The following is a 119,327-nucleotide window of genomic DNA, read 5'->3' as shown; positions in this document are numbered from 1 at the left end:
GAAGCGGGGCTACTTTCGGGCTGGCCCTCACCCCTCCAGCAAGACCTCGGGTGGTGCCGCCTCCTCAATTCCATCACCTTGCTCACATTGACCTCGTCTCACGTGACAGATTGGTTTGAGGAGTGGAGTAGAATGATAACACTATATAACACAATTTTTTATTCCTGGGTAGTAAGTATTATTTCTTAATTGATTATGCCTAAAAATTGTAGAAAATAGCTATAATTCCACACAAACGTTGCTTTTGTGACCAGGACAGTTATATTTGGAAATTTACCTATTTTCAATAAGAAAACGGGTGCATTTGTGTTTTATCGTTCACAAAGTCAGAAAAAAACTACATATGAATACAAATTTACATGTATTTATACTAAAGTAATATAAAAATTACCTAACAAAATGTAGAAGTCAGTAGTTTTTCTAGATTTACGATTATACTGTAAATCACTTTCACGAGTCAGCCCCCAAATGTAGTCTCCCATCATGTTCTCGTTATACTGTCCTTGGTAGCGGCGTTCAAAGTCCAGTATATCCTGGTGGAAGCGCTCGCCTTGCTCCTCCGAGTATGCTCCCATGTTCTCATTGAATTTATCAAGTTGAACTTTGAGGGACATCCTACAGCCCATTGTGCCGTAGATTTTCACCACAGTCTCAACCAGCTCCACATAGTTTTCGACCTTGTAATTGCCCAGGAAGCCACGAACCACTGCAACAAAGCTGTTCCAAGCCACTTTCTCCTTACTAGTGAGCTTCTTGGGGAATTCATTGCACTCCAGAATATTCTTCATCTGTGGTCCGACGGAGACACCGGATTTGACCTTTGCCTCAGGACAGCTTAAGGAAGAAGTCTTGAAGGTACTTAAAGGCTGCCGACTCCTTATCTACAGCTCTGGCAAATTGTTTCATAAGGCCCAATTTGATTTGCAGTGGTGGCATCAGCACCAGTGGCTCCCAATTGACGTTGTTCCTCCCCACAGAGAATTCGGTCCGCTGTGGCCAGTCCCGCCTGTGGTAGTGCACCTTGGTGTCCCTGCTGTCCCAAAGGCAAAGATAGCAGGGAAACTTGGTAAAACCGCCTTGGAGACCCATCAAGAATGCCACCATTTTGAAGTGTCCGATGACCTCCCAGCCATACTCAAGGAATCCAGAAAGGTATCGATGCTGTTGTATCCTCTTTGAGGTGCACCGAGTGAGCCAGCGGAAGAGACGGATTCTTGTTACGATTATGGAGCAACATTACTTTATGGAGCAGCATTACTTTGAGGCGCCACTCATTCTGGTTACAGGCGATTCCGATTGTCTCGAACAGACTGGTCACATTGTAGCAGAAGCAGAGCCCATCTTGATGGGTGAAGAAGCTGCAAAAAGGTTGGTGATGCTTCCTCTGAACTGCGACTTGCACACTTTCATCCAACAAGTTCCACTGCTTGAGCCTAGACGTCAAAAGCTCGGCATTGGACTTGGTGAGACCAAGATCTCTGATCAAGTCGTTGAGGTCTTTTTGGTGGGGGTAGTATGGGTTTCTCTCCTCAGCTCCACCGCTGAAATTGTCATCTGGATCTACACCTTTTCCTCGCTCTGACTTGCTGCTGTCTTATAAAGATGACTGTTCTCTTTCTCCGGAGGAGTGGGTACGGGGAGCTCATGGCAGTGTGGTACCGGGGCCATGGATGAAGGAAGGAAGATACGTGATAGCAGGTGCATTCTTGCCAGTCCGACGTTTGTACGGGTCCACCATGCAGAAGTAGCAGTTGCTTGAGTGGTCAGTGGGTTCCCGCCAAATTCTTGGGATAGCGAACTTCGTGACTCTCTCTTCCCCTTTGTACCATCCTACAAAAATACATTTCACCCATGACTAATGTGTAAGAGATTCTCGCAAAATGTTTCATATATGATATCTTTTTTCAATATCATTGAAAATTGTAAACATTTTTTTTTTTTACAAATTCTATAACAAAAACATTTCGAGCAAAAATTGTCCATCTTACCTTCCAGAATTTGTTTGTATTGCTCGCAGGTTAAATGAGGTGCCCAGGGTTAGTCTTGATCCCCTACAGGCATGCCGAAATATGTCTTGTAGGCTTCACACATCTTAGCAGATGCTTCCACAGAGTACTTTTCGCTCTTGTCTTGATAAATTGGTCGCAGACATAGCAAAATGCGTCTGCTGGATGCTTGCAGCCTCGTGATGCCATCTCAGAAAAACGCAGATATGTATCCACGAAGGCAGCTGGAACCAAACTGAACTGGTGGACTTAAGGCCTCTGTATTTATGTAGTGCTGAACTCGACACGGCAGCTTCTTGCTTTTCTTTCTCACTTTATTTCGCTAAAACCGATCAACATTCCTTCCGCTAACACCAATCAACATTCCTCCAGCACGCTCTCCGCTCGCTCACCGAATTCCTCCGGCCTTGCTCGCTCTGCGTCTCTCACTCTGTCGACTCTCCTCTCCATTCTCTCCGTCACAGTTCAGCCGCTCTTTACCGGCTTCTCCACCATACTCCAGCCGCTTTCTGCTGGCTTTGCCATCACACTCCAGCCGCTTCTGCTGGCTGCTCCACTGCTGCCTTATACTTCTCCACGGCTACCTTATACTTCTCCACGGCTACCCTATACTTCTCCGTTGCTACCCTATACTTCTCCACTGCTTCCATATGCTTCTCCGCTGCTACCCTATACTTCTCTACTGCTTCTGGCTCTGCTGCTTCCGCTCCAACATTCTTCTTCTCCTCCCAGGCGCGAACTCCCGTCTCCTTCAAAACCCCCTCTCTTTATGCCCAAGCCAATTAATCTCTAATTAATCAGGTGGCGTCCCCCGTGACGTCCCTCGTTCACAGCCCCCGCTAGCACCCGCCACGTGCTCCAGACAACGCAGCGCCACTTAGCGACAACAACAACCTCCCGGCCAATCAGCGCCCTGCGTCCCTAATCACTCCCTACCACCTGCTACTGTCCTCAGACAGCTTGGCGTCACATTTAGACAATAACAAATCCCAGCCTGTGTCCTTAATTGCCCCCTATCCGTCTCTAGCCTCCTCCTCGCGCCTTGATGACAATAACAACCTCGACCTCGTATGCTCCCACTGTACTCTGCAAACACGTGCCCCCGACTCCACGTGGCGCATATTTCAGGCACTACATTTATACTACTATTTATATTACTGGGAAGTTCTAGAATGTTCTAGAAGTTACTCCAAGTTTACTCAGCACTGAATCTATCTGGAATGTTCTGGAAAATTGGTAAATTTCAAAATATAACTGTCCTGGTCACAAAAGCTAAGTTTTTGGGGAATAATAGTCATTTTATGTACTTTGAGGCATAAGCAATTAAAAAATAACACTTACTACCCAGGAACCAAAAAAATTGTTACACAGTGTAATACAAATTACTCGGCGGTGGCCTATTTACATGCGACATGAGCAGGGCCTATAGTTGGCTCCTTGCGTCACACCCACGGTGAGTCTGCATTTTTCCCTCCTTTTCCCGAGCTCTGGCCATGAAGGGCATAGTTGTATGGGGCCGTGCCTGGTTTGGCCTAATAGGGGGAGAACTGCTTGGTGCAAAATGCAAATTTATCGGTGGTGGCCCCTCTGTGCACGGCGTGCGCAATACCTAAAGTTGGCACCTTACCCCATCTACGCACCCGCAATACCACCTCCACCCGAGGTTATGCGGCCTTCCCATGGCTCAGGGAGATGGCTTCTTGGGGCGAAGACCCTGTGCACACCTCGCCGGCAGAAGAGAGGGTTTGCTAAACTGAAGGCCTCCCGTTCAGGCAGAGCCCTTTCATAGAGTTAGCTGCCTGCCTAGCAACAAGTCACCTGCACACCTACAACGCACCACCAACAATATGAAGACCAAGACGATACAGACTGTGTAACATTTTATCTCCCTCCTCGAGTTTGTCTGGGCAATGAGGAATTTTCTGTGGTGACTCGACCTGGTGTGCATGGTGCGGTGGCACTAGAACCCGTTCGTCTGCACACATCCACTTTCCTGCGCGCCATTATCCAGACTAAGCCACTCATGCCCTGTGCCTCACTTCCTGGTTTATGCGCCTGAATCGCTACCGATAGGGTAGGGGCTGTACAGGTTTTGACAGCACTAACCACGCGACTCCCAACTCTCCCCTTCCACCCCTTCCTGCCTCCCTCAACCACCCTCTAACTATCTTCTTGGTTCTTTCGGTAAAGTAACGTAGAATGGAAATATTAAAAGAATAAAAATAAAACATAATAAAATAATTCTCACGACATTTCGGCCACAACGCAAGCAGCCGTCCTCAGGTGAAGAACAGGTCTGTCGATAAGCCAGAGTCTGAATGACACGTCCTGGGCTTTGATCATCTATTTAAGCTGGGCGGGAGGAGGAAGAGCGCCTTGACAAAATAATTTGCATATCAAGAGGATTTTTGCATATTTATGGGAAATGCAGATATGCGACTAGTACTACTTGTGAAATGCGTAGGAGGTTTGGCGGGGGGTTTAAAGTCATGTTTTGCCCGTGCATTATGCAGGACCAGCAGCATCAAAGGGAGGGGATAGGGGGAAGCATTAATAAAGGGAAGGAATGTTAACAGTATGTAGCTGCAGCAACCAAACCACCACGTAAACAACTAAAGTATAAACTACATAGTATCATCAGTATACTAAAAATACTCTCCAATAAGCTGAGCTACCAACAGTAAGTAATACACCACTCTGTCTTATCGACAGACCTGTTCTTCACCTGAGGACGGCTGCTTGCGTTGTGGCCGAAACGTCGTGAGAATGATTTTATTATTTTATTTTTATTATTTTATTATTTCCATTCTACGTGACTTTACCGAAAGAACCAAGAAGATGAATCCATGCAGTCACGAAAGCTTTAAATCGAAACCCTCTAACTAGCTATCAAGAAACTTTTGAATTACTCCCAGAGAGAAGCAGTCATTCGCACGGGCTTGGGCGTAGCCATTTCCATACTTCTGCTGGGGACCGCCATGTATTCGATCAACATTGAACCTCTTACATTAGGAAAACACATAGTCAGGCCTCCAACTTGGACTGACTTGGCCTAACAACCTTTGTCCGAGGTGTGGGGGATGGCGGTACTCGTAATAACACAGAGAGAGAAAGAGCGACCCCTGAACAACATGTCTCCCACATTCTAGATTTGAATCTTTCGTGACTGCAATGATTAATATTCTTAGGTTTTTTCGGTAAAGTCACGTAGGTAAAAACATAAAAAAGTAAATACTTTTTAATGTTTTTACCTACGTGACTTTACCGAAAAAACCTAACAATATGTCTCCCACATTCCGCTTTTCTCTCCGTCGCCAACACAGGTTCCTTTGTCCCCTGCCACATCGTGTACCCATTCACACTTGTGAAAGTTGGGTACCCATAGTTACCCATTCACATTCGTGAATGGTAACTATGCGTATGCACTTATGTTAGTATGCTATTGCTGTGATATGTTATGATGTACAATGCTTTGGCTTATTTCTTCTTGGTTCTTTCGGTAAAGTCACATATAAGGAAATAATAAAATAAAACATATATAACATAATAAAATCCTCACGACGTTTCGGCCACAACACAAGCAGCCATCCTCAGGTGAAGAAATAGAGCTGTCGGAAAGACAGCGCTCCAATGAACACTGCTAAGCTTGGCAGCGTATTTTAAGCTGGGTGTGAGGAGCAGAGCGCCTTGACAAAGGAGTTTAGATATCAAAAGAGGAATTTAGCATAGAAGTAGCTATGGTAATGTGAGAGATTAGCATCATGTTAAAGTTAGAAGTTAGCATGTAACTGGGAGATGAGCATGATGTTAATGTGAGGAATTAGCATGTAACTGGTCACAGAAGTGGCTATGTTAAAGTCAGAGTTTACATATCAACAGAGGCATTTAATATATTGACGCTCAAGAACTGCAACTACCCAACTATCATACAATACACCGATGTGAAAAAACTAAATATAAACTACATCAATATAATCAATGTACTCAATATATTCTCCAATAACCTGAGCTATTAACATTAAGTAACTGGGTATACACTACACTATATAATGACTACCATATAGTGAACCGATAAAAACTAAATTATAAACTACATCAATATCATCAATATACTCAATATACTCTCCAATAAGCTGAGTATACATGTCAACAGCAGAATTGAGCATATTGACGATAAAGAACTGCAACTACCATACTACCATACAATAAACCGATGTGAAAAAACTAAATATAAACTACATCAATATAATCAATATACTCAATATACTCTCCAATAAGCTGAGCTACTAACAATAAGTCATTATACATTACACTTCTACGTCACAAAAATTATTATATTATGCCTCCAACTAATCTTTTTTCTTACATCACACGACTATACCCCGTATTATAAACTGCCATAGACAAACCCCAACATTGAATTATACACTGCGTTACTATACACCGCCTTAGACTATGCATTGTAATATTACACTATGTGTTTTTCTACCAACCCTACTGTATACCACACTGCTGTATATTCACTGTACAATTACAATACTATATATTACCTTATAAATTATATTAAACATTACATTGTTATACTAATTATTATTATTATAAAATCTGCTATAAACTATACCATTGACCGTCGCGTGAAGGTACTAAGAGGCAATGCCAGTGAATGGACAGCGGTTTAAAAGTCACCGTAAAACACAATTAATAAAGACCTGAAATAGTTTATCATGTCCTTCCAATGATTGCTGAGCTAGAATCCATCTTCTCGGTTGAAAATGTATCTGTGTTTGAATATGTGGATGGCCTCATGACGAATCTCTCATGGTAGCCGGATGGCTTGCAGAGAACCTCCGTCTTGAAGAAGTCAATGTCATGTGAGCCCACTGAATTATAACAATGGTCTGCCATGGCTGAGGTGTTCGTCCTACCGTGTTTCAGGTCTGCTTTATGTTCACGGATGCGGTCCGAGACATGTCGTTTGGTTTCTCCAATGTAACTGCTACCAAAGAGGCAACTTAGTTTGTAGACGCCCGGGTACTGTATGTCTGGTACCACATCTTTTACAGACGGGACCAGATCACGAATTTTATGCACTGTGTTGAATCGGACCTGGATTTGTGTTTATTCGGGATTTCGGAGATATTTTTTGTGACCCCCGCAATGTAGGGTAAGGTGATGGTTTTGAATGGCTACTCCAGAGGATCCGTCTTCATGGTTGGAGTGATGGCTTTGTGGATTATGTAGTGGGAGTAACCATTAGCCTTGAGAGCTTGGTGTACGTGCTTGAGTTCACTGGCAATGTGTTCCTGGTCGGAGATGCATTGGGCTCTATGGTGTAAAGTCTTGATGAGGGAATTCTTCTGGGATGGATGGTGGTGGGAATCCGGTTTTAAGTATACAGAGTGGCTCATTGAACCATCAGGTCTCCTTTTAATTAGGACATCCAAAAAGGGTAGTTTGCCCTCTTTTTCGACTTCCATGGTGAATCTGATGGCTGGGTGTATGGAATTGATGTGGTCGAGGAAATGGTCTAGAGCCGGCTGGCCATGTGGCCAGATGACAAAAGTGTCATCCACGTACCTCTTCCATAAGGTCGGGCGTAGAGTGGCAGTCTGGATGGCGTCAGTCTCAAATTTCTCCATGAAAATGTTGGCTACAACCGGAGATAGGGGGAGCCCATTGGGGTGCCCTCAGTTTGTTTGTAGAAAGTTCCATTCCAGGTGAAGTATGTGTTGGTTAAGCAGTGTCTCACCAGGGGGGGGGGGGGGTACATCAGTATGCAGTCCTTGATGAACCAAGTCTTCAATGATTGCGATGGTGTCAGGAAACCACATCAAAACTGACAAGCAGGTCGTCTGGGGATAAGGAAATACCCTTGATTGTCGATACCAGGTGAGTAGAGTTTAGTATGGCAGAGGTGTTTTTTCCAGTAAAAGGCCGCAGGATTTCAGACAAAAAACGAGCCAGTTTGTAAGTGGGGGAGTTGATAGTAGAGACAATGGGACGAAGGGGTGTATCTTCTTTACGTATCTTTGGTAAGCCATATCATCTTGGTGGCCTAGCCGCAGAAGGTTTCAACGAGAACTGTTCGGTTTGATCAATTAATGCGGTTGAATCATAAATGATTTTGTTGTTTTTAATGAGGAGGCTGTTGATCGGGTCTCTTCTTTTTTTTGTATAGCTGCCATCGTTGAGTAGTTCTTGAATTTTGTTGTTTTAAATTCTATTTTGTCCATGATGACAGTGGCATTGCCCTTGTCGGCTGAGAGGATGACAATGTCACCCCTTTTTTAAATTGAGATAATTCAAAACACTCATCTTTGCTGATATTGCTCGTTGGCATCTTAGCGTTTTTGACGGTTGCAGCGATTTCAGATCTTGCTACGTCTGCAGCGATGTGACCCAAGCCCTTGAGAGCCACGTCTACATGGGCAATGATATCATTAACTGGTATGTGTCTAGGTGTGACTGCAAAGTTTAGCCCTTTAGATAAAACGGATTTCAGACCATCAGAAATAGAACTGTTACTGCGATTAATTACGACTTTGTTAACGTCTAGCTTTTCCTTGTGTGGGTCCGGTCCCTTGTTGGAGAGGAAGTTTAATTTGGAAATCAAGTTGTCCTTACATTTGGTCGACATAGTAGCAGCTGAAGAGGCAGTCATATTGTCTACATGTTCCCAATCCGATGTGGACATTGTTGCCGTCAATGATAAGTGTGATTTGCAGTGTCTTGTCTAACTGATCTAGTTCAGTGTGCGTAAGTCTGATTTTTTTCTGAGATAAGAGCTAAGCTAAATTTCGATTTAAAGCTTTCGTGACTGCAGGGATTCATCTTCTTGGTTCTTTCGGTAAAGTCACATAGAAGGGAAGTAATAAAATAATAAAAATAATACATTATAAAATAATTCTCACGACGTTTCGGCCACAACGCAAGCAGCCGTCCTCAGGTGAAAACCAGGTCTGTCGAGGCGACAGCGTCTGAATGAAACAGCACCATGCTTGGAGCTTATATTTAAGCTGGGTTGGAAGGGGGGGGGGAAAGGGCGCCTTGACAAAATAATTTGCATATCAAGAGGAATTTAGCATATTTATGGGAAATGCAGGTATCTGATTAGTACTACTTATGCCCGTGCATTATGCAGGATTAGCAGCATCAAAGAGAGGGGATATGGGAAATGCAGGTATGTGATTATGCAGGATTAGCAGCATATGGGAAATGCAGGTATGTGATTATGCAGGATTAGCAGCATCAATGGGAGGGGATATGGGAAATGCAGGTATGTGATTAGTACTACTTATGCCCGTGCATTATGCAGGATTAGCAGCATCAAAGGGAGGGGATAGGGGTAGCATTAATAAAGGGAAGGAGTGTTAATAGTATGTAGCTGCAGTAACTAAAACCACCACGTAAACAACAAAAGTATAAACTACATAGTATCATCAGTATACTAAATATACTCTACAATAAGCTGAGTTATTAACAGTAAGTAATACATTACAATTCTACGTCGTAAAAAAATTCCTCTTGATATGCAAATTCTTTGTCAAGGCGCCCTTTCCCCCCCTTCCAACCCAGCTTAAATATAAGCTCCAAGCATGGTGCTGTTTCATTCAGATGCTGTCGCCTCGACAGACCTGGTTTTCCCCTGAGGACGGCTGCTTGCGTTGTGGCCGAAACGTCGTGAGAATTATTTTATTATGTTTTATTTGTATTATTTTATTACTTCCTTCTACGTGACTTTACCGACAGAACCAAGAAGAAGAGCTAAGCTAGTTCTAGATATAATTCGTTTCGCATTATAAGACGTTACAGCAGCAGAGGTTAGTGTAAATGTGATTGGTATTACCTTAGAGTCGCGGCATCTCTTCAGAAAGGTGAGAGACTCGATTAGCTGAGCCTTCTTATCCCGGAGTTTGTTGAAGGATCTCAAGGTTATGTGGAATCCCTTCCCGTAGATGTGGTTAAATTTCGATTTAAAGTTTTAGTGACTGCAGGGATTCGTCTTCTTGGTTCTTTCGGTAAAGTCACGTAGAAAGGAAATAATAAAATAATAAAAATGAAACAATACAATTCTCACAACGTTTTGGCCACAACACAAGCAGCCGTCCTCAGGCGAAGAGAATATGTACAGTGAAGGAAAAAAGTATTTGATCCCCTGCTGATTTTGTATGTTTGCCCACTGATAAATAAATGATCAGTCTATAATTTAAATGGTAGGTTTATTTCGATTTAAAGCTTTCGTGACTGCAGGGATTCATCTTCTTGGTTCTTTCGGTAAAGTCACGTAGAAGGGAAGTAATAAAATAATAAAAATAAAACATAATAAAACAATTCTCACGACGTTTCGGCCACAACGCAAGCAGCCGTCCTCAGGTGAAAACCAGGTCCGTCGAGGCGACAGAGTCTGAATGAAACAGCACACGAGCTTGGAGCATATATATAAGCTGGGCGCATTGACAAAGGAATTTGCATATCAAAAGGAATTTAGCATATTTATGGGAAATGCAGGAATGTGATTAGTACTGCATATGCATGTGCATTATGCAGGATTAACAGCATCAAAGGGAGCTGCAGTTACTGCTGCTGCTGCAGTTGCTGCTGCTGCAGTTTCTGCTGCTGCTGCAGTTGCTGCTGCTGCTGCAGTTGCTGCTGCTGCTGTTACTGCTGCTGCTGCACTTGCTGCTGCTGCTGCTGCAGTTGCTGCCTTATCCATTTTAATATAACACTATGTATTATTCTACCCACCCTAATGTGTATCACACTGCTATATGTTTACTATACAATTACGACACCATACATTACTCTGCACACTGCACCATGCCAGTGAGTGGAACGCGGTCTGAAAGTCACCGTAAACGTGAACACAATCAGTTAAGATCCGAAATGGTTTATTACGTCCTTCCAATGATTGCTAAGCCAGAATCCATCTTCTCGGTTGAAATTGTCTCTGTGTTTGTATATGTGGATCGCCTCATGAACGAATCTCTCATGATAGCCAGATGGCTTGCAGAGAACCTCTGTCTTGGAGAAGTCAATATCATGTGAGCCCACTGAGTTGTAACAGTGATCTGCCACGGCTGAGGTGTTTGTCCTACCGTGTTTCAGGTCTGCCTTATGTTCACGGATGCGGTCCGAGACATGTCGTTTGGTTTCTCCAATGTAACTGCTACCACAGAGGCAACTTAGTTTGTAGACGCCAGGGTACTGTATGTCTGGAACCACATCTTTTACAGACGGGACCAGATCACGGATTTTATGTACTGTGTTGAATCGGACCTGGATCTTGTGTTTAATCAGGATTTTGGAGATCTTTTTTGTGACCCCAGCAATGTAGGGTAAGGTGATGGTCTTGAAAGGCTCCTCAACAGGATCCTTCTTGATGGTTGGAGTAATGGCTTTGCGGATTGTGTAGTCGGAGTAACCATTAGCCTTAAGAGCTTGGCGTACGTGTTTGAGTTCACTGGAAATGTGTTCATGGTCGGAGATGCATTGGGCTCTATGATATAGAGTCTTGATGAGGGAATTCTTCTGGGATGGATGGTGGTGGGAATCCGGTTTTAGATAAGCATCCGTGTGGGTGGCTTTCCTTTAGACAGAGTGGCTCATTGAACCATCAGGTCTCCTTTTGATTAGGACATCCAAAAAGGGTAGCTTGCCATCATTTTCGACTTCCATGGTGAATCTGATGGCTGGATGTATGGAATTGATGTGGTCGAGAAATTGGTCTAGAGCAGGCCGGCCATGTGGCCAGATGACAAAAGTGTCGTCTACGTACCTCTTCCATAAGGTACGTAGACGACACTTTTGTCATCTGGCCACATGGCCGGCCTGCTCTAGACCAATTTCTCGACCACATCAATTCCATACACCCAGCCATCAGATTCACCATGGAAGTCGAAAATGATGGCAAGCTACCCTTTTTGGATGTCCTAATCAAAAGGAGACCTGATGGTTCAATGAGCCACTCTGTCTACAGGAAAGCCACCCACACGGATGCTTATCTAAAACCGGATTCCCACCACCATCCATCCCAGAAGAATTCCCTCATCAAGACTCTATATCATAGAGCCCAATGCATCTCCGACCATGAACACATTTCCAGTGAACTCAAACACGTACGCCAAGCTCTTAAGGCTAATGGTTACTCCGACTACACAATCCGCAAAGCCATTACTCCAACCATCAAGAAGGATCCTGTTGAGGAGCCTTTCAAGACCATCACCTTACCCTACATTGCTGGGGTCACAAAAAAGATCTCCAAAATCCTGATTAAACACAAGATCCAGGTCCGATTCAACACAGTACATAAAATCCGTGATCTGGTCCCGTCTGTAAAAGATGTGGTTCCAGACATACAGTACCCTGGCGTCTACAAAATAAGTTTCCTCTGTGGTAGCAGTTACATTGGAGAAACCAAACGACATGTCTCGGACCGCATCCGTGAACATAAGGCAGACCTGAAACACGGTAGGACAAACACCTCAGCCGTGGCAGATCACTGTTACAACTCAGTGGGCTCACATGATATTGACTTCTCCAAGACAGAGGTTCTCTGCAAGCCATCTGGCTATCATGAGAGATTCGTTCATGAGGCGATCCACATATACAAACACAGAGACAATTTCAACCGAGAAGATGGATTCTGGCTTAGCAATCATTGGAAGGACGTAATAAACCATTTCGGATCTTAACTGATTGTGTTCACGTTTACGGTGACTTTCAGACCGCGTTCCACTCACTGGCATGGTGCAGTGTGCAGAGTAATGTATGGTGTCGTAATTGTATAGTAAACATATAGCAGTATGATACACATTAGGGTGGGTAGAATAATACATAGTGTTATATTAAAATGGATAAGGCAGCAACTGCAGCAGCAGCAGCAAGTGCAGCAGCAGCAGTAACAGCAGCAGCAGCAACTGCAGCAGCAGCAGCAACTGCAGCAGCAGCAGAAACTGCAGCAGCAGCAACTGCAGCAGCAGCAGTAACTGCAGCTCCCTTTGATGCTGTTAATCCTGCATAATGCACATGCATATGCAGTACTAATCACATTCCTGCATTTCCCATAAATATGCTAAATTCCTTTTGATATGCAAATTCCTTTGTCAATGCGCCCAGCTTATATATATGCTCCAAGCTCGTGTGCTGTTTCATTCAGACTCTGTCGCCTCGACGGACCTGGTTTTCACCTGAGGACGGCTGCTTGCGTTGTGGCCGAAACGTCGTGAGAATTGTTTTATTATGTTTTATTTTTATTATTTTATTACTTCCCTTCTACGTGACTTTACCGAAAGAACCAAGAGATGGTAGGTTTATTTGAACAGTGAGAGAGAATAACAATAACAAAATCCAGAAAACACATGTCTAAAATGTTATAAATTGATTTTCATTTTAATGAGGGAAATAAGTATTTGACCCCTCTGAAAAACATGACTTAGTACTTTGTGGCAAAACCCTTGTTGGCAATCACAGAGGTCAGACGTTTCTTGTAGTTGGCCACCAGGTTTGCACACATCTCAGGAGGGATTTTGTCCCACTCCTCTTTGCAGATCTTTTCCAAGTCATTAAGGTTTCGAGGCTGACGTTTAGCAACTCGAACCTTCAGCTCCCTCCACAGATTTTCTATGGGATTAAGGTTTGGAGACTGGCTAGGCAACTCCAGGACCTTAATGTGCTTCTTCTTGAGCCACTCCTTTGTTGCCTTGTCCGTGTGTTTTGGGTCATTGTCATGCTGGAAAACCCATCCACGACCCATTTTCAATGCCCTGGCTGAGGGAAGGAGGTTCTCACCCAAGATTTGACGGTACATGGCCCCGTCCATCGTCTCTTTGATGCGGTGAAGTTGTCCTGTTCCCTTAGCATAAAAATACCCCCAAAGCATAATGTTTCCACCTCCATGTTTGAGGGTGGGGATGGTGTTCTTGGGGTCATAGGCAGCATTCCTCCTCCTCCAAACAGCGAGTTGAGTTGATGCCAAAGAGCTCCATTTTGGTCTCATCTGACCACAACACTTTCACCCAGTTTTCCTCTGAATCATTCAGATGTTCATTGGTAAACTTTAGACGGGCATGTATATGTGCTTTCTTGAGCAGGGAAAGCTTGCGGGCGCTGCAGGATTTCAGTCCTTCAAGGCATAGTGTGTTACCAACTGTTTTCTTGGTGACTATGGTCCCAGCCGCCTTGAGATCATTGACAAGATCCTCCCGTGTAGTTCTGGGCTGATTCCTCACCGTTCTCATGATCATTGCAACTCCACGAGGTGAGATATTGCATGGAGCCCCAGGCCGAGGGAGATTCACAGTTCTTTTGTGTTTCTTCCATTTGCGAATAATCACACCAACTGTTGTCACCTTCTCACCAAGCTGCTTGGTGATGGTCTTGTAGCCAATTCCAGCCTTGTGTAGGGTCTACAATCTTGTCCCTGACATGCTTGGAGAGCTCTTTGGTCTTGGCCATGGTGGAGAGTTTGGAATCTGATAGATTGGTTGCTTCTGTGAACAGGTGTCTTTTATACAGGTGTAATAATGTTCAGGAGGACTTGGACGCCGGGGTTGGAGGCACACTTATTTATTCAGTACAAGTGTAATAAAAGACTCGACCACGATGTCTGGCTTGGTGTCCTTTATTCGGTTCGTTTGCTGTCTCCCACACGGCTGTCCTCCTTTGAGACTTTCCACACGGTGCCGACGCTGTTGTTACACCCGTCACCGCTAACAGCCCCGCTGTTGATCTCCGCCGTTCCCGTAGCCTCTTAGCAGCCTCGCTGCTGTTACCCTCACGCAGCCCCCCTGGCTGTACTCGCTGCAGCTTCTCCTTGTGTCGCTCCCGTAGCCTTGGACAGCCTCGCGGCTGTTTCCCTGTCGCTCCTGTAGCTCCTAGCAGCCTTGCTGCTATCTCCCATACACAGCCTCCCCGGCTATACTCGCTGCAGCTCCTCAACCGCTCTCTCTCTCCAGCAGCCCCACTGCTGTCTCCTCCCGCAGCTCCGCTGTTGCTCCCTTAGTTGGTCACCGCTGGCCGACGGCGCCACTCTCCCCTAGCTTCGCCCTACGTGGCCTTACCCTTGCTCAGTCTCCCACTCTCTCCCGTCTCCTTCCGGTTTCCTCCCCTAAGGACCCGAACCTTGCTCCCACGTCACATAACTCCACCTCCTCGTGACGTCATATCCGGGAGGTCGCTCGCGCCCGCATTACACCACCCTCCCCCGTAGAGAAAAACCCAGCCGACCTCGGCTGAACAACACCAACCAACAGTAATGCGGGCGAAACCGACCTTGACACACCAAAGGACACCAAGCATGCAATATAACAGTATAACAGTAACAGTAAGTAACAGTAAGAACAATCAACACATCATAACAATCAACGAACGTACAAGAAGCAGGCAATAAATATAACAGTAAGAACAACAATGCAACATAACAATCAACGAAACACAAGGGATTTAGAACGTGTGCGGGTCGCCGGCCCGTCCCGGACGGTCGGCGGCCCATCCGCAGAGCGGGAACGTGACGGAGGTCGAGGAGTGACAGGGCGTAATCCTCCTGTCGATGTTGGAGGTCCACCAACATCCCGTGTCCCTGCAGAATTAGCCCCGGACGTGTCCCGCGACTGTGCCTGCAACGGGGTCGGAAGGGCCGCAGAGCCCGGAGCTCCCGCAGTCCTGGCAGGCACCCTCCGAGCAGGGCTCTTCGTCACCTGCGGCGTCACGGCCGGTCTGTCTGGAACAGGCACAACAGGCGCTCCCGCAAGATCAATGGACGCAGGCAGGGGAGAGTCGGCAGCAACAGACCCCGGCAAGGCAACATTAGGAGATGACGTATCATGTAGGGGAGCAACATATGGTTTCAAGCGCGACGTGTGAACAAACCAGCGGCGAGATCCAATATGGACACGCGCCGACTGAGGGTTGGGAACCTCAATGAGGCGGACGGGCCCTTGCCAAGGTTTGTGAAATTTAGAAGAGGTACCCGGCCGCACTTGCGGGCAATGGAGCCAGGCCAGGTCCCCAACCTTCCAGGGGCACTCCCCCTTGGAACGTCGAGCATACCTCTCGTTCCGGGCCTGGGCTTTGGCCGTAGCCGCGCGGGCAGTCTCCCGCGCCTCCGAGACCCGGCGAACAGTGTCCCGAATGTAATCAGGGAGTGGTTTACGAGGTCCCCTCACACCGGTTCCCAACTGCACATCCATCGGTGGCACGTTTTCCCGACCATACATAAGGTATAACGGTGAATAACCTGTGGCCGCTTGAGGAGTCATCCGGTACGCCGAAAGCACCCCCGGAATGTGCAGGTCCCAATCCGATTGTTGTTCACTCACCGTATGGCACAGCATGGCAGACAATGTCCGGTTTAGCCGCTCAACCATACCATCCGTTTGCGGATGGTATGGGGACGTCCGTACTTTCTTAGTCCCAAGGCCCGCGCACACTTCCGCCAATAATTTAGAAGAGAAATTTCGGCCCTGGTCCGTGAGGAGTCTCTCAGGCGCACCCTTATCCATAACGTACCCGAACAAAAAGGCGTCGGTAATGGTCGCGGCCGATTGGTCGGGCAACGGCCAGGCCATCGGCCAACGGGAGAGGAACTCGACCCCAACCAGCAAATATTTATTACCCCTCGCCGATGGTGGGAAAGGTCCCAAAATGTCCAGTGCCACCAATTCATTAACCCGAGACACCTGAATTGACTGTATAGGCGGCACATAAGGATGTTTAGGTGGCTTACGTCGGGCACAATCAGGGCACACGCGGACGTGCCCCACGACATCTGTCGCCATGCCGTTCCAAAAGTAATGACGTTGCAACGTCAACAAGGTCTTCTGCACACCCAGATGTAATAGCGTGTCACAATGGAGAGTTCTAATCAACTCGTATCGCAGGGACGCTGGCACAACCAGACGCCAGCGCTCCTGGAGACCTTCCCTCCACATGAGCAGACCATCTCGGAGCGCGGTTTCCGGTACCCCATCCGTACCCGGACTCCCATTCTCCCCTTTAGATCGCTTCCGCAAGGACAACAACGACTCATCCATCATCTGCTCCCGTATCCAAACAGACCGCGGCAGATTCAAAACCCCGTCAGTCGGCCCCGGTTCCATAGGAGCATCTGACTTCTCGACAGCTAACGCCAGCGGCTGAGGGGGGGATAGACTGGGCCTACATTTATGCGTCCCCGACGCACATTTGCAAGGGGAGCGCTGCGGCAATCTGGAAAGTGCGTCTGCGTTGGCGTGGCGCACCCCCTTCCGATGGTGAATTTGGAAGGAAAATTCCTGCAGCGTGTCCAACCAACGCGCCAACTGGCTGGATGGCTGATCCATTTTAAGTGCATATTGCAAGGCCGCATGATCCGTACGCACGACAAAGGAACGACCGTACAGGTACGGTCGAAACTGACGTAGGAAAAAAACAACGGCTAGGAGTTCCCTGCGAGTGACACAGTAGCGGGTTTCCGCGGGAGACAAGACCCGGCTACCATACGCCACGACGCGTTCTACGCCCCCTTTAGACTGGGATAATACCGCGCCAATACCTGTGTCACTCGCGTCCGTATCAAGAATGAATGGGTGATCGAAATCGGGATAATCCAATGTTGGGGCCGTAGCCAACAGATCGCGCAGACTCTGAAAGACCGCCTCTTCCGGCGGTCCCCACGCAAACTTACATCCCTTACCCGTAAGGAGGTGCAAGGGCCTCGCGATCGTCGCAAAATTCGGCACAAATCTTCGATAATACGAGGCAAATCCCAAAAACCGACGTACATCCCCCACGGTGGCCGGAGTTGGCCAATCCCGGACGCACGCCGTTTTTTCCGGGTCCGTGGACACCCCCTCAGCAGTCACTGATGTGCCCCAAATAACGGACGGAGCGTTGCAGTAGGTGACATTTCTTTGGTTTGAATTTCAAATTCGCGGAGCGCATCCTCGTGAACACCGTCTCCAGCCGCCTTAAATGTTCATCAAATGTGCGGCTAAAGACAATAATATCGTCCAAATATATGAGACATGTCTCCCACTGCAACCCCGTCAACACGAGCTCCATCAGCCTTTGAAATGTGGCAGGGGCCGCATTCAGCCCCATCGGAAGGCAGTTGAATTGAAACAACCCCTGCGGCGTACGGAATGCGGTTTTCTCCCGTGAGGGCTCGTCAAGGGGAAGCTGCCAAAATCCCGAAGAGAGGTTCAGTGTAGAAAAGAACTTCGCCCCCGATAATGCATCGAGGGAGTCGTCCATACGCGGCAGGGGATACGCATCTGCCACCGATATCTTATTCAATTTGCGAAAATCAACACAAAATCGCAATGTGCCATCCTTTTTCTTAACCAAAACCACAGGCGCGCCCCATGGGCTGTTAGATGGCGATATAATGTCCGCAGCCAACATGTCTTCCACTGCCCCCCGAACGTGTTCCCGTTCGGCGGGACTCATTCGGTGCGAATTCAACCGAATAGGGGCAGCGTCGCCTGTATCAATGTGATGGGAAAGCAACGAGGTGCGTCCCAAATCCAAATCATTGGAGCTGAACACATCCGAATACGCCAATAACAATTTGCGAAGCGCACCACGTTGATCCACGGACAGGGAAGAATTTCCGTCACATAAGTTAGCAATCCAGCGATCATCTGAAGCCACAGGCTCAGAAACACCAGCAACCACCCCCTGGCTATGCGAACAATCCTGAGCCGTAAATGCCGTCGTGGCATGTGCCACAACCGTACCAGCCGGGACGCAGACGTTTTCCGCACCCGCATTGAGCACCTGTAAAAACGGTAATTGATCCGGCCGGACGATGGTCTGTGCCCCAACCAGCGCCAATCCGGCCGTAATCGAGGTTGACGGAGACAACAAAACCCCAACCGCTCCTAGCAGATCAGGCAGGGGCTTCTGATACCGCAAGGGAATAAGCATCTGTGAGCCAGGTGGGATGTCAACAGATGCCACGGACAGTGCCTGCACTTGTGCGGCTGAAGCAGGTCGCCCCCAGGGCGACTGGCAGAAACGAGATTTGAGGGCCACCCGGCAGTTCAATACAATTCTCATTAATTTTGATCAAAATAGGCATCTTAGCCAGGAAATCAGTGCCCAATAAACAAGGAACTGCCAAGGACCTTGAAATCAACACAATGCCCGAGGCCGACACCTCCCCAATAGATATTTTAGCGTCCACCTGGCCCACGATGCCCATGCTACCCCCGTTCGCAGCGACGCACGACCCGTAAACCGGACGCACGGATCCGGGTGGGATGCCCAACAGATGGAAAATGACATCCGAAATAATAGTCGCGGACGCTCCGGAATCGACCAAAATGCGCACGTCCACACCTTGTATAGACCCCGGTACAGTGGACGAACCCGTAGCGGCTGCGACAACCCTCCGTGCCAACTTGCGCCACTGCGTCACCGAGCGACAAGGCTCCGTCGATGGCCCCTCCTCAACAACAACATTTGAATCGCGCAACGAAGGTGATGGGTGAGGTGCAAAGCCTTGCCGGGTGTCTGGTGCGTGCCGACTTGCCTGTTTCGGAGGTTCCTTGGTCGGCTTGTCCGTTGATGAGGCCTGCTGTTGCGGCGGACCCGGGATGCGGGCCCAGCAGTCCTTTGCGTAGTGGCCCTTCCGCCCGCAGCGGAAGCATTCGGCGTCGTTGCGCCGAAGCGCAGGCCTTGCATCCCGCCGGCCCCGTGCCGGTGGTGCAGCGCGCGGGCCCGGCCCGCCGCGTCCCGACCATGGACCGGAGGCGGCCGTCAGCTCCTGAGGGCCCCCCCCATCCGGCACGTAGACCGCCTTCGTAGGGTCCCAACCCAGAGCGCCACCCTCTGCGACGGGCCCCCCCGTCCACGCCGTGACTTGTTTCTACCGTCGGAGGTTGAATTGTGCATCGAGACATTTTGCCGCCGCCCGGGAAGTGAGCTTCTCATGCCCACACACAGGCATGGGAATCCCAAGATCCCGAGACAGCTCGAGCATCTTGCCCAAGATGAGAGGCTCGAGCAGTTCAGGTGTTGTCTCTGGATATGCGGCCATGGCCAAATCAAGCACCGCACCCCTGTATGCAACGGGCGATTCATCGGGCGCTCGTTGTCGTTGAGCAAATCGCCGATGCGCATCGTCAGGTGGCTCGTAGGCGTCGGCCATTTCTTCAAAAACTCCATATAATGTCTTCTTCTTTTCGGCCTTTATGGAACGAAAAAATCGAACTGATTCGTCGTCCAGAAGAGTCGGCAACACTTCTAAGGCCTCAGCATCGGTCCACCTCGCCGAACGGACCGCCGCCAAGAATCTGCAGGCGAAAGCGCTCCAATCGCCGCTGATGGCGAATTCCTTGACTATGGTAAGATGGCGACTCCGACTTCTCTTTACGCCGCCCTCCACCGATGGCTCCTTCAGTGGTAAAGTCAAAATGGCGTCGAACCGCGGCGTGGTCAAGATGGTGGTTTCCCACCGCGGAACGCGCAAGATGGCAGCCTCCTGCCGCGTGGCCGATGGCGTCGGAAGCGAAGACAACGTGGCGGCCTGTGGAGCACTCTCAGCTCTCACCGTCGCCGCCTTTGGCGTGACGAGATGACTCAACTGCGCCAGGACGTCCTTGAGAGTCTCCAGTTGCTCCGCCATCTGCTGCCATCGCGGATCAGCGTCCGATGTTGTTGGCGGGCCCGACACCACGGCGACATCTTCAACTCCAGTCCCCGCGCTCGTTTCAGCAGGGCTCTCCTCCACCACCCCAGCAGAATCCATGGTTGGAGGGAAGTCGTCGTCGTCGGACGAAGAAGCCGATGCTGGCGCCGGAATAGTTTTCTTTCTCACTTGCTTCGACATGCCGTTGCACTTCTGACACCAATGTAATAAAAGACTCGACCACGATGTCTGGCTTGGTGTCCTTTATTCGGTTCGTTTGCTGTCTCCCACACGGCTGTCCTCCTTTGAGACTTTCCACACAGTGCCGACGCTGTTGTTACACCCGTCACCGCTAACAGCCCCGCTGTTGATCTCCGCCGTTCCCGTAGCCTCTTAGCAGCCTCGCTGCTGTTAACCTCACGCAGCCCCCCTGGCTGTACTCGCTGCAGCTTCTCCTTGTGTCGCTCCCGTAGCCTCGGACAGCCTCGCGGCTGTTTCCCTGTCGCTCCTGTAGCTCCTAGCAGCCTTGCTGCTATCTCTCATACACAGCCTCCCCGGCTATACTCGCTGCAGCTCCTCAACCGCTCTCTCTCTCCAGCAGCCCCACTGCTGTCTCCTCCCGCAGCTCCGCTGTTGCTCCCTTAGTTGGTCACCGCTGGCCGACGGCGCCACTCTCCCCTAGCTTCGCCCTACGTGGCCTTACCCTTGCTCAGTCTCCCACTCTCTCCCGTCTCCTTCCGGTTTCCTCCCCTAAGGACCCGAACCTTGCTCCCACGTCACATAACTCCACCTCCTCGTGACGTCATATCCGGGAGGTCGCTCGCGCCCGCATTACACAAGGTACAACACAGACCGGGACGTACAGCACTGGAAGGGGTGTCGGCCCCTTCACCCGTCTAACTGGGAAGTCACGCTCTAGGCTACACCTAGCCTACTTCTAGGTCCTCCACTATCGGGCTAGGGGAGGCTAGCTAACCCAGCCCTGGTTAAGCTGGGATTACGACGCCCGGAGTCCCCAGACCGGCTCTGACAAGAGCATCGGCTCTGGGCTCTCGGGGCCACGCCACTGGCTCGGTCCTGGTCGGCCCTGAGAAGGGCAGCGATCCAGGGGAGTCCCAGGGCTCTATCTAGTAGATCTTCCTTCTTCACTGGTTTAAGCTTAATACATACTGCCCCGAGCCCTCCGGCTCACCCTTTTATATATCCCTCCCCCGTTGAGGGGTGGGGCCGCGGGGGATCCCAGTTCCTTGTCAGCCCCCCAGGCTGAACGGTGCGGACGTCGCTGTGAGCACCTCCCCGCGCACAGACATAGCCACGCCCAGTGTGTTTGTTTACCGTCCGACACAACTGTATAACACCCCCTCCGTAACACCCTTACACAGGTAACAAGCTGAGATTAGGAGCACACCCTTTAAGAGTGTGCTCCTAATCTCAGCTCGGTACCTGTATAAAAGACACCTGGGAGCCAGAAATCTTTCTGATTGAGAGGGGGTCAAATACTTATTTCCCTCATTAAAACGCAAATCAATTTATAACATTTTTCACATGCGTTTTTCTGGATTTTGTTGTTATTCTGTCTCTCACTGTACAAATTAACCTACCATTAAAAATATAGACTGATCATTTCTTTATTAGTGGGCAAACGTACAAAATCAGTAGGGGATCAAATACTTTTTTCCCTCACTGTATGACAATAGCCCTGCTATAAGCCTGTTCTAACCCTCTCCCATTCCACCTGGAATATTATAAATCATAACCTTGTGTTCACTGCTGGAATGATGTTATAGAGTTGCATGAATGCATCATTATGCTTTAATGTGTCTCCGTCTTTGTGTTTTTACCCTAAAGTGTCATATGATAATAAACAAACAAAAAATGTGCAAAACATACATGTTGTGTAAACGATTACGAACAAATGCAATATAGCAGACATTGCCGAACGTGGGGGTTACGTTTCTATAAATGTCGTGTTGGGCAAAACCGAAAAATAGGGTTGTGTTCCTGGGTCTAAAAGAATAATACCTTCTTTTGTTTAAATAATTCTACATTATTTTCTAACTTGCTATTGTACTGAAGGATATGAAGTCACTCTCCGTGTCTTGTGTGTGTGCACTCTTTTTAGTTTTACCTCAACAAAAAACCTGTCTCCATTACTCTTCCCGCACTAGGTCACCCACGCTCAACATTCGCCCCTAACAATGTCACTATGAACTTCAATGATTCGCCGTCTAGGCGTCCGTGTAATGTCCTTAACAAGTGGAAGACTAGACGCATGCGGCAGTGAACATTTGTGTTGTGCCGTTGTGTGAGTTGTCACCTTGTGGTGCCGAGGTTACGAAGCCACGGCAGATAATGTGTTGGCATTTCGTGTAGCCCACTTACTTGGCGTAGTACCAGCCCTAGTGGCGCTTGGGTGAGTGCTGGTCAGCGCGGAGGCACCACGTTACAGTGTGCAGTGCAGGCTCCCGGTGAGGGAGCGAGGGGGAGTGTCAGCCAGCCAGGATTACGTTGGGGCATGATACGCTGGTTGACCTGCCGGCACGTGACCGGATGATATTGGAGGGGGGCCACAGGTGGACGGGGGCCACTGGGCGGTTACGTGGTCTAATAGAGTTCTCGGGAGCCTTCGGGAAAGACCACGAGAGATCTAGCAGGTGGGTGGGGCGAGAGGCAGAGGCAGCCCCAACCCAGGCCGATATAACGGGGGCCCCGTGAGGGGCTCGGGGTTCTTCGTGTTGCTGGTGATAAAGATCCACGTCGGGTAAAAGGAGCCTCTAGCCACGCGGTCCGTGACCCAGCTTGTGGTCCGGACCGGGATAGCGAAGCGTGTCTAGTTCTGCTGTAGCGTGACTAGATGAGCATTCAACACCCAAGTGTAGGTTGTTATGTTATGTTGATTTATTGAATAAATAGTGTTGTTCCCAAGATAATGTCTGCGACTCAGTTTGACTCACTACAAATGTGTTACATAAGCACACAAAAACATACACATGCAAAAAACATGCATGTTAAATACATATTTTTCCAACTTATGCAGAACTCTCTCAGCACTACTTTTCGATGTGAAGATGAGACTTGTGATGCCACAGCAATGGAGGAGCTCTGCCGGCGCTGCTCTCCCCTTGCAACCCCTCACACGAACACACACACATACCCCCACGTAGGACCTTGTGGGGAAGTCACCTGGCCTTTGGGTTTTCACCCGAGAGCCTCCTCGTGGGGGACTCCATGGTTTCCCCCCGGGTGTGGCGCGCAAATCCCGTCAACATTCCTTCATCATTGTCCGGTGCTTGAGCGCAGGGGCTTATTTACACCGCGCGTTTTACGCAGTAGGTTTTCGTGGCGACGTTCACCTTAAGGGTATCGGCGGGTGTGAAATTCAAGCACGTAGTGCTGCTGATGGTGGTTGTGCTGGTGGTGGTTGTGGTGGTGGTGGTTGTGGTTGTTGTGGTGGTGCTGCTGGTGGTGGTTGTGGTGGTGGTTGTTGTGGTGGTGGTGCTGCTGGTGGTGGTTGTGCGTGATGTCGCAGCAGTGAAGCCATTCTGCCGACGCCCCACCTACGACCCCACCTCCACCAAGCAGCCTGGCCCGACACTGCTCTCCCCTCACCGCCCCCCACATTAACACCCGCACACACCCCCACATAGAGCTTCGCGGGGAAGTCGCCTGGCCCACAAGTTTTCACCCAAGAGCCCTCCTCGTGGAGGGACATTCTCCACGGTTTTTCCTGAGGCCAGGGAATTGTCTGAGGCTTTTCCCAGGCTACATAAGCACTGCGGTGCCGTAAATCAACGTGAAGTTACACGGTCGCGACGAGGCTACACAGCCCCCGCGGTTAAGACACACACCACACACACGGATCAGCAGGCAGGTAGAGGGCGGAGCCACGAACGGCGGGAAATCAGGGCGGGCGTCGGATTGGCGGGACAAATGTGCTTGTGCACCAAAGCAGCAGCCCCGTGGCAGTCCCTTTGATGTGGAAGGTAAAGTGCGGACGTCTGAGAGAGCACTGGTCCAGCGAGAGTGGCGGGAAATCCGAGCCACCTGATTGGCCGGGGAGGCCAGCAGATCAGCGCCAAATTCCCTTTGATGTAAAGAACAATAAAAGGCGAGGGAAGGTAGAATGAGGGGAGTTCGTGCCCAGCACAAGTTAGGAGCAGTCAGCTTGCCGGCCACTGGATCGTCCGTGTGACGAGTCGCAGCGCAGCCAGGCCCGCTCCCAGCCAGAGCAGCGAGCAGCCTCCTCTCTCCGCGACTTCCCGCAGATCCGAGCCAAATTGTGAGTACGGGAGAGAGAGAGGCAGAGAACGGCGGGATAGTTCCTAGAGGGCATAAGTCTAAGCAGGCGGGAAAGATTGGGTTTAAACCATCGTGAACCGATTAAACATCCCCACTGATTTCGGCTTCGGGCTCCGGGGTATTTAGTATCAGACACGCCTGGAATAAATCGTTAGTGATCTATAACAGCCTCGTGTGGTGTCTATGAGTGTGAGGAAAGTGTATGGTGGTGTGTGTGCGCTCGCCGTAATGCGTGTGGTCGGTGCACGGTGTCACGGTGGAAGAAACGCTGCGCTCGAAGGACTCTGCGAGTGCGCATTTTGTCCTGTAACCCCTGACCCCAGCGCTGCATGTGTGCTAACACCGATCCCGAATATCTGCCCCCACAGCTCTTTAAATAATCTCCAATAAAAAACCCCAATCGGCTACGCGTGTACGAGTGACGTCCCTGCCCTCTGACCCCTGATCCCCTGTTCCGCGCGTGCGATTGGTGCGTCGTCCTGAAACCCATCCCGAATACCCGCCCTACAGCCCTTTAAACAATCTCCATTACCCACCCTCGGCGGCAGCGCGTGTGCGAGCGACGTCATTACCCTGACCCCTGACCCCTTGTTCCGCGCGTGTGATTGGTGCGCGCGGTCGTGAGAGCGGAGACGTCGCGTTTGAGTGGCTGCGCGTATACGTGTGAGGGCTGTGGCGTGCCGAGGGTCTCCTACTAACGTTGGGATAAGTGTGAGTGAGGAGCGAGGAATTAATTCCAGGCAGCCGAGCACCAGCCCTGAATCATGCCCCCCAAACAGGACCCGAGGACTTGAGGGGCCGCGGCACGAGGAGAGGAGCCGGAGAGCGGCAGCCCTCTCTCTGAGAACGAGGAGCTAAGCAGTAGCGGCTCTCACACGAGTGAGGAATTCGGAGGCGGCAGCCCCCCGCTGGTCAACCCCCCGCCGGGGGAGGACCCGGGGGCCAGCAGCCTCAACATTTGCCGTATATTCATACGGCTATTTCTAGCGCGTGCACGTGGCGTACAATAGGAGCGGGTGGCTGCGCGTACGTGTGGTGGCCAGCAGCATGCCCAGGTGCGCGCGTGCAAGGAGTCGCCTCCGAACATTTGGGGGAGTGTGCGCGGGGAGTGTGTGGATAACTCCAGGTGGCCGAGCGCCAGCCACGAGTCATGCCTCACAGGGAGGACGCGGAGGCCACGAGGCTGAAGACTCGAGCGGCAGTGGCGCAGAGGGAGGAAGGAAAGGAGTCGGGGAGCATCAGCCCTCACACGAGTGAGGAGTTGGGGGGCGGCAGCTCCCACGATGTCAGCCCTCACACGAGTGAGGAGTCAGGGGACGGCAGCCCCCACAATGTCAGCCCTAAAACGAGTGAGGAGTCGGGGGGCAGCAACCCCCACAGACTCTTCGCGTCACACCATGTACGGAAAACACAACGCATTCTTTACACCGTGTAGAGCTGAAACACCCATTCAATAAGGCTACGTTCGTCAAGGTTTTCCTCTATTGTATTCATTTTACCAAAATATAGAAAATGAAATACACCCTTCATAAATCACGAAGGCTCAGCTAGAAACATATTTAGTAACAAACTGCCAAGTTTGAACCACCATGAACGATCACTTGGTGTGTTCTGTATTTAATGCTTCTCAACCAAGGTTGAAAGTGCATTTGTCCCACGAGCTTTGTAATGCCGTCAGCATGGATATCTTTTAGTTGAATTTAAAAGTCGTATTACTACAGATTATTTAAAAGCACTGAACAGATGGAAGTCTCAAAGCGCTATAACAAGTCTTTTTAGCCGGGACGTGTGATGTTTGGGTCTCGAATTAGGTGTTTATTCTGGACATCTACGTTGTTGCACTCTCTTCACCAGTGTCCTTCCGGATCTGGGTGAGATAGAATGGTGACAGCATCCCAGGAGGAGGATCGGGACATAAATTGGCGGTGAGGTACGAGGGCTATATTATCTGCACATATAAACTTGTGAGATTATATACATGGCATGTCACTTATGTTAAACAGTGACGGTGCAGCACCATGCCTTGAGGCAGGCCATTGTTCGCAATTATTTTGCGGCTATGTTTGCTCGCCAGGTGTCCACCCTGAGAGTACGGTAGCTGAGCAGCAAGCCACGGCACCAAACAGTGTAAATTGGCAACAGAGAGGAGGTCAATCATTGCTGTGCCAGTTTTCTGTTTATGTTGGAAACCAGGTTTCAACGAGTGATGAAGGCAACGATTCGTTCGTAGAGGCAATGACTCGCTCGGGAGGCAGCTATGGGAGGGGTCGATATTGCGGGTTGTGTCTGACAAGCGTGGGGCACGTTCCACAGCTTGGATGGTGGATGACGAGAGGGATATTGGCCTGCTGGAGCAGGGGTGCAAGTCTTGAAGTTTTCCACGGTTTCAGAATGACAATGACTTTGGCTTGCTTCCATTCATTTTGGATTTTGTCTGTCCTGTGTATGATGGTGAAGAGGTTTACAAGTCATTGTTGTCCATATAGTCCCAGGACTAATGACGAAATAGTTTAAGTTGCAGCTTTACATTGATAAATGTTTATACTGCTTCGGGCTACGTACACACACCAACGTTTGTGTCCTGTTTGGGTCTTTTTACGTGATACAAGTGTAATACGAGAGTATACCGACGGTTGCCGATCAGTGGGATAGGCTCTGCCGCTTCAGGCATTAGCCAATTTGGTGCATGGGATCAATTGGGCTAAAGTTCAAGGGCAGAGCTCAAGGGTGCTCGTGGGTAACCATCTAGAAGGTTCGTGAGGGGGCGTGGCTATAGGCGGGGCTGGGTGACGTGTGAGAGGGGTTATAAGGGGAAGCAGGAAAAGGCTCGTGGTCAGTGTGTGGAGTCTGGAAGCGGGACCACGTCTCGCGCCTCCGGAACGCCAGCGGCCAGCGGTGTGCGGGAGCGGGGAGCGTGAGCGAGCCGCGCGCGGGACAGCAACAACTTACACTGCAGAACGAGGAGCGAGCGGTGTCTATGTGGAAAAAACGCGGACCTGTCCAGCCGTCAATAAATAAATCAAAAGACAAAAATCCCAGATCGTCATCGAAGTGCTTTATTACAAGTGGTGTCAGAGTGACTCTTGAAATCGGACGAAGCAGGTGCTGCGAGAATGTCCAAGCATCTCAAGAAAAAGAACCCACCTGCGCCGTCTTCCGACGACGATGATGGCTCGCTCGACCAAGACTTACCGACCCCGGGTGCCGCGGACCCGGTAACTGCAACCGCGGCTGGCTCGACCAAGGCGCCGGGCGAAGATGTCGGAGCGGAGCCGTCATTGTCGGACGGCTGGCGGCGGGTGGCGGAGCAGAGCGACTCTCTCCACGCGGTCCTGCTCAACCTCGTGACGTTGGTCGCGTTGTCCGCAGCGCCGGAAACACTGCCGAGTGGAGGGTCCCCTCGTGCAAAAATCGGCCGCCATTACGGTCTCGGAGGGGCTGTCCGCCATTACGGCCACGGCGGCCGCCACGTGGCATGAAGCCGCCATTTTGGGCGCGGCTGCGAGTGCGCAATCGGAGGCCGCCATTTCACCAGAGCCGCGTGTCAAGCGGCTCCGCTGGGGCGGTTGATTACTGTGCAAAATCCGACGATCGGTGGATCGCGGAATTGTGCCAGGAAAATTCATCATTGGCCATTGAACAACGCAGCGCGCTACGGGCGCTGCTGTCCGACTACGCCGAAATTTTTAGCAAGAATGACTTTGATTAGGGTCGCACATCGCTATTGTCTCAACACATCGACACCGGTGAGGCGAGCCTAATACGGATGAACCCACACCGGATGAGTCCCTCGGAGAGGGACCATGTGCGCTGTGCGGTGGATGAGATGCTTGCCGCTGACGTAATTTCTCCATCTAATAGCCCTCGGGGTGCTGCTGTTGTGCTCGTTAAGAAAAAGGATGGTAGCCTCCGGTTTTGTGTTGATTTTCGAAGGCTAAATAAGGTGTCCATGGCAGATGCGTACTTTCTGCCACGGATAGATTATTCCCTCGATGCCTTGTCAGGAGCGAAATACTTTTCCACACTCGATCTCTCTTCAGGATTTTGGCAGCTACCCCTCGATGATTCTTCGAAGCCGAAGATGGCGTTCCGTATGCCTCAAGGCCTGTTTCAATTTAACTGTCTTCTCATGGGATTGAAAGCCACTCCCGCCACGTTCCAGCGCTTAATAGAGCTGGTTTTGGTCGGGTTGCATGGGACACATGTCTCATATACTTAGACAATGTTATTGTGTTCAGTCGTACGTTCGAGGAGCACCTTCAGCAATTGAAGGCTGTTTTCGACAGGATGCGTTCCGCTAATCTCAAATTTAAACCTAAGAAGTGTCAGCTTCTGCAACGCTTCGTGCGTTACTTAGGTCACATTGTCAGCTCCGATGGCGTCACCACGGACCCAGACAAAACTTCTTGCGTCCGTGACTGGCCAACCCCCACCTCGGTGGGGGATGTGCGTCGTTTTGTTGGGTTTACGTCCTACTACCGTCGGCTCGTTCCGAATTTTGCTACCATCGCGAGGCCTCTGCACGTCCTGACGGCGAAAAATCAGAGATTTACATGGGGATTGGAGGAGGAGCAGGCATTCAGAATCCTTCGGGATTGGTTGGCGACTGCACCGACCCTCGATTATCCTGACTTTTCGTTGCCCTTTATCCTGGACACTGATGCCAGCGATATGTGCATTGACGCCGTTTTGTTCCAGTGCAAAAATGGCGTGGAAAGGGTGGTAGCGTATGGTAGCCGTGTTCTCTTTCTGGCAGAGACTCGCTACTGTGTTACACGCAGGGAACTATTGGCAATCGTCCATTTCGTTCGCCAATATCGTCCTTACCTCTACAGCAGAAAATGTATATTACGCACTGACCATTCTGCCCTGCAGTATTCCTTAAAGATTGAACAACCGTCTGGCCAGCTGTCTCGATGGCTTGAGACATTGCAGGAATTCTCCTTTGGCATATATTACCGTAAGGTTCTCGCCATGGTAATGCGGATGCGCTCTCCAGGTTGCCGCAGGGGTCCCCTTACGCATGTGCGTCAGGCACAAATCGGTGCACACGTCTACCTCAGCCCCCTCGGCCTGTCATGTCCGCGGTGGCGGATTCCACGTACCATGCCAGCCCGGGGCCGGCTGACAGTGCGTTGAACCTAATGCGCTCGGTGTGGATACGCGAGCAGCTGTTGGATGACTCGTTGGTTTCGTTGCGATGTTGAGCTGACGGCTCGCGGGTGGCCTCGTCCAAGGACGACTCCCAACAGACAATCTTCCAGGACGGTCTATTGATATGGAGAGACGATCTGTTGGGCCGTTGGCGTCTGGTGGTTCCCGTCGCGCTTCGACACGAGTTGATTCGGGTGCTGCACGCCGAAAAATTGTTGCACCTAGGCGTACAGAAAACCCTACTCACGCTGCAGAGTGATTACTTTTGGCCCGGCATGATGGACGATGTTGCCAAGTCTATTCAGGCCTGCCCCGAATGCGCTCGGCGAAAACCACCGCACCAGAAATATATTACACCCTTGAAATTGATTCAGGTTACGCGACTTAATGAACTGGTGGCTCTCGATATTCTTGGGCCGTTTCCTCCTACCGCCAGGTGTAATAAATTCTTGTTAGTGGGGGTGGAATATTTTTCACGTTGGCCGGTGGCTTGGCCCTTGCCTGATCAGTCAGCATCGTCCATCACGGATGCATTTTTAAACGGTTATGTGATGGACAAAGGTGTGCCGGAACGGTTGCTTACGGACCAAGGCCGAAATTTCTCGTCTAAGTTGCGGCGTAATGTGTGTGATGCCTTGGACACCAAAAAGATACAGACTTCGCCTTACCACCCGCAAACGGACGGGATGGTTGAGCGATTGAATCGTACCTTGTCTGCTATGTTCTGCCACACTGTAAGCGAGAAGCAGGCCGATTGGGATCTTCACATTCCTAGCGTGCCCTCTGCCTACCGTATGGCCCCGCATGCTTCTACGGGATACTCGCCGTTCTTCCTCATGTATGGTCGGAAGAACGTGCCACCGATTGGCACACAACTGGGAGCGTCCGCTAAAGAGCCCGTGCAGACCCTCCCCGAACACGTCCGCGACTCTGATCGCCGTGTCACAGAAGCGCAGGAGGCGGCACAAATTGCCACGTCCAAAACCCAGGCCCTTAACGAGCGATGTGCTCATCGGTCGCATCGCGACATGCTGTGGGCTGTGGGCGACCAGGCCTGGCTCCATTGCCCACAGGTGCTGGTGGGTACTTCTCCCAAGCTGCACAGGCATTGATAGAAATATGCATTCCTCAATGTGTACGTATCCGGGCGGGTTCGCGCCGTTGGTACGTCCACACGTCTCGTTTGAAACCCTTTTTTTCTCCGCGCGTTGATTCTTAATCCCCAATGAGTACCCTGCCGGGGTCTGATGCGTCCGATATGCTACCTCAGTTGCCGGTTGAACTCCCAAAGGGGCCTGTTTTGCCTCCCACAGACTCACAGACCCTGAACGCCCCAGTTGCTGACGACCCCGCACCGGCTGGGCCTTCATCTGCTGCAACAAGCGCTGATTCCGCCAAGCGCTGATTCCGCCACTTTTCCGCCTCCTGCTGGGTTTCAACCAGCGGGGCCTCATGCTGCTGCAGGAGATGGACCGGTGTCGTGTACCCATACCAAATCCGTTCCCTTTTGTTGATTGTTACGTTTACTTACCTTGCGTTCGTTATGTATCTTGTTATCGTTGTTGTTATTCTGTTCATCATTCCCGGTGTCTCTCGCATTATGCGCTTTGCCTCGTTCCTAGCCGGGACGGCTAGTCTTTTACACGGGGGGGGGGGGGTGATTTAATACGAGAGTATACCGATGGTCGCCGATCGGTGGGATAGGCTCCACCGCTTCAGCCATTAGCCAATTAGGTACATGGGATGAATTAGGCCAAAGTTTAAGGGCAGAGCTCAAGGGTGCTCGTGGGTAACCATCTAGAAGGTTCGTGAGGGGGCGTGGCTATAGGCGGGGCTGGGTGATGTGAGAGAGGGGTTATAAGGGGAAGCAGGAAGAGGCTCGTGGTCAGTGTGTGGAGTCTGGAAGCAGGACCACGTCTCGCGCCTCCGGAACGCCAGCGGCCACGTGGCGGTCCAGAGGCTGTTTCCTTGCGCGCCGTCTGCCAGCGGGGAGCGTGAGCAAGCCGCGCGCGGGACAGCAACAACTTACACCGCAGAACGGGGAGCGATCGGTGTCTATGTGGAAAGAACGCGGAGCTGTCCAGCCGTCGAGAAATAAATAAATAAGAAGACACGAATCCAAGATCGTCGTCGAAGTGCTTTATTACACAAGTCATATATTTGACAAGCATAAATAATCTAATACACAAAAATAGCAATGCCCGTGGTTTAAAATACATTTCAAACAAATCATTAATTTAAAGTGTTCTGATGCAACTGCATTTACCACATTCTTATACTGTATAACAAATTTCGCACATAACTAAACAATAACTAAACAGCTCCAAATCAATTTTAATAACAATTAAGCAATAAAATATAATCATTAGTAATTCCAATGTACATTTACTGCATATTAAGCACAATCTCTAGAAGACTGTAATCAAAATATTAACATGGAATTTATTGTACAGGCTGATGGAATCATTTATTACAAACTAAAATAATTTCAACAATGTAACTATGCCATTATATTGAAAAGTAATGTCTTTACACATACACAAATAATCCTTCAGTAATTTTCCCAAAAAACTCAAACGTCACATACGTAAAACAAAATAACCATGGTCTCTTTTTCTAAGCTCTTACAACCGTCTAATTTTAAATACATGCTTAACCTATTACCTATCTGATACTTAATGTGTAGGCCTTTCACCTGTGCTCAGCAACTGTGTTGAAACAAATAAAAATTAAAATATAATGCATCACCTTTGGTATTTATTTTTGTAATTGTTTTTGAATCATTGTGTGTCATGCAACAACATACCGCTCATTTGAAATGTTTATTTTGAGATATTTTCTTTGTTTGGAGTCTGACATGGTAATTATAGAAGTTGAAAAGCAAAAATATTTGTTTAAGACATGACCAATTCAATGCGGCACGCTAGTGTTCAGGTTTCCAATATATATCCAAAGAGGCTGACGATCCATTGCTGAGAGGCCTGCTTGTGCACTGAGACATTTTGTAGTAGGAGTTTGGGAGCTGAATTCCTGCAGCCTTGTGGTAATTTGACGGGAATTTTCAACTTGGGACATTTGTTATGAAGCGAATATTTAAGATCCATGTCATATTGTTCATTCGAGTACGTTCTCACTCCAGCGTTGTTTCAGAAATCTGAAAATAATGACCTGTGTTAATGCTATTAAATGTACTCAACAGCTCATTGTCTGTTATAGATTGTCAATGGGCCCAATCGTGGTTACGTAAAGACTCTGATCTGTAGCTGATATGTATGTATGTTGAACTTCTTTCGCACCGTACGTAGCCAACCGTGCGAATCGAAAGTGATGTTATTATACTTTTTAATTGAGGCGAAAATAAATAAAGTTCAACTCCATTTCACGACGTCTCTGACCAATACGGTATGGGGAGGCCTTCATCCTGCAGTGGATTGCCAAAAGGGCTGTAAGCTATCTTTATTTAAGAATCGGAGACAGGAGTGGTTTTCCATGCAATACTTAAATTGTATTTAGAAACTGTATGATGGCCGACTGATATGAATGTATTTCGAAGAATCTAATTTTGCAATGGTTTTTAATTCACATTGCTATCCACAATTGCAAGCTTTATACTCATTGTTTATGTGATTTACTTCAGGTTTTTAAGTACAAAAATGAAGCCGATTATTTTCTTTGTAGTTTTGGTACTTGCAAGTTTCACTTACCATTCCCAGCTTACAGGTAAGTTACATTTACTAATGAATGACATGCAAGCAGTGATCAATGTTTTTCTTTAATGTAAGACTAAACGTTTTTTTAATATTAAACACTCATCTAGATGTATATTTGTAAATGTATATATGTCAATATGTGGTGGTCTTTGATTCCCAATTTTATGACCTGCCCCTGACCTTTTTTTGTTTGATAATGGTCGTTAATCATCACAGTAACGATTAAAGTGATGCAATAATAATGATAATTTCTGATAATTGTTGACATTCAATGAGGTATCCTTGTGATGTGGTCATAATGATGAATTACATATATTTACATTGCAGACGGAATAACACATGTAATCACCAAACTCAAGGGATCAATCGCCAGCCCCAACTATCCATATGATTACCCATCTCTGTATGATGGCTACTGGGTCATAGTAGGACCACCCGACTCTATAATAACACTCACCATCGTGGACCAGGCGTAAGTGGCATGCTTGAACTGTTTTAATGATAAAGTGTCTATTTATAATGAATATGTTTTAACAATAAGTCGTCATGATAAAGCAACCATACTCTTGAACAAAAATATACTCGATAACATGTATTCCCAAACCAAGAAATGCGCATATGATGGTCCCTTCATAATTCAATAGGAGCAATGTAACCCATTCCTATGTGGGATTAGTCAAATATTGCTACGTTAATGTTTTAATATCTAGAAATTAAATTGATATTCTGTTTTGTTGTGCACAGTATAGTTTATATATAAAGCATATTCAAACAGAGAAAGGGTCTGAATTAATGGCATTGCGGATGATAGGAGCGTGGATGATCAGAGATTTGCAGCAATTGGAAAATTGATATACACATCGTTTATAACGGAATTTTAAGTTAAACGTATTTTATTCCCTTGAAATGACGTTGCATATCGTGTTGTTTGCATGTTGCCTCATTAATGTTATTCTTTTTTTATACATGCAGAATCGGGTGGTATGATTCTATGACCATTTATGAAAATGATATTGCCTACAAATACCAGTATTTTGGAAATGGATATACACTCAAGAGTATTGGTAACTCACTGATTGTGCATCTAGGAACTAGTTTGTTCTTCAATAATCGAGGCTTCTATGCAACCTATACCGTGACAGTTTATCCAGATGGTAAGTTGTTTAAAATACCAAACATTTACAAAATAGGAACCTGTCTACACTCAAAACCAAATAACAAAGTAAATATTCAAGATAATGTCAATATATGCAGTAGTTGATGGTAACCAATCTGTTACCGCCACCACTAAATATGGCCTTCTGCAAGGCTATGTTAAGGTTTCCAACATTAATACAATCCACTCATTTGCGGATGATAGAACATTTAAGCAATACGTTACATTTAAGTCACAAGCTGAAAGTAATAGTCACATTTAGCTGCCCAACTACACTATCAGTCACCACGCACAGATGCTAATGTGTTTCATATACCCTCCTCCACCCGACACAGCCAAATAAATATAACTGTCACGTGGCCAAACATGCCAATGTATTACATTTAACAATTTGGTCCGATGTTTCGCTGGTAGTTGCACCCATCAACATCAGGTGATTGCTAGAATTACGGAACTCTAGTCCAGGCGTGGGACTCCAATGGGTGCCGTACTGCCACCAACATGCCCCCATAGGCGAGCAGAAAGTAGCAAGAAATCATGACTAGAGGTGTATGTACATATTCTAATTGTAATATAATGGAATATTATATAAATTATGTTACGTATGTAAATGTGCTCTTTAGTTCTTTCGGTAAAGTCAAATGGCCTATTTCTCTCTAAAATTTACCAAGCTGTCATAGGTCCATTCGCTCTTTCTTTCCCCCGCCCGCTTCGGGGTGAAATTCCACACATCTCTATGTGTGTCTCTGTTTGTCGAAATTCACACTTAACTTCTAATTTTAGTAATCTTTGGAGATCGTAATCAACCAGGCTATGTGTTAACTGTGTGTTAGCTGACTCTGTGTTGCATTACATTACATTTCCAAAAGATTTGATACACATTGTTTCTCAAACTATTTCTCTCTCTAAAATTTACCAGGCTCTCATAGGGCCATTCGATCTTCGTTCCCTTGGTCTCTTCGGGGTGGATTCATTGCCATGCTAATTTCTCTGCTTCAGCAGCTGCCCCATCAGACCCACCTCTCTCTCTGCCCCCCCCCCTCTCTATTTAAGGCCTTGACACAGAGGCATTGGGTCTCTGTGTGTCTATGTTGTGTATTTCTCTCTCTGCTTGTGTGTCTGTCTGTGTCTCATTGTCTGCGTTTTGTCTCTCTCTCAAATTTAGTTCTTCCTGATGACGGCTGCTTGTGTTGCAATCGAAACGTCGTACTCTATTATTTAATCTATTTTTTGTCTATGTGACTTTACCAAAATAATCAAAGAGTCATTCCTGCAGTCACAAAAGCTTCAAATCTAGTATGTAAATGTAGTGAATTCAACTGAGTCGCAGATGTTGTTCTTTAGAGGCAACACTTTTATTGTAACATCAACCCAGTAACAGAAAGGGGTAACTGCCCCTTCACCAGATACAGCCTAGGGTGGTGACCACCCAGCTAACTATTCTATGCGTAGGAGTTACAACTACGAAGGGTCAGATTCTCACTCGGGTCCCCGACCACGTGTTGATGCCTCGTAGAGCTTCCAGCTTGTAGACGTGGAGCTTCCAGCTTGAAGAACGAATATCCCCGGTCCCTCCCAGCGAGTGCGTGATGCCGGGCGCCCAGGGGAGGTTGGCTTGCTCACCCTGAAGGTCCTGAGGGGAATATGTAAATGTTCCGCCAAACCCGGCTCCTCACGGAGAGCAGTAGGTCAGGTCGACGGATCCTCCACACTCGAAGCCTGCGAAGCCGGCATGCGCGGCCGTGCAGGGGACGTCAGTCGTGCAGCACTTGGGGGCGGAACAGAATTGCTCCGCTGAGGTTGCAACCCCGGCTCGTCGGACACATTCGACATGTGGAGATGTCCAGAGCAACAAGTTCGTAGACGCGCGATACAAGGATCGATTGCAATGGGGGTCGGCAAGGTTTCGACGGTGGCTTCTGCCGAGCGCACTGCATTCACCCTTTGAGAAAATCATCCACATCCCCGGACATTGCCGGCCAATAGAAATCCCATTTGAGCGTAGCCAGCATCGTCTGCACGCCTAGGTGCAAGAGACGCTCGTGCACTGCCCAAATGACCTCGCCTAGCAGGGCAGTGGGGACAACTATGATATAACGGCGCAGCCCCCCATCCCAATGCATTAGTAAGCTGCCCTGCAGAACCACCGAGGTGATGCCCAGTCGATCAGTGCCCCCATCAGCTTCCCTCATACAATGCCGCAATTTGAGTAGCGAAGTGTCTTCCGCCTGAAGACCTAATCCAGACCAAGGACCGCGTCTCGTGCAGCCGGAGCGGCGCCCGTCCCACCTGTCGCCGCATCAGCAGATGCCGCGAGAGGATGGGGTGAGGTCATATCAGTCAGTTTACATCACCCGGAACCTGAAAAACATGCACAACCTACGGTCGTTGGTAATCGCGACAGGGCATCGGCGTTCGTATGGCGAGAACCCTTGCGGTACATAACATGGAACGATAAGTCCTGCAGGATCACTAGCCAGCGTGATAATTGGCCTGACGGCTGATCCACACACAGCGCATATTGGAGCGCTGCAAAATCGGAGCGCACCTCAAATCATCTGCCGTACAAGTAGGGGCGATATTGCTGCATGAAAACCACAATGGCTAGTAATTCACGGCACGTAACGCAATAACGCAGTTCGGCTGGAGACAGCACTCTACTGTCATATGCAATAACTCTCTCCACCCCATAAACAACCTGCGACAACACTGAACCAATACCGGTATTGCTAGCGTCCGTATCAAGGACGAACAGAAATGAAAAAATCGGAAAACGCAGGGGAGGGGCGTTCATTAATCCATCGCGGATGTCACGAAACGCCACCTCCTCTTTCCCCAATTAAACTTATGACCCTTAGCCGATAACGGGTGGAGTGGTTTTGCAATTGATGTGAACCCGGCAACAAAACGGCGATAGTAGGACTCAAAGCCGATGAAACTGCACACCTCAGTCATTGAGGTGGGAATCGGCCAAGTTCGAACGCACGCAGTCTTCTCCGGGTCGGTCGCAATACCCGTTTCGTTAACAATATGGCCAAGATACCAAACCGTTTTCTGGAGGTGACATTTCTGAGGTTTAAATTTAAGGTTAGCCACAAGCATTTTGAGAAAGACAGTATGCAGACGGAGCAAATGGTCGTCAGAAGTGCGGCTAAAGACGATTACATAATCGAGATATATCAAACAAGAGTCCCATTGGAGACCCGCCAGGACCAGTTCCATTAACCGTTGGAATATGGCCGGCACGGAATGGAGCCCCATAGGAAGGCCATCTTAGGTCATGAGACATCATCAAGCGGCAACTTCCAGAGCCCGAATAGGAGATCCAGGTTGGAGAAAAAACGTGCCCCCGTCAAGGCGTCCAGCTAATCATCCATGCGAGGCAAGGGATACGCATCCGCACCAGAGACATTATTAAGTTTTCTAAAATCGACACAAAATCGTAAGCTACTGTTGTGTTTCTTCACAAGCACAATCAGAGCTCCCCAGGGACTGGTGGATGGTGAGATGATGTCTGCAGCCAACATCTTATCAATGGCCAGCCGAACATGTTCCTTCTCCAACGGGCTCAGCTGGTAGGGATTCTGTTGGATAGGGCCCGCGTCGCCCGTAGCAATGTGGTGACTCAGTAGCAACGTGCATCCAATACAAAATTTACCCTTGCTAAAAATATCCAAAAACTCATGTAAAAGCATCAGCTTCCCTATCTGGTCCGCGGATAAGTTACCACTTTCATCGCACAGTTTGTCAATCCAACTTTCATCCACATCAAGGGATTGTCGAGTGTGAGGCTCAGCACCCACATTCCCAACGACACCCACTTCCGGGCGTGCCGATGATGCATAAGTCAACACCATACCCTCCTGGATGACCGTGGTGTCCAAGCCAGCATGAAGAACCTGAATAAAAGACTCCTGGTCGTTAGACACTATCGTTTGAGCCGCCACCAAAGTCAGTTCGCGACTGACCTTGTTGGAAGGACCCAAAACAATTCCAGTCTCCGTAGCTCCCAAATCGAGCAGCTTCCTCAAGTGGAGGAGAACTAACATCTGCGCGCCAGGAGGGATTCTCACCGTTCGGCGTGTGAGAGCCTGCAACGTAGCGTTGGCCATACACAATCGTGTGGGGGAAGGCAAAAATGCCATACGACAGCCGCATGGCAAATCCAAACAGCCACAGTCAATGAGGAATTTCAAAGGCATCCTACCTAGGAAAACGGTTCCAAGTAAACATGGAACAGCCAGGGACATGGAGTCAAGAATGTGCCCAGACAATTTAATATCAGCGATGCGCACCTCGCCTGTTATCTGACCGATAATACCAAATGAGCCGTCGTCAGTGGCGAAACACGGTACTTCAACAGGGTCTAGAACCTGACACTTGGGTGGCAAAATATTGTAAATTAACTCTGAGATAATAGTTGCCGATGCACCTGTGTCGACTAGCATCCTAATTTCTACACCCTCAATAAACCCAAGCATGGCAGATGAACCCGCGGCCGCCGCTACCACTCGATGGGCCAGCTCCGATCACTGATCTGGTCGGAGCTGATGAACCTCACGATTACGCATAGGACTCCCCCGTACCGACGCACAGCCAGGACGCGAACTGAAGTGCTTAGATGGGTGAGATGAGGCCAGAGGTCGAGTGTGGACTGCGTTGCAACTCGCCTTAGGGTGTAGGGAAGCGAAGGATGGCAGCGAAGCTGGAAGACGCCATCGTGGTACATGGCAGTCCAATAGCACGTGCCCCGGCAGGCCGCAATTGTAGCGGATGACACGGCCGCTTTTGGAACGAGATGACGATCTTGGCAGCTGCAGCGCATCCGTCTGTCGCGCGCCACCGTCACCCCGGTCGCCACCACCCCGAGTTGACGCGAATCCCGACAGGGGCTCCCCTCCATCTGGCAGCCCTGGCTCCATGCGGGACACGGCACATGTCACCAGCGCCCTGTCCCGTTATAGAAGTTTCTGGGCTTGCATGCACTTAGCGACTTTAAGAAATTAGATGTGATCATCAATGCGTCCATTCCATCGTGGTCCATTTTAGGAAATATGGCTTTCGCTAGCGCCAAAAGCGCACTACGGAAGGTGAGGGCCGACTCTCTCCCCCTTCCGTCGCGTGGCGAATTTGTGGCGCGTATTTGCCGAAGGCTCGTAAATAGACACCATCTGGTCGAAAGCCTGTGTGAGGGTGGACCGTTCCAGTGGCAGGATGGCGAGATATGCCGCAAGGGCGTTGTCGTCGAGGGCGGTAGTCAATGCCCACAGCGCCTCCGCCTCCGGCATTCATGAGGAATCGCCGCTTAAAAGCCACCTAGTCGCCACTGGTAGCCACAAACTCATTAATGAAAGGAAGCCGATGTTGGAGAGCTGGGAAGTCCATCGGCGCTGACGGCGCACCTTCAGTTTTGGTGGACTGCGCACTCCACGCCGATGACAAAATGGTGGCTGAAAGCGCAGGCTGCGCCGCCGAGTTTCCCGCCTGCTGCGAAATGGCGGTGGAGTCGCCATCCACAAGCAGCATTGCCGCTCCTTCCTTCACTGGTGAGACCACTGGATTGATCTTTGCGAGGAGCGAAGCTGCAGCATGGAGGAGCTCTGCGAGGTGACCGTGCGCCTCCTGGAGGGATGCCTCCATTGATGACGAAGCGACGAGCGGCCGGCTGGCGCCCTGCTCCGCCGGTAGCATCTCCACCACACCCTCCAGAGCTGTAGGTGGCACGAGGTCCTCATCCTCGCTGTCCAACATCCTGGTACGTGGTCTGCGACGTGTAGAAATAGTCTACTGCTAGCTGTATAGACTAGCATGTAGGCCACTTCCGACATCAGTTGTAGTGAGTCCAACTGAGTCGCAGACGTTGTTCTTTAGAGGCAACACTTTTATTGTAACATAAACCCGTTAACACAAAGGGGTAACTACCCCTTCACCAGATACAGCCTAGGGTGGTGACCACCCAGCTAACTACTCTATACGTAGGAGTTACAGCTACGAAGGGTCAAACCCTCACCCGGGTCCCCGACCACGTGTTGATGCCTCGTAGAGCTTCCAGCTTGTCGACATGGAGCTTCCAGCTTGTAAAATGAAGAACCCCGGTCCCTCACAGGGACCCACCTTATATCCCCTGGGTTGAAGCCGCTCCGCTTTTGGCCCCGCCCACCTTCGAGCATTCTCGCTACCTCTCAATCTCTCTCGAGAGCTCTCCCCGGACATGTGATCACCCCCTAGCCCCCCCACCTGGGACCCCCTCTGTGGACACTCCGGATCACGTGTCTATGGGGTCAACCAGAGTGCCATGGCCCAAGGCAACCCTGCCCGTGGGCTGATACTCTCCCACTCCCCCTGGTGGGAGACCGCACTACACGCGTTGCGTGGTGCCTGCGCTATCCCAGCGCTCACCAAGCCCCGCTAGGGTTGGTACTACACCCACCGGGTGTACGCCTCACACAGCAACCAACCCGGTGCTGTCTGCGATGTAGGGACATCGCATGCCACGGCCCTCTTGGGCCGGCACCATACAGTGACATCCCTGATGTCACTACATCAATACAAATGTACATATCTACATATATCTACATGATGCTACAGGCGTAGTCAGAGTTAATGATACAAAATGATTAATAATTAATAATGTAATAATGTTTTAATTAATGTAATTAATGTAAATAAAGACTTGATATTGTGAATTGATTACAACCAATCGTTGTTAGATTTGTTGAAATTACTTGTATTTGTTGAAAAATTTGGATCACCGGTCATAGAAAATACAGATCACTGTAATGGGTGGAGTAGTTTGTAAGATAAAGCATACGGCAAAAGAAATTTATGATTTAGCAAATCCGAAGTGATTTTAAGGGTTGATTTTTTTTAAAATCTGATGCCAGCATAGTCTATGAGAGGCATAAATATATCAGTTTTCAAATGTTGCTGTGTGGAATATGACAAACAGAATGTTCTATACAAAGTCCCAATATTAATCGATCATCCAGAACTCGCCAATTCACTCCAATCACTCGGTCACCAGCAGTCAGTTTCCTTCTCAACATCACTCATAACATTGTTTCCTCTATCCATACTTTTGGAGGCTACCAGACTACTTCATCTAACAATATAAAATGTCATAACAATGTAATTTTTCCAATTGTATTTAACCTCCTCAAAAGTAATTTGCAAATAAATAATATCAGTAAGTTCTGTGCAAAACTAGTTACTACTGGCCAATACTAATTAGAGAAGCTATGGAAATTGAGAGAAATTAAAATAATTGTAACCGCTCGGATAGCTGGACTTAGTGCTGCTTGGAAGCGAATCATCAAATTAAACATTGTTTAAATGCATGCCGATACAGGCCACCATACTTCAATAGAGATTACCGTTGGTACGACTATTTTAGTACACAAAATGGACAGGAAGTAGAAGATAAATGGGCTCCCATAATGTGGTCATCACATCTACGCCTCTAATTAAGGAACGAAACAGGTGGACTTCTCCACAAATCTGGTTGTCGCCTAAAGAAACTAGTTGCAATTATCTTCTTGGTTCTTTCGGTAAAGTCACGTAGAAGGGAAGTAATAAAATAATAAAATTAAACGTATTAAAATAAAATAATTCTCACGACGTTTCAGCTACAACGCAAGCAGCCGTCTTCAGGTGAAGAATGAGACACTGCCAAGCTAGGAGCTTATATATAAGCTGGGTTGGAGGTGGAAGAAGAGCGCCTTAACAAAAAGAATGTGCATATCAAGAGGAATTTAGCATATTCATGGCAAATGCGTAGGAGGTGGGCGGGGGGGGGTTCAAAGTCACATTATGCCCATGCATTATGCAGCATCAGCAGCACCAAGGGAGGGTGCAGGGAGTAGCATTAACAAAGGAAAGGAATGTTAATAGTATGTAGCTGCAGTTACTAAACAACCACGTAGAAAACTAAAGTATAAACTATATAAAAAACTGAAGTATAAACTGCATAGCATCATCAGTATACTTACTATACTCTACAATAAGGTGAGTTACTAACAGCAAGTAATACATTACAATTCTACGTCGTAAAAATTATATAATATGCTTCCATCTAAACTTTATTCTCTTACATCACACGAGTATACACCGTACTATATACTGCCATAGATAAACCCAACATTAAATTATATACTGTATTGCTATAAACCACCTACATTTTAAAATAACACTATGTATTATTCTACCCACCCTAATGTGTATCACACTGCTATATGTTTACTATACAATTACAATACTATATATTACTTTGTACATTGTATTAAGCATATAAATGTTATACTATTTGTTATTATACACTGTACCATTGACCGTCGTGTCAATGAGTGAGTCGTGGGGGGAAAACTTGCAGCGGAGCAAAGAATCCATTCCCTGCGGAGAATACAATGCAAGTGAGTGGAACGCGGTCTGAACATCACCGTAAACGTGAACACAATCAGTTAAGATCCGAAATGGTTTATTATGTCCTTCCAATGATTGCTAAGCCAGAATCCATCTTTTCGATTGAAATTGTCTCTGTGTTTGTATATGTGGATCGCCTCATGAACGAATCTCTCATGATAGCCAGATGGCTTGCAGAGAACCTCTGTCTTGGAGAAGTCAATGTCATGTGAGCCCACTAAGTTGTAACAGTGATCTGCAACGGCTGAGGTGTTTGTGCGGGGGTCGCTAGCCCCCGAAATCCCTCCCTCGATAATGCTAACGGCCGGGCTAGCATCATCAATCGCCCCCCCACTGCTAAGCGAACCGCTGCTGAGTTCCTCACCCATGGTGTGGGAGCCGTCGCCCGAGGATTCCCCTCCACCGCGGGTCCGCGTAGCAGGCATGGTTAATTACGTACGCGCACACCCACACACACAGCTCCGCACGGCACTCACTCTTGCGCCGCTCTGCGCCGCGCTGGTCGCTCACGTTACGATCGCGCACCTGGGGTACGCCGATTTCGCACGACGAGAACTTACGCATACACCGTACCACACGCGTTCACACTTATAACACGTAACGAGCACACGCAAGCGGGGCACACGCCGACACAACGACTCAAGTTGCCGCCGCCGTGCGCGCGAGATAAACCGTACAACAATGCGCAGCCGATTACGCGCTCGAGCACACACAAGCTCGCACAAAGCCAACAGCTTCACTGCGCACCGCGGTTTCGCACACGCGAGCGGGGTGCACGCCGACACGACGACCCGTCCCCTCCCGCACTCGCGCGTGCACGTCAACACAAGTATCGTGCAAGGACGACTCTCCTCTCACACGGCTGCGCAGGCACGCCAACACACAAAAGTGCTCTCCCCGGGCGTTAACACACACACCTCCGTACCCGCACCATCGTACAGAGACCACGGCCTTTACGCATACAACGACCCCACACCCGCGAACTGCAGTGCACGCCAATACCACGTTTAAAAACACCCAACAACACGGTTTTGTTACTACGCTCGAGACTTTATTAACCCTTGTTAACCCACCGAGCCACCCGTGTGTGTGTACGAGCCAGCAAGGCGCTTCCAACCCACTCTCTAGTGGCGTGCAGCCCTATTCTATGCTGCGCTCTCTGCTACACCGCTTTCCTATTCGTCCTTACCCCGAACTAACCTTCTCCTACGGATCCCACTCTCCGCTCTGAGGTGTTGTAAGGCGCGCAATACGATACCGTCTGTAGTCCTAGGTGACCTTGCGGCGCTCAGGTCGTCCTGCAGACGATCCTGCGGCTCGCCCGATGATTCCCTCGTCGTTGACCCCGTGTCACTACTCCAGAAGAAGAGAGTCCCCTACTGCCCCTGCGTTTTCTTTTAAACTATCCACATCAAAGCTAGGCGCCCCCGTCCCGACCGCCTTGGTCTCTCGACCAATCCTGAGCCTAGGATTTCCCGCCCTTTTGCGATCCCGCCGGCCTTTTGACCTTTTTGCTAAGCAGCAGCCCCGGGTCCTGATCCTAGCTATCTGCCTTGCTGACCCGTGTTTGTGTTTGTATGCGTTTCTAACTGCGGGGCTCTCTGAGCTCGCCGTGGTCGTGCGATCTCAAATCCGCCCACGGCGCCGCAGTGTTACTTAGCCTGGGAAGGGTCCTGTCCAATTCCCTGGCCCTGAGAAACCGTGGGGTAACCCCCCGAGGGGGCCCTCGGGTGAAAACTCAGGGTAGGTGACCCGACCACAAGGCCCTACGTGGGTGCGGGTGCGTGCTTATGTGGGGGGGGTGATGGGGGGCAGTGCAGTGGTGGAAGCCGGGCGGCTCCCTGGCTCGGCAGAGCGGCCCCGTCATTGTGGCACCACATAGCCCCCCGGGGTGCCAGTCCCCGTCCCGGGTTGACTGGAACACCTCGCCTGGGTTGCCCCCACGAGGTATCGCCGCGGGGTCCGCGGGATTCGCCCGGCCCTTGTGGCTGGCCTCGGGGGTGGCGGCTCCGTCTCCTGGGGCTCCGGCGGTGGTCTCCTCCTCCATTCCAACGGCTCCCCTCGGCCTCTGGCACCTGCGGGCTGGGGAACAAACTCAGAGGCGGTGGGGTTTAAGGGTCGCCGTCCTCGTCGCCCCCGGCTCCGCCCGGGGCCCCTCGGAGCCCGGGGCTCCGTGGGGCCCATGTACTGCGCGAGGCCCCCGGGCACGGGGGGTGGGGGGACCCCGGGGTTTCGGGGTACTTGGACGGCGGGGCTCCCCCCCTCGGGGGCTGCTCGCCACGGCTTCAGTCGGCGGATGTTGACCACCATCTCCCGGCCCCTCTCTCCTCCCTGAATCAGCACCGTCCATGGTGAGATCTGCCGTCTCACAATCCAGGGTCCTCGCCAGTAGGTGGTCAGCTTCCCCACCTGTCCGGCACCGACGCGGGGAGTGTACAGCCACACCTCGGAGCCCGCAGTGTAGAAGGGGGGCTCCATACGGGGTCGGGCGCCCTGCTCTTGCCGCTGGTGCGCGGCCTCTCCGTGCGGGTAGGCTCGGCCCCTGGCCCCTCGCAGGGTCTCCAGCAAGTGCTCCACGGGGTGGCTCCCTTCCTCCCGTTGCGGCGGAGGGACACCGAACAGCAGATCTGCGGGCAGGCGAGACTCGCGACCAAACATCATTAGGAACGGAGTCTGTCCTGTAGAGGTGTGAACGGCGGTGGTGTAGGCGAACAGGGCATAGGGAAGGTGTTCGTCCCAGTCCTGTTGATTCGCGGCCGCCATGCGTTTAAGCTTCCCGGCCAGAGTCTGGTTCATCCTCTCTACCATCCCGTTCGCCTGGGGGTGATACGCCGTGGTTCGGTCCTTCTGGATCCCGAACTCTCGGCACAGCGCCTGAAATAGTTCGGCCTCGAATTCACTACCCTGGTCGGTAATGACTCGTTCGGGGATCCCGCACTTAAGTACGTAGTTTTCCACGAAGGCCCGGGCCACTACGAGGGCTGTTTTATCCGGGATAGCCACCGCCACGGGGTAGCGGGTGAAGTATTCCACCGCTACGAGAATATATCGGTTGCCCCGGTGGGATCGTGGAAAGGGCCCCTGCAGGTCGATTCCGACCAACTGATTCGTCCGACTGACTCGGAACGGCCTCAGGGGTACCTGGTACCTCGCCGGCTTTTGCCCACACTGCTGACAGGCCTGGCAGCCCTGCACCCAGGCGGCCACATCTTGCGCCAATTTAGGCCAGAGATACTGGCGACGCAGAGTCTCCCGGGTGCGCCGTTCCCCATCATGGCCCCCGAGCGGGTGGTCGTGTACCAGTCGTAGTAGTTGGGGTCACACATGGGCGGGAACGCAGATGCACCCCGGCTGCCCAGCGTCGGCCAGTTCCCTCACCACCCCGTTTTCTACACACAACCGGGCATACAAACCGCTCCAGGGTCCTGGTAGTGCATCCTTCTTCTCTCGCAGTGCCGCCTCCACCGCCGCCAGATCCGGATCTCGCTGCTGGGTCTGTCTCAGCTGCTCGTCGTTTAGGCCCGGGAAGGCGCAGCCGACGTCCTCCTGGATCCGTCCGATCGGGTCCCGAGCCGCGGGTCCCGCGCTTGCCGGGCGGTCGACGGGATCCTCGGTGCCACCTGTGAGGGTCTCTGTGGCGCACACTGCACTCTCTCTCGCTGGGGGGGGGTCAGTGGCCGCGGCTTCTCGGGGGTCCGTTGCCTGCCGGCAGCGTCCCCCCGTGAAACACGGGCAGGCCTCCTCCGCCCTCGTCTCGGCGTACACCGTGGGTCGCCTCGACAAGGCGTCCGCGTTTGCATGCGTCCGGCCAGCCCGATACTCGATTTGCAGGTTGTACTCCTGCAACTGCGCCAACCACCGGGCCATCTGCCCCCGCGGCTCCTTGAATGTAAGAAGAAACTGCAGAGCATAATGGTCAGTGCGTACGCGACATCTCCTGCCGTACAAATACGGCCGGAACTGTTTGCATGCGAAAATCACGGCGTACAACTCTTGGCGGGTCACGCAATAGTTCAGCTCGGCCCCACTCAAGGTCCGGCTGGCGTACGCGATGACTCGTTCCGTCCCATCCTGTACCTGTGACAACACCGCGCCCAGCCCGCTGCTGCAGGCGTCGGTGTCCAAAATAAAATCGGTGGTAAAATCGGGGAAAGCGAGGGTGGGGGCGTGGGTGAGGTGGTCTTTGAGAGTGGTGAAGGCCGTCTGGCAGGCCCCCGTCCACTGATAGGGGTGCTTAGGGGAGGTGAGTTGGGTGAGGGGGCGTGCAATCTCGCTGAATCCCTTTACAAATCGACGATAATAGGTGGCGAGCCCCAAAAATGATCTGATCTCCGTCAGATTCCTTGGCCGTGGCCACTCCACTACGGCGCGTACCTTCTCCGGATCGGTGTGCACGCCTGCCTCGCTGACGCGATGCCCGAGGTACCCCACCTCGCGTTGTGCGATGTAACACTTACGTGGCTTGAGCTTGAGATGAGCCGCTCGCAGTCGCTGGAACACCTCTCGAAGCCTGGACCAATGCTCAGACAAAGATCTACTGAACACTATCACATCGTCCAAGTAAATCAGGCACTGTTCCCACTGCAAGCCCCGCATCACCAACTCCATCAACCGCTGGAACGTCGCGGGCGCGTTAGTGAGTCCGAACGGCAACACTCGAAACTCAAACAGGCCCATCGGGGTGGTGAATGCTGTTTTTGGCCGATCCTCCTCCGTCATCTCCACCTGCCAGTAACCGGACGCCAGATCGAGGGTGGAAAAATACCGCGCTCCTGCGAGACTGTCGAAGGTGTCGTCGATGCGGGGTATGGGGAAGGCATCGCCGAGCGTGACTGCATTTAGTTTACGGTAATCGACGCAGAACCGGGTTGACCCATCCTTTTTCGTTACTAGTACCACCGGGGCTGACCAGGGGCTCGCCGAGGGCTGAATTATGTTATCGCGAAGCATGTCCCCAACTGCCTCTTTGATTTGGGCACGTTCGGGTGCGCCCACTCGGTACGCAGGGAGTTTGATGGGTCGGGCTGCACCGGTGTCAATTTGATGCTTAACAAGGTCGGTCCGACCCACGTCCGAGTCGTGTTCGCTGAACACGTCGGCATACTCCCGCAGTAACTCGCGCAGCCGATCGGCCTCTCCCTTAGGTAAGTCCGTTCATGGTACATGTAACGCGTCGAGCAGGGGAACGACCTCGGCTCGGGGAGTCGGGCCGACTCGCCAGGCCAGGTCCTGCTCACCCTCAGGACGACCGGGGTCCTCAGCCCAGAGTGCGAACACCGAGTCGTTAGAGTGGCGTGCGTGCAGGGGGTGTACTGTGGCTATCGGGGTGCGCCGTCGCAGTATCGCTGGGGTATTGTGGGGGTTAAACATCCGCATAAACAATCGGTCCCCATCTGCGTTTACCAACGTGGCGGATCCCACAACCCCATACCGTTTTGCCAACTCCGGGTGAGGAGTTAGCATTACCTCCCCTGATGGTCGGAGCGCGGGGTCGGTGGGGGATGTTGCCACCGGCACCAGCATCTCGGTGAGCGGGCCGATGGTGACTGCCGTCGCCAGGATAGCGGCCACAGGTGCAAAGCGGCGGCGCGTTGGTTCTCGTCCCAGGAACGGTATCCGCTCGCCGTTGCTCTCCATGGTGGCGCATCGCTGGCGGGGTTGCACGTTGAGTCCCAACCGTTCTAGGAGGTCGGTGCCTGCGATACACTCGTGACACAACGCACTCGACACGTAGAACTCCTGCGTGCACACCTGGCTGCCTATGCGGACCTCTAGGGTGGCTCTCCCCAGCAGCCCCATTCCGGCTCCGCTCGCAGTGTGCAGCGCGCGGTCCGGGGCCTGCAGGTGACGCACGTCGACCCCGATCGCGCTGCAGTGCGCTGCGCTCACAAGCGAGGCCACCGCCCCCGTGTCCAGTAGGATGCGGGTACGCACTCCGTTTACCTCCCCTTCCACCAGCGACGTGGCCCCCGTGATCCCCGCCACCAGCTCCCGCAGCCAGTCGCCAGGAGTCACCGTTTCCGTGGGCGTTGTTGCTGGAACCTGTGTGGAGATCACTCGCTCACCACTATTCTCATTATCGTCTATTTGTATCGGGACCGCGTCGATTGCACCCCTAGTTGGTCCGCTCTCTAGGGGGCGTTGGAGTTTAACCCCCGCGTCTGTCTAGCTCGGGTGATTTCCGGACAATCCCTCACTAGATGCCCTCGGCGATCGCACATATAACATGCCCGGGGAGGGGGGGCGGTTCCGTAGCGGGTCCCCTGTCCGCTCCCTCCCCCCCCATTACGCCGCTGTCCACCCTCCGCCTCTAGTCGGGCTACCCTCCCAGATAACCCTCCCACCGTGGCGCGTAGGTCCCCCATTTCGGATCGGATGGTCTCAACGGAGGATTGCAGTTTGGTCATATTTTTATTTGCTTCCTCGCGTACCTGGGTTACCCTTTCACCTACGTGAGTTACCCTCTCACCTACTTGGGTTATCATATCTCCCATGCCGGCCTGTAACCCGGCTACCCACCCCGGGGTCGTCTCGCTGGGTCTCTGTGGCTCTCTTTCCCGGCCCCTTACCGTCCTCGCGAGCTCCTGTTCCTCCTCCTCGTCTTCCGAGAGCAGGCTCGCAATGGCGCGCTCTCGTCCCAGCCCCCGGAGCTGCGCGCGTTCGCTGTGAATTCTTTCACACTTACGTGCGCGCTCGACAAGGGTGTTAAAGGGAAGACGTGGGCAGCTTATGTCTGGCTGCCACCACGCCGTGCGAGACAGGTACCGCTGGATTTTCTCGGCGGCCAGTTCCTCAATAACATCAGTTGCGTACCCCGGGCGTGCGATCTTTGTTAACTCGTGCACATCCTCGGCGTAATCACAGAGATCTTCGCCAGGTTGGCGCCGGCGCGCCTCTAAGGCCGATTTTGCTTCCTCCTCGTCACGCGTGCCAAAACGCTGATCGAGTCGGCGCATCAGCTCCTCTAGCTGTGTCTGTGCGCTCGCGGGTAACGCTTCTACAAAATCGGCTGCCCGCCCATCAAGATTCATATTAAGTTGACGTACTGCCTGCGCGTCCGTCCATCCATTAATTTCCTTGGCCCCTAAGAGATTGCGGGCGAATGCCTTCCACGAAGGGGCCCCCCGGCCGGTAAATATTAGTCTTATTTTAGCGTGAGGTAACGCGGGGGTCCGTACCGCTTCTGACACCAATTTGCGGGGGTCGCTAGCCCCCGAAATCCCTCCCTCGATAATGCTAACGGCCGGGCTAGCATCATCAATCGCCCCCCCACTGCTAAGCGAACCGCTGCTGAGTTCCTCACCCATGGTGTGGGAGCCGTCGCCCGAGGATTCCCCTCCACCGCGGGTCCGCGTAGCAGGCATGGTTAATTACGTACGCGCACACCCACACACACAGCTCCGCACGGCACTCACTCTTGCGCCGCTCTGCGCCGCGCTGGTCGCTCACGTTACGATCGCGCACCTGGGGTACGCCGATTTCGCACGACGAGAACTTACGCATACACCGTACCACACGCGTTCACACTTATAACACGTAACGAGCACACGCAAGCGGGGCACACGCCGACACAACGACTCAAGTTGCCGCCGCCGTGCGCGCGAGATAAACCGTACAACAATGCGCAGCCGATTACGCGCTCGAGCACACACAAGCTCGCACAAAGCCAACAGCTTCACTGCGCACCGCGGTTTCGCACACGCGAGCGGGGTGCACGCCGACACGACGACCCGTCCCCTCCCGCACTCGCGCGTGCACGTCAACACAAGTATCGTGCAAGGACGACTCTCCTCTCACACGGCTGCGCAGGCACGCCAACACACAAAAGTGCTCTCCCCGGGCGTTAACACACACACCTCCGTACCCGCACCATCGTACAGAGACCACGGCCTTTACGCATACAACGACCCCACACCCGCGAATGCAGTGCACGCCAATACCACGTTTAAAAACACCCAACAACACGGTTTTGTTACTACGCTCGAGACTTTATTAACCCTTGTTAACCCACCGAGCCACCCGTGTGTGTGTACGAGCCAGCAAGGCGCTTCCAACCCACTCTCTAGTGGCGTGCAGCCCTATTCTATGCTGCGCTCTCTGCTACACCGCTTTCCTATTCGTCCTTACCCCGAACTAACCTTCTCCTACGGATCCCACTCTCCGCTCTGAGGTGTTGTAAGGCGCGCAATACGATACCGTCTGTAGTCCTAGGTGACCTTGCGGCGCTCAGGTCGTCCTGCAGACGATCCTGCGGCTCGCCCGATGATTCCCTCGTCGTTGACCCCGTGTCACTACTCCAGAAGAAGAGAGTCCCCTACTGCCCCTGCGTTTTCTTTTAAACTATCCACATCAAAGCTAGGCGCCCCCGTCCCGACCGCCTTGGTCTCTCGACCAATCCTGAGCCTAGGATTTCCCGCCCTTTTGCGATCCCGCCGGCCTTTTGACCTTTTTGCTAAGCAGCAGCCCCGGGTCCTGATCCTAGCTATCTGCCTTGCTGACCCGTGTTTGTGTTTGTATGCGTTTCTAACTGCGGGGCTCTCTGAGCTCGCCGTGGTCGTGCGATCTCAAATCCGCCCACGGCGCCGCAGTGTTACTTAGCCTGGGAAGGGTCCTGTCCAATTCCCTGGCCTTGAGAAACCGTGGGGTAACCCCCCGAGGGGGCCCTCGGGTGAAAACTCAGGGTAGGTGACCCGACCACAAGGCCCTACGTGGGTGCGGGTGCGTGCTTACGTGGGGGGGGGGTGATGGGGGGCAGTGCAGTGGTGGAAGCCGGGCGGCTCCCTGGCTCGGCAGAGCGGCCCCGTCGTTGTGGCACCACATTTGTCCTACCGTGTTTCAGGTCTGCTTTATGTTCACGGATTTGGTCCGAGACATGTCGTTTGGTTTCCCCAAATGCAACTGCTACCACAGAGGCAACTTAGTTTGTAGACGCCAGCGTACTGTATGTCTGGAACCACATCTTTTACAGACGGGACCAGATCACGGATTTTATGTACTGTGTTGAATCGGACCTGGATCTTGTGTTTAATCAGGATTTTGGAGATCTTTTTTGTGACCCCAACCCAGCTTATATATAAGCTCCTAGCTTGGCAGTGTCTCATTCTTCACCTGAAGACGGCTGCTTGCGTTGTAGCCGAAACGTCGTGAGAATTATTTTATTTATTACGTTTTATTTTTATTATTTTATTACTTGCCTTCTACGTGACTTTACCGAAAGAACCAAGAAGATGAATCCCTGCAGTCACGAAAGCTTTAAATCGAAATTTAGTTGCAATTACTGGCGAAACGCCATACTCAGATTGTAACTGTTGTAGCTTGGTTCTCCAACACACCGGTGTGCTGTACTAGTAACGTATTGGCATGTTCTGTTTACTTGACAAATCTTATTAATTGGCAATGGCGGGTTTAACACCACATTTATATATTTACGCCATTACGCCATCTAACCCAAAAAAACCTGTGTTATGGATGATATTAGTCGCGAAATCTTACGTGTCAAATCAAGATTAAATCATATCCTCAGGTATACATTATTTAAGACTCATTTGTAAAACAAAAAAGAAATGTTACATGCCAATGAGCTGCAACACTTTACTTTTTATTAAAGAAAAATGACCATGGGAGAGAGACCAGTTGTCATTGCAATTGACTGGTGTGAAAAGTAACGATGTTCCCTGTGCAATTTTAGATTACAAGCGTCCTATCGGACTGAAAATGGGCAACTTGTCGGATGCCCTGTTAACAGCCTCATCAGAATACAATGCCAACTTTTCATCCAAGTATGCTCGTCTGGACAACATGCTGGGCTTCTGGCGTCCAAAGTTCCAAACCTCATTTGAATACTTACAGATTGTGTTCCCGAGCGTGGAAAAGGTCACAGGATTGATTTTACAAGGGTCAGTGCCACAGGTGGATGCACGGTATAATTTAAATCCTAGCTGGGTGAAGGCCTATACATTGGACGCACTGAGCCCAGTGACCTTGCTTTGGTGGGCAATAAATGTGGAGGTGAGTCGTTGCTCAAAACACATTTATGGATTGTTTTATTCAAAGGTAGCTTTCAAATGACGCTTTAGCACATCCGTAAAACGTCCTTAAACTGCAAGCGCTGATAATATGAAGGCTGATGGTGAGCGAGAGTAATGAAATCAAGCCGTGTGCAGGTACTAGATATTAAGGATAGCGATAGCTTGGGGAAGCCTTCATTCAGCAGCGGGCAGATCATGGCTGATGATGAAAATTACACCTTCATTATGTTAAATGGTCTGAAGGCAGTATAATTGTATTTACTGCTGACAAAACATATTGGGGAAGTTGTTAGGAAGCAAGGAAGTGAATTTATGTAAAGTTACATACAGTGACGATGTGGCAAAGCTTGTGAATAAAGTAGTTGGCTTGGCTTCATGGTGTGGATTGTGCAATTAATGACGTAGTATTAACGCCATTTGTGTACCTTTGCTCATAAACAGGTTTGTTTTTGCAGCCTTCACACTATACAAAATAATATGGATAGTACTAACATAATATTTTCTCTGTGTGCAGCTATTTCCTTTCAACTCAGACTCGGAAACACCAAAGTATCAATATTTTTACAATCCATTAGTCAGTAGTGGTTTACGGATCAGGCCCACTCAATGGCATGACAGCATAGCACTCCGCATGGAAGTACTTTTAAAGTGCAGCAAAAATTATCCCACTGAAGTAACATATAAGGTGATGAATTTGCAAGGATTAGTAAAGTTCGAAATAAGTAATGCATTATTTTGTGGTACATGTTACCTCTGGGATTTTGGAGACAATCATACAGTTATTCAAGGCCCCAATAATTGTAATAAATGGCTACTTAGCAGTGAGACAATTCCGTATACTTCCGACCTCATAGAGTTGTCTTATAATTATTCAGCTTTTGGAATGTACCACATGGTAGTTCAGGAAATCAATAATGTTACCAACACATATGAAAAAAATATTTATGTCAACAGCTATGGCTGTGTTCCAGAAGATGTCACTTTAGTAGATGATGTACAAAGCACCAATAAGACTGGGGTATTACGCATTTCTAAAGCAATGGACTTGGTAATTAATCTTATTTTGACATGCATGGTCCAATATAATGAAGACAAGTACATCTGGTCCATCAAAAACCTTCAAACTGGAAACATTAAAATCATGCCTGGGTATGATGCCATTCATCAACGATTTGACCCCTTATATTTTACTGGGGGTACCTTCTTAATTGAGGTCGCAGTCAATCTCTCCTCAATATATGTGCCAATCATGAAGGACAACCTCACTGTCATTGTTCAACCGACACCTTTAGAAGTGTACATCACAGGTGGAGACACCAGGACCGTTAGCAATGGGGCCGACGTGCAAGTCGACGCATCTGAGCTGTCGTACGATCCCGATGACGTCAGCCAGTCGAACACGGGCATAGTGTTTCAGTGGAAATGCACCAAAACATCTCCAAACAATGTCACGGCAAACTGCAAGTTCAGTGAAATGGATAGTGGAACAATATCAATTCCACAGTCTGAGTTGGAAATAAATGCTGTTATATTGGCTGAAGTCACAGCAACTAAAGATGCACGCAAAGAAAACAGAACACAAGCTCTACAAATCAAGGGAGGAGGTTTTGTGGACGTATACATAAGGTATACTTTGCACTGCAGTTGACTTCTTGATAGTAGTTGGCCAGACATGGCAATATTGAATGTGGATAGTGATCATTAGTTGACGAGATTAAATTTCTAGATATTAAAAGAACCCAATGAAGAGAACAATTTATCTCTTTGTGTGTACATGTAAGGGAGTGGTGATGCAATGATTAGCACACTGAGCTATAACTCCAGGCAACCTGGGATAAATTTCTGATGATGGATAAGATCATTGACAATTTGTATATGAACGTGTTCTGGGCTTCCTAGAGGTCGACTCAGTATCTGGTGTGATGTGTAAATATCAACTGGGTTACACCACTCCATCGTGTATTGCACTGGCCTTAATAGGTGCTCGCTAATAGTAATAACCCTCAAAATCCGTATGCCTTATATGGTTATATGGGGGAGATCATTGTCCTTGTAGGAACCACAGAAAAGTGAACATGCTATAATTGTTGTATAAATGTCAGGGTTTTAGAAACATCACACGAAAGCACACAGTGATTTATAAATAATTAAGTGTTGTTTTACAGTTGTGTTGGTAACTGTAATATGAAAACTACCACGACAGAGCCGCTAGTACTTTCAGTCAGGTGTGCTAACTGTGTCGACGGTGAAATAATTACCTACCACTGGAAAATGGACAAACTTACAGACGTGGATTTTGAAGCCATGACTTCTACTGGTAAGCATTCAAAACCGAGTTTGTCATCGAATATCAATGTAACATGAAACTCACTTTGGTTATAAAGCAGTGGTTCTCAAAGTGCGGTCCTCGGACCACCGGTGGTCAGCGACAGTCCTCCAGGTGATCCGCTGGGCTGTCATGCAAATGCAGGTTGATCTGGAAACAACGACAATGTTCAAATCTTTTGTTTTTGATATTAGTTAATATTTTACTTCTGACATTAAATGAAAACATTATTAAACTAACCTAACCCTAAGATCTAAATGCCTTCCCTAAGAAAAAAACCCCCATAGTAATATGAATCACTTTGTATTATTGATGGTATTTAGAGAGAGAAGTGAATGCGTTTTGTCATGGAGGGGGCGGGGGGGGGGGTTCACGGAAATGTTTGCATCGTCTGAGTGGTTCATGGGCCAAAAAAGTTAAAGCACCGATCTTAAGCCATGTAGAAGCGGAAGTCATTGAATGTTCAGTGTGATGATCGCTTTCTTCCAAAGTGTGTGTGTGTGGTGATCGGGAAGACTCCGGAACCAAATTGTTTTCTTAACCTGACAACGAGTCGACAAATGATCAGATGCTTGTTTAAGGTTGACGTAGATTATGTAGTGGAAGATGAATATCTGAGAGATACTAAGCCGACTCAATTTGGAGGGTTTTATATGTCAATAGAGTCAAGTGACTGTCCATGCGTCCCTCTTAGGAGGTCACCCCTACTATCCCACATGTTGGCAAACTTTGAAATGAGTGGCTCCATTTTTAACTCATAAATATAATCTGTCAAAGATGAAGTCCAATATACAATGCTTTTTTGAAAAGTTAAACATTTATCATACTCTTTGACTATTGAAACTAAGTCAACTGGCTAATAGCTCTCTATCTCTTGGTATTTCAGTAGAGGTTAACTGTGGACGGGCATACTTTCACATGCATTTTTTTTAAATAGGCACCGAATGCTTTAAACGTCTATGCACAATATATTTTGTGATAGCAATAAGGATTGGATCACATGATAATTGTATACCTTACAATACTTATGACTAATAATTTGATGGTATTTTACATGCACCATATGATACTATGTGATTTTTTAAATTTCCTCCTTAAGGTATTTATTCTCAAGGCTTGGTAGTTACTGAAGACTCTCTGGAAAAAGGGAAGCAACATGAAATTAGCGTTCAGGTTGAAATCCCAAATAAAGATCCTGCAAAAGCCACCTACATGTTTGAAACTGGCTCAACTCCAACAAACGGCAGTTGTACAAGTGATCTCACGTCAGGTAAACAGTTGAACAATATTAAACTGTCACCATGCATAATCACACGGACAGAGTAAGTAGATGGTCAGTGCAAATCATTACAAATCTTTTCAGAAAGTAAATGAAGTTTGGCATTATCGTTGCAGACCACACATATTCACCAACTGAATTCAGATTCATTAATATTTTGCTATTGTTATGTCCAGAAGAACGTCACTAAGTTTACAGATGGTTGTTCTTTTCTCTCTTTCTCATGCTCCTACACTAATAACACTATGTAAACACAATTTTTGTTCTGCGTAGAAAGTGTTATTTCGTAATTGCTTATGCCTAAAAAGTGTATAAAATGGCTATTATTCCCCACAAACTTTTATTTTGTGACCAGGACAGTGATATTTTGATATTTACCTATTTTCAATGAGAAAACAGGCGAATGTGTCTTTTCGTTCACATAAAGTCAGAAAAAACAACATAGGAATCTAAATTAGCATGTATTTATACTAAAGTAATAAAATAATGACTACAGAAGATTTAGAAGTGAGTAGTTTTTCGAGATTTACGATTATACTGTAAATCACTTTCACGAATCAGCTCCCAAATTAGTCTCCCATCATGTTCTCGTTATACTTTCCTTGGTAGCGGCATTCAAAGTCCAGTATATCCTAGTGGAAGCGCTCGCCTTGCTCCTCCGAGTACACTCCCATGTTCTCCTTGAATTTATCAAGGATATGGACTTTGAGGGACATCCTACAGCCAATTGTGCCGTAGTTCTTCACCAGAATCTCAACCAGCTCCAGGAAGCCACGAACCATGGTGACAAAGCTGTTCCAAGCCACTTTCTCCTTACTACTGAGCTTCTTGGGGAATTAATTACACTCCATGATCTTCTTTATCTGTGGCCCGATGAAGACACCAACTTTGACCTTTGCCTCAGACAGCTTAGGGAAGAAGTCTTGAAGGTACTTGAAGGCTGCCGACTCCTTATCTACAGCTCTGACAAATTTTTCATAAGGCCCAATTTAATGTGCAGTGGTGGCATCAGCACCTTCCGGGGGTCCACCAGTGGCTCCCACTTGACGTTGTTCCTCCCCAGGGTCCCACTCTGAAGCGTTCTGGGTCACATTCGTCTCTGTGGGCGGCACAGGGTCATGCACTTGTTATCCAGGTGCCTTTGGTGGCCGTAGCGGCTTGTCGGACACCCCTGACTCAAGCAAACCAAGGCATGGGAATGAGATGCTCGGGTGATGTTCGGAATATAGGTTTCAGGCACGACTGGTGAATGTACCAACTGGCGACATCCCGATTGCCCACGCACAAATTATGACCACTTTACTTCAATAATCCCAACAGGGCCCTGCCATGGTCGATGCAATTTAGGAGAGGTATGTGAGTGGGACCTGTGGATAATGCAGCCACGCCTTATCGCCAATTGACCATGGTTGAGTGAGATTCTATGGCGTGTTGTCGTTCATTTTGTTGTATATATTCGGTCTTGAAAAATATATTTTTTTACTGAAAATAAAAAATGAACAATTTCCTGAAACTATGATAATTTATGCAGTTATGTAAATTGTGTATTTATGCTAATTGGGGATGTGTAAATGTATTAAGTTATGCGATTGTATCTAATTATGCTAATTTGGCTTGGCTTCATTATCTAGAGTTGTATTATCAATCAGGATAATACAATGATTCTCGCTTTAACTTTTACTGATTATGTTTTAGTGTTTATGTCAGGTCTCAAAATTCAGATCTCACCGCAGAATACAGTTCTTATAATTAAGATTATTACGCATGAACTTAGGAAGGCGCCACTCAGACTCTTCTGTGTTAAGCAACTTTAATTTCTAAAACATTCTAACATGCGAACACGTATGCTCGGAATTGTCAACACGGTACTCCTCAAGATGTCCTACTCATTGATCCGTACATTTAACCCTCAATGATTACGTATGTTAAACTTGGTAACAGAACAATTGACTAATTCCTCAGAGTAAAGCGAGCATACACGGTGATAGGAAAAAGTCCTTAAAATGTGTAATGTAAGGTTACACCTGGATGATAATGATGGGCTCTGCCGGCCTCAGCCCGCAACCAATGGGGAGTCGAGCCAGGGGCGTGGCCCTGGTGTAATGTGAAGGTTACACCTGGATGATGATGATGATTGGCTCTGCTGGCTTCAGCCCGCAACCAATGGGGAGTCGAGCTAGGGCGTGGCCCTGGAGCCGTACAGTAGCTTCGGGAAAGTTCCAGAGGTGTGGCTGAGGATTGGCTGCGGGGCATCACGCGGTCCAGGGATTAAAAAGGGCGGAGAAGGACAGCAGGTGGGTCAGTGTGCGGAGGAACGAAGGGGGAAGCCACGCTGGTGCCGTGGTCCGGAGCCTGCCACGTGGCGGGCCGCGGCAGTCTCTCTCTCACGCTGTCAGCCAACAGCGTGAAAGAGCAAGGGAACTGGAGGAACGAATGTGGTAGAAGCTGTGAACGAAAACTGAATAAAGAATTCTCAATTCCCGACGTCGTCTCAACGGGGTTTATTATAAATGTATGAGACACTATTCATATGAACAGTAATAAAGAAACATGTCCCGAAAGCAAAAGTAGACCTCAATGAATTCATTGGTAAGATTATGCAATTAACGAAATGTCTTAGAACAATGGTGTGCAGAAGTGTGCCTGCTTGTCTATAAAATGCTTATCAATTGGCTAAGGCTTCAATAAAGTAGCAGGCAAGATTCTGTGATCAAAAGAAATATTTTAACACAATAGTCTTCCTGTGAGTGTGTAGATTCGTAAAATATATGTTTATAAATGTTTCGTTTCATCAATGAATTCATTGGTACAGTTAGGCTATTAACAAAAATAATGACTAAAATACTTCTAAACGACCGTATCCACGTAACTCAATTATCAGCAATGGTTTCACAATCAGCTAGTAGTTAACGCACCACCTTAGGATGGCCACCCTTTTTGAAACACAAAGAGAACTTTGGAGTAATCTTATTAGTCCCAATATGTGCATTATGTGTGTGTTGGTGTATTGTCTCCTTGCTTAACTCTTTGTGTTAAGCAGACGCCGAGGTGGGGCGTTTCTTGTACCAAAAATTCCTTGGTTCCCTGCTGAGCGATGAGTCGTGTGTGTGTGTGGGCGTGTCTTACACACGACGCTCTCTCTCTTGGCGGCAGTTGCAGGCCTCTCTGCTGCTGGATGAGCTGAGTCGGCACAACGCTTGTCTTTGAAGGTACCCGATTGTGCTTGCAGCTCGTCCGCAGGTCGCCGGGGCCGGCACTCTTGCTCAGCTGCGCTGGTTGCGCTTTCTCTCTCTCCTGCTCCGTGTTCTCTAGCGATGCACGATTGCGCTCGCAGCGCGTCCGCAGGTCGACGGTGCCGACACTCTTGCTCGGTTGCGATGGTTATGCGCTCTCTCTCCTGCTCCGTGCTCTCTGGCGAGGCACGATTGCTCTCGCAGCTCGTTCGCTGGTTGCCGGTGCCGACACTCTTGCTCGGTTGTGCTGGTTAGGCGCTCTCTCCTACTCCATGCTCTCTGGCAAGGCACGATTGCTCTCGCAGCTCGTCCACTAGTTGCCGGTGCCAACACTCTTTCTAGGTTGCGCCGGTCACGCTCTCTCCCTTGCACCAGGCACGGTTTGTCCTTATAGATTTGACATTTGCAGCAGTGTGCTCGGCTTCCGAGTCCGCACGCTCGTGGGTAGTCGTTAGCCGCTGCTGCTTTGCGATGCTCGCTTGGTTGATGCTTGGTGCTTTTCCGCCCTTTCTCCAGGTTGATTGCTTGTCGTTGCTCGTCACTCTTTCTCTCTTGCTGCAGCTACTAGTGGGAGCTGGCACTCAATGTAGAATACAACTTTTAGCGATGCTTCGTCTGTCAGTGCCAAACTCATACTCGGTGACACATTGCTACTCTGTAAGCCTCGCCATCCCTGGTCGATTGCGGGGTCCACCCCCGGAGCTTTCCGCAGCAAGACTCAGTTGCATGATCTGTGTCCTTGCTTATATGTGTAATAAATTACTCTTCAAACAGTGTAGATCTCCGTTGTCCTTTATTCGGATTCTTGTCTCTCTCGCCCCTACGGCGTCCTCGCTCAGACCCGCACCTCCTCCACCGTGCACCCTGCAGCCACACCGCTGCTCCGCTCCACAGCCACACCGCTGCTCCACTCCGCAGCCACACCGCTGCTCCGTCTGCAGCCACACCGCTGCTCCGCTCTGCAGCCACACTGCTGCTCTGTGTGCCCCGCACACTCTGCTAGCTCTTCACGCCCGGCTAGCTTCCCACATTCCACTACCTCTCCTCCGCTAGCTCTACTCCACTAACTCTAGCCCACTAGCTCTGCTGTGCCCCACGTACACTGCTGGCTGACGGTGCCGTGGCCTTCCACCACGTGGCAATCGCGCCACCCTCTCGCCACTGCCCACCGTGGCCTCCTCCTGTTTCCACTCCTTCTCAACTCCTAGATCCCTTCCGGTTCTCCCCCTAAATCCTCTCTCTCACATGACCCTGACTCCTTCTCCTCACGTGACCCAGACTCCGCCCCCTCTTTCCTTGCTCGCATTACATGACCCCCCCCCCCCTGATGAAAAACCCAGCCGTCCCCGGCTGCAACAGAACAAAATAATGCGAGCAAATTACAACCATCGGGCATCACCAGACAACGGAGATTATAACAACACAACAACAACAAGAACAACAATTAATGAAAGGAAAGGGACTTGGAACGCGTGCGGGTCGCCGGCCCGTCCTGAACGGGAGGTGGCCCCCCCACAGACCACGACCGCGACAGGGTTTTAAGAGCGGCGGGATCAGAACCGCCCGCCACTGTGGGAGGCCCGTCAACACCAAAGTCCCGATCCCCAGAGAGACCCGTCGCCGGGGTCTCCCGCAATCGCGTTCGTGCCGGGGTTAGAGGGGCAGCGGGGTCAAGTGTCCCCGTCGCCGTGGTAGGCCCACCCGGAGCAGGATTCGCTGTATCCGCCTGTGTCACGGCCAGTTCGTCTGTAGAAGGCACGACAGGCGCGCTTGCAGGTTGAACAGGCAAAGTCAGAGGCGCGTCGGATGCAACAGACACCGGCAAGGCAACATTAGGAGATGACGCATCCGTCCGCAGGGCCACGTAGGGTTTCAACCGAGACGTATGGACGTACCAGCGCTGAACCGAACACGTGTGGACTGCGGGACAGGAACCTCAATAAGCTTAACCGGCCCCTGCCATGGTTTGTGCAACTTAGGGGAGGTCCCCGCCCCGCACCTGCGGGCAGTGCAGCTAGGCCATGTCCCCCACTCGCCAGGGGGATTTCCCATCTGAGCGCCGAGCGCAACGTTCATTCCGGGCCTGGGTCTTGGCCGTAGCCAATCGGGCCTCCTCCCATGCCTCTGCCACGCGATGAACAGCGTCCTGAATGTACTCGGGGAGAGGCTTAACAGGACCCTTCGCCCCCGTACCCAGCTGCACGTCCACCGGCGGCACATTCTCGCGGCCGTACATTAAAAAAAAAGGTGAATACCACGTCGACGCATGAGGCGTCATCTGGTATGCGGAGAGTACCCCAGGGATATGCAAATCCCAATCAGCCTGTTTTTCGCTAACCGTGTGACATAGCATGGCCGACAGGGTCCGATTTAGCCGTTCCACCATGCCATCCGTTTGCGGGTGGTAGGGAGACGTCCTAACCTTCTTGGTTCCCAGTGCAGCACACACCTCAGCCAACAATTTAGAAGAAAAATTCTGCTCTTGGTCCGTGAGCAACCTTTCCGGCGCCCCTTTGTCCATTACATATCCGAACAGGAACGCGCCCGTGATAGACGCCGCCGAGTGGTCGGGTAAGGGCCAAGCCATCGGCCAGCGGGAAAGATATTCCACCCCGACCAGGAAAATTTATTCCCCCTCGCGGATGGTGGGAAGGGCCCCAAAATATCCAACGCCACCAACTCGTTAATCCGAGACACCTGTATGGACTGCACTGGCGGCACATATGGGTGTTTAGGCGGCTTCCGCCGGGCACATTCGGGACACGCCCAAATGTGCCCGACGACATCAGTCGTCATACCGTGCCAGAAGTAGTCCCGCTGCAACGTCAACAAGGTTTTCTGCACCCTGAGATGTAACAAAGTCTCGGAGAGAAGAGTCCGAACCAACTCGTACCGTAACGACGACGGCACCACCAGACGCCAGCGATCGTGGCACCCTTCCCTCCACATCAGCAACCCATCCCGGAGAGCGGCTCCCGGCGTCCCACCGGACAGCGGTTCCCCCGTCCCTTTCGCAGCCCGACCCCGCAAGGCCCCCAGCGACTCATCAAGCAATTGCTCGCGAATCCATACCGAGCGCGGCAGTTTCAAAACCCCATCAGCCGGTCCTGGGCATACGGGAGCCTCGGGCACCTCGACAGCTGACACAACAGGCCGAGGGGGTTGCGGAACCCGTGTACACCTATTCGTACCCGAAGCGCAAGCGCAAGGGGATCCCTGCGGCAATCTGGAGAGTGCGTCCGTGTTCGCGTGACGTGACCCCTTCCGATACTGAATTTCGAACGAAAATTCCTGCAGGGTTTCCAACCATCGTGCCAATTGGCCAGATGGTTGGTCAACTCTCAGGGCATATTGCAAAGCCGCATGGTCCGTGCGAACAATAAACGTACGGCCGTATATATACGGCCGATATTGGCGGAGAAAATGCACAATAGCCAATAGTTCGCGGCGAGTAACGCAGTAGCGGGTCTCTGCCGGAGACAGCACGCGGCTACCGTAAGCTACTACGCGTTCAACGCCGCCCTTGGACTGTGACAGAACGGCCCCAATCCCGGTGTCACTAGCGTCAATATCCAGAATAAAAGGCCGATCAAAATCCGGATAGTCCAACATCGGCGCCGTCGCCAAACGATCACGTAGGCCATTAAACGCCGCTTCCTCTGTCGGCCCCCAGCTGAACCTCCGGCCCTTCGCCGTAAGGAGGTGCAATGGCCTAGCGATCATAGCAAAGTTCGGAACGAACCTGCGATAATATGAAGCGAACCCAACGAACCAACGTACATCCCCCACTGTGGCCGGAGTCGACCAGTTACGAACGCACGCCGTCTTCTCTGGGTCCGTGGCCACCCCGTCCGCACTGACTGTGTGGCCCAAATAGCGCACGGATCGTTGCAGTAGGTGACACTTCTTGGGTTTAAATTTCAAATTGGCGGAGCGCATCCTAGCAAACACCGCGTCCAATCTCTGCAGATGTTCCTCAAACGTGCGGCTAAAGACGATAACATCATCTAAATATATCAAACATGTCTCCCACTGCAGACCCGTTAACACCAGCTCCATAAGCCGCTGAAAAGTGGCGGGGGCAGCATTCAAGCCCATTGGAAGACAATTAAACTGAAATCCGTCTTTTCCCTCGAGGACTCGTCCAGGGGAAGCTGCCAGAATCCCGACGAGAGGTCAAGCGTAAAAAAAAACTTTGCCCCAGACAAGGCATGGAGGGAATAATCCATACGCGGCAGGGGGTACGCGTCTGCAACCGACACTTTATTCAATTTGCGAAAATCGACACAAAATCGCAAATTCCCATCCTTTTTCTTCACAAGGACCACCGGCGCGCCCCACGGACTGTTGGACGGGGAAATAATGTCAGCAGCCATCATATCCTCCACTGCGCCGCGAACATGATCCCGCTCCGTCGGACTCAACCGATGCAGGTTCATCCGAATCGGAGCGGCATCCCCCGTATCAATATGGTGGGAGAGCAAGGAGGTGTGTCCCAAGTCGAAATCGTCCGAACTAAAAACGTCAGAATACCTTTCCAACAGCGCGAAGCGCGGACCGTTGGTCCCCAGTCAAAGACGCGTTTTCCCGGCACAACTCGGCAATCCATCGATCATCCTGCGCCGTGGAGGCCGAGACCCCTCCTACCAGGCCCCGGCAGTCCCGGTCATCATGGTCCGTGAAAGCCGTCGTAGCGTGAGCCGAAACCGTTCCGGCCAGTACACTAACATTATCCGCTCCTCCATTCAACACTTGTAAAAATGGAGGCTGACCCGGCCGGACAATCGTCTGTGCCCCGACCGGCGTCGAGCCACCCGTTATAGCCGTGGATGGCGATAACAACACACCCGCCGCTCCCTCAATGCCAGGCACTGGTTTCCGATACCTCAACGAAATAAGCATCTGCGAACCAGGTGGAATATCAACAGATACCTCGGACAGCGCCTGTACCTGGCAGACAGGAGCAGACTGGCCCCAGGGCGATGGCAAAAATGAAATTTTCTGACCCCCCGGTAATTCAATACAATTGTGATCCACCCTTATTTGAATGGGCATTTTTGCCAGGAAATCGGTCCCCAACAAACAGGGCACCGCGAGGGACCTGGAAATCAACACGGTCCCTGAAGCCGACACCCCCCAATTGATTTGCTGGCGTCCACCTGGCCCACAATGCCCATACTTCCCCCGTCCGCCGCTATGCAAGAGTCATAAACCGGTCGCACCCTCCCCGGCGGAATGGCTAGGAGATGGAAAATCATGTTGGAGATAATAGTCGCGGACGCACCTGAGTCCACCAAAATGTGCACATTGACCCCTTGGATCGAACCAGGCACAGTGGATGACCCAGTAGCGGCCGCCACCACCCTCCGTGCCAATTTCCGCCACTGCGTCAGCGAGCGACACGGGTCAATCACCGCACCCCCGTTATTAATGGCACACGGACCGCGCGGCGATGGTGATGCATGAGATGACAGGCCTTGCCTGATGTCTGATGCGTACCGACTTGCCTGTCCTGGATGGTCCTGCCGCGTCACGTCCGTGGCCAAGGCCTCCTGCTGGGGCGGCCGCGGAATGCAAGCCGAACAATCTCTGGCGAAGTGGCCCTTACGGCCGCAGCGGAAACACGCCAAGTCGGTTTGCCGTGCAGCACCCCCTCTATCTTGGCGCTCCCGCGCCGGCAGCCCGGAGCGCAACCCCGCTCCCCCTCGAGCAGGCAACTGGGTAGATGCCGCCGTCAACTCCTCAGGACCCCTGTCGTCTCGAACGTAGACAGCCTTCTTCACGTCCCACCCTGTCGCACCGCCTTTGAGGGCGGGGCCCCCCATCCAAGCCGACACCTGTTTCCACCGTCGAAGGTTAAATTGGGCATCCAGGCACTTAGCCGCCACACGGGACGTTAACTTATCGTGCCCGCACACCGGCATGGGGATGCCCAAGTCCCTGGATAACTCCAACATCTTTCCCAATATCAGGGGTTCCAACAAATCGGGCTCCGTCTCCGGATACGCGGCCATAGCTAGCTCCATCACGGCGCCCCGGAATGCCACCAGCGATTCTCATACGCCTCTGCCATTTCTTCAAACACCCCCTGTAGCGGCCCTCTTCTTTTCGGCCTTGATGGAGCGGAAGAACCTGACGGACTCATCATCAAGAAGTGTTGGCAGGACCTCCAAGGCTTCCGCGTCCGTCCATTTCGCGGATCGTACAGCCGCTTGAAAACGGCAGGCGAACGTGCTCCAATCTCCACCGATGGAGAACTCTTTCACAGTTGTTAGACGATGGCTGTGGGTCCCCGTTCCGCCGTCTTCCGTCGATGGTGATTCGTGCGGCAGCGACAAGATGGCGTCACTCCGCAACGTGTTCAAAATGGGGGCTCCCCGCGGTGGAGGCAGCAAGATGGCGGCTTCCCGCCGTTCCTCCCCAGCCACGCCCAAGATGGCGGTTTCGTGCCACGTGTTGGAGAGGGCTGACAGCGTCGGCAAGGCCCCAGTCGGATGGTCCCTGCTTGGCCTCCCCGAACTCGTCGTGGGCGTCACAAGGGTGCATAACTGCGTTAAAACAGCCTTCAGCGACTCAAGTTGGGCCGCCACATGTCGCCATCCTTCGTCGGCGTCCACCAACGCGGACGGACCTGCTGAGCCGGCAACGTCCTGCACCCCCGGCGCGTCGCTCGTCCCTGCATCGCCTCCTCCCTCCATCGTCGGTAGCGCCACCGCCGGAGGAAGATCGTCTTCAGAAGATGGTGCAGAAGATGGTGCAGGGACGTTCTTTCTTCTGAGCTGTTTTGACATGCTGTTTCACTTCCGACACCAATGTAATAAATAACTCTTCAAACAGTGTAGATCTCCGTTGCTCTTTATTCGGGTTCTTGTCTCTCTCGCCCCTACGGCGTCCTCGCTCAGACCCGCACCTCCTCCACCGTGCACCCTGCAGCCACACCACTGCTCCGCTCCACAGCCACACCGCTGCTCCACTCCGCAGCCACACTGCTGCTCTGTGTGCCCCGCACACTCTGCTAGCTCTTCACGCCCGGCTAGCTTCCCACACTCCACTAGCTCTCCTCCGCTAGCTCTACTTCACTAACTCTAGCCCACTAGCTCTGCTGTGCCCCACATACACCGCTGGCCGACGGTGCCGTGGCCTTACACCACGTGGCAATCGCGCCACCCTCTCGCCACTGCCCAGCGTGGCCTCCTCCTGTTTCCACTACTTCTCAACTCCCAGATCCCTTCCAGTTCTCCCCATAAATCCTCTCTCTCACGTGACCCTGACTCCTCCTTCTCCTCACGTGACCCAGACTCTGCCCCCTCTTTCCTTGCTCACATTACATATGTGAAAGTCTCCCCTATCTGCACGTCTCTTGCGAGAAAAAAAAAACAGATGCCCTCTATCTCGTTCTCCTCCCGTGGCCGCAGCCGCCTGGTTGCCCCCCCCTCCTTTTCACCTTTGTCTGGCTGCTTTTCCATCACCGTTAATGTTTTGGTTTGCGTCCTCCCCACCCTTCTGCCTTCGTGGTGTCTGCTATCGCAAGGAGAGGCCCTCCCTTCATACGTAATTGATTGCTCCATGTTTTTTCAAATTGTTGGGAGACAAAGGTGGTTTGGAGGCTCTGGTCCTATGGAATACATATTATCTGATCGAGTGTGTTTGACCTATTGTGCCTTGTATCTCTTTTAAATTACCCTAGGTCTAATACCTCATGATTATTATTTGGTTTCTGTTTAACCAAGATTTGTAATGTACCATGGTTGTTACCTCAGGTACTCCAAGGGTTTTATTAAGCATTGTTCTCAGTCCGTGTCGCCAGGGATCCGTGCTTCTTATTTTCGAGTTATATTTTTATATCCTGAGGTTGGAGATATAGCTACGTTTTAACTTAAGCTTTCGTGACTGCTGGAATGGATATTCTTTGGTTTTTTCGGTAAAGTCACGTAAATAGAAAGATACAATAAGAACAAATATATATGAGGTGAATAAGAGTAATATAAGTAATAATAAAAGCCACTAATGTCGACTGCAGTCTGGTTCTTAATCTGAGAGTGTACTGGGTCTAGAATGTCGATTTATTCTTGTTGTTAAGTTTCGAACTTTTACCGTTGGAGGAGAGAAAAGAAAACGCCAGTTGTAATGTCCACTTGCCCTGTCGCTCTCGCCTTTGTGGAAAGCCGATTGGGGTGGTGTAAAGCAGAGGTGGGACAAAGTCATTGTTATGCAAGTCCAAGTCGAGTCTGAAGTCATCAAATTCATGACTCGAGTCTGACTCGAGTCCAAGTCACATGACTCGAGTCCACACCTCAGAGGTGGGACAAAGTCATTGTTATGCAAGTCCAAGTCGAGTCTGAAGTCATCAAATTCATGACTCGAGTCTGACTCGAGTCCAAGTCACATGACTCGAGTCCACACCTCTGGTGTAAAGGTTATGTCAGCAAGTTTTTATCTTAAATCAGGCTGTTTCTGCTGCGCCAGTGAGTCTGGAGATTTGTTTGTGAACTGTCCAAAACGTCCGAGGAGGTCGTGACTTATGGTCCCCTGCCCCGTGGAGATTTTCCAGATTGTCATTAACCTCCCTTTGACCCGGGATTTTATTATTTAATGGGCTCTAGCTGCCTGGTGTGGCTTGTGGGAGGTAGCGGGGTGAGTGGTGAGGGTGTGCCTCACCCTTTTTCGTGCCCCATGCTACACCGATTGATTATTTAAGAAAAAATATTGGCAGAATTATTCTTAATATAAATTTTTGGAAAAAGGCCTATATATACAACAATTTGCGGCCTGGGCATTCGAGGTGTTTAGTATTGCCGCTATCCGCGCCTCATGTAGTCGGTCCAGCGTGACCTGCAAGGACATCAGCTGACCTGACACGCCTTTGAGAGTGTTTCCCAGCTGTCTCTCTATGGGTGGTCCATGCTCCCTGCCGTACATGAGGTAAAAGAGGAAAACCCCCGTGGAGGCATGTGGCGCCAGTCTATTTGCTGCCAAGACCCCGGAATGTGAAGATTCCAGTTGGTTTGCATCTCATTAACGATGTGGCAGAGCATCCCTGTCAGGGTCCTGTTCAACCGTTCGACCATACCATCTGTTTTGTACCCAGTGCCTCGCATACTTCTTTTAGAAGTTTAAATGAAAAAAAAAACGTCATCCCTGATCAGTGAGGAGCTGTTCAAGAGGGATTTTATCCAGTATGTGAAGGAATGCATCAAGTAATTGATGTTGCCGTTTGGTCAGGCAGTGGCAAGCCATCGGCCACCTTGTGAAATACTCAACCCCCACCAAGAGAAATGTATTTCCCCTTGATGAGCATGAAAAAGGCTCCAGAATACCGAGCGCGACCAACGAATTGACTCTGGAGACAATGATCGGTTGTATGAGAGGCTGTGACCTGTGTGCCGGTGGTTTCCGATGCACGCACTCTGTACACCCCGCGACTAAATCATTTACGTCCGCAGACATACGCGGCCAATTAAATAATCTCTCTTTAGGGTTAAGAGGGGTTATTTGACAGAAGCCATGGCATGTGTATATATAATTTGTACAATGTAAAACTTTATTATCCAATTAGTTCAATATTTTGCTCTGCAACGTCTTTGATACAACCATAAATAAATCAGTAGAAACCCATGAAGACTGGCAGTATACAGATTACGCAGGAGAGATCATATATGAATGTGTAATAAAGGACTTTCTCTCAGATGTCGATCTCCGTTGTCCTTTATTGGGTTCGTAGAATCTCCATACCACGGCGTCTCGCTCAGGCCCGCGTCCCGCTCGACGACCTCTCCACAGCCCTCGGCTGCCCCGTTGTGCAGGCTCCCTGCTGTTCCAATATGCAGTCTCACTGCTGCCCCGTCAGGCGATCCTTGCAGCCACACCGCTGCCCCGCTCTCTAGCGTCACTGCTGTCCCTTCCACAGCTAGCCTCTCACTGCGCCGTTAGCTCTCTAGCATCTGACACCGATGGCCGTCGGTGTCGACGTCTCCCACCGCGTGGCAACCGCGACACTCTCTCCCTCTTGCCCAGCGTGGCCTCCTCGTATTTCACTCCGTCTCAACTTCCCTTTCCCCTTCCGGTTCTCTCCTTAAATCCTCTCCCCCCACGTGACCCTAACTCCAACCACTCCCCACGTGACCCAGACTCCACCCCCCCCCAATTCTTGCTCGCATTACAAATGTATAAACTTTTTCCAGATTGAATTACTGAGGCTAGACAGCTGGGTGTTAAGGTGTTTTCTGGTGCACTTTTATCCCAGTAGGAAGTGCGAATATAGAGGTTGTAGAGAAGGTGTATTCAGTTACTAATTTGCATCATGCTGGAGATTGTGAGGCGCTGACGAGATGCAGGGGAACTCCTCTCAGTGACTCATACGTGTGGGGGGCGCTGGATTGGGATACGCAATTTGGTAAATGAGAGTTCTCATCCCATTATATGTGAAATTAATTCCTCTCAGCCACCAAATACTTCATTCTAATGGGACCTTTTTGCCATAACAAAATATGAAAAATGAGAAGTTTTACCCTTTCTGCTCTGCACAGACACTCATAAAAAGATCCCATAATATAGCTGCTCACCCTGAGCTATAAATGGTCAGATACGTGCATTGTCTTTGTACTTTTCGCCTTTTGGAGTTCTCTGGTCTGACACTGGTGAGACTAGGCCATAAAGAAGGCTGTCTCTGGTGTAGGCCAATCAGTTTCAAAGACAATGCATATATTATCACAGCATGTTTGTTTGCATGTTCACCACAAGTACGTGCGATTAACGCAAACTTGATTCCTTGCAAAAGGTATCTATTTGGTGTCTGAACATTTTAACACCTATTTTATTGCCAGCAGGGTAACTCTTGATTATGAATGATTATGAAGGGTAACTCCTATTCTTATTTTTCATAAAGTCTTCATTGTTAATAGGATTCATTCGTGGTATGGTTCCTCTTATCCATGAAAGAAACGGGGAAAATGAGACAGTGCGCTGCCTCACCTGTGCAGCACTATGCCACGTTCATAATCATCTTCATCATCACCTTGTCATCACCTTGCCATCATCACTATACCACCACCATATTCATTTTATCGTCATCTTCAACATGATATCTTTATCCATAAACTTCATAATTAGCCTTTGTCTCTAAACAATGCCTTCACCATCACTCAGTCTTCGCGATGACACGACCCATTTCACACTTGTACGTGAAAGCATCACCATCTGTTAACGTCAGTGGCGAGTGAGATCTAAAGTGGCCCTGCTCTCTCCCCCCATCGCCACCCTTCCCCACCACCCCCACCCCCACTTCAACCGGTAACAGCATGGTGAAGTATGGTTGAGCAGCATGGTGAAGTATGGTTAAATAACAACCGCAATTCGCCACTTAGTGGCCTTGATGTCACCACGGAGCTCATGACAGGCTAGGTGCACTGTTAGGCTCGCTGGCAGGTCATGGGACAGATCCAGATGTTACTGGTGGACTTACTGGGAGTATGGTTGAACATCCTCTATGACCAAGGTACTGTGAAGAGGCCTTTATGCAGCAGTGAATTGGCAAAGGAATGTAAAGTATAGTATCGGTTCTAACAATAGAAATGACATCACAAGCCATAAAATGGTTGAGTTCCATTCTTTATGCTGTGGACACGTTTTAAACAGGTATCGCGGGAGTCACGTTCTTCAAGCTGTCATGTGAAAACTGGCTGCAAGACGGTTCAGCTGAAGAGACGTTCTCCTATTCATACACGGCAAGGTCCGGCAACACCGAGTTCAACCTATTCAGCACGCACCTTCACCAGACACCGAATCTCCTGTTGCCCGCGGGAGATCTGGACGCCCAAGGGTTACTGGATCTCCAAGCTAATGTGTGCAATTCTTTTGGAGCTTGTTCATCAGCATCAATACTTGTGAACGTGAGTCATAAACATATCTTGTAAAATTATGAATAGCGCATGGTATCCTTCACACTTTGGTTTTGGCAGCCAGTTTTTTTTTTTATTCATAATTTATATTTAGGTTAGGTCACGCTGTCATTATCGCCCCATCTGCACATGACTTCCTCCCCCTCCACTGTTTTCCCTCTCGCCACCTCCTCAGTATCTTGATCCCACTCTCCCGGTGCTCCAAACCCTCAGCATTCCTGTAGCTGCAACCCAACATTTAAAGTATTTGGCTGCTATAAATGTCAATATAAGCCACTTCGTTGAGCTGTCATTTGTGGCCAGGTCGCTTCTGAAATATAGATAAATAGCTCAGGAGGCCCTACCTGGTAAAAAAAATTAGTTCATAAAAAAAGAATATCTCACATTGCTATTTCTCTGCTTTAAATTGGTGAGCAATTCGTGGATGTTTGCATCCCTAAGAAGCTAAGAGACCAAGTTAGCAGAATGGTTATAAGTTTCAGGAGTAACTGTGTCAGACCTTGGTAAACTATGTTCTTAAAAATGTTTTGACGGATTGAGGAAGACTTGGTACGATGTTTGCCAATATAATTTGTTTAACAGGTGACGCGTCCTTCAGTGGAAATTCTGAAAAACAATACCCGTGCAATGCTGGCATTTGGAGGCAAAATCAATGATCTGGTGCTCCAGGGCAGTGCCCTTCTGCCCGGGATCCTATTGACAGTGTTTGCATCTTTAGAAAATACATCAGTGGATCCAGAAATAAATGAGGTACTTGAGAAATCTAAATTCATATTTTCAGTTTGTGAATGCCAATGTTTTAATATTGACACACACATGCACACAAATATACAACTGACTGCAAAACATATGCGTTGTTGACGTGAATTCGCCTCCTGTGTTTGAACACTCTTCATTTCTATTGGATTACCTAATCCTAACAATCTTGATTTTAAGGTTTCGTAACTGCAGGAATTCATAGTCTTTGGTTCTTTCGGTAAAGTCACCGTAGGTATAAAATAAAATAAATCACGACATTTCGGGCGAAACACAAGCGTCCGTCATCAGGTGGAACAGATACAGCAGGAGAACTGCTGACATAGGAGAACACAGCACAAGCACCACAGTCAAATCACTGTCACTTAGTGTCAAAGGATGGTCGTCATCATCATCTGGGATTAAGTAGCACAGAGGGGGTTTACATGGGTTGAGTATGTGTGCAGGTGGTGGAGAACAGCGACCAGGTGAAAAACCGAGGTGGTAATTGGGTGCTATGAATAGTCCTCCGAAGTCATCAGAGGTCTGGTAGCGATTATACAATCTGCTGTAGGATCAAGCATAAGAACTGAATGGCAAAGATGATATTAGTTGTGTTGACCTCTTGACCTTGATATACTGCACTCCAATACTCCTCCTGGCAAATTGGAAATACAAATTGTCGATAAATTGTTCCGATTTTTTTATTTAGGAAATTTTCTTCCAGTAGCATTTGTAAATAGAAAATACAATCCTTCATGAATTGGGTCCATGATTAAATAACTGAAGAGTGTGCTCAATGTGTTGTTCCACGATGAGACTGTACATGTGGTTAATGCGGGTGTTGGCTTGTGTTCACTAGCTCCAGAAAGAGCTCATCAAGATAATGATGTCGATCAGCGTACCCCTGCAGAATAAAAACTCAATTTCTCAACTGGCATCATCTTTGAATTCCATAGTTTCATATTCAGGCCCAAGTGACCAGGTCTGTATAAGTGATACATGTGTAGTGTCTTGATATTACTCACACCGACACGGAGTAACAGGTCACCTGCTTACACTTTATTAATCCTACTCTTGCACCCGTTGCAGGCATTCCTATGACTGCCTTCCACTGTCACCACACACTCTGCTTCTACTACTACTCTGCACCCCACCTATTCCACATCTCACCTACTCTGCATCTCACCTACTTTGCACCTCACCTCCTCCGCACCTCACCTACTCTCTCCCATAGCACCGCTGCCCTCTCCTACGCTGCCCTGTACCCATTCACCCATCTGTCCCGGGCTGGGGGGGTTCAGCCAACACCCGCCCGGTGACAGCGTGAGGGGCGAGGTCCCGTTGACGGCTCGAGCGGCAGCGGCGAGATGTCTTCACTCTTGGTCCCCAAACAACTCCACTTTGCTCACGCACACTCCCGCTTATATACCCCTCCTCATTCAGAGTCCTCACGCGCTCCCCACTTAAGCTGTCGCCTCCACAGCGCCTGTTGCACTCATTAATTCCTTATCATCACCCCCATTTCCCGTCTCTCCTGCGCCAACCTCCTGCCCCAGCGCGCACACCTGGTCGTCCTCGATTGCACCCGCTTCTCAACCTTAATAACTGTGCGCACTGCGTACATCTCTACTCTACACATGCACCACTGTAAGCCGATATGTTCCTTTAATATATACTGTGTGATGTAGCAATTTGATTAATTCATATGCCTGTCCCATATTAGAATGCTTTAATCAACACTGCAACAACAATTTTGCAACAAATGAAGGTGATGAGAAATGTGCAAAGGAAGTATATAGCGAAGGTCATTACAGGTAATTGGTATGCATTTTATACACAATTAAAGTAACAATGTTGGCATGACCAACTGCAGATTCTAAATGTATTTCAATTACTGAAAGTTAAACTTTTTCTAAAGACGTAACTTGAAGGGAATAATAATTGTGATTTTGTGACTTGGGTTGAGTTGTGTCTTTATATTTGGCAGACATCTTTGAAATAGGTGCAAATGCATTTCAGATGCAATTGAATTTACAAAGTGATGTAAACGACAACCAAATATCATCTTTTGCAAAAAATGACTCATATTTGGTAAGTGGTTATTTTATTATTGTATTATTCATAGTGGGGTTTTTTCTTTTTTTTTCTTCTATTTTTTCTATTTACGTGACTTTACCGAAAGAACCAAGAATATGAATCCCTGAAGTCACGAAAGTTTTAAGTCTAAATTTATTATTCTGCTTACATTGTTGTATATCTCCTTTGCCATTAATGTTGCCAAGTAAATATCCCATGCAATAGGCTGTAATTGTAAATACAGTGGCTGCTCCCTTCATTGTAACTACTTTTGATATCAGTCTGTTCATCCTTATTATGTTTACTTTTATGACAATTTAATCTTACATATCGAATTCCTGTCATACAATAAGTTAAGTAACATTATTTCTGAAAAGCTTTAGTCAGCTTTACATAAAATTAGTGATTCGCTCAGCAACTATGTTGCCACTTTAAAATATCTCTTATCCAAAACTGGAAGGCACTCATCCTTGCCCACTTTTTAAACTGCTGCATCAGGAGCGCAAAAGTAGTGACCTCGGGATTGCAGGTCCAATGTGCTGAAAATTACACGATGGCAGTATCCCTAAAGTAAATAATAATTAAAAAACAATAACGTTATAGAATAATTTTCATAATTAGCAAGTGCAAATAAAATGTATGTTATCTCTGAACTGAGTACACATTGTTCCACTGCTAAGTATTCACTGATTTTAAAATGTGTAAACATTTTTGGTTTTTCTCAGAAAAATACCTTCGATAATGCGTACAACACATTGCTGCTGATTGGAGAAGTGGAGAGTAAAAATTCTGTATCTGGAGAGAAGGCCGTCACGTTAAATGGTAACAATATGTCTCTAGTGATGCAGACAGTTTCTGAGCAAGCCCTCCTCAACTCAACCTGGAAAACAGTAGATGGGAGTGATGCTTCACTTATTGGGACCAATAGTTCAACATTTTTACAGCTGAAGGACAAAGTAAATGTCCAGGTACAAATCATTAACATATGTTTATGTTTATCCAGTATATCCAGTGATAATACTAATTTTAAGCCGACTAATTTGATGTGAAATCTATAATTTTGATAGTATCAGTGGAATGTATTTTTACATACTCTTTGTGTATATTTTTATGTAGGAACTGTATGTGTTCTCTTTTCAAGGTATGTTCATTTGTAGAAAATCCATTTTTGTGGGATAAGAAATCTCCCGTGAACAGTTCGGTGGTCAGCTTGAAGATTAGCATTGCTAAAAAACGTATCAATGTTACCTCTGCAATAATCAAAGTAACAAATCAAAGAATTGTAGGGCAGGAGATTTCACTGCCAGTACTTACCACAAACGACACTGTGCAAGGTAAAGCATTTGTCAATGCAAACAGTGGAATGGTCATAATGTTGGATTTTCTACCGACCAGTGACATTCTGAATGAAGTGGAGCTCTTACTACGCTTTGAACAACAGCCAGAGTTTGAGCCACTGCTCTATGACTTCAGCTTTGTTGTGAATTCCAGCACATCGGGAAGTGACAAACTGCATCAGTCTTTGAACACGGGTGGATTCGGATTAAAAAACAAGATGGTGAATAGTGTTCAGGCTCTTCCTCGATTTTTCATTCCCAGTAATGCAACTCAGGTAGGAGTTTATCATATTGCTGCCCTCTATACAGGTAAGCGTAAAAAATATCTTACCTTTCAAAGTACCATAATTTTTTGTATGTTTGTGTGTGTGTGGACGTGTAACGCTTTTAACTGACAAACTGTTGGGTTTACGTTTCACAAAATACAGACAACAAACTAAGCCCCTGAACGAAAACTCGCTATGTTTTTGCCCTTGGTCAAATATAAACTAATAAAATCAAACTTAATTTGAAGCTTTCGTGACTGCAGGAAATACTCTTTGGTTCTTTCGGTAAAGTCACGTAGAAAGAAAATAAATTTAATAATAGAATACGACGTTTCGATTGCAACACAAGCAACCATCATCAGGTATAACTAAATTTGAGAGAGACGAAACACAGACATGGAGACACACAGACAGACACACAAGCAGAAAGAGACAACACAGACACAGAGAGAGACACACAACTCAGACACACAGAGACCCAATGCCTCTGTGTCGAGGCCTTACATAAAGAGAGAGGGGGGGGGGGGCAGAGAGAGAGAGAGGTGAGTCTGCTGGGGCAGCTGCTGGAGCAGAGAAATCAGCATGTCAATGAATCCACCCCGAAGCAACTTAGGGAAAAAAAATCGAATGGCCCTATGAGAGCCTGGTACATTTTAGAGAGAGAAATCGTTTGAGAAAACAAAATTTACCAAATCTTTTGGAAATATAATGTAATGCAAAACAAACTTTTTTATTTTTTAACTGATCGTGGCACCAAAGCACGCATCTGCGCATGCGTAGACACGCGGTTGCCCATAGCAATGCACACGAGCTCGCTGAGTGGTGACAGGGAGGGAAGTTCTTCTTCATGTTAAAAACACACAAAAAAACAGAAGCACAACACTGAGGTAAATCCTGAACAGCGTGATGTCCTCTTCTGCCCCCCCCCACCCCAATATGTTCAGTTACTACTATAGAGTCAGTAGATACTATTGTTGTCAGTAAATCTACTATAGAGTCAAAATATACTACTATAGATTTCGTTGATATAACTATAGTCATTAGATACTACTATAGAGTCGGTAGATACTACCATAGAGTCGGTAAATACTACTATAGAGTCGGTAATACTACTATAGAGTTAGTATTGAGTTAGTAGTTACTATAGTCAGTACATACTACTATAGTCAGTAGATACTACTATAGTTAGTAGATACTGCTATAGAGTCAGTAGATACTGCTATAGTCAGCAGATACTGCTGTAGAGTCTGCAGATACAACTATAGGGTTAGTAGTTACTGCTATCGTCAATGGATACTACTATAGTCAATCAATATTACTATAGATTCAGTAAATATTACTATAGTTATTAGATACTACTCTAGAGGCAGTAGTTACTACTATAGAGTAGGTAGATACTACCATAGAGTCGGTAGATACTACCATAGAGTTGGTAGATACTACCGTAGAGTCGGTAGATACTACTACAGTCAGTAGATACCACGACAGTCAGTATATACTGCTGCAGCGTTAGTAGATACGACTATAGAGTAAGTAGATACTGCTTTAGAGTCAGTAGATAATACTATACAATAAGTAGATTCTACTATAGTCAGTAGATACTACTGTAGTCAGTACATATTACTATACAGTCAGTAGATACTATTGTGGAGTCAGTAGATACTACTACAGTCAGTAGATACTACCACGGTCAGTAGATACTACTATAGTCAGTAGCTACTACAGTATTCCGTAGATACTACTGTACAGTCAGTAGGTAAAACTACAGTCAGCAGATACGAATATAGAGTCAGTAGATACTACTATAGTCCATAGATACTACTGTAGTGTATGATGGAGGCGCACACCTTCTCTGCAGGCAACACGTTTATTAACACAATAACACGCAGAATGACCAAAGGGGGTGAGTCCCGGCTAACTATATCTACACCTTTTGTCAGAAACTACGATCTTCTCCTCAAGCCCCGAGTCCCACGCCCCGGCTACCAAATCACTCCCGCTCGTTCCGCTACCAACAACCTCGAACCCCTTCCGGCCTCCGCCCTCAACCTCTTCCGGCGTGGCCCCGCTCTTCCCTTCGCCGCGCCCCTCCCCCCGCATACAAGGAGGGGCTCCACACATACAGTACCCCCCTTTCCTGGTACTGCTTCCCTATAGCGACATCTTTTATGATGCTATATCACCCCCCCCCCCCCTTTGTAAAATTCCAGCCGTCCCGGCTGTCAACAGCCCATAACCCAATAGTGTCCCCCAACAATAAATAACCGGCGACCGAATAATAAATACCGTATATACAGTTTACGAGGTGGGGGGGAGGGGCGGAAGAGAGAAATTGAAGATCAATAACAGGAACAAAACAAAAAAATATAGCAATATACACACGACCCGGATTATCCTCCCCGCCTACCATCCCCTCCCCCCGTATGCGAGACGAGCACCGATGGCGCGGGTTGGGCCAGCATGGATGGGCGAGTCATTTAATTAGGGGAGTCTTAGAACGAGTCCGCTATGCCGGGCCCCCTGGGAAGGTAGGCCTGGGCTCCCTGGAGGTCCCGGGGGAAGTTTGACGATGGTCTGCTGGGTGCGGCTCCTCCCGCGGTTGTGCCGCTCATCCGAAGTGTTAGGTGTGGGACTTTCCTGAGAATCACCCCCCCCCCCCCCTGGATGCATGCCTCAGCTCGTCGGGAACACCCGACACTCGACCTATATGTAATGGGGATGAAAGGATTTCTCACGGAGCAACAAAAGGCTTAAGGCGCGAGGGGTGCACAAACCAACACTGGCAACCAAATCGAATTTTAACACATTACGGCCTGTCGGCCTGAATCATGTCAACCGGCCCTCGCCAAGGTTTGTAAAGCTTGGGAAAGATACTCACAGGAACCTGAGGGCAGTGCAACCAAGCCCTATCACCCTGAGCCCATGTTTTGCCGGATAGCCGAAGCCCCCTTAGCCGCTCATTGGCCGACTGCCGTAAGGCCGAATTCTCCCTGGAAGTCTCCCGTGCCTCTGACATCCTCTGAAGGGTAAGACACATGGGCTCAGGCATGTTAGCCTTAGTCTTATTCAGGCCCGTGTTCAGTTGAACCTCGATCGGGGGTTCCTGCTCCCTCCCATACATAAAAAACGGCGAGTAGCTGGTAGAAGCGTGTGGAGCCATCCTGTATGCCAGAGAACCCCAGGAACGTCTGAGACTCACTGACCTGCTGACTCAACATTGAAGTTAAGGTTCTGTGCAGTCGCTCCACCATCCCGTCTGTCTGGGGATGATAGGGTGACGTTTGAACATTTTTCGTGCTCAATGAGTCACATATTTCGCGTAATAATTTAAATGAAATTTTTCCCCCCTGATCAGTGAGGAGGTGCTCCGGGGCCCCCTTGTCCAACACGTAGCCATGGAGAAACGCCTCCGTGATAGACGCAGCCGACTGGTTGGGAAGCGGCCAGGCCATCAGCAAGCGGGAAAAATATTGCACCCTGACCAATAAATATCTATTTCCTCGCGGTGTGGTCGGAAATGGCCCAAGAACGTCAAGCGCGATGAGCTCGTTAATACGGAATACGCGAATGGATTGCACACACTCCTTCAGCACATCACTCACATCCCCTGACATTCCTGGTCAAAAAAAGTTGAGTTTGAAGGTTGAAAGCATTTTGTGCACGCCAAGGTGCAGCAGCTTCTCATGCACCGCCCAGATGATCTTACCCCTGAGGACAGTGGGCACCACAATGCTATAATGGTGCAACCCAACATCCCAGTGCATCAAGAGTCCCCCTTTGAGGATAACTGGAGGCACCCCATGGGGTTTTGCCCCCCCCAGGCTCCCTGATATGGCGCCACAGTTTAAATAAGGAGGAGTCTTCCGCATGGAGGCGTCCCCACTCAGTATGTTTGAGGCCGAGGGTGGCATCACACACGTCAGGATCCTGGAATTGTCAGGGGTTTGAACCTCCACCACCGCCACCACAGGAGGAGGCACTGCCTCGGCGGATGGCTTGCAACGACCCGAACCAGAGAGACACGCACTCTCGTCGCTCAGTGGTAAGCGTGATAGCGCATCCACATTTGTGTGCCACGCACTCTTATGGTAAGAGACGTTAAACGAATATTCCTGGAGGACTTCCAACCATCGTGAGAGCTGGCCAGATGGTTGATCAATGTGTAGCGCATACTGGAGGGCGGTGTGGTCGGAGCACACCTCAAAACGCCTGTTATACAGGTACAATCAATATAGCTACACACAAAAAACTATAGCCAGCAGTTCACGGCGCGTGACACAGTCGCGCTGCTCAGCAGGGGACAACACTCTGCTGCCATATGCCACGACACACTCTACCCTGTCCACAATTTGGGACAACACGGCACCAATTCTGGAGTTGCTGGCGTCGTTGTCAAGAATGAAGGGCAGCGGAAAATCGGGGTATCGGAGGGGAGGGGCGTTCACCAGGCATTCCCGGAGCACAACAAATGTGGCCTCCTCCTCCCCCCAGCGGAATTTTTGGCCTTTGGCCATCAGGACGTGGAGTGATTTTGCAATAGAGGCGAACCCGGGTATGAAGCGCCAATAATAGGACGCAAACCCGATAAAGCTGCGTACGCACGCAGTTTTATCCGGGTCCGTTGCTATTCCCGCCTTGCTAATGATGTGCCCCAAGTATTCAAGGGACTTTTACAGCAGGTGGCATTTCTGCGGCATAAATTTCAGATTAGCCGCTTGCATCTTAATAAAAACCGCGCGCAATTATGCCAAATGCTCCTCGAACATGCGGTTAAACACAATGGTGTCGTCGAGATATATGAGGCAGGAGTCCCATGAGCCTCTGAAACGTCGCCGTGCCGAGTGAAGACCTATTGGAAGCCGATTAAGCTCAAATAACCCTTGGAATATACGAAAGGCGGTCTTAGGCCTTGAGCATTCATCCAAAGGCAATTGGCAGAATCCCGATAACAGATCCAGTGTCGAAAAAAAACACGCCCCCTCCAGAGCATCAAATGAATCATACATTCGCGGAAGGGGGTACGCATCCTCCACGGAGATTTTATTAAGCTTGCGGAAGTCGACGCAAAAGCGCAAGCTCCCATCATGTTTTTAAACAGGCACTATAGGCACTCCCCACTGACTGGTGGATGGAGATATCACATCTGCAGCCAACATTTCGTCGACTGCCTGCCACACATGGTCTTTTTCTGTGGGGCTTAACCGATAAGGATTTTGCCGAATGGGAAGGGCATTACCCGAATCGATGTGGTGGCTTAAGAGAATGGTGCGGCCAATATCAAATTTACTTTTACTGAAAACATCAGAAAATTATCGTAAAAGCGCATGCAACTGCTTCCTCTGAGCGTTAGACAAATCGAGGTTTCCAGAGCAGAGTACATCCATCCAGTCGTCATCATCACTCTGTTTCTGCTCCATAGCCGCCACGACTCCCTTGCCACCAACGATGTTTCCCTCGCAGCCTATGTGTGGGCCAGTACAATGCCCGCTTGCACAACCAACACCTTTGACCCGGCGATAATGATTTGAATAACAGGCTCTTGGTTGCTAGAAACCAACGTTTGAGCCCCAAAGAGCGTCAAGCCCTGACTTACTTTATTCGATGGTCCCAACAGGATCCCTCCCGCGGTCGCTTCCCAGTCAAGCTGTTTGCGCAGCAGTAAGAGAACAAGCATTTGCATATCGGGGGGGATTTTAACCGTTCTACTTGCCAATGCCTGGACCATGGCGTTAGCCGTGCACAATCGAGTAGGGGATAAAAGAAAGGCGACATGATGGCCCGACGGTAACTCAAGACATTCTTGGTCAAAAAGGATCCGTAGGGGCATCTTTCCCAGGAAATCTGTCCCCAGCAGACAGGGTATGGCCAGGGATGTCGAAACCAGAACCGACCCCATTAATTTAATGCCAGCAATAGACACCTCAGCCGAGATCTGGCCAATAATGCCCAATGACCCGCCATTGGCGGTGAAACATGGGGCCACAAGGGAAACGACATTTCTAGGGCAGAATATTGTAAACCAATTCCGAAATAATGTGTCAACGAGCACACGTACCTCCACCCCCTCTATCGTTCCAACAACAACTGACGATCCCACCACCGCAGCAACCACCTGGTGGGCCAACTCCGACCACTGACCAGGACGGTGTAACCAGCCATCTCCCGGCGGAATCACAACTACCCACCCCGCGCCCCGGCGAGAGTGCCCGACGCCCGAACGCGATGAATGAGGTGTTTACATGGGTAGAGTGTGAGGTGTACCACGACTCGCCTTAGGGCCAGACGGAGTTCAGGGGGTCCGTGGAGATGGCGAAGATGGCCCGGAGAGTCCTCTTGTGGCGCGGCATCCTGATGCGACGTGCATCGGCAGACCGCAGTTGTAGCAGCGGATGGGGCCACACCCCTGACGAGAGAAGGCCCCTCGCCGCCAGTTGCATCCCCCTCATCGCTCCATGTTCTCCCTCTGCCAACCACCCCCGTCGACTGCAGCACAGGCCTGGGTGGACTCAGCCTCTTCGGGTACACCGAAACCCTCAGATGGTGCGGTGCACGCCACCACTTGCGTGCGTCATCGTAGATTGCAGTGTGCTTGAATGCACTGTGCAATATTGAGTGATGTTAAATCGTCGTCTTCTGTAGCTGGCAGGGCAACGTTTCATCGCCAAAGCTTATAAACGTTATAAAACTAAGGAGTCAATCCCGTCGTGTTCCATCTTCGGAAAAGCCACCTGCGCCAGTGCCAACAGAGTGCTGTGGAAGGCAAGAGGTGTCTCGGCCTCCCCCCGCCTGAGCGCGGCAAACTTTTAATGAACGTTCAATGGCAGATCATAAATTGATGCCATCTGCGCGAAGGCCATCGGCAACACGGCCCTCTCCGCCGGTAGGACAGTGCAGAACGCTGCCAAGGCGTCGTCGTCCAAGGAGGCGGGAAGTGTATGCAGCGCTTCCGCCTCCGTCCAGGCCGCTAAATCACAGTTTACCTTGAAGCGGTGCTGGAAAGTGTCCCAATCACCTCCCGCCGCTGTAAACTCCTTAAAGAACGGCAACCGGTACTTGGGTGACGGAGCTCCACAGGCGGTTTTGGCAGGAGTTCCATTTTGGCAGGAGTTTCATTTTCCCGCCCGGGCGCCAAAATGGTAGCCGCGCGTGAGGGCTGCACAGCAGGAGATTCCCGCGTGGAAAGCAGCAGCCGGCTCGACTTCCTGCGCCTCCGGCACCCCAACTTCTACAGGTGGCTCCTCCTCGTTGAGCCCGGTGAGCAGCGCCGCTGCAGCCACCAGAAGCTCGGTGATGCGGGCGCGACACGACCGGCGCTCTCTCGCCAACGGTGGCGAAGCGAATATGCAGCGGGCGTCCTGCTGTTCCGCCGGTAGCATCGCCTCGCTCCCCCTTTCCGGAGCTGCCGACCCCGGGGCTGTTTGTGGGACAGATTCTTCGCCGTCCTCATCTTGGCACATGGTCTCCCGCTCGCTCCGCCACCAAAAACCCCGAACCCCTTCCAGCCCCCGCCCTCAACCCCTTCTGGCGTGGCCCCCGCTCTCCCCTTCGCCGAGCCCCTCCCCCTGAATACGAGGAGGGGCTCCACACATACAGTACACCCCTTACCTGGTACTGCTTCCCTATAGCGACATCTTTTATGACGCTACACTACTATAGTAAGTCGATACTATTACAGTCAGACGCTACTATTATAGTCAGTAGATACTACTATAGAGTCACGAGATACTATTGACTCTATTGTATGTAGGGTGTGTAGGTATATATGTCTACAAAATAAAAACTGGCTGGGGGGTAAAACATTTTTTAAGGGGGGGAGGATTGACAATTTTTGGGAACATTTTTAGATCAACTATTTACCCCCCACTTTCTATTACTTTTTAATTCAGGACTTCTGCACAATAGCTTGGTATTTGTGTATGTATATGTTATGTTTTTTTAAGAAAAGACACGTTTTGAAAAATATTTTCCGTTTGGCAAAGCCAAGTACTTCCTGCTAGTATTCTACATAATATACTTTCTGTGCACAACAACATTATTGCATTGCAATTCGCACTCATTTCTCCTTATGTTTCATGTTATTTTGCAGGCAGTGACAAAAAGCTTGTCATTAATAAAAAAGTCAAAATAAACGCATGGACATTAGCTTGCAAATCGAGGGACATCTCCGTTAACGAGTGGAAATACACCTCGGCACAGGTACGTTTATAACAATATATCATTTTACCAGGTTTTCTATATAAGATCGATTATCATTATGATTTCATATTGGTACACTTGAGCTGGAGTAGGCTCTGGAAGTAAACATTTCCAGCAGGATTTTTAATTGTACGGGCCGAATCTACTTTGTTATTCATTACATGTCACCAGATTGCTTCTAATCCTGTTCATAAAACATAAATGCCAAGTTTGGATAATAGTCAATTATCTCTTATATGCCACGTCTTATTTTAAAATCTTTTCCAAGAATCGGAGGAGACATTTGTATCGGAAGCAGTGGTTACTCGCTGTCTCTATCACGTGCGACTGATTTTTTTCAATTGTTTAAATAACTGCAACATTTTTCACGTGAAGAGTGATATCTGTATCGGAATATGTGCAATAATTCAGTATTGTGGTGATATCTGGGAACAGGTTCACCCAAACTCCACACGTGATATGACAGTCTGTGTGGTTGGTGGAAACCAGAGCGCTGGTGATATAAATTTTGGTCAACAAAACGTATTTATTGCAGCAGAGTTTTTGACACCAAACCTTATTGATTTTACAAGTGTCTTCACAAAATTTGACCTGGAGACAAACGGTGCCGTTTTTGCGACTGTCACTGTCATCGTCTTGCTCTATATCATCGTGCTGCTGTGGGCAAGAAACCAAGACATACAAGATCAAGATAAGGTAAATGTAATGTTTAAGATTTGCATCGTATCATATAATTGCACGAGTATTTTACACTTATTTTTTGTATTTAAGTAAATAGTGGTATATACTGTAACTAGCTTCTATACGTGGGTAGCACTGAATCACAATTCTTGCTTTTATTTCCTTCAGAACAAAGTGTTTTATCTATCGGACCTCGATGGAGACAATAAGTGCTGGCTCTTACTACGAGTGAAAACAGTGTCAGAAGAGGATTCTGGTACTCAGTCCTGTGCCTATTTCAACCTGTACTTTCACGAGTCTGAACTCGGTACACGGGAACTCGCTCACCCAGATTTAAAGGTAATTTCAAATGCATTTTTGTTTACATACAATTTTCAGTTGACAGCTCTGCTTACTACCAATAAACTATATGGATAGCGGACTTATACCTTTAACCAGGTGCTGTGTAAATGGGATGCATATTCGTTGGTTATACATAATTAATAAAAGCTAAAACCAAGCTGCTTTGGCAGTGCTGTAAATGCACACGCAGAAAAAATAACTCTCCACTTCTCTAATCTATGCTCATACAAAGTACAGATGGTCCCTGCTTTTAAGACACTTTGCGTTCCTGGAAACATTGTCGTAAATCGGACCCTATGTTCCTATAAGACAGTTGAAACAGCAAAAACATCAGTTGCCGATGTGCTTTTCTTTTTACTAGCCATATTTAACAGGCTTTTATAGGTAATCACAAAAACACGGGAATAAGAAAAGCTCAATCCCAAGTCATATTGGGAACCAGATTGACGCTTTTCAAATGTGTTCAATCATGTCGGAAGATGCGTCGTAAATAAAGTTTCTGTGTCGTAAATCGATTCATGATGGCGTTATGTCACGTGACGAAAAGCCGATGCGAGCAGGGTGGGGGAATTGGTGGGCCAACTCCACCCAAGACCTTGCTGGCATTGCTGTTGCCGGCCAGGCGCAGCTCCGTCCACTGCCAGGCCCTCGTGTGCCATCATCGCTAGTCTCCGCTAGCAACTCCTCTGGGGGCGAATCGCATGACCCTCTACCATGCCGCCGGGCTTGGCTGCGAACTCGACGGGCCCGCCCCTGGCAGGCCTCCATCTCTTCCTCAGTTTCCGCGTCCCCTGTACAGGACAGTGGTTTCTCTGAGCAACGCTCTCCTGGAGGGTTCTTCTCTGAGTGCACCAGCGTGCGCCACCAGTTTGTCATCCCACGCCCCTGCTGGGCAACCAATTCGCACCTCACGACCTCACCCAGGGGTTAATACTCCACCCCTTGCGTTGTTGAGTTGGAGGCGCCCGTGCAACTGTCGCTTTAGGTGTGTACATCTATGCGTGTATGTACCTATAGGTACCCTTACCCACGGGTGGGTATGTTTATATGTGTATCTCTTCACAGGGGTGGTGTGACCATAACCTAAGGTCGGCCCCTCACGCCCACAGCAAATCTACTTTTCCCGCCTTTCCGCAACATCTGGCGGGGCGGGTGTGGTTATATTGGGCTGTGTCTGGTCTCGTCTGATAAAGGGGGAACCGCTTTGTGGATAATACAAAGCCCTCGCCGGTGGCCCCTTTTCGCGCGATGTGAGCACGGCCTAAATTGAGCCCCTCGTGCTACACCCATGGCGAATCTGCACTGCTCCCGCCTTTTTGCGAACTCTGGTTATATTGGGCTGTGCCTCGTCTCAGCGGAAAGAGGGGTTCCGCTTTGTGCACGAAACTACTCAGCGGCGGCTCCTCTGCGAGCGGTGTGAGCATGGCCAAGTTGGCTCCTTGCCCCACGTACACACCCACCAATACCCCCTCAACCCGAGGTTATGCTGCCTTCCCACGGCTCAGGGAGACGGCTCCTCGGGGTGAAGACCCTATGCATTCCTCGCTGGCGGCAGGGAGAATTTTCTAAACTGAGGTTATGTTCAGGCCGAGCTCTCTCACACCTTCCTGCTTAACAACAAAGGCAAACATCCCCAGTATAGCCTTAACAGACTGTTGGGGCAAGTGCTGTTAGCGAGCACCTATAAAGGCTGCCACAACACACGAGGAGTTGGGTGGCCAACACCACGTCCGGCCACCTTTGTCTCCCGAGTGGTGATGTTACACATCTCACCAGCTACTCATTTGAGACTGAGTCGACCTAGGGGAGGCCCAGTTTCGTAGCGCAGCACGCTAACCGCTACACTACCACTACAACAGTCACTTGCATACCCACAATGCACCAACAACAATATGAAGACCAAGACGACACAGACTGTGTAACTTTTAATCTCTCACTTCGGGTTTGGCTGGGCATAGAGGGACTTTCTGGGGTGACTCAACCGAGTCTACATGGCACAGTGGCACGAGAACCCATTCGTCCACAAACATCCACTCTATGTCCCTCGGCTTTCCTGGTATATGCCCACTCTGGGCTCTAACTCCCTGATTCACTAGCGATAGGCAAGTAGTCGTACGGGATTTTGCCAGCACCAGTCAGCGGTCGTTCCCATGGGCTAGGGCACGGTCATTTCCATACTTCTGTTGGGGACCACTGTGTATTCGATCAGCAATGAACCTCGTACTTTAGGAAAAAACATAGGCCTCCAACTTGGAGTGACTTGACCTAAAAACCTTTGTCCAAGGTGTAGGGGAAGAGCGGTCCTAGCATGAACAGATAGTGATTGAGATAGACAGTGACTCATAAACAACGCCCCTCCGTTGCCAACACAGAGACCTCTAGCCCGATGATCAATGACTCTACAGTTATATAAACGTGCTAAATGTAGATTGTGGTAAACTGGAGACAGCCTGTATTTAATCAGCCATGGTTTTGTCAATACCCTACTGTATACTGTTCTGCTGTATGGAAGTGCCAATGACAGAGGTGGTGATTTTTATGGATTCAAGGTTTTCTCTGCCTACACCAAAATTGAGAGTAAAATAAGTTATGTTTGGAACCTAGGCCTATGAAAGTTTTCATAGGGAGATCTTAAAGGGTGATGAATCGAAATATAACATTGTGTGTTTAAATTCAAAGTTGTAATTTTTTTCCCTCGCCAACCCAACATTGAGGCGCAATTCTTTTTCAGCTTGTTTGTTTTTTAGGCCCAGAAATTTTTGTATCTGGAAATCATAAAGGTTTCTGGATCCAGTTAGGAGAATCATTTGAAAAAAAAAAAAAACTTTTATTGCATATTTTGGGCCACCCAAAAGTGTTGAGGAGCTATATTTTGTATTCTTTTTGTTTTAATCTATAAATATAAAGGTTTGTAGCTGGGTTTTCTTTAAAGGGTTTCACAGAACCTCAGGGAAGTTCTTCCATGAGAGACACCTCCCCAGGGCCCTTGGGGCCACAGCTGCAGACCCCTGTCCATCAACACCAGGACCTGGAAAGGGTGCCAAGAATTGCAAGCAGGATGGGGGCAAGGAATTCAAATTTAGTGAGAGAGCATGTCAATCATTGTGAATGTAATTAGGAAAAGAAGATTGCAATAAGAGTATGTGGCCAAATAATGCAGGATAGAGGAGGACATTTTACTTAAACAGGCACTGGGTTACCCAAAGGTCAATAACTAATGGAAAAACCTAAAGGCAGATGAAGGGATACTCTGAAATCAGAACTTGTCAAATGAACAACAACTGGTCAAAAGTTGTTGTATTCAGAAGAAGATATGGTGAGGTGCCATCAAAAGCCATCGTCAATAAAAGCAGTGCTTGGAGTGGACAATTTCTGAATTATGACCATTACATTGCTGTAAAATTTTGTATTTTTTAGGAATTTGAAACAGGCATAACATATAACTTCATATTCTCTATGCCTGAAAACTATGGAACACCATCTCATATTAAATTATGGCTCAAAGGCAACAATCCCTGTGATTGCTGGAACATCAGTGAACTGTCCGTGTTTGACCAGGAAAATGAACATGTGTGAGTACTATACAATAGAAAATGGTGACTGCAACTGAAACAAAATGTGTTCTCAGCTTTATTGTACTAGTGGCACCTAAAAATTAATGCTTACAATTTTTAATTAATTACATTGTTGTCGCCCACTAAAATATCTAACGGTCAAGAGTAATTTTAGGTTTCTTTTTTACAGATATTTCTTTGTGGATAGTTCGTTGCCATCCTCACGTTTTAACATTAATTATTATCCTAAAATGTTCAAGGTTAGAGATGAATCTTTTCTATTTTCTAATAAGCTCCTGGTGAATACAGCCTTAAAGGGTAATTTTTCGGACAGTCACCTTTGGTAAGTAAAAAGAGTTCATACATTTTTCTCATGAAATTTAAGTTGAAATATAATCTACAATAAATTTTGAAAAGCATATAAGCACAGTATACTGCATGCCTACTAGTCTCAAAAATATATATAATTGGCTGCATATATAAACCTTTTTGTAGTTGCATATTCAAAGTTAACAAAAGTCTTGTTCGTTTATTAAAAAAAAAATCTGCATCCTTGTGTTATGATGGACCTAAAGCATGCAGTTTTTCTAGTTTTCATGCGTTTGTTACCATAATGTGGTCGTAGACTAATACCATTTGAAAAAGTCACTAATTTGATGGTCAAATTACAGATTTGAATATCATACAAAAGTGAGTTCAAAGGTAAAAATAATGATCAATATCAAGAAAACCATCTGCATGGTCTTTGGCATAAAGCAAAGGCGAATGGCTAATTTAAAATCTCACTACTTAATTATACACTTTGTGGAAATGCCAGTGAATATATTCATATCTTGAAAAAGATAGTTGGTCATCAGTTCTCTTCGTATCCACAGGAACAGAGGAGTGAAAATTTTGACTTCTGTTTATGATACCAAAACAGGAATTGCACAATTTTTTAAAATAGGTTACTAGCGGGAAGTACCCAACGTTTCCCGGGGGAAAAAGATATTTCAAAACCTTAAAAAATATTTCAAAATCTTAAAAACATAACATATACATACATAAATACTAAGCTATTGTGAAAGCCTTTTGTCCATTTGAACCTTAATGGCGGGACCCCGGGGTCCCGAATAAACAGATGTCAAAATCGTAATTAGTTATTTTATTTTTGGCGACTCGGTCCCACCACGCACATAAATGCAGCGACCTACCTGCCGCGGATCATTCTGTTGTCATGTCGTCCAAGCGCAGCGAGGATTAATGTTGTAGTCATAAAATGACGTTGCAACACAGTTTATGGGACCCTGGGGTCCCGCCATGAGATTAATTTGTCTGTCAACAAAATTATAAGAGGCTTGCAGAAGTCCAAAAATGTATAGAAAGTGGGGGGTAAATAGTTCATCTAAAAGGTTTCTGAAAATTTTCGACCCCCCCCCCTCAAAAAATGTTTTTACCCCCACGTAGGCATATATACATAAACACCCTACATACAATAGTGAGTAGTATCTAGTGACTCTATAGTAGTATCTGACTCTACAGTAGTATCTGGCTCTACAGTAGTATCTACGGACTCTATAATAGTATATATTTACTCTATAGTAGTATCTACTGACTCTATTGTAGTAACTACTGACCATAGTAGTATCTACTGACCTTACAGTTGTATCTACCGACTCTATAGTAGTAACTACTAACTCTACAGTAGTATCTGCTGACTCTATAGCAGTATCTACTGACGCTATAGTCGTTACTACTGACTCTGCAGCAGCATATACTGACTGTAGTGGAATCTGCCTATAGTAGTATCTACTGACTCTATGGTAGTATCTACCAACTTTATAGTACTCTTTGGTTCTTTCAGTAAAGTCACTTAGGTAGAAAATTTAAATAAAATAATATATCACGACGTTGCGATCGCAATACAAGCGATCGTCATCAGGCGAAACAGAACCCAGCAGTAAAACTGCTGAACTAGGGAGAACACAGCGGGAGAGCTGCTACAACAAGGGGTTTATATGTTTAAGGGGGGTGTAGCTCAAGGGCAAGAAAGCGAGGTCCAAGCTGGAACGAGTCCCATCCCCGCACGCAAGCACATCAGTTGTGTTAATGGGGGAGATTAGGGAGAGAGAGATTAGGAGAGAGATTAGCATGTCAAAGTAAATGAGCTTCCGTTGCTGCACGAGAGCACTGTCGCCGCACATGCGCCAAGCAGTAGTGTTAATGGGAGATTAGCACTATGTTAAGGGGAGAGATTATGGAGAGAGATTAGGGAGATTAGCAAGTTAATGTCAAGTCTATGTGTAGCACAAGCTGTGGCCAGGCCTGCGCTGTGAGAGGCAAGCGCGTCAACGCAAGAGAACCACCGCAATAGTGGCCATGCCAGTGAGACACACATCCCATAAAACAGTAATAACCATCGATACATCGGGAGCAGAAGTGGCCATGTTAGTGAGACCCCAGCCCGTTAATGCAAAGGCATTCCACAGGGCAATGCAACTCAGAGAGTCGGAGATAACAGCCAAACGGCAGGAAGGATGGTGTGGTGATAGCAGGTACCGCCACAGTCGGTATGCACTGCTGTAGTGAAAGCAGGTACCACCAAAGTCGATGTGCACTGATGTCGTGATAGAAGGATCCACCACAGTCGGTATGCACTGATGTGATGATAGCAGGTTCCACCATAGTTGGCATGCACTGGTGTAGTGATAATAGGTGCCATCACAGTGGGTATTCACTACTGTAGTGATAACAGATACCACCACAGACAGTATGCACTGCTATAGTAAAAGCAGGTGCCACCACAGTCGGTATGCACTGCTGTAGTGAAAGCAGGTACCACCAAAGTTGGTATGCACTGCTGTAGTCATAGCAGGTACCACCACAGTCAGTATGCACTGCTGTAGTGATAGAAGGTACCACCACAGTCATTATGCACTGCTGTAGTAATAGCAGGTTCCACCACAGTCTGTATGCACTGTTGTAGTGAAAGCAGGTACCACCAAAGTCCGTATGCACTGCTGTAGTGAAAGCAGGTACCACCACAGTCGGTATGCACTGCTGTAGTGATAGCAGGTGCCACCACAGTCATTATGCACTACTGTAGTGAAAGCAGGTACCACCACAGTCAATATGCACTGCTATAGTGATAGCAGGTACCACCAAAGTCGGTATGCACTGATGTAGTGAAAGCAGTTACCACCACAGTCGGTATGCACTGATGTAGTTAAAGCAGGGACCACCATAGTCGGTATGCAATGCTCTAGTTAAAGCAGGTACTACCACAGTCGGTATGCACTGCTGTGGTGATAGCAGGTTACACCACAGTCGGTATGCACTGTTGTAGTGATAGTAGATACTGCTATCGAGTTGGTAGATACTGCTATATAGAGTTAGTAGATACTAAAACAGTCAGTATATACCACTACGGTCAGTAAATACTGCTACAGTCAGAAGATACTACTATACAGTCAGTAGCTACTACTGGCTCAGTAGATACTACTGTATAGTCAGTGGATACAACTAAAGAGTCAATAGATACTCTTTACTCTGTTGTATGTGTAGTGTCATAGATGGGCCACGCTTACCGGCAGTGGTGGACGAGGTCCATCTGGGTGGGCTGCGGGGGACCTACAATCCCACACAACACCACCCCTCGAGTGCGACCCCAGACAGCTAATCCCCTCGGTGCCACCAACGGGGGGGGGGGGGGGCTGCGGGGGATCTAGGATCCCACGCAAAGGGCCATAAAAGGGGACCTCCCCAGCCGATCGGGACCAGTCGCAGCTCAAGACCCAAGACCAGCCAGCTTAGGACCCTGGACCGCCTCGTCCCGCTTGTCCTTGTAAGGGCCGGGATGCTGTGCGGGCCAGTGGTGGGACTCTGGGACTCCCGGCTCTACGTCCTTGTAAGGGCGAGTTCCAAGGAAGCCAGAGTCTAGACCCGCACCTTGGCTGGGTCGGGTCAAGTAGCCTCCCCGAGGGTAATTGTAGCCGGAGGACCCGAGAGCATAGCCAGAGTCAGGCACGCTAGGAGTAGGCTGTGTCAGAGTATTGTTGGAGTGGTGTATCGTAATAAAGAAGTTACCTCTACAAGTGTCTCTGGAACCCATTACATATGTAGGGTGTGTAGGTATATATACCTACGCGGGGGTAAATATATTTTTTGAGGAGTGGGTCGACAATTTTGGGTAACCTTTTAGATCAACCATTTACCTCCCACTTTTTATATCTTTTTAGACTTCTGCAAGCCTCTCATAATTTTGTTCATGGAGAAATGGACGAACGGCCTACTTGGCTTTCACAATACCTTAGTATGTATATGTAAGGTTTTTAAGAGAAGTTTTGAAATATATTTTTTACCCGGGCAACGCCGGATACTTTCCGCTAGTTACTTTTTTAGATAAGATTTGGCTGCCATAAATATCCACATGTTAAGCCGCTTCGTTGATCTACTGCCACTGAGACTTGATTTAACACATACCGTCTTGAAGTCTCTTGGCAGAACTGTCTTACAGGTGAAATATTATCTTTATGATAATAAAAACAATACTGGCCCCTTGATGTGGTAAATATTTCTACAATTAAAATAAAACATAAAAGCAATGGCAGGGGATTATCATGATCAAGTTAAATGTAGAAGTTTTCCATTCAACCTCTCCAATTCCCTCCCAAGGTTTTCTGTTTTCATCCGCCCATTCAAGACCAACTTCTCCCGTGTACATCGCATCTCCTGCTGCATCACACTCCTCTTCCTCATGATGATCGTCAATGCCATGTGGTTCGGCAAGAAGCAGGCGGCCAACGAGGCGGGAGGCGGGGTCGCGGTGGGGCCGCTGTCTCTCACCGACGTCCTAATCAGCCTCCTCAGCAGCCTGGTGGAGGTGCCTGTCAGCCTCGTGGTCGTGCTCATATTCCGCAACAGCCGCTCGGAGAGTGAGCGGCCTCCAGGCCAGAAGAGCTCGTGGAGGGGCCCTTGGCCCGGTGGCTGCAGATGCGTAGCCTGGTGTCTCGTGGTTCTTGCTGTCCTGAGCTCTGGCTTCTTCACGATTCTCTACAGCATGGAGTGGGGCCCAGAGAAGGCAAACCGCTGGCTCATTCGATTCTTCTCATCCTTCCTAATATCTGTAATATTGGTTCAACCCATGAAGGTAAAAGCTTATAAAGAAATCAGTACATATGAATTAACACTGCTATAGAGTACATATATACAAGGAATACAAAAAAGTTTACTTTTTCAAATTTAGATGTTTTACAACACAGTATGTATACAAACGGTACTTTTAAACCAGATGATTGGAATTGTTAAAGCCTGGATAATTGTTTATATATTAATTATTTCTATGAACAGCAAATAAATTATTACGGTGTAAATCAAAATAATACATTTCAGGTAAGGAAATGGATGAACCAGAGCTTGGAACTGGATAAAAGCAGACCATTTGGATCTGATTCATGGAGTGTTTTTTGTTATTATTTGCCCTGTTTTTCTGTTTATATTCTTTGAAATCTTTTACGCTTAATACGTTCAGATCTACGAAACTTATCAAGCTGGAATTTTCGACACAGGCTCGTCTCGCGTTACAGTTCAAGATTTCATTAAACGTATTCTTGGTTTTTTCGGTAAAGTCACGTAGAAGGGAAATAATAAAATAATAAAAATATAAAAAAACGTCGTGATAATTTTATTGTTTAATATTTTTATTATTTTATTATTTCCCTTCTACGTGACTTTACTGAAAGAACCTAAGAATATAAATCCCTGCCGTCACGAAATAAATAAATAAACTATTCAGGTCCCGCGAATCCTGGGCCTATTTGTGTTTTAAAGTACATTTTAATATCATTAGACCTCCTTTGCCAGTACCAAAATATAACAATAGGGTTTTTCCCATTTTTTCTGGAAAAAAATCTGAAACCTTTTTACAAGGAATAATGTGTGCATTAACCACAATACTTGTGGTCTAGCACCTTTTGGCGTCCTCTGGTCGAGCACCAATTGAGACGAGGCTCAAAAGAAAGCCGTCCCTGGTGTGGACCAATCAGTTTCAAGGACAATGCATATATTATCAGTGTGTTTTTTGTTTGCATTCGGACCACAAGTATTGTGGTTAATGCACACATGATTCCTTGTATAAAGGCTTCAGTTTTGTTGCCAGAAAAAAACGGAAAAACCCTATTATACATTTTAATAATTAATACTCGTACACGCCCCCCCATATCAAATCACGAATGGTCGCGCCCAGCTACGCGAGGAAACTTGTCGTCCAATCAGAGCGGCTGTTGGGGAACCTTTGACCAATAAAAGGGGCTCATATCGCCGCTCGCCATGGCGCCGGAGCGGCCGCTGCGGTTCTCTCTTCCTTAGCGCGAGACCAACAGTTATAATAATACTGACATAGGCAAGCCATCATTGTCATCTCTACAGTCAGAATAGGTACCACTTTGTGTGAAGTCGTCAGTGATTGTGATAGATTGTCCCTGTCATGGGAATATGAAATTTACACTAGTGGAGATGAGCGCTGCACAATGCCTATCTGAGTTCGGAGACCTTTTGTCAATTTACTGCTGGATGAGGGCCTCCTCACGCCCTGGGTGGTCCGTGCGGATTAATAAAGGCGGCCAGCATAGACGTATAGTACAACTGGATATAAACACAACGTGGCCCCACAGCCCTATGACAACCTGTTTGTGCTTGGTGGGCACCCATTCAAGCACTGCCCAAGCTCAGATCTGCTTGGCTTTCAAGGTCCAACCAGATCGGGCGCATTCCAAGTCCAGGTGATTTGTTCATAGTCGTTGAGGGTAATAGTGATGCTGTTCTTTACAGTTAACATCTCGCGGTGGTGAGATATTAACTACCTCGCTTGGTATACAGGAGGGCGTGAGCTCCATCCTGACCCTAACGCCCGTATAGTTTGGAGTGTGTGTGTGTGTCTCTCCTCTCATGCTGGTGTGGATTATTCTCCAGATCCTTCAGTTTTCCCCTCCACATTTAGAAGCATGTGCTTTGAGTATTAGCCTGATACAAATATCCGTATTATAAGCCACTTCATTGGGCTATCATTTGTGGCCAGGTCACTTCTTAAAAAGAGCTATATAGCTCAAGTGATCCTTACCTGGCAAAATTAAATAGTCAATATAGGTTTCATGCAAAAAAATAGGTAAAAACAAAAAATTCAATGCACACACTTTTATTTGCATTCAAAAGTAGAAAATTTCTTATTTTGAGCTCAGCATTCATCAAATCTGATGTCGTGAATAAAAGTGGGTGGCTTGCAGCAGTAACTCCATAAACCCTTTTTACATCATTCACGAGCACGTTTTAAGCACAATATTCTGGGAGCAATAGGCAGGTGCCCATCTGCTCTACGAATAGAAGCTAATCCTACATCAGGGGCTGGGAGTGGAAATTGTGCCATGTCTCATGACATCATTGCATTATTCCTGTTATAAAATGGACTAGCCAATACTAGAAAGTCAAGGCTAGGCTTCACGGTGGAAAATATGTTACAGTGTCAGAGGATAGGTATGGCAATATGACATTGAGTATTCCCAGTCATAATTCACATTCATTTCTGCTTGTGTATGTGCCAATTCAATCATTCACTTGTAAATCATCAAGTGTGTATACATTTCTTAATGACAATTTAAATATTGTCATCCTCAATTACTGACATGGCGGGGGCCTTTAGCGATGGATTGATAAAGGTCTGAAATAGATGTTTTACGTTGATGTTATCAGAATATTACCTGATTTATAGTTGTATTTTTAAATACTGGAACAATTATTTTTTCAGAACATTGTCTCTGCATTTGGGAAGTATTTACTGTGGAAAAAGGCAAAGCATTTTCACAACCGAGAGATAATACAATCGTACGTAGAGGTTCACAGTGCTCTGCACTCAAGCCAACTGAAAGGTAGGTTAATTTTTCGATGTTATGCAGAATTTCGCCTTCTTGTGGAACTTCCAATATTAATATCGTACAAAAAAGTAACATGAAATTATGAATGTTGTAATAAATGCAGAATTACCTTCGAACACATGTTTATTTTATATTTATAAGAGTGCCTTCACTCAAGTCATTTAACATAGTAAAAACAACGGTGACTGAACAGAATGATTTAGATGGCAGGGGCGTGCAAGGCGTGATGAATAAGTGGCTGCCATAGAGGGGTACTTAGGGATCATGTGGGAGGGGGCGGGGGGGGGACGAGGGAAGAGAATGGGCAATAGAGAAGAGGTACGTTTAAAGAGAGGATCGGAAAGAGGTTTAATGAGTGGGACTGCTTAATGCTCTTCCTGTAATCTTCTTGGTTCTTTCGGTAAAGTCACGTAGAAGGGAAGTAATAAAATAAAAATAAAACATAATAAAACAATTCTCACGACGTTTCGGCCACAACGCAAGCAGCCGTCCTCAGGTGAAAACCAGGTCCGTCGAGGCGACAGAGTCTGAATGAAACAGCACACGAGCTTGGAGCATATATATAAGCTGGGCGCATTGACAAAGGAATTTGCATATCAAAAGGAATTTAGCATATTTATGGGAAATGCAGGAATGTGATTAGTCCTGCATATGCATGTGCATTATGCAGGATTAACAGCATCAAAGGGAGCTGCAGTTACTGCTGCTGCTGAAATTACTGCTGCTGCTAAAGTTTCTGCTGCTGCTGCAGTTGCTGCTGCTGCACTTGCTGCTGCTGCTGCACTTGCTGCTGCTGCTGCAGTTTCTGCCTTATCCATTTTAATATAACACTATGTATTATTCTACCCACCCTAATGTGTATCACACTGCTATATGTTTACTATACAATTACGACACCATACATTACTCTGCACACTGCACCATGCCAGTGAGTGAAACGCGGTCTGAAAGTCACCGTAAACGTGAACACAATCAGTTAAGGTCCGAAATGGTTTATTACGTCCTTCCAATGATTGCTAAGCCAGAATCCATCTTCTCGGTTGAAATTGTCTCTGTGTTTGTATATGTGGATCGCCTCATGAACGAATCTCTCATGATAGCCAGATGGCTTGCAGAGAACCTCTGTCTTGGAGAAGTCAATGTCATGTGAGCCCACTGAATTGTAACAGTGATCTGCCACGGCTGAGGTGTTTGTCCTACCGTGTTTCAGGTCTGCCTTATGTTCACGGATGCGGTCCGAGACATGTCGTTTGGTTTCTCCAATGTAACTGCTACCACAGAGGCAACTTAGTTTGTAGACGCCAGGGTACTGTATGTCTGGAACCACATCTTTTACAGACGGGACCAGATCACGGATTTTATGTACTGTGTTGAATCGGACCTGGATCTTGTGTTTAATCAGGATTTTGGAGATCTTTTTTGTGACCCCAGCAATGTAGGGTAAGGTGATGGTCTTGAAAGGCTCCTGAACAGGATCCTTCTTGATGGTTGGAGTGATGGCTTTGCGGATTGTGTAGTCGGAGTAACCATTAGCCTTAAGAGCTTGGCGTACGTGTTTGAGTTCACTGGAAATGTGTTCATAAGGCAGACCTGAAACACGGTAGGACAAACACCTCAGCCGTGGCAGATCACTGTTACAATTCAGTGGGCTCACATGCCATTGACTTCTCCAAGACAGAGGTTCTCTGCAAGCCATCTGGCTATCATGAGAGATTCGTTCATGAGGCGATCCACATATACAAACACAGAGACAATTTCAACCGAGAAGATGGATTCTGGCTTAGCAATCATTGGAAGGACGTAATAAACCATTTCGGACCTTAACTGATTGTGTTCACGTTTACGGTGACTTTCAGACCGCGTTCCACTCACTGGCATGGTGCAGTGTGCAGAGTAATGTATGGTGTCGTAATTGTATAGTAAACATATAGCAGTGTGATACACATTAGGGTGGGTAGAATAATACATAGTGTTATATTAAAATGGATAAGGCAGCAACTGCAGCAGCAGCAGCAGCAAGTGCAGCAGCAGCAGCAAGTGCAGCAGCAGCAGCAACTGCAGCAGCAGCAGAAACTTTAGCAGCAGCAGTAATTTCAGCAGCAGCAGTAACTGCAGCTCCCTTTGATGCTGTTAATCCTGCATGATGCACATGCATATGCAGGACTAATCACATTCCTGCATTTCCCATAAATATGCTAAATTCATTTTGATATGCAAATTCCTTTGTCAATGCGCCCAGCTTATATATATGCTCCAAGCTCGTGTGCTGTTTCATTCAGACTCTGTCGCCTCGACGGACCTGGTTTTCACCTGAGGACGGCTGCTTGCGTTGTGGCCGAAACGTCGTGAGAATTGTTTTATTATGTTTTATTTTTATTATTTTATTACTTCCCTTCTACGTGACTTTACCGAAAGAACCAAGAAGATGAATCCCTGCAGTCACGAAAGCTTTAAATCGAAACTCTTCCTGTAATTTTATTTTTAGGTTAGGTAAATTAAAACAATCATCTGTGGAGGAAAAATGTAATATATTTTTGTCCATAACAAAATGGTAAAAATAGTCGGTTTAATTGTTAATGCATATCATTGTATTTCTTCCAATAGAGCCATCTTTTGCAAAGGCAAATTGCCTCATTTTCGGACGGACTTTACAAAGGTTACTACGCCTAAAGATACTTTTTAGTGTCCTCTACCTGGTGCCGCTGTTTTTTGTAGCATACACACATGTGAATGGTTCGGCCATTCATTTTAAAACGAATACAGAGAAAACATTCATTACGAGAAAATTTGAAACCGTAAGTGAAATCCATTTTACGCTATTTAAGCGTGCAGCATATACAGTCGATACTTGTTTTCAGTTGTCAATGAAACAACAATATTTACATCTGTTGACAATTTATAACACATTTTACTTCACTTTATACAGAAGTTAACATTATTTCAGAGGTCAAAATATACGTACAGTATACAGCGCATTAAATACAACGTCCATACATTCTATTGCTTAACGATTGGCTACGTACGGTGCGAAAGAAGTTAAATCTACATAATGAAGATTATAAATGCGAGCTCTAAAATGTGCAGCTCCTTTATAAATGTTATGATGGATGAAGGCTTTGGATTGATAAAAGATTGAAAACTCATTTTTTTAGAATTGCATTTTCTGTTTAGTTTGTTGTCCTCCCACATCTCCGATTGGCACGGCTGGCTACGTATGGTGCGAAAGAAGTTCTACATACATTCAGGTCATGGTTGTTATTGATCTTAAATCACCACTGTGTTTAGTGCAGGTTGGTGAAATCAGGGAGCATAGACACGGTGGCATGGAAGTACAGTAAAACTATGTTCTCACACTTCCCTCTGCTGCCCACCAAAAACCCATAGAGCTATGACAACCCTGTTGCTTTGCAATGGTCGCACATCATGCACGACCTAGGCCTGAGCCTGATTCGCTTCAGAGATGTGATGTGATGATTAGAAACAAGCGTTTAGATTATTTGGCTGATATAAATTTCCACACGATAATCCACTTCGTTGAGCTATCATTTGTGGCCAGGTATCTTCTGAAAAAGAGCTAATAGCTCAGTGGGCTTTACCTGATAAATAAAATAGTTGGGTTTAATTTACATCGATAATAATCATTGACACTTCTAAAACACCATTCACTTGGAGATCACAAAACACTCACACATGCATGGTCACATTCTGTCACAGACGTCAAACCAAAGCGATATTAAATTATATTAAGCATTCTTATTATATTTCCAGAAGTACTATATGAACTATACTATATAGTACTATACTATATGAACTCAAGGTTATGCAGTTTCGCTGGTGTTTTTACTGTTACTTTTCATCTACTTTGTTCGAATACCCACAGATTGTTCAATGCAATATTTTAGTTAAAAGTGCAAAAATAACTATCCACTTAGAGAAAAGCCCCTTTTGCCAAAGTTAATTATTTAAATCATGTTCCATTTTAGTGGGACTAAATATTCTCAGATTAAATTTTCTCCCTCCAGGTTGCTGATATCCTAGACTATTGGGACTGGGTGTCTAACTCAATCTTACCATACATGATTCAAACCCATTCCAGCACAGTTGCCGAAAACAATTATCTCAACAAGACAAAGTCCTTTGAAATTGTTTTAATTGGGCTGGTTCAGTTGAGACAGAAGAGATACACAAAAGGTAAAGACTTTCACATTTTACTATTCCAGGATAAATGTTGTTGTTTTACATTCGTTTTCATAAAAAAAACACGTACTATGATACGCAATATTACTTTACATAGTGGTAGAAATAAAATGGTTAAACAATATTGTTTCACAAACTATACATATCCAGTTAATAGAGTTTATTTGCTGAATCGAAAAAAAATCAAGTGTTAAGAATACATTTTAATTTGAGTTGTATTGCATTTTACAATATATCTACCAAGTTTCTAAGGAGAAAAGCTTACAGCAACACTCAAGGACATGCTCTTTCAAATGCATGTTCAATGTTATTCTCGACTTTATTTACCTTAACTGCTGCATATTTTTGGTTTGATGAAGTATAAATTCATGTTGTGTCTATATTAATGACAGCACCAAGTGAGATGAATTATGTGAAAATGTTGGAAGATGTCGAATACTTTCCACCAGAAAGGGATACTAGTAACTATACGAAGGCCTGGGTAAAATCAAACATAATAGATGATGAGAAAGACAAATACTGGATTTACCAGAATCTAGAAGGAGAGAGCACCCTAATTAACTTCGGTAAGATTTTGTTGCTACAGTTTATTTTCAAAGGTATTTATTATAATAAAGGTTTTTTGGGATTAGATCACGTAAGTATAATGTGTCATTAGACTCGCCACCACCTGACAAAGCCAATTAGTAAGGTTTGTGACGTAAACAACACATGCCAATTAGTTACTACTTCAGCACACCAGTGTGTTGGAGAGTAATACCACATTTACAATTCGAGTTTGTTTCGCTGGTAATGACAACCAGCTGCATCAGACGATAACCATAATTGTGAAGTCCTGTTGTTTCGGTCTTAACGACGTATTTATATTTTAGCGATCTAACCCAAATAACCTTTATTATAGATATTGGTCACGAAAGTCTATGTGTTAAACTAATTCATATGATTTTATTTGAAAGCAAGTTATGCTAATCGTAAAAAAAACATGGATTTCTAATATTGTGCGTTATAAATGGTCTACTGAGTGAAAACAAAGTGTATAGAGCACAATAGTTTTTGAATGTTTGTGAAATATAAGGGGACTTGGGATTGCGTTTATGCCCACAGTAAAACGCTCCAAAGCATTGATATACAATGAGATTCTCGACCTGGAGAATGGGCTTTCAAATTGCTCTCCTCTGTGGCGATAATGCTTGGTGTTTCTTTGCAGATTCACTCGGGAGTGACGGTTACTTGGTGGACTTGATAAATGATGCAGCAAACGCCACCGACACTCTTGCGTACCTGAAGGAAAACTCCTGGCTAGACTCCCGCACGGCGGCACTCACCACAGAGCTAACGGTGTTCAACGCAAACACAAATCTGCTTTGCCATATTAATCTGCTTCTGGGTTTCTCTCCATCTGGTGAGTGTGTGGCATTAATTGAGAGTACTGTATAATATATATGCAGAGCTGTAGCTAGACACTTTGGGACCTGTCACAACTCAGTTAATGCAAGCAAGGGAAGGGGAACGTTTAGTTCCGCTTTACAGGAATGAAACTCCCCCTTTTTGTTGCATCCACCTGACACAGTAGGCAATGGTGTATGCCACTACTAAAAGGGCAACAAACTGAACCCCATTCGTTCTTTTCTCATTCGCCTGTTCTAGTGAAGGTTGCGGCGGCATCATGTTAAGTAGGGCGGTCCAAACCTCCCTTTCCCTGATGACAGACTCTAGCTCTTCCTGGGGAATTATCAGGTGTTCCCAGGTCAGCTGAGCGACATAGTCCCACCAGCGTGTCCTGAGCCGGCCCCGGCGTCTTCGTCCAGTTGGACATGCCTCGTAGAGTTCCAGGGGAAGTCAACCACGGAGCATCCATACCAGGTGCCTGAACCACCTCAACTGGCTCCTCTCGATCCTGAGAGGGGGCATGTCCACCGGGTTGAGGAGCTCATCAATGTGTTGCTTCCACCTTTCTACTATCTCCTTCGTTGAGTTCAATGTTAAGCCATCCTTACAGAGAACAGCCTGGGCCACATCCCGTCGACCCCTCCTAAGGCATCGAATAGTTTGCCAGAACATTTTTGATTCTGCCCAGTAGTCCCTGTCCATTGCCTCTCAAAACTCCTCCCATGCCCAGGCTTTCACTTCAGCGACTGCTACCACTGCCGCCCTCTTGGCAAGCCGGTACCTCTCCATAGACTCGGGATAACTTTTTCCAAGCATTGCTCGGAAATCCTCCTTTAACTTGACAGCTTCCCTCACTACTAGTGTCCACGAGTGGGTCTTGGGTTGCTGCCATGACAGGAAGCAACTGCCTTCAGACCACAGCTTTTCGCAGCTGCATTAACAATCGAGGTCCTAAACATCTTCCACTCGGTCTCAATGTCCATGACCTCCCCTGAAGTGTAGGAGAAGTTTTCCAGGAGGTGGAAGTTGAAATATTTCTGCACTGGGTCTTCCGCCAGATGTTTTCAGAAAACCTGCACTATTCGTTTGGGCCTTCCAGATCTATATGGTCAGTGCCCCAAGCGTCGGATCCAACTTACTACCAGGTGGTGATCAGTTGACAGCTTGGCCCCTCTCTTCACCCGAGTGTCCAGAACATACAACCTTATGTGCGATGATACAACTATAATGTCAATCATTGACCTCCGGCCCAAGGTGCTCTGGTACCAAGTACACTTGTGAACATCCTTGTGCTTGAACACGGTGTTTGTTATTGACATTCTGTGACTAGTGCAGAATTCCAATAACATCTCACCATTTGGCTTGAGATCAGGGGGGCCATTCCTCCCAATCACGCCTTTCCAGGTATCTCCATCGCTTGTTGAATATATGTCGGGTCTTGAAAAATTAATTAAAAAAAAACTGAAAAGAAGATTGGGGAAATGCATAATTAGCGTAAATGTTGCTATTTTATATAATTATGCGCATTTATTATGCTAATTATGGATGTTATCGTATTAAGTTATGCGAATGTATGCGATTATACTAATGTATTCGGTTATTATAATTAGGCTTAGCTTCGTTGTCTAGGGTCGTATTATCAATCAGGATAATACAATGAGTTGTATGAAGTTATCCAAGTGTAATGTAATTATGCTAAATTAAGCTCGGCTTCGTTGTCTAGGGTTGTATTATCAATCGGAATAATACAATTATTCTCGCTTTACCATTTACTGATTATGTCTTAGTGTGTTTATGTTCGGTCTCAAAATTCAAATCTCAACGCAGGATACAGTTCTTATAAATAAGATTATTATGCATGAACTCACGAAGGAACCACTCAGGACACTGTGTTAAGCAATTTGAATTTCTAAACAAAACATAACACTCTAATATGCGAACTCTTATGCTTGGAATTATCAGCACAGCACCACTGGGGAAGTTCCCCTCATTGATCCGTACATTTAACCATCAATGATTACATTGTTAAACTGGGCAACCGAACAATTGTTTAATTCCACCGAGTAACGCGAGCATATACGGCGATAGGGAAAAGTCCTTAAACAGGCATGCGACGATATTCATACGAAAGGCAATAAAAATATTATTATATCCCGAAGGCAAAAGTATACGTCAATTAAATCATTGCCAAGATTATGCAATTAACGAAAACGAATGACTAAAATGCTTCTAACAATCGTATTCATATAACTCGACGGGCAGCAAATGCTTTTCACGATCAGTTGATATTTAACGCACCACCTTGGAATGGCAACCCTTCTTGAAACACAAAGATAACTTTTTGGAACAATTTTATTCGTCCCGATATGTGTGTTGTGTTCGTGTGTCTTCTTTGATCAATTCTTTGCGTAAAGCAGACGCCGAGGTTGGGCATTCCTTGTACCAAATTTTAGTTTGTTCCCTGCGGAGCGCTGAGTGTGTGAGGGTGGGCGTATTATACTAACGGCTTCGTTGCTCCCCCTCTCGCTCGGGGCGTGTCTGCTGTTAGCTGCCGGCTCTCTCCGCTGCTGGATGAGCTGCGTCGGCACGATGCTTGTCCTTGAAGATGCTCTTGTCGCTCGTCCGCTGGCAGCTGACACCCTTGCTCGATGGCGCGGCTGGCGCTGCTGCGCACTCTCTCCGGCTCCGGGCTCTCTGGCGATGAACGATGCGCTCGTTCGCTGGTGGCAGGCACCCTTGCTCGATGGCGCGGCTGGCGCTGCTGCTGGTCTTGTGCGATGCTCGCTTGGTCGATGCTTGGCGCTTTCCGCCCTTTCTCCCGGTTGATTGCTCGTCGTTGCTCGTCAGTTCAACTCCAGCTGCAGCTGCTCGTCCGCTAGCATCCTCTCAAAACTTGTAATTGTATTCGCACACCTCTTAAACGACTGTGAATGCTTAGTACCATACAACTTATCGCAATCCTTGACTTTGCAAGCGACTCAAAACATCAGGACAAATGTAGAATAGACTTTCAGCGATACTCTGTCGGCCCATGCCGAACTCAGCTCTTAACAACACATCGTCCCTTCTCTCTGCGAGGCGACACTTATGGTTGATCTCGAGGCCATGCCCCTCTAGTTCCTTTGCAAGACTGAAAAGCTTGAACTGTGTTCGTGCTTAAATGAAAATTCGCCCACCTCAGCTCGCCTTCTCACAATGGACCGGAATTCCTTTGATGTAGCTTTGCTGTGGGGGGGGGGGGGGGGGGGGGGGAGTTGTGCGTGTGTGTGTGTGTGTTTGTTTATTAAGCCATCTGTTAAGTCTCACCCTGGCCTGATTCCTGTCCGGTGGCATTTTCCTGTTGTTTTGGGTACGTGTGTGTGCGTTTGTTAATTTTTTTTGGGGTAATATAAGTTTAATCAAAGCCTTCCTGTCATCAATGGAAGGGGATGCTCTTTTACCTGTGTGCAAATCTTGCTATCACGTGCTGCTGGGAGACAAAGGCGGCTGGGAGGATTTCTCTATGGAAGACATTTTATCTTGGTTGCACGTGGTTGACCTACTTCGCCTTTTTATTCTTCTGGATGACCCTTGGTCTAATTCTTCATAATTATTATTTGGTTTGTCATTTATCATGGTTATTACCACGTATATTCCTAGGGTTTTATTAACCTTCGTTCCCCCGTCTGTATCCAGGGTTTGTGCTGTCTGTTCTCGAGTTATTATTATTATTTGATATCCCGAGGTTGGAGAATTACATTTTGGCTTAAGAACATGCCTGACTGCCAGAATTCATTCTTTGATGCTTTGGTCAGGTCGCATAGATAAAGATTAAAAAAATAACATTAGTATTGAATTAATAATTGAGAAATAATAATCCACTGATGTAGATTGTAGCCTGGTTCTTCATTGGAGTGAGTGTGTGGGTCTATGATGTTCACTTATTCTTGTCACTAAGTTTTTGGATTTTTCCGTTAACTAACATAACCTAAAAACTTGCCTGTTTGGTTTTCACCGCCCTGGACAAGCTGGCCTTTGAAGTTTGATGAGATCTCCCCAGAATCTCATTAGAGAGCTTCCCCCTCTCCTTCCTTTGTACCAAGGGTTTTTTTATTACCTCTATCTCCGGCTCCGTGTTTCTGAAAGGCAGCTGTTGTGGGGTGTGGGTGGGGGTTACATTTTGTTTGTGCTCCAAGCGACCCCGCGGTTGATTATTAAAAAAAAAAATTGCCAGAATTATTCTTAATCTTATTTTTTGGAAAAAGACCTATATACAACACTTCCCACGTGAGCATTGAAGTCACTTAGTAAGACTATGGAGTCGGTAGGCGGCACTCTATTGAGCATTGCACCCAGGATCTCCAAGAAGGCCAAATACTCTGAACAGCTGTTTAGTGCATAAGCACAGACAACAGTCAGAGTTTTCCTTTCTGAGACCAGAAGTCTCATTTAGGCGACCCTCTCATCCACTGGGACAAACTTCAACAGAACAGTACCCAGCCAGGAGCTTGTGAGTATCCCCACACCTGCCCGGGGACTCTCACCAGGGGTTACTCGGAATAGACTACCCCCAATTGAAAAATTTGGTTCCACTGCCAATGCTGTGTGTGGTGGTGAGACCGATTATATCTAGTCGGTACCTTTCCACCTCCTCCACCAGCTCCAGCACCCCCCCCCACACCCCCCAGTGACGTGACATTCCACGTCCCAATAGGGAGTGTCCATTGCCAAAGTCCAATCCATCTGAGACCATTCCTCTCCCTGCCATACTGGCATCGCACCCACCCCTCACCCTTGGTCCTGCGGCTGGTGGGCCTACAAAACGGCGCTACATAGCCATTTTAGGCTGGGCCCAACCGGATTACGTGGGTCATCAGGTGCTTGCCGGCGAACACCACCCCCAGGCCTGGCTCCAGGCCTAGGGGTGGTGTCTGGGCGAGGTTCTGTTTTTATTTTATTTTTTAACCATTCATAAGGGGCAATTTTTTTGACTGTTATTGGTTTGAAACCTCCCCCCAGACCTATTTGTCAAGGGAGACCCTACCAGGAGTACAAGACTCCATGTGACATAGTTCTGAGGGTCATTGGAACATGCAAACCTGACCACCACGATAAGGTTGCGATCCTACAGTGGGGGAGTTTTCAATCGAACGCGTAATTACCCCACTAAGTGCAATAGCACGCACATGCACGCTTGCACGCAGCACAAATACTATACAATGGCATGCACTACTACTCAACAGCCTCCCACAATTAATCATGGAATTGTAACATCTGCAAGTCCATTCACAGCTTGGCATGTTTATGCAATAATATAGAACTCCCTGTATATGTAGTAATCAAATAAGGCCGTTGTACAGTCAAACGCGCTCAGGAACACACAATTGCGAGCAGGCACTTTGCTGCACAAGCAATGAATCATCCCGTATTCGCCGGCCCAGAACAGGGAGACTTCAAATTACGTTCCTGTATTAAACCACTAATGATAGTTGAATAGTGCTCATTATTGCGATAGCTATGCCTTAGCAATTAATACACACAAACAACTTCAGTATGTTTTAGTGGATTTTTTTTACCCTAAAATAAAATGCGGCATCCGAATTCACGTTGTGTGCACCATTCACCCCCAAGCAGTGGTAATATACCCAGTTGTGGAGCACCGATCAGGCATCACGCACGTGGGTCGTATCAGCACTAACTCCTTATTTGGTCAAGCTGTGTAGCCTCCCTCATCGCCAGCAGAAAATACCTCAAAGTCTGCCTGCTTCAATACCCTCTCCCTCCTTCTGATTGGACATAATTTATCGGCCCCGATTGGATTATACCCATTTTCATGCCCATGTCCATTTACTCATGACCACTGTCATGCTCACATTCATTTATTCGTGCCTATTGTCATGGCCATACTTATATTCATGATGTCACGGTTAGCCGAATCTGAGGACCCGTTGTTTTACAGAACTGCCGTTCGGTGCCATCACCGCCCCACGCTAATGCGGCACCAGTACTACCACAACAACACCTGAAGTAGCTGCCAGCAGCCGCTGCTTTATTCATTTACAACTCTGCTACACTTTTGAGCGGTGCCCCCTGCGGAACGGTGTCCCACTCGAGGCAGCCACCCAACACTGTACCGTCGTTGCTATAGCACTGCTCATTGCAATGCAATGTAGTCATGTTTGCATCTTCGTTTCTAGATGTGGCATGGGCATCCCTTAGATTCACATAAGCTAAAACCTGGTGGAGTGCACACGCCTAAATCATCACTCTGCGAGATTTGCAACATCCTGAGTAGGAGTGGTGTGAAAATGGCAGTTAGAAATGCTCTGGTCCAGGTTTGACAGAAAGCTGGTTTTCATATCTGTGCCAAAGAACTTAACAATTATTACAAAGGCCAAAACTCCGCAAGTCCTAAAATGTACGGTATACCCACGGTTCGTGGCAACTCCCGTAATCTGCAGGGGAGAAAAATCTAGGAATCTGAGAATTTTTCCAGATAAAAAAATATTAGGTGGCTAAAAACTCCTACAACCTGCACATTTTCGGGGGATTTTTGGAATTGTGTTGCTAATTCTTCCTCAAATTTGCGAGGCACTGCAATGCAAAATTACATATTTTTAAAGTGTGGCAGGTGTTTTTGAAGCGCAGCTGGTGAATGCATTTGTCCGGGTATGCATGCACACACTAGCTGTGCTTCAAATAAACCTATTGTGCTTTCTATCAACAGTTTAATACAGGGGTCCTCAAACTTTTTAAACAGGGGGCCAGTTCACTGTCCCTCAGACCATTGGAGGGCCGGACTATAGTTAAAAAAAACTATGAACAAATTCCTATGCACACTGCATTTATCTTATTTTGAAGTGAAGAAACAAAACGGGAACAAATACAATATTTAAAATGAAGAACAAGTAAAGTTAAATCAGCAAACTTGCCAGTATTTCAATGGAAACTATGGGCCTGCTTTTGGCTAATGAGATGGTCAATGTCCGGTTCCATATTTGTTACTGCTAGTCGTAATAAGTGATGCAAGTGTGCATCAGTTAGTCTAGATCTGGTTGGAGATTTCAAATGTTTCATTCTGGAAAAAGTCTGTTCACAGACATAAGTGCTGCCAAAGATGGTTGCCATTTTGAGTGCATGGTTCCTGAGATAAGGATATGTCTCAGAGGGGAGATATGCATAGAAATTATGAAGGCTGCTTGACTTGAATGCGTCTTTCAGAGAGTTACAATTCTGCAGTTCAGCCAGTTCCATTTGGTAAATTGTATCCACATTTTCAATGTCAATAGAAAATGGGTTATGGAAAAGCTGTATGTCCTGTTCATGGAGATGAAGCTCTTTAAATCTAAATTTGAACTCCTTTTGCAATTTTCCAGTGAATCCACACATGTTTTGTTTGGGAATGCAACCAATGGTTTTTCCGCTAACAGATTTTGAGTTGTGGGGAGATGGCAGAAGTTTTCCTCCTTCACTTGTTTGATGAGGAGGCCTAATTTTACTTCAAATGCTTTGACATGTGATTGCATATCACAGATGAGCTTCCCCTTTCCTTGAAGTTGCACATTGAAACTGTTGAGTAGCTCTGTTACATCTGTCAGAAAGGCAAGGTGCCATTTCCATTCTGCATCATTGAACTCTGGTACTTCTTTGTTTTTTGAAAGCAGAAAAGCTGTAATCTGTGGAAGTAAGTCATAGAAACGTTTAAAAACTCTCCCTCCACTCAGCCAACGGACTTCTGTGTGGTACAGAACATCTTCATAGTCAACATTTAGCTCAGACAGAAATTCCTGAAATTGTCTGTGGTTTAGTGCATGAGCTCTAATGAAGTTAACACAAGATACCACAATTTTCATAACAGAGTCCCACTTCAGTGATTTACTACTCAGCACTTGTTGGTGGATGAGGCAGTGTATGGCTATTGGATGAGAATGGTTATGTTTGTCCATCTCTTGGTTAATGCGAGCAATTACTCCTTTATTAGACCCCACCATGCTAGGAGCACCATCAGTTGTCACACTGGCTAGTTTAGCCCAGTTCAGCTCCAAACCATTCACAGTTTGGCAAACCTTTTCATAGATATCCTCTCCTGTAGTTGTTCCTTTGATGCTTTGCAGTGCAGCAAGCTCCTCTGTGACTACGAAATAGTCATTCGTCCCACGAATAAAAATTAGAAGTTGTGCAGAATCACGAACATCATTGCTTTCGTCGAGTGCCAAGGAAAAATAGGAAAGTTTTGCAAATGCTGATGCAAATTGTCTCCCATTTCTTCAATCCTCCGTGTAATTGTAGATCCTGAAAGACTCACTATACTAAATAAATCGGCCTTCTCTGGACACATCTCTTTGGCAACAGAAAGAAGGCATTCTTTAACAAATTCTCCCTCCACGAATGATCTGCCAGTGCACGCTATTAGCTTGGCATGTGCGGCCGCGTGTGCGTTGTGCTGCATGGGTGTGGGCTGTGCGTGAGAGTGGGTGAGGGTGAGCTGCGTGTGAGTGAGCTGTGTGTGTGTTTAAATTTAGTGTTTTAAATATGTCAATTCACCTGCTGTGTATCTTACTACTGTCCCTGCCGGCCATATCTAGTGCCACACTCAACTCTACAAACGGCTACCCGCGTTACTTCGCGTCAATACTTATTGCTAAATTTGCAACTACACCTGCTAATGAAACAACTTATAGACACTTCTACACTCCATCATTATATCCTTTTAAACCCTATCTTTGTCCCATTACTTCACCAGCACTCCTTCCAAACTTCATTCTGCTCTTAAAAATAACACCATCTGCGAGCTGCTGCTATTCGTCCAAGGTTCGTCGCTCTTCAGAAAATACCTGTGCAAACTATTAATTCTATTTTTCTTATTTCTGGGTGGTATTGAGCTTCATCCTGGACCAAATGTAAAGAACTCATATAATTCTGTAGATTTTTCTGGCAGAAAAGGTGTTGGTGTTCTACATGTCAACATCAGAGGGCTTTTGATTAAATTAAGTCAACTAAAACTAGAAGTAGCAAATCTTGACCCGGACATATTTTGCCTAACAGAAACATTTCTCACTCCTGCCGTCAATGACTTGCAGATTACGATTGACAACTACAACCTTTTTCGGCTTGACCGAGGATCTAAAGGAGGTGGAATTGCCATCTATGTTCGTAATACTATTGCATGTTCACCAGCTCACTCCTTGTTTAAAAAATGTTGCTTTGAAGGTCTGGCTCTCAGAATAACTCTCCCTAATAATCAACACATATTGGTAGTGTGCTGCTATAGACCACCTAGTGGGAAGGATGTTGAAGCTGCATCTGCACTGAGAGAGCTTCTTGGGGGCCTCCCTAAAGGTGAAATAGTTTTAGTGGGTGATCTAAATTGGAATTGGCTAAACCCGCCGGCCGTGGCCACAAATTTTGCAGATGAATTTAACCTGTTTCAATTAATAAATGTCCCCACAAGACCCAACCTAAAAAATCCGGGACAGTCATCTCTGCTTGACGTCCTATTGACAAATGCCCCTCACAATTTCGCACTGACTGGTGTTCTAGGTAATAACCTTAGTGATCACTCCTTCATTTTTGGGGTGAGATCATCAGCCAGACCCAAAGCCCCCCCTAAATTGGTTGAGAAGCACTCCATGAGACACTTCAGCACTCAGGCATTTACTAATGATGTGCTTCACTCGGATATTGACAAGGTCTGTGATATTCCAAACCTGACTACGGCTTGGGAGACCTTCAGGTACACGTTTCTCCAAATTCTTAACAAACATGCTCCGTTGGTTAAATTTAAAACTAAAGGCAACCGTCCACCATGGTTTGATCCTTTGATTACAAATCTCATGAAAACTAGGGACAATGCTTGGGCATGTGCTCAGAAAAGTAATTTGGTCAATGACTGGCTAGAATACAGGATTTTAAGGAATAGATGCGTCAAAAAAATACGGCATACAAAAAATAACTACTTCTCTTCCACTCTCCTTGAATCTCATGGAAATGCCAGGATTTTCTGGAAAACAATCAAATGTATCGAAAAGGCATCCAAAACAGATCATCTGCCCGTTCAGCTTAACCGAAATGGGGAATATTTTTCAGATCCCCAAAAAATAGTTGACAATTTTAACCTTCATTTTTCTGAAGCTGGTACCCTATTTGATAATGTATTGGGAGTCACCCCTGCTCATGCAAATTCCTACACCCCTATCCAAACATTAAGCGAATTTAGTTTTCAGCCAATCCACGAAAGTAATGTTCTGAAACAACTGTCCTATCTCAAAGGGTCCTCCTCTACCGGAGCAGATAGTATTCCCGTCTTTGCTCTACTAAGTGTTGGTCACCTAATATACAAACCTATAGCCCATATTTTCAACCTGTCCATCAAAGAAGCATCAGTTCCTCTAGAATGGAAACATTCCTATGTTCGTCCACTTCACAAAGGGGGCCCTAAAGATGATCCAAATAACTACCGACCTATCTCAATTTTGTCCCCGTTGATGAAAATTTTTGAAAAATTATTGACCTACCAAATTAGCAGTTTCCTGTCCGCCAACAATCTATTACATCTAAAACAATCTGGGTTCCGAAAAAAATACAGCACCACATCTGCTGCATTAGACTCTCTGAATCACATTTACAGTAGCCTTGATAATAAGCAGTACTGCGCCTGTCTTTTTCTTGACTTGTCCAAAGCTTTTGATACAGTAGACCACAACATCCTGCTTAGTAAAATAAGTTGCTTCGGTTTTTCCGAAAACACAGTAAAATGGTTAAAAAAATGACCTATTTTCTTGCACCCAAACTGTATTCACAGAGGGTTAGAGGTCAAACAGTGTTAAGATAACAAAAGGGGTTCCACAGGGTTCCATTCACAGCCCCATCTTGTTCTCTCTTTATGTAAATGACTTGGGCACTGAACTGGATTATTCCAGGGTAAATCTTTTTGCAGATGACACGGTACTAATTACTGCTGGCCGCTCTCCGGATGACGTGATTGCTAAGCTCCAGAGTGATTTCAACAAACTACAACATCAGCTAGTTGCTCTTAAACTAGTCCTAAATCCTGCCAAAACCAAGGTGCTATGCTTCTCACCAGGACTAAAGCAGGAAGTTATTTTCCCCCAATTACATTCCTTAAATAATGATCAAATAGAGCAAGTCAAGATCTATAAGTATCTTGGGGTCATCCTGGATTCAAAACTGAATTTTGAAGATTACATTGATTATATTGGGAAAAAGACAAAAGTTAAAATTGGTTTTCTATATCGACACAAGCACTGCTTCCCCCCTATGTTCTGTTTGGAATTGATTAAAGCTACCATACTGCCTCTACTTGATTACCGTGACATTGTGTATAAATCAGCCCCAAGTACTGTACTGAAGAAGCTTGACTCAATGTATCACTCGGCCTTAAGATTTGCATTGAACTGCCCATATAGGACTCACCACTGTGATCTCTACATTGGGTCAAACTTAACATCTCTGAATGTTCGACGGCTTGTGCACCAGATCTTATTTATTCATGATGTACTTGCAAAAAAATCTGCAGATTACCTGCTGGATCTCATCTCTGTTTCAAAGAACAAATTTGACCTAAGGTCTACACTCATTTACCAGCTTAATATTCCCTATTGCCGTACATATACTGGAGGAAGGGCCTTTGCTATTGATGCCCCCAGGGTCTGGAATGCTGTTGCCAATAAATTGAAACTTGAGTCACTACCTATGAGATCTTCACTCAAAACTGCTCTAGAGGAGTTGTACACCCCTAGCTGCCAGTGCTATTCAGTGATCTAAAATAAAATGTTTCGCTCCGGATGATCGCTACAAAGTATGACCTGTGTTTTGATTTAGTGTGCTGATCTTAAAGGTGCATTGAAAAATTACAATACTCCGATTGATGCTCCTGCTGTTGTGGAGTGACTCATGCAGCCAGCTATGGCTGCAGGGTTTTGGTAGTACATGTTGTTTATGCCATTTATTGTGAAAATTCCGTCACAGTTCCTATGATTGCTTTTTCATTGCTTTCATGGCTTTATTTTGGTGATTTCGAAAAGTGTATTGGTTTAGCCATGTTTGTTTGTTGTAGTACAGAGTTAGACTGATGGCCTTAATCTAAGCTGTCTTGTGGTTGTTGTTGTTGTTTGACTTGCATCCCACTGAGATTTTTGCACACAGCGTTGGTGTACGGTGTTTTTTCTGCAATATTTTTGCTGTCTTTTCTTGGATTTTCTGTTTGCACTTAGTCACATATTCACTTTAAGATGTTTTTTGTTCATGTTTTTGTTTTTTTGTTTGTTGCGGTTGCACCCGATTCAAGAGCTGAATGGCTCACAGGGCTATACCTAATAAATAAACTTGAACTTGAACTTGGCAACTTGAAAACTTGCTCGCAGTGATGAAATATTTAGCTGCTTCTGCTTCACAAAAATATTTTGCTGAGTTGTTAATGTATTTTTCAGTTTTAATATTTTATCTTTTCTCACTTCTCCGACCAAACAATCATATTTATCTTTATGTTGAGTTTCATAGTGTCGACGTAGTGCTCACAAGCGCAGCCCAATTAGTGACCATGGGCCGGATAAATGTCCTCGGCGGGCCGCATGTGGCCCGCGGGCCATAGTTTGAGGACCCCTGGTTTAATACATTTATCTATTCATGACCTCAATTAAATTCCAACTGAATATTTAGAATAACGTTTTTTTTACCGTTTTAATTGCATTATTTAATTTTTGTCTGTCTCGTTTCTAGGTGTTGCAACACCACAAGGCCATCTCGCAGTGTTTTCTATACATATGAGTGAAAATATTTGGTTTGTGGTTACCATGGCTGCTTATACCTCAATTTCGGTCTTGAGCTTTTTTCTCTTGGGTGACGAAATTCTGAAATTTAAGAAAGAAAAAATGGCCTACTTTAGCAATGCCATCCATTTTGTGGAAATTACCAGCTTTGTCCTAAGGATAACCTTGGTCACAATTTATTACAAATCATATGTGGCTCTCAAAGAGACTCTTCTCAAACACACTCAAGGTATGTACAGTGAAGATGTTATCTAAATACTGTATAACTTAACATTGAACGGTTGTCTTGGGCCTCAGGGTAGAATTGTATAGTTCATTTACAAGGTAAAACTACTTATTATTCAAAAGTACTTGAATAGATCATGGAACAACCTTTGCCAGTACCAAAATATGAGAATAGATTTTCCCCTTTTTTCTGGCAACAAAACAGGTATTAAGATGTTAAAACATTCAACTGAATCCTTTCACAAGGAATCATGTCCGCATTAACCACACTACTTGTGGTCAGAATGCAAACAAAAAACATAGTCTGATAATATATGCATTGTCTTCAAAACTGATTGGTCCACACCAGAGACAGCTTTCTTTTGAGCCTAGTCTCAACGGTCTAACACCGTTGCCAGAAAAAAGGGGAAAACCTATTCTCATACTTGAATAGAAGCAATAAAAAGGATTCTCATATAAAAATATCCGTGTTATTTAAATATACATTGACTGTTATATATTCAATTAACAAAAAAAAAATCGAAATCCAGCCCAATTGATATATTTAAACAAATTGCAAATTTTGGGGAAATCTAAATATATTTAGACTTCACGAGACTATTACTATTAGATAATCCCTCATTGTCGCATATACAATCACATTTATTATCTAAAAAGTGATTTTCAGCCCGAAGCCAATGAGTTAAATTCCACGCACTGTACTTAGGGGGCAAATCAACCTAGAGACCAAGTGCTGCTTGTTGACTTCCACAAAGTTATTCTTATTTTATCGACCATGAAGTATGGACTGAGGTAACCCCGGATTAGGAAGTTAATTATCATCCTTCTGGCCTTGAGTTGTTGCAAATGTCTGATTGTTGTAAATTTCTGACCCACCCCTACTGGACATCTATAAAAAAGAGCTTTATAGTTCATTGGATTTCTCCAGGATAACGATTTTTTTTTTGTGATCTCGAATCACAGCAACAGCTAGCAGCATACATATGGAGATCCACAAAACATGTTTGGGACAACTCCACGATTCACGTGAAGACTGTTGGTCCCTGCGTATAAGCCATATAACCTGGACACCAGGCACGTTCATGATTCCATCAAAACAGGTCCAGACTCGCCTGGGCCGGCACGAGGCCTAGCCGAGAGCATCGGGCCCAGCCGGGGTTCAAGTTCAAGTTCATTTATTAGGTATAGCCCTGTGAGCCATTCAGCTCTTGAATCGGGTGCAACCGCAACAAACAAAAAACCAAAACATGAACAAAAAAACATCTTAAAGTGAAGGGGGGGCAGGGCACTGGGCAAATGACTCGGTACCGTAACAACATGCTGTGTTATCGCTGTTAAGATGTTAAGCTCCTATTATTAGTACTAAAATAAACACTAAACGAAGGCAGAGGCAGCGAGAGATACAACCACGAAGGGAAGAGGCAGCAAGAGGCGGCTCCATTCCATGGAGCTGCAGGGGGCTCGCGGCCACGGTGAGCGGTGTTCCTGCAGGGCTGCACAGCCCTGCTCCGGCTGAATAAAAAATCTGGCAAGCAGGGGTTTTACCGTACAATTACATTTGTTTAAATATGAACGTTCATATGTGTGATCTCCCAGATGGCAATGTGACCTTCGGCAAGCTGGCCTCGCTGGACGAGTGTCTCCGGGCGGTGCTGGCACTGCTGGTATTCGTGGAGTCCCTGAAGGTTCTTCAGCTCCTCCACCGTGGAGCGAGGTGGTGCCTGGCGCTGCCTCTGCTGTGCTGTGAGACGCGAATCAAGAGCCGACTGCTGCTGTTGGTTGTGCTGTTGTGCGCCTACAGCCTCTCTCTGCATGGCCTGTATGGCGCCCGCTCCTGGGCCCACTCCTTCCAGTCCGTGACCTCTGCGCTCTTGCGCATGTCCCGTCTGGGAGAGGCGCTAGGTGGCGGAGGGGCATGCGCCACGCTCGCATACCTCTCCTTCAGGCTGCTGTCCTTTCTCTTGCTATTCTCACCAAAAAATAGAAATGTTTCCCCACTCTCAGAGTAATGGTGTCCACCTAGCAAACCTGTGCTGTATTTCCAGTACAGTACTTTACAAACATTGTGGAAATGAAGCACTTTCCTATAGATAGAAAATGCTATATTCCTCATTGATAAGATTTGTTTTTATCCTAACTCCAGCAGTGACCTTTTGTTTAAAATATTTTATCGAAGTTTACCTCTTTGAGTTGGTTTTTGTTATTCAATTAAACATTCTCATCAGTAAACACTTGCAATTAAGTCTTGGGAATGCCTTGTTTCAAGGCAATGAACCGCATTCCCATGAATTGTCATCTGTATATCATGTTAAACATTGTCATTTCTTTTTGATTATCAATCTTTACGTGTTGATGTAGTCATGTAATGTTGACTAATGTAATTTCTCAATTATCCCCCACCGTCTTAACCGACACACGTTAGTTCTTGTTGTTGGTGTTTTCTACATTTAAGTTGAAAACCAATGAGTTGAAAACCGATGCTACAAGGCTCTCTGTGCATGTTACATTTGGCATGGTCATTTGGGTAATTGTCAGTGTTTGTAATATTATACATGTGGCGCACTGAAAAACACGATATGGCATTAAATTGCCAGGTTATTTAGATCCTGCCTTAGAGCACACATCACTATTTAGAGACTTGTCTATCTTTATGTTTGAAGGCATGTTTGATTGATAGGAAAAGTGTTGTCATTGCGATTCAGTGCACTAGTTATATCTACTCCTGAACATAAGACAAACTAATTTTATGATACTTATTCTGCTCGCTGGAAATTATAGAATTACAGTTTCATTGCACGTTTCTTTTATGCATGTATTTCAAACTTATTTTGCACTCTATGTAGCCAACCGTGCATCTTTAATAAAATATACGATTACGTGCCCTTACACATATATATTATTTCCTTGCCGTCCTACTGTTTGTCGTTTCTTGACATGCCCCATCACAGTCTCCCTTGAAAGTCAGGGTTAGATGGGTTACATTTGTAGCGGGTTCGATTTAGACGCACACCTTCTCTCGAGGCAACACGTTTATTTAACACTAACAGCGCACCGTAACAGAATGACCTGGGGTGGTGGCCGCCCCGGCTATCTACACGCTTTTGTCGAAGACTACGATCAGACCAGACAGCCACGTGCTGCCTGGCCGATGTACTTGAAGACTGGAGACGAAGACCCAGGCTTGGAGATCACTAGCGATTCCCAGCCACGAACAACCATGATCCCTCTCCGGGCCCCGCCTTATATCCGCTCCCGCGTGGCCCGGCTCCCCCCTTGGCCCCCCCCCCCCCCCCCGCCGAGTGCGAGGAGGGGGCTCCGCACATGCAGTACCACCCTTACCTGTTACTGACTTTATAGCGACATCTTTTATGACGCTACACATTTGTAGCCGGTCTGCCCTGTCCCTCTCCTTCCGCAAATCTTAACGAGGGGGACAGGTCAGCTAAACATAAAAAAATAATAACGTTCGGAGACAATGAGTAGGTACTCCGCGTTGTGTTCTGTCCTCCGAAGATGTGTGCAACTCCACAACAGCTGAG

At 47.5% G+C, this 119,327-nt stretch overlaps 1 protein-coding gene across 10 annotated transcripts; it reads left to right on the top strand.

The window, feature by feature from the left end:
* The first annotated feature begins 33,042 nt into the window (after positions 1-33,042).
* Positions 33,043-118,630, top strand: LOC133349890 (polycystin-1-like protein 2). 10 transcript variants are annotated; one of them, XR_009755996.1, is made up of 29 exons: positions 33,043-33,112; positions 33,707-33,789; positions 34,107-34,251; positions 34,752-34,933; positions 53,042-53,361; positions 53,896-55,007; positions 55,547-55,698; positions 56,807-56,977; positions 71,854-72,107; positions 72,699-72,866; positions 73,714-73,836; positions 74,578-74,668; positions 74,842-74,945; positions 75,656-75,898; positions 76,072-76,264; positions 76,422-76,576; positions 84,620-84,729; positions 85,165-85,425; positions 85,579-85,749; positions 89,170-89,324; positions 89,497-89,649; positions 93,960-94,434; positions 97,084-97,204; positions 99,815-100,005; positions 101,233-101,401; positions 101,800-101,973; positions 102,615-102,809; positions 115,514-115,792; positions 117,385-118,630. XR_009755996.1 is itself a non-coding variant. In XM_061563727.1 (28 exons), exons 14-28 carry the CDS (start codon positions 75,750-75,752, stop codon positions 117,795-117,797), a joined length of 3,375 nt encoding a protein of 1,124 aa, XP_061419711.1. In that variant the 5' UTR covers positions 33,043-33,112; positions 33,707-33,789; positions 34,107-34,251; positions 34,752-34,933; positions 53,042-53,361; positions 53,896-55,007; positions 55,547-55,698; positions 56,807-56,977; positions 71,854-72,107; positions 72,699-72,866; positions 73,714-73,836; positions 74,578-74,668; positions 74,842-74,945; positions 75,656-75,749; the 3' UTR covers positions 117,798-118,630. The 10 variants fall into 10 exon arrangements, 7 of the variants coding, with proteins under 7 accessions (XP_061419711.1, XP_061419707.1, XP_061419713.1 ...); XR_009755995.1 differs by having other exon boundaries at positions 76,072-76,576; positions 85,302-85,425; XR_009755994.1 differs by having other exon boundaries at positions 76,072-76,576; positions 101,312-101,401.
* The last annotated feature ends 697 nt before the right edge of the window (positions 118,631-119,327 follow it).

The sequence above is a fragment of the Lethenteron reissneri genome, chromosome 32, assembly GCF_015708825.2.
Source record: "Lethenteron reissneri isolate LAM-NWPU_2019-01 chromosome 32, ASM1570882v1, whole genome shotgun sequence".
NCBI lineage: Eukaryota > Metazoa > Chordata > Hyperoartia > Petromyzontiformes > Petromyzontidae > Lethenteron > Lethenteron reissneri.
The sequence above is the reverse complement of the archived record's forward strand: the minus strand, read 5'-3'. Positions and strand labels throughout refer to the sequence as shown.

What these genes read in the sequence shown, in the direction of transcription:
- LOC133349890 (XM_061563723.1), top strand. Translation starts at nt 33,723, where the DNA reads ATGAAGCCGATTATTTTCTTTGTAGTTTTGGTACTTGCAAGTTTCACT. An exon ending in GACCAGGAAAATGAACATGT is followed by an intron (nt 89,325 to 89,496) that starts GTGAGTACTATA and finishes TCTTTTTTACAG; the next exon opens with ATATTTCTTTGTGGATAGTT. An exon ending in ACAGAAGAGATACACAAAAG is followed by an intron (nt 101,402 to 101,799) that starts GTAAAGACTTTC and finishes TATTAATGACAG; the next exon opens with CACCAAGTGAGATGAATTAT.